Source organism: Phacochoerus africanus, chromosome 7 (genome assembly GCF_016906955.1).
Source record: "Phacochoerus africanus isolate WHEZ1 chromosome 7, ROS_Pafr_v1, whole genome shotgun sequence".
Lineage (NCBI taxonomy): Eukaryota > Metazoa > Chordata > Mammalia > Artiodactyla > Suidae > Phacochoerus > Phacochoerus africanus.
Window position 1 is genome coordinate 54792521 of NC_062550.1, and position 129805 is coordinate 54922325.

General features: G+C 36.3%; 1 protein-coding gene across 13 annotated transcripts; it reads left to right on the forward strand.

Moving 5' to 3' along the window:
- The first annotated feature begins 17867 nt into the window (after positions 1-17867).
- On the forward strand, positions 17868-110194 carry C2CD5 (C2 calcium dependent domain containing 5). 13 transcript variants are annotated; one of them, XM_047787401.1, is made up of 29 exons: positions 17875-18091; positions 18246-18364; positions 29940-30026; positions 35098-35269; positions 37058-37153; positions 39407-39562; positions 40748-40946; positions 47272-47423; positions 50673-50864; positions 52731-52816; positions 53399-53431; positions 58917-59025; positions 71379-71493; positions 74093-74188; positions 76084-76275; positions 82330-82516; positions 85286-85450; positions 87028-87168; positions 89575-89638; positions 90025-90086; positions 90306-90404; positions 91431-91520; positions 91983-92070; positions 93044-93130; positions 102248-102298; positions 103186-103287; positions 104610-104800; positions 108027-108173; positions 108870-110194. In XM_047787401.1, the coding sequence occupies exons 2-29, from the start codon at positions 18275-18277 to the stop codon at positions 108999-109001; spliced, it is 3381 nt and encodes a 1126-aa protein (XP_047643357.1). In that variant the 5' UTR covers positions 17875-18091; positions 18246-18274; the 3' UTR covers positions 109002-110194. The 13 variants fall into 13 exon arrangements, with proteins under 13 accessions (XP_047643368.1, XP_047643357.1, XP_047643361.1 ...); XM_047787405.1 differs by lacking the exon at positions 103186-103287; XM_047787403.1 differs by lacking the exon at positions 102248-102298.
- The last annotated feature ends 19611 nt before the right edge of the window (positions 110195-129805 follow it).

Genomic DNA, 129805 nt, shown 5'->3' on the forward strand with positions numbered 1-129805 from the left:
GGCATTAAATAAATAAATGGCATTAAATAAATAAATAAATAAATAAATAAACAAAAAACGCCCATAAAGTTGATGATGCTGTGCTTTTCTGAGTATGAGAAGGTGCAAGAATCTGGGGTCACTGAAATTTTTCCTTGCGTATGTATTTCAACTATCTAGGGACCTAGTATATCCAAAGCACTGAATTCTTCTTGTTTCTCTCCATCCTGAATTCCCCTCAGGGTGTAGTTGGTGGGTGAATTCAGTAGCTAATGGCTTGATCCTTGTGGAACTGGTGTGGCAGGGAACAATTTTTTTCTTTGTTTATGTTAAAATCATGTGTAGTAGCTAATAAGTTTAAAATGCAGCTAAATTTGTCTTCCTGGTCAGAAAAAAAAAAAAAATTAAAAAGGCTTTCTAATGGAGTTGGCTTTTTCCTAAATGCCCCAAGAATGCAGATGGAGGGAGTGGTTACCTTGACAACGATGAGAAATCTGCTTTCCTCAGGGAAACAAATGAAGCAACAAAGCAAGAGAAGGTGAAACTATTAAGAAATTTTGAGGTTTAACAGGGGCTTCCAAGTTTTTTACATGATAAGACACATGCTCAGACATGACATACGGACCAGATAAGAGTTTTTATTCATGACAATAATGAATTGAATGTGGCTGGGCTGAGCTTGCTGCTGTTGAATATGATTCCAAACATGAGTCAGGGCCACATGAGGCTTTATTCATTCCTATTTTCCTTTTATTATAAATCTTTGTTATATTCTAGTTTCATGATGTAATTTTGGTATGCAAATTCCCAAAGGGAGAGGTCATAACCAAATTGTGATGACTTTTTACAGAGTCACCTGTGTTTCTTTCCCATCCTCTACCTCATCAACTGTTCAGAAGACTAGTATGGTGTGGTTGGGCTCTCTGTTTAGGACATTGCAAAGCTGAAATTAAAGTGTCAGCTGTCCTGAGATTTTATCTGGAGATTCTGGGGAGAAACTCACTTTCAAGTTCATTGGTATAATTGGCAGAATTCAGTTCCTTGCAGGGGTTGTAGGACTGAAGTCCTGCTTACTTGCTAGCTGTCAGTAAGGAACTACTCTCAGCAACTAGAGGTTCTCTTAGCCCCTTTCCCTATGACCACCCTTGTCACTTGAGGACATGGAAGGCCAGTCAGAACACAGTTCTCAAATGTCCCCTTCTTCAACTAGCCAGAAGAAGTGCTCTACTTTTAAAGTCCCCACATCACTAGGTCAGGCCAACCCACATAATCTCCCTACCTAAGGTTACATCTTCCATGCCACAACATGATCACAAGAGGAAAATTCATCAGATTCATGGTCCCAGGAGTTATTAGGGCTCACACAACATGTGGTGGGAAATTTGGGAACCATTTTGGAATTCTGCCCACCACACAACCACCCATAAAAGTTTACCAGAATGGGGAGTTCCTGTCGTGGCACAGTGGTTAACGAATCCGGCTAGGAACCATGAGGTTGCGGGTTCGGTCCCTGGCCTTGCTCAGTGGGTTAAGGATCTGGCGTTGCCGTGAGCTGTGGTGTAGGTTGCAGACGTGGCTTGGATCCCATGTTGCTGTGGCTCTGGCGTAGGCCAGTGGCTACAGCTCCGATTCGACCCCTAGCCTGGGAACCTCCATATGCCGCGAGAGTGGCCCGAGAAATGGCAAAAAGACAAAAAAAAAAAAGTTTACCAGAATGGGGAAAGGGAGTATATTTTGAAAACAACCCAACAAATAAAGAACACTTAAGATTTTTCTTCATATTTTCCCCCACTTCCTCATGAAGAACCCTTCCTTTAATGGGATTAACCTTGGACAATTCACAATTACATAATTAATTTCATTCACTGCAATGACTATGACTAATCCAATTTTTCTAGCGTGACTCTGAACTTCAATTGGTTACGGCAATGAAGGTGGTAGGTAATTAGCATGTTCAGGTTATCCCTGCTTGCCAATTAGCTCACCTGATTTAACTAATCCATAATGTAACAACAAAACATTTTTTGGAGAGCTAACAATATCAGGTCACAATGGTATTATTGCACTAGCGTTTTGCAGGAAGGTACTGGGGGAAACTGGGATTTCTCTGTATATTACAACTGCATATGAATCTACAAATTTCTTTGTAAAACTAAAAGTTTAATTTAAAAACTCTCCATTTTTAGGGGCACATTAAATCCAGGTGCCATATGTCAGCTATCTGCAATGCAGGCCTTGATTTTGCTCCTTCCACAAGAAAAAGATATACATGAAAGGGGGCAGGATAGAATTAAAAGCTTGAGAAGCAGGAGTGGGGTTTGGAATATACTAAGTGAGCAATCTGAAATACACTCAATGGAGAATGAGCAGACAGACTCTTCCTCAGCTGACTTGGCACTTTTTAGATTTTACAGAGCGGGTAAATTATCTATTCGTGCTTCCAAATTTCTGCATTATTTAGATATTATGCCAAAAACCAGATGTTTTAAGCAAAAACATTGTGACTTTTGTAACTATGTAATAGAGAATAACTTTTAAAAAATTTAAAGGGAGTTCCCTTGTGGTGCAGATGTTTTAAGCAAAAACATTGTGACTTTTGTAACTATGTAATAGAGAATAACTTTTAAAAAATTTAAAGGGAGTTCCCTTGTGGTGCAGATGTTTTAAGCAAAAACATTGTGACTTTTGTAACTATGTAATAGAGAATAACTTTTAAAAAATTTAAAGGGAGTTCCCTTGTGGCGCAGTGTTTTCACTGCTGTTGCTTGGGTTGCTGCTGTGGCCTGGGGTTGATCCCTGGCCTGGGAATTTCCACATGCCTTGGGCATGGCCAAAAAAATATAAAAACCCCAAACAGCAAGGTACCTATTTTCTTCTAGACATTTTTTCTGTAATTTCAGATACCATATCACTATGTGACAAAGAGGGCCCTTCAATGTGTTCTCTGCAGATAGGCTACACCCTAGGTGAGAAGAGAAGAGAGCTGAAATGAGCCTTTGATTCAATTAATTATGGTTTCTATTATAAAAAGGATTTAAAGTAACTATTAAATTTTAGCTTGTTACATAATGAAACATCTATACAAGAAAGGTATCTAAGATTGACATCAATCTCAGATTTATTTATTCTATTTGACCCCAAGCAAAAATTTTCCAGGCAGGTTCCAGATGTCATTCACTAGCTCTTTTCTCCTCTCTTCTTTGTTATTAAATCCTCAGGCCTCATTACTCTGAGCCTATAATAACTGAGGTCATTGAACTGAAGAGTCCTTACTCTGTTAATCCCTGCTTATTTTTCACAAAATTACCAATCTTCAGGGAACAACGGAGAAAGTTAGGTATGACAAAGGACTTCTAGAACATTGGACATCAAAATGGGCCATGTGATAATCTCTCTTTTATCTGGAAAGAGGTGGATTTGATACACCTATCATTAGAAATTCAAGGCATCCTAAAGCTAGGATTATTTTATTCTCAATGTATAACTTTGAAAAACTAAAACATGATCTGAGGAACAGTATGAAGGATATTTTTGTCTTTGTATCTTTATGTCATGAGAATTTTTATATGAGTGTTTTGAGGAAGGGAAATTTCCCCTTCTACCTTTCTTGTGTTCTTGCAGCTGGACTAATAATAAAATTGATACACAACTGATTAACAGGAGAAAAAGAAACAAAGCTTAATGTATGTACATGTAGGGCCCAGAGAAATGGGACCTAAGAAGTGGCCAAAGCAGGCAGTTTTTATACTTTTTAGACAAAAAAAACCCCAAAATTTGTGAGGAATTGGCAAGACAAAGAAACAGGTTTGGGGTGCCCAAATAGTGAAGAATCTATGGGTAGTAAACTAAAGAAGTTGCCAGGTTTGTTTATACAGGCTTCTCGGCCCCAATTCCCTGTCTCTGGAGATAACCTCAGACACAAGGAGGAGGGCAGCTTTCACACGGAAGATATATTTCCTGTTTTCATGGAGACAGAAAGGAGGCTGAGTGTCCCTCTTGCATTGGCTATTTCTGAAGAAACTTCAATTCAAAATAATCAATATGCCGTTGAGATATGTTTTGGGGTGGCCTACTCTAAACCCCAACACATGTAACACTTCAATTAAAGGAAGCCCACCTTTCAAGGCCCTAAATATAAAAAATAAAATGTTGCAATCTGGTATCATTTTAGGCAACAAGGTCACTTTGAAAGTAAAAAGGTGACTAGGTCGAGATGATGGGTCTTGACTATACATGGACTTTTCAAACATTGGAAACAGTTAAGGAAAGAAATGTCAGCAACAGATAGGCTGCTGCCTAAGACCACCATACTAGAGCCAGCTATCCCACCACAGGACAGCAGGCCATGCAGAGGAGACCTGAGACCCCTAGCTGCCAGCCAGTGCCAAACTGCTAGTTTGTAAGGCCACATTCCAGCCTGGCCAACCTATACTCAACTACATGAGTGGGCCCAGCAAAAATGACAGAGGAGCCATCCAACCACACTCAGAACTGTCGTAAATAAATCCTTGCTGTTGTCACCAAATTTGGGGGTGGTCAAAACAGATTGGAGCAGCTGAGGAAGACTTCATGCAACTCAATATAGTTAAAAAGAAATAGACCCAAATGGAGTCACTTAAGTCCAAGACTGAATACCTAATGTTAATTGCTGTCTCAATTCCCTAGGAATGTGAACTTTCACCAGTCAACCTGGAATTACCTGGTCAGCACTAGGTGAGGTAATCTGTCCAACAGGTCCTTTCTTTCCTCTTAGGAGGGTAACCCTAGCTGAAACTGCATTTTTTGCTAATAACTTTCTATTCCCATCCCCTTTTTGCCATTAACAACTTTCTCTGTTTTAGTTGAGGGAGTATCTATATGCTGCCTGATTCATGAATTTTTTAATAAAGCCAATTTTACACTTAGATTGACTAAGTTGGCTTTTTGTTGCTTAATATGTACAAAACTAGAGCCATTTTTCTTGCCTTTCAGAATCCACTTTTTCTAGTAACAATGCTTCCACTTCTCTTCCATCGTGATTTGAAACAGAGGCATGTTTTGCCTTCATTTTCTGTATTTCCCTTCCTGATATACAGTGTTTAAATCTCATCAATTCTTCCTTAATAATTTCCTTCTCCACTCTCCTTGCTATTAACACTGTTACCACGTTTATGTTAATTTACTAACTAAAGCACAGCAGTGTTTGTTTTTGGTCTTCAGTTTAGGCTGAATCTTCATGGAACTGTCATAGTAAAATATTGCTCTGATTATGATTACTTTCCCAAAAAATCCTTAAATGTCTTCTTTTGCCTACACAATAGTGTCATTATGCCTTAGCCTTATCAATCAGATCACCCCCCTCCCAACTGATGTGTATTCCTGGGCATAACTCATCTTTCTTCCAAGTTATCCCTTTTCTCCAAAACCCTAAGTCCAGCCAAATAATCCTAATTATTATTTCTAGACTCTTCCATAAGCATTTATTTCTTCAATACTTTTGCTCTTCATTTTTTTTTCTCAAATGAATCCCCACTTTCTAGACCTTGCTCGTCCCTAAATTTCCAGCTCAAATCTACCTTCCTTCCATATGAGGCTTCTTCCCTGACCATTGCAAGATTCCTTTTTTCTTTCTTTTTTTTTTTTTAAATGCATGGCATGCAATGGCTTAACGTGGGTTCTCACTTCCTGGACCAGGGATTCAGCCTGGGCCACAGTAGTGAAAGTGCTGAATCTTAACCACTGGACCCGTAGGGAAGTCCTCCCAGATTTCTTTTTTAACTCCTTTAATATTTTGTCCAAACCATTCAGTTAACACCCACCATATAGTCATTTATTATAGTTTCCTTTTTTTTTTTGCTTTGTAAATTTTTATTGTTAAGATTAAAATTTTGGTTTCCTTGACTCAGTAATACTAAATTGCCTTTGGGTTTAGTGACTTCTTGCATCAGCTCCTGCAACTGTGCAATTTATTCATCACAAAAGTCATTAAGTTTTCTTCCAGTAGGGCAATTCCAAAACATGCTTTTTCAGTTGAATTTTGTCTGTTTTCATTAGCTGTTCCCATAGCACTACATTTCTCATGGTTAGTAAATGTTTTATCCACACACCTAAATTGCACACTTTTGAAGATCAAGGTCTTATGCCTTATACAAGGAAAGTGTTGTCAGTAAACAGGAACTGATGTTGAAGGAGACAGTAAGGCTGGGGTAGATGAGGAGAGAAAGGGTATTCTACAGGAAGAAGAGTAACAAGAGAAAAATGCAGTTTGTTCCAGAGATTGGACATATAATACCAAATAAAGGGCCAGTTTAATTCCTTAACAAGAATAACAAAAGTAGTGCTCGGCCATCCTTCTTCCCTTTGCTTACTTTACTCCAAGGAAAAATAGCGCTCATTTTTGCCTCAGGACTTTTACACTTGTTATGGAAAATATGATCACCAAAATAGAATTGTAAAATTACTTTGTTGTTTGCAAGAGCTGTGTTACAGGAAGGAAAGAGGGGGAGTGTTCACTAACCATAGGAAAATTACTACCATACCTTAGTTCCTTAACATATAAAATTACAGGATCTATATACCCCCTCCCACAGCCCCCAGTTTTGCCTTGTGGTTAGCAGGGGAGGAAATGCCTCCCAAGGCCCAGCGGGGTGGGGGAAGGGAGAGCCCTATAGTCAAAAGCTCCTGAGAGCTCTTTAAAAGGGCTGCTGTTTGCATATATTTGAAAGAGTCACACAGTCAGTTCAATAAAACACTCGGGAACAACCATTTACATGAGCCCTTAACTTTCTCTAACAACTGACACGTAGTACTATCTCCAGTCAACAAATTCATTTATTCAATAAGTATTTTCTGAGTGCGAACTATGAGAGAGACATCGTTCTAGGGAAAATACGCCTCACGATAATATACAAAAATATACACGCAGAAGTTTTATAAAAGAGTAGGCAAGAATATATGCTGTGAGAATACTAACCAAAAGAAAGCTGGTATAACAATAATAATATAAATGAAATATATTTTCATGCAAAAATATTACTACTGGGAGTTCTTGCTGTGGCACAGGGGGTTAAGAATCTGATGTTGCCAAAGCTGCGGTGTAGGCCATACCTTTAGCTCTGACTCCATTGCTGGCCCCAGAACTTCCATGTGCTGTGGGTTTGGCCAAACAAACAAAAATATACTACCGGTTCACTTTGTAATGTTGAAAGGAACATCAGGAAGATATCACAATTTTAACAGCCTCAATACATATACAGCAAAAAAAAAAAATTTTTATGAAACTGTAGAGAAAAATAAATAAATCCACAATCATAATAGATTTTTATGCAGAAGCTAATTTCTTTGCCATCCCTTTCTCCCTACATCTTTGGATTGAGTATTCTCCTCCTTTTTTCCAGATACTATCTTCCTAAAAAAAAAAGAGCTATTTTCAAGTTATTCTATTTAAAATAATTATTTATTATATATTTAATATTATTTATTATATATTTAATATATAATATACACATATATATATATTTGCCTGAAGTTACAGTATTCATTTACTTGTTTATTTACTTCTCCTCTACTAAAATGTATCCCATGAGGGCAGAGATATCATGTTTCTCATTCACCATGAAACCTCTGGTTCCCTGAACAGTTTCTACCACATACAAATGTTTGCTGAATAAATGAATAACAATAGTTAACTGTTGGATACTCCTGTGTTCTAGAAATTTTAAATGTGTTACCTTAATTCTCCCAGCTCTTACAGAAATCCTTAATTTTTACAGAGTAAATAATTTACTCAGTCTCACACAGTAAATGACAGAGTTAAGATTTGAATTTAGGGATGTTGCCTCCTTGCAAGTCTTTGGCAATCTATTGAACTTGAGAATCCACCATACAATTTTCTTCACAGGGATGTGATATTTTATTCATTCAGTAAAAATGTATTGAATTGACTATTGTGTGTAATGTACCAGACGTGAAAGGATGAGGCAGAAATGGACAGTGCTTGATTTTAAGGGGCTTATATATTATTAGGGCAGAAGACTTTAAGCAACTATTTGCATAATTAATTATTTAGTCAAAATTATTTTGGTAGCAGAAGGGGTAACAAAGTACTATGATGCTACACAACAGGAGATGCTGAACTAATCTGGGAATTAAGGGATGGTTTCTTTGAGGAAGTGACTTCTGGCTTGTAACTAATCCCTATTCATTTTTTAGATTTCAACTTAGGGTGTTTCTGTTGTGGCTCAGTGTGTTAAGAACCCAACTAGTATCCATGAGGATGCAGGTTCAATCCTTGGCCTTGTTCAGTGGGTTAAGGTTCTAGCATTGCCATTAGCTGTGGTGTAGGTCACAGACACAGCTTGGATCTGGTGCTGATGTGCCTGTGGCATAGGCCAACAGCTGCAATTCCAATCTGACTCCTAGCCTGGGAACTTCCATATGCCACAGTTTCTGCCCTAAAAGAAAAAAAAAAAAAAAGATTTCAACCTAAATGTCACCAACACCCCAGATCAGGATGAGTAAAATAACTCACAGTAGAAGAAACTTTAAAAGAAAACTTTTATTATGTGCATTTCTTGTAGAGGTGAAAACAATTTCTCTTCTTCCCTTCTAGGTTCTTGGCTGTTCTAAAAATTAAGTTGGGGCATTCCCTGGTGGCCTATTGGTTAAAGGACCTGGTGTTGTCACTACTGTGGCTCAGGCTGTGTGTATTCTGTCCCCTATACTCTGCTGTGGTGTAGGTTTCGTCCCTGGACCAAGAACTTCTTCTTCTTTTTTTTTTTTTTGTCTCTTTGCCATTTCTTGGGCCGCTCTTGCGGCATATGGGAGGTTCCCAGGCTAGGGGTCTAATCAGAGCTGTAGCCACCGGCCTACACCAGAGCCACAGCAACTCAGGATCTGAGCCGCGTCTGCAACCTACACCACAGCTCCCAACAACGCCGGATCATTAACCCACTGAGCAAGGGCAGGGATAGAACCCACAACCTCATGGTTCCTAGTCGGATTCGTTAACCACTGCGCCACGACGGGAACTCCCTGGCCCAAGAACTTCTGCATGCTATGGGCACAGCCAAAAAAAAAAAAAGAAAGAAAGAAAGAAAAAAAAATTGCCATAAGACAGAATAACTGGAGAAAAGCATATTCAAATCCATATGTATGGCAGCCTCACAGAGATCATGAGACTCAAAGGCAGTCAGGAAATTGGAGGGTTATATACCATCCTGATCTATAAAGAATAGGGTAGGAGTCTGGAGTTTTAAAGAGAAGGAAGACAATTCACAGAAATTTGAGATCAGATGTTCATTAATTAGATATTTGCCCAACTATGCAGGTAAATCTTTCAGATAGAAAATTCATCTCTGGTCATAGGTCTCTGTCTCTGAGGGTAGCCCCCTATCTAAATTCTTTTAGACAATAATAGGAGAGGGAAAAGTTTTTCTTGAATCTGCTGGGTCTTGATTGACTTTAGCTCAAAATAATCCACATATGCCAAAGGGGCACATTTTGTGGTGGTTTATTCTGTCCCCTTCACTCTGAAATACAGAATTAAAACAGCTATGATAGTGTTATTATGCCTAAGACACATAATTATCAAATACACAGTCAAAATAAAAAATTTCCTGATTGTTTCAACAGTGTTCTTACAGGTGATTTGTTAACCTAGGATCCAGTTAGGATTCTTACACTATGTTTGATAGAATTGTGTCTTAAATCCTTTAAAATATATAACATTCTGGAGTTCCTGCTATAGTGCAGTGGGTTAAGGATCTGATGCTGCTGCAACTCAAGCTTAGGTTGCAGCCATTGCTTGGATCTGAACCCTGGTCCAGGAACTTCCATTTGCTGTGGGTGCGGCCGAAAAAAGAGAAAAAAAAAATGTAATATTTTGCCACCTTTAAAAAATATTTATATATTGTTGGAGAAACTTGGTCATTTGTTTTATAAACTGCCCTTATTTTAAGTTTCCCTGATAGTGTTCCCATGAGGTTATTTAACATGTTCCTTTTTTTTTTTCTTTTTAAGGCTGCACCTACAGCATATGGAAGTTCGCTGGCTAGGGATTGAATCAGAGCTGCAGCTACCGTCCTACACCACAGCCACAGCAACGCAGGATCTGAGCCGTGTCTGCAGCCTACACTTACATCACAACTCATGGCAATGCCAGATCCTTAACCCACTCAGTGAGATCAGGGATCAAACCTGTATCCGCATGGATGCTAGTCGTGTTCTTAATCTGTTGAGTCACAATGGGAACTCCAACATGTTCTTTTGTCTCCTGTAATACTGATGGTTAGGTATAGGTATTTCATCAGATTCGGGGGATCATTTCTTTTGGCAGGGATACTTCACGGGGGTTATGCACATCCTACAATATAAAATCAGGAGACACAGACGCCTAATTGTCTCTCCTTCTGTCATGTTTGCAGGCATTGATCACCATTGCATAAATTCCGGATTTCATTTGAGATTGCAGGTTGGTGATATTTAAATTTTAATATTTCTTCATTTATGAACTGGAATACTTCTATATAGAGAAATTTTCCTTTATAAATTATTCCCTCAGGCTATCCTGAGGTGCAGTTCTTCTAGGAAAGGCAAGATAAATGCTTCATTTAGTCTCTTAATAGTTTGTTTTCAGAATAATGTGTTGGTTTCCTAGCATTCTCCAAAGGGAATGAAAGTTTTTTTTTTTTTTTCCCCTTTTGGGTGTACCTGTGGCAAGCAGAAGTTCCTGGGCAGGGGTTGAACCCACACCATAGCAGTGATCTGGGCTGATGCAGTGACCATGCCAGATCCTTAACCCACTGCACCACAAGGGAACTCCACAACGAGGACTTTATACCATTGTTGTAAATATTATTATAAATTAAAGGAGTTCCTGTCGTGGTGCAGTGGTTAACAAATCCGACTAGGAACCACGAGGTTGTGGGTTCGATCCCTGCCCCTGCTCAGTGGGTTAACGATCTGGTGTTGCCATGAGCTGCGGTGGAGGTTGCAGACACGGCTCGGATCCTGCGTTGCTGTGGCTCTGGTGTAGGCCGGTGGCTACAGCTCCGATTCGACCCCTAGCCTGGGAATCTCCATATGCCACGGGAGTGGCCCAAAGAAATAGCAAAAAGACAAAAAAAAAAAAAAAGAGTCTATCTCATTGAAATCTAAGGAATTGGTGAAACTTGTGGCATGGTTCCTTTGAATTTATCATCTATTTCTTGGCATTGTACTGACCGGCCACCCAGTGCCAGGAAGAAGAATGTGCAAATATTCTTCTGGAACATGGGGCTGACCCAAATGTCATGGACGTCAGTGGCAACACTGCCCTCCACTATGCCGCCCTTGATCAGAATTCCTCCATGGCAGCAAAGCTGCTTTCACACAATGCCAACATTGAGGCAAAAAACAAGGTATGGCTCACCTGGAGTTCCCTTGGTGGCGTAGTGGTTAACGAACTTGACTAGGAACCATGAGGTTGCGGGTTCGATCCCTGGCCTTGCTCAGTGGGTTAAGGATCTGGCGTTGCCATGAGCTGTGGTGTAGGCTGCAGACACGGCTCAGATCCCGTGTTGCTGTGGCTCTGGCGTAGGCTGGTGGCTACAGCTCTGATTCGACCCCTAGCCTGGGAACCTCCATATGCCATGGGAGCAGCCCAAGAAAATGCAAAAAAAAAAAAAAAAATTTAAAAACTTGCTTCTGACGGACGCCCTCTTTAAGTTCTGAACATTTTTACTTTCTTATAAAGAGTCTGACAAGAATAAAGGCGAGTCCTCTGATCTTTAGCAAAAAGTTCCCCTAAAATAGAGTGATGCAAATATCTTTTCTATTTAAAAAGATCACTTGGGCTGGTTCATAGTGGGTGGATTGGAGTAAAGCAAGAGTGGAAGTGGGGCTACTTTCTCATCCAGGTGATAAATAATGGAGAAAAGTAAATGGATTCGAGAGATCTTTAGGAATTATAAACCACAGGACTTTGTGATTAATTGGGTGTCAAGGGTAAGGAAGAGGAAGAGTCAAGATAATTGTTAGTTGTGGCTAGAGTTTTCATAAAGGCCTTAAGTAGATATAAATGGAAAACCTTTAGGCTTTGCAATATAGACACTGATAAAGGGAGCTTGTTCTGGTGCTGGCACAATAAGAAAGTCAAGGCCTATATACCTGCCCATTACACCCATGTGACAGAGCTCACTGAATGCATTGATGGTGCTGATACAAAGCAATGTGTTCCACTTCAATAGTCTAACAGTCTGGAGAAAGTCTTACTCAATGTGGTGAGGATGCCCACGGTCCATTAGGCATGCTTTTATATGATGCAAGGGGACCGATGGGAAGATGCTGCCTATTTGGCTCATTTTTAATCCTTTACTCAGCTGATTTGCTGCTTTACAAGTAAATCAATGCAAAAGTAACTGAACCAAGTTCAAGTTGTCATTTGTATCTTCCCTCAAACTTACACCAATGAGTTTCTGGCTTGAGCCCTTGACTAAGTAGCTGGTGATGTTACTGTTTGAGATGGGGAACATAGTGGAGGAGGACCTGGATTTTTATTTTGTTATTGTTGCTGTTGTTGTGGGAGAGGTAAAGAAAAATTCCGCTTTGGATATGTTGACTTTAAGGTCAATCTGATATTCTAAATGGAAATAAAAACTAGGCAGTTGCATATATGGGTCCAGACCCCAGAAGAAAGTTGTGGGTTAAACACAAACATGTGAGGAGTTCCCATTGTGGCACAGTGCTTAATGAGTGCTTAATGAGTTTGTGGGTTCGATCCCTGGCCTTGCTCAGTGCGTTAAGGATCCAGCATTGCCATGAGCTGTGGTGTAGGTCACAGACGCGGCTCAGATCCCATGCTGCTGTGGCTCTGGAGTAGGCCGGTGGCTACAGCTCCGATTAGACCCCTAGCCTGGGAACCTCCATATGCCTCAGGTGCACCCCTAGAAAAGGCAAAAATAAAAACAAAAAAAACCCCATAAACATGTGATAATCCTTAGCTAAAGAGATAAAAATGAAAATTATGAACATGAATGAGATCACTGAGGGAGAGAGTACAGTTAAGAGGACCAAGAATGGAACCTGCAGAAAAACACATTATTTTTTAAAGGCAGAGAGCAGGCTGAGAAGACATATATAGCAGAATAAGTAAGAGAAGCTTGCAAGAGTTTTTCAAGGAGAGTAAGATCAGTTGTCAAATGCTATTCAGAGTTATGTAAAACGCAAACTGTCCACTGGATTTAGGAATCAAAGTTTATAAATGGCCTTAGTGAAAGCCGTTTTGTGGTGGTAGCTAAAGCCAGGTAGAATAGTTTTAGGAGTGCCTTGGAGGTGAGGAGAATATAGACAACCTTTGAGAAGTTTAACTTTGAAGTGGGGGAGAGAGATGAAAAGATTTTAGGAAGCCAGGAAAGAAAAGAGAGTAAAGTAGTAATAGCATATGTGTTGAATGTTACTTAAATTTAATTCCACAAACATTTGTGATCATAAGAAGGGCACAGGGTAGGAAAGTGAGAATTGAGAGACTAGAGAGTAGGAGACAGTTCTTCAGCCCTCAAGTTCCTCATAGTCGAGTAGGGGAGAGATAGGTAAATAACGATGTATACGGACAGTGCAATAATACACGTGCTAGTTAAGTGGCAGCAAAGTTGCTGGAACAGATAGTATGTTTGTTACGAAGGGGAATAGGGAAGACATTTGAAGTCACATTTAAACTGAGTTATTTCTTAAAAGTTTTCTAGGATAACTATGAGAAAGGCATTCTGAGCAGGGAGAAAAAGCATAGTTTATTGGAAAACCAGATGTAGCCTTTAAAGAGCATGAGTTCTTGGAATGGCATTGTCTAGATATAAATCCTGCTTCCAACAGTACCAGCTCCTTGATTTGGGGTAATTATCCTACCTTTGCAAAGCCTTGATTTCCTCAGCTATAAAATGAAAGCTGCTAATTCCTATCTCAGGTTTTCAGGGAGGCTTAAAAGCTGTTATGCACGGAATTCAGTAGTTGGTACACAGCAAATACTCAATATACATTAACTCTTGTTATTACTGTAGGATCTAAAATACAAAGAGTGGAAAGACCTGAAGCTAAAGAAGGTAATCAGGAAACAGATCATGATAGATTTGTCAGGAAAGTCAGCATTATTCCCAGCACTAATTAAACTGGTACAATTATTAGAAAACAAACTAAAGTTAGGCTTAATTCTATTAAAAAAATCTTCAGGAAGCATCTTAATTATAATCTCCTGTTGATGAAGCCTAAGGCAACAGCTATGTACAAGAACCCAACAGGCTACTAATTAGAAGGCTGAACTGCTAACCTCTTAATTGTGCAATTTGCAATTTTTTTATTTTTATTTTTTTAACATTACAACTACTTGTAACTCTTATTTTCCATTAAGATTGCTGCTAAACTTCAGTTTTCTGATTTTTTTCTTTATATTTTTTGGTATTAAAAAAAAAGCTGGTAGTATGGAAGTACTTTCAGTAAAAAAGCTATTTCAATTCTACCACTAAAACAAAACACACCAGGATTAGTTGATCACATAGTGTAGCTGACCTTGCTGGTGGCCCAGGAGTAAAGAGGATTCAGGTTGTCCCTGCTGTGTCTTGAGTTTGATCCCTGGCCCAGGAGCTTCCATATGCTTCTCACGTGGTCAAAAAAAAAAAAAAAAAAAAAAAAGTAGAATTAGATTTCACAAAACACCTCAGGTACATCTAAGGAAATTTGCATTGGAATTGTGTTCTCTATTCTTTCGTCACAGGTTGGATAACCAAAGTTTCTGCAGCATGGGGAAGTTCTCAGACCAGGGCTTGAACTCCCACCACTTTAACCAGAGCCATAGCAGAGACAATGCAGGATTTTTAACCTGCTGTGCCACGAGAGAACTCTTTACATTTTTATTTTGAGGTAGTGTTTCTCTTCTCTCTTTGGAGTTCAACTTCTCAATTACGTGAACAATCTTCCTTCTGCAGAAGAAATTTTTTCCTTGAAAAGATGATTTTGGGTCACCACCGCCTAGAGTACTTAACCTGTTGAGTATTTTTTTTTTTTTTACTGTGGTAAAATTGTTATAGAATATATTAATTTCAGGTGCACAACATAAAAATTTGATATTTGAATACACTATAAAGTGAACAACACAAGTCTAGTTACCATCCAGCACTATACAATTGACTACTTACTTCCTTAATCATTTTGCTCACCTTCAATCCCCTTCTCCTCTTGTAACCACCATTTTCTCTTTATCTATGAATTTGGTTTTATCTGTTTTTTGTTTTTTTAGATTCCACATATAAGTGAAATCACATGGTATTTGTCCTTCTCTGACTTATTTCACTCAGCCTGATACCTTCAAGACCCATTCATGTTGTCACAAATGGCAAGGTTTCCTTTTTTTTTTTTAATGGCTAATTAATATTCCATTGTATACATTGTTTTCTTTATCCATTCACCTATCAATGATCACTTAGGTTGCTTTCATATCTTGGCTATTTTGTCAAAAATGCTGTAATGACAATGCATGCATCTTTTCAAATTAGTGTTTTTGTATTCTAAAGATAAATACCCACAAGTGGAATAGCTGGACCATGTGGTAGTTCTTTTTAATTTTCTGAGGAGTCTCTATAATGTTATTCATAGTGGCTGCACCAATTTTCACTTCCACTAACAATGTAGGAGATATCCCTTGTCTTCACATCCTCTTCAACTTAATATTTGTCTAATAGTAGTCATCCCAATCGGTGTAAAGTGATATCTCATTGCAGTTTTGATTTGTATTTCCATGATAATTAGTGATGCTAAACATCTTTTCATGTTCAGCATCATTATTGGCCATTTGTATGTCTTCTCAGGAAAAATGTTTATGTAGATCCTCTGCCCATTTTTAAATCAGAATGTTTGACTTTCTGCTAATGAGCTGTTTGAATTCTTTACACATTTTGGAATATTAACCCCTTATCAGATATGTGATTTTTATTCCCATTCAGTAGGTTGCCTTTTCCTTCTCTTGATGGATTCCTCTGCTATGCAGAAGCTTTTTTAGTTTGATGTAGTCCCACTTGTTTATTTTTGCTTTTGTTGCCTTTTCTTTTGGAGTTGGTCCCAAAATTCAATGCCAAGACCAATGTCAAAGAACTTACTGTTTATATTTTCTTGTAGGAGTTTTATGGTTTCAGGTCTTACATTCAAATGTTTAATGGATTTGCAGTTAATTTATGCCTGTGTAAGATGGTGATCTAGTTTCATTCTTTTACATGTAGCTGTCCATTTTACCACAGCTCCTTTGTTGTAACTTAATTGAACATATATTGGTCAGTCTATTTCTGGAGTCTCTATTCTGTTCATTGATGTATGTCTATTTCTATGACAATACCATCCTGTTTTGATATTGCAGCTTTGCAGTATAGTCTGAAATCAGGGAGCATGATACCTCCAGTTTTGTGCTTCTTTCTCAAGATTTCAATGGCTATTCATGGTCTTTCCTGGTTCCATACAAATTTTAGAATTATTTGTTATAGTCCTTTAAAAAATGCCATTGTAATTTTGATAGAAATTGCATTAAATCTCTAGATTGCTTTGACTAGTATGGACAAACAATACTAATTCTTTCAATCCATGAGTATGGTCTATTTTCCAATATATTTCATTATTTTTCAAAAAATTAATACTGAAAAACATTTTGACATTATTTCTTTCATCAAAGTCATATGGTTTTGTGTATCCAAGTCTTTACCTCTTTGGTTAAATTTATTCCTGGGTATTTTATTCTTTTTTATACAATTATAAATGGTTCCTTAATTTCTTGGATAGTTGGTTACTCATTTATAGAAAGCAAACGATTTCTATATATTGATTTTGTATCCTGCAACTATACTGAATTCATTTATCAGTTCTTAACAGTTTTTCGGTGGAGCCTTTCTAATGTCACCTGCAAATAATGACAGTTTAACTTCCTCCCTCCCAATTTGGATGCCTTTCTCAGTTGAGTACTAAAGGTAAAAATAGCATCCTGCTATCTCATTTGTGAATTTTCCTCTATTGATGAATCCAGTGGTATATTCTTTCTACTGGAACTGTTAATGCCAATTTTGGTACTTGTTAAGGCATGTATTGTTAATGCTGCTCTTGATACTTGGTATGGAGTGATTTGTGTTACCTCCTGTATGTCTCAATTTTCTTAATCTTTTTTTGAAGGTTTGAACCTACAGATTAGGCCTCATTTTAGCAACGTATCTGTAGCTGTCTGTATCTGTAACTGGGTCGACTCTTCAAGATGTTTAATTAAGCTCAACTGGTCCATTTCTTGTGTTTGAGCACAATTTCCTATGGTAGGAGGTTGTGAACTCCTGCCAGAAATCTTGGTATTTAGGTTTGTAGATGCTTAATAACCACACTGAGATGGTCTAAGAGTGGCTTTGGATTCCGAAGTGTTCAACACCCCACTAGCCCCCAAGACCTACCTTAACTATAACCCAGTACACCGTACACGTATATATATCTGAATAAGGAGTGCTACTTACTCCACTATCCAAAATGTTCCTGAAATTCCGCACTCCATTTCATATAAAACAAAAACTGTACCCTTCCCACGTAAAAACCAGGTAAGCTGATTTCAAGAACTAAATGGGTCGTAAAAGACTGGAATCGCTCCGCTAGTTGTCACCGTTGCTGCTCCTTCTGTCCCAGCCCTTCGGAAATGCAGCGTTGCAACTGGGAAGGTAGCCGCCCGCAGGGAAGCCACTGAGGGAACCTGTGATTCACCCCCGGAAGATTGAGCGGGCTTTCGTCCTGGGCGCTAACCTACAGCCGGGGCTCGGTGGATGATGCGGGGCTCGACGCGTTTCCCTGCCTCCCGGCCTCCCCGAGGTCCGTCCCGCCTCCGTGATCTGTAAGCGAATTTAGTCTCTCCCGGAGAGGTGCGCCGAGCGCCGAGCGATCGATGCCTCCACCCCGCCCGGGGAGCCGCCATTTTGGGGGGAGGAGAAACGCTTTTCTGGGCTGCGGCGGTTCAACGGGATGCCGAGTGGCTTTTGCTTCTCTTGCCAGCGGTGTGGCGCCGGGTCAGAAGCCTCCACCGGGGCCACTCCTCTAGCTGCCTCTCCGGAATGAGGCCTCAGCTCCCGCGCGAGACGGCCCCCTGTCTCCTTTCAGAGTAAGTGGCGGCCAGCGGCGCAGCGCGCCTCCGCGCGCCCTCCGCTGTCAGTGACCCCGCGCGCTCCCTTCGGCGCGCGCCGTTCCCCGCGCGCTCCCGCCCCTCCCCCGCCCGCCTGGGCGCTCGACGCAGACTCGCTTGTTTGTTTCTGCAGGAGCCCAAGCAGAGGCCGAAGCCGAGACGATGCCTGGGAAGCTGAAGGTGAAAATCGTGGCCGGGCGCCATTTGCCAGTGATGGACCGAGCTAGTGACCTGACTGATGCCTTCGTGGAGGTTGGTGCAAGGTCCTGACCCTCCAAACACAGGGCACGCCAAGCCCTGTTAAGGATCCTACCCTTCTCGCCCGCAGCCCCTCAGCCCATTCCCCTGCCTCCTGCCCTGCCGTGTGCCGTGCTTGGCTAGCTCTCCCTCAGGGGTTGACTGCAGCCCATGTGATGGGTGCACGGCTCGCAGGCGTCGTCAAGCTCTGCCGCGCGGGGAGGCAGTTACTGCTCTGCCTCCTGGGGTGACCCTGATGTCAGGACGCCTAACAGGCCACCTGCCAGTCAGGAGATCCCAAGGCGTGGCCACGCGGCCGCCGAAACACACCCACCCAGCCACCCACCCCCAACCTCTTTTCGGGGCCGGACAGCTGGCTTTTAATTTTAATGCTAAAGTGATGGAGATGATGTCCGAAAGTGTAGATACAGTCCGTTATGGGCACTTGGAGAGCTGCAGGGTGATCCACTGTTTAACATCGTATTTTCTGAATCATCGGTTTAAGTTCTACAACACGACTGTAACACTTTCCTGTTCTTGTATAGACTGGTAGGTCTGAAGAAATCTTTCAGGGTAATTTAATGCCTTGAGGTAGCAAGCCAATTAAATGCCATGGATTTAAATTGCAAAATTGCTTTTTAAATCTAATGATTAGTTTAAAACTCATGCAAATTAGCACAGGCCTAGGGCCCAGGAAAGTAATACACCAGAGTCTGAAAGAAGCCAAGTAGGATTGTAATAAAAATTGTCGTGATGAGCCAGAGTGTTAAAACAATCATCATTTTGGTTATTAATCCTTAGAGTTGATAGATATATGATAATATACAGCCTGATTTCATCTCAATATAAAATGTTGGCGTTCCTGGCGTGGCTCAGTGGTTACGAACCTGACTAGTATCCTTGAGGACACGAGTTTGATCCCTGGCCTCCCTCAGCGGGTTAAGGATCCAGTGTTTCTGTGAACTGTGATGTAGGTCGCAGTCGCAGCTTAGATCCGGAGCCGCTGTGGCTGTGGCATAGGCTGGGCAGCTGCAGCTCCGATAAGACCACAAGCCAGGGAATTTCTATATGCCCTGGGTGTGGCCCTACAAAGACAAAAAAAAAAAAAAGTTTATCTTCCCTAAAGATTCTCTAGCTTAAACATTGCTGCTGTTCTCAATCTTTTTTTTTTTTTGTCTTTTTGCCATTTCTTGGGCCGCTCCCGCGGCATATGGAGGTTCCTAGGCTAGGGGTCTAATTGGAGCTGTAGCTGCCAGCCTATGCCAGAGCCACAGCAACGCGGGATCCGAGCCGCATCTGTGACCTACACCACAGCTCAAGGCAACGCCCGATCGTTAACCCACTGAGCAAGGCCAGGGATCGAACCGCAGCCTCATGGTTCCTAGTTGGATTCGTTAACCACTGCACCACGATGGGAACTCTTTTTTTTTTTTTTTTTTTCCTTCTTCAGTTCTCAATCTTAACTTCATTTTTATTTGAGAAACAGTTACTCAGTGTGTTTTGGGACGGGTGATAGGTCATGGCGATACACAGATTGTCAAAACAAAGACTATGCTTTCAAGTATCTCAGAGACTGACCCACACAGTTGAGGTTGAAAAATAATAGCTAACATGTATTGAGTTTCACTATTGCCAGGAATATTCTAAGTATTTTTCAATTCTTAAAATAGTCCTGCTATTGTATTGTTATTTCCCATATTGCAGTTGAAGTATCTGAAAGATACATCAGATTTTTTTGTTTAGTATCATATGGACTCTTGTTTCCAAACAATGTATACATATAATCAATCAAAGAATATCTGAAAAGGACCATGAAACCTCTGAAGTGCTAATGGAGGCTTGCTGGTATATAGAAACCTAGCAAATTCAGGAACCAAGGGGACATGTTCTCAGGTAATACTTGCATTGTCAACCTGTATTGACCCTGTTTTTATAGTAAAAATAGTTTACAACTGAAAAAAAGAAGCCTAGGAACAGTAAACAGTTTGCCTAAGATGACTTAACCTTGTAAATCTCCATAACCTTGTGGTCTGTTTGAATCTTAACCACTGTGCTAATACTGCCTTTCCAGACAAGATGTTAAGTGTTTTTGTAGAATGTGGAATCTTAATTCTGTCACTGAAGTAAACATTTAAGGAGGCTTCCTAGGACAGTGACATTTCAGCTGGGTCTTGCAGGATACCCAGGATTTTACCAGGCAGAGGGAACATCAGAGGCACAGAAAGGGATACATGGCATGTTCAGGAAACTATCTTAGTTTGGTATGTGTCTGGATTCAAAGGAATTATGTGGGTAGTGGAGGTTGTGGGGGATAAGGCTGGAAGGGTAGGTTGGTGCCAAACCTCTTTTTCTGTATTAAAGGAATTTTCCTTTATTCTGAAAGCAGAGGGTAAGCCAGGGAAGCTTTTCAAGTAGAAATGAAATAAAATTGTGTTTGTGTTATGTTGTTTCTTTCTAGGATGACTTGAATGGTGATGTTATTGGTGGCTGGATAGATGAGAGATTAGGCAAAGACATTAGTTAAGAAGGTAGTAAAATTATCCAGGAGTCTGCACTTTTTTTTTTATAATGGCAATGGGAATGGATTAAAGGGGAAAGATTTGAGGGACATTTCTTTAACTAAAATTGTCAAGCCTTCTTAACAAATGGCTTTTGCCAGTAAGGGAGGGGTTGGATACAAGGGTGAGTCATTAATTCCTTCTTTCAACAAATTATTATTATTATTATTATTTTGCATTTTCTTGGGCCGCTCCCACGGCATATGGAAGTTCCCAGGCTAGGGGTCTAATCAGAGCTGTAGCCACCGGCCTACGCCAGAGCCACAGCAACTCAGGATCGGAGCCATGTCTTCGACCTACACTGCATCTCATGGCAACGCCAGATCGTTAACCCACTGAGCAAGGCCAGGGACCGAACCCTCAACCTCATGGTTCCTAGTCGGATTCGTTTACCACTGCGCCACGACGGGAACACCCCAACAAATAATTGTTAAGCATCTGCTATTTGCCAGGCCCCATGCTAGTTACCAGTTCAGCTGATGCATCTGTGATGGTGAATAAAATAGACTTGGTTCCTGTTTTTATGGAGTTTATATTTTGGTGGGAAAGCCAGACATTAAAAAGTAAAGGAATGATTAATTTTGTAATTGTAAATTGTGAATGAATGCCATGAAGGAAAAATGACAGAGAGGATCAGGAACTTCAGGGTGAAAATCAGGGTAGGCTTCTGAGGAACTGTCAGGCATAGACCTGCTGAATGAGAAGGAGCCGGGTGCTTAGGGCAAGAGAGAGAGTGAGAGTGTGTGTGTGAGTGAGAGAGAGAGAGAGCGCACATGGGCGCATGTATGTGTATGTGTGTGTGTGTGTGTGTGTGTGTGTGTGTGTGTGTAGGGGGAGGGGCTGAGCGAGAGGGGCTGGAGGAGGAGAGTCTTAGCAGAGGAAAGATCCTGAGGATTTGCTTTGTTTTAGGAGGTGAAGTGAAGGGGAAGTGAAGGAGAGAGTGCTGTTAGATGAAGTTGGAGAGTTATTCAGGGAACCAGTCATGCAGGACTGTAGAGGCCATGATTGAAGTTTGAATTTTATTCTCAATTCTGTGGGAAGCACTTGTTAGGATGAGCACTTTTGTTGCTGTCTGGAGAATGGACTGCAAGAGGAACAAAAGCTGAAGCTGGTGACTAGTTTGAGGATTTTGATAATAGTTCACAAAAGAGGTAGTGAGGGTCAAGGTGATGGTTTTGGTAATAGAAGTGGTTGGATTCTACTTTGAAGATAGACAGTAGAGAATTTGCTGGTGGATTGGTGTAGGGGACCGGGAAAGGGAGACTGAAAGATGACTCCTGGCTTTCAGAAATCATTGGGGTAGTTTTCTCTGACTCCATGGGGTTGAGACAGATTGATTGAGTGGGTAGAGAATCAGCTCTTATTTGGGCATGTTAAATTTGAGATGCCTTTGGGTCCTTTAATTGGAGTTGTCACAGAGAAAGTTGGATTTTCTGAGTATGTGGTTTAGAAGAGAGGTATGAATTAAAAATAAAGTCACACAGGTCCATGCTTCTCAACTCTGGAAGACCCAGTGTTGCCTTTAAATAACGGGTATTTGAAATCTACCCTTTTCTATTTTGGCATGATATCCATAACTAATGTAACCTATCTATGCTCACAATTAAAAAAAGCAATATGGGAGTTCCTGTCGTTGTGGTGCAGCGGAAGTGAATCCGACTAGGAACCATGAGGTTGCACGTTTATCCCTGGCCTCACTCGGGGTTAAGGATCCGATGTTGCCATGAGCTGTGGTATAGGTCACAGACGTGGCTCGGATCCTGCTGTTGCTGCTATTGCTCCTATTTGACCCCTAGCCTGGGAACCTCCATGTGCTGTGGGCGCAGTCCTAAAAAGCAAATAAATACATAAATAAAAGTAAAAAGCAATATAATGCTCTAATTATAATATAGGAAATAAAAGCATTTTTAATATCTATTTTAATATGGAAGTCCTTGTTTATGACCACAAGTACAAAACATGAAGTAATCGAGTTGAGTCCATGAATATTTATTGAGCCTTTGTATATGTCAGAACTATACTGAATATGGTATAGCATGCTGAGGATAGAGCAATGAATAAAAACAAAAATTTCTTTAGTCATGGAACCTAAGTTGTAGTGGGAGGCAGGGTTAATAAAGAAGATATTTTAGTAAAAGATGAAGTATGCTAGATGGTGAGAAGTGCCCCATGTGGAGAAAGTAAAGCAGGGGTGCAGGATATGGAATGCCTCACCTCCAGGTAGAATCACATGAACACCACTGCCCCTCTCAGAGTGAGACAGTTTTGTAGTTTTGGCATCTCATAGGCCTTCACTGCCACTGGTTATCAGTTTTTCCAAAGTAGTCGTCTCACGGAAAAGAGAGAGCTGTCCATTAATTTTCATAATGGTTGTGTTTCTTGACAATTATGTTTATTGAAACCCCATCACAATACTTATATCTGTAAAACTGAGTTAGATTCTAGGTAGGTTTTTAACCCAAGTGACTGGTGGGGACATTTGAAAATCATGACACGAGACAAGTCTTCATAGCTGGGGACTGTCTCTTGAATTGCAGGATACCTAGCATCTCTGGCCTTCCCCTCTAAATAGTATTACTACTACTCCCCCAAAACACCCCTAGAAATTTCTAAAGTTCCCTTAGAAGTTGGTTCTGTCCCTTTTGCAAACCTCTGACTTTGGAGGAGAGAAGAGGAATGGATCCTTGAATGAACCTGACATTAGGACGTTTGTTAGAGGTGGAGGACTAGAGGGAGGAAACCGAGATGGTCATTCAATGGGTGGGAGAAAATCAGGAAAGTAATGTCTAGGAAGGCAGGAGAGGACATTTCCAGAAAGAGGAAGGCTTCATCTGTCAGATGCACTGAGAGGTCAAGTAAGGGAGCAGAGAAATCATGGGGTTGGACCACATGGACCTGTTATGGATCTTGATTAGAGGACTGATTTAAAGAGGGTTAAAGTGCATGGGAATAAGGAAGTAGGAGCAGTGTGGACAGGCAAGCTGTTTTAGGAAGTAAGGCCATGAAGGGGAGGAGAGGTAGTGTTGTATTTGGGGGAGTACATAGCTTTTAGTGGTTTAAAAACAGAAGATAGTAGATCATATTGGTGTGCTAATAGGAATAATCCAACAGAAAAGGAAAGATTAATGCAGGAAAAAGGCGATAAAGAAGGATTACAGTATAATAAAGGGATAGATTGTGTGATATACACTGTAAGTACTACATAAGCTCTGTGGAGAGGGACATAATGAAGCCTGGGCTGGGAGGATGGTCATGTTTCCACTGGCAAAGAGAAAAAGGGGGCATCTGAAAGAGAAAAAGGGGGCATCTGAAAAGATGAATATGATGAACTTGATAAAAGCAAAAGGAGGGAAAAGAGCATATGTAATTGAAGGGAGAGTTGTCTTTTTGTCTTACTAGGGCTGCACCCGCAGCACACGGAGGTTCCCAGGCTAGGGGTCTAATTGGAGCTGTAGCTGCCAGCCTACACCACAGCCACATCAACGCCAAATCCGAGCCTTGTCTGTGACCTACACCACAGCTCACGGCAATGGTGGATCCTTAACCCACTGAGCGATGCCAAGGATCGAACCTGCAACCTTGTGGTTCCTAGTCGGATTCGTTTCTGCTGCACTAAAGAACTCTAAAGGCAGGATTCTTGTTGAACAGGAGCAGAAAATAAAAGTTGGCTGGGGGGAGGGGATACAGATTACCGAGTGGCCTGAAAACGAGGGGAAGAAGTCTGTACAGTAGAAGCTCTCTTGCTTGACCAGTTTCTATTAACTGACTCAGTACAGTCCCCAGTGCCCTGCATTTCTTCGGTAAACCATTCTTGAATACTCCATATGGTCAGCTTATCTCCCAGTGTGCCTGCTTCTCTCATCAGTTGACTGATAGGCTTTACCAAGAAGCAGTTGTGTTTATTCCGAAACTCGTCTATGCCAACTCTATTTTTTATCTATTATTGTTATTTGTTTAAACCTTATATAAATCAGTGAAATAAATGTGATAAAAATTTAGTAATGCTATATAAAGACTTAGGGATACAATTGTTAAAAAAATTACTCTTGAATTAGATGGAGATTGTAAATAATCTAGGATTTTAAATTCTGCTACCACATTTTAAAGACACTCAAACCAGCAAACACAGATGATACATTCTGTGTGGTTTATGCAGAAAAGATGATACAGAACTGTCAACAGTGGACCCTTGCTCAAAGAAGAGGCCTTAGTCTTAGATTAAAAGGTAGAGGAATGAATATTTAATTTCATGTTTGAATATCTGATTTTACCAAATTATTTCATTGACTAATCAGATATTGGTCCTGATTGCATCAGCTGAGGGAACTTCTACTATATATGATGTGAGCTTAGGAAGCCAGTGAAGACCAAGTAGTATTTAAGGATGATTATTGCAGGAATCTCCAGGATGCATGGGATGATATTCTATACAAGTATTAATCAAAATACATCTCAGAATTAATGTGCATGTTATAAAGTGTTCCGCTAAACTACATTATCATTTTATGTTTATCCAGGAGCCTCTGAGGAACAGGGAGAGGAAAAGAAATTAATATTTAATGAGCATTTTCTATCAGACATTTTGCTAGGTCTCTGCATTCCATTTATTGCTCATAGCAACCTGCCCCTTTTCAGAGGAGGAAGTAGCTTTAAATAACAGGTTAAATAACTTTCTCAAGGTAATTTAGCTAATGAGTGGGTAAAGAGAATGCTTTTACCTTACTAGGGAATCTCGTTAAAATCCCTGATGTTCTTTAAGTTGTAAGGCATTCATTTAATTGCTAAGTAATAAAATCTCCTTTGAATTAAATATGACCAAATGAACTGTGTTTCTTCTTTACTAGAAGGGGAATCACCAGTGTTGGCAGAATATACACTCTAGCCTTTTTCATCTTCTAAAATCTTGTCCTTTGTTTGTTTAGTGTAGTGTGGGGGCTATCAGAGTTTTACTGTATCTAGAACGGACAGAAGTTCCTTTGTAGTGCAGCAGGTTAAGGGTCCAGCATTGTCACTGCAGTGGCTTGGGTTGCTGGGTTGCTGCTGTGGCGTGAGCTTGATTCCTGACCTAGGGAACTCCCATATGCCATGGACATTACCAAAGAAGAAAGAAAGAAAGAAAAAGAATGGACACTATAGTGGGACAAAACTTGAAGAGGGGCTCCAAAGTCATAGCTTAAGAAATGATATGCTGGGTTTTTTTTGTCAACCAACAGTATCCTTAAGTACATTTGGTTTAGAATGGTTTTATGAATCCTAACAACATTTTACTTCATTTTTTTTGTCTTTTTTTTAGCTGTTTCTTGGGCCGCTGCCTCGGCATATGGAGGTTCCCAGGCTAGGGGTCTAATCGGAGCTATAGCTGCCAGCCTACACCAGAGCCACAGCAACGCAGGATCCGAGCCGCATCTGCGACCTATGTCATAGCTCACAGCAACGCCGGATCATTAACCCACTGAGCAAGGGCAGGGACCGAACCCGCAACCTCGTGGTTCCTAGTCGGATTCGTTAACCACTGTGCCACGACGGGAACTCCCAACATTTTACTTCAAATAAAGCAGCTTTTAGATACATTGAACAATAAGTATTTCTTTGATATTTTGAATATTGAAATGTGATGCAAACTAGATTAGTAAATGAGCAGATTTCCTCCCAGGTTTATTTTCCCTCATTGAATTTCATTTCTTTAATATCTATGATTTAGAAGTAAAAAAATTTATTACATACAAGTAATACAGTTGGCCTTTGTATCCCTGGGTTTTGCATCCTCAGATTCAACCAACTGCAGGTAGAAAGTATTTGGAAAAAGAAAAATTCCAGAAAGTTCCGAAAAGCAAAATTTGAATTTGTTGTGTGGCAGCTATTTACATAGTATTCACATTATAACTATTTACATAGCATTTACATTGTATTAGGTATTAAATTAGTCTAGAGATGGGTTAAAGAGTAAGAGAGGTCGCACATAGGTTATATGCAAATGCTATGCCATTTTATATTAGGGACTTGAACATCCACAGATTTGGGTATCTTGGAGTGGGAGTGGGTGGGAGGAGTCCTGGAACTAGTACCCATGGGAACTCAGGGACAACTTGAATAGCGTGCTCCCATTAGAAAAGATTAAAATACTCAGAAATAAAACTTGAAAGCCCCTGCTTAAACCACTATGCTCTGTTGCCTGCACCCTTATCAGTCCCTTCTTTAGAGATGATTGCTGTCTCTTCTTTGGCATGTGTTCACCTACTCCTTGTCCTCTACTTAAAAAAAAATAAAACTTGTACACATATTTTAAAAACAAATGTCATCATACTTTATATATTCTACAACTTGGTTTTTTTTTTTTTTTTTGGTTATCATGTCATTGACATCTTTCAATGACAGTACATATATCAGCTCTGGTCTTTTTTTTTTTTTTGGCCGCACCCACAGCATATGGAAGTTCCCAGGCCAGGGCTTGAATTCAAGTGGCAGCTGTGGCAATGCCATGTTCTATACCCTGTACCACAGTGGGAACTCCTCAACTGCATTCTTTAGTAGGGAGCATGTGATTTATTTAGCCACTTTCTTGTTGAATGACTAGATTTTGGTATATTTTGGGGGAAAGGGCCGTATCTGAAAGTGCTCCATTAGAATAAATTCCTGAAAATGAATCCAGAGTTCTGTCCTATAATTTGTATCAAAATTAAGTTTTTGCCACTTGAATTTTATTTTGATTTTTGATGTTTTTGAATTTTAAAATGATCCATTTAAAAATAGGTAACATAGGGAGTGGTTTTCTTAAGATTACCAGAGATGCTGTCTCCTGGGCTTAAGTCCTAATTTTGCCCCAAATAAAAGTTAACTCTCAAAAAAAAAGGTAATATGTGTGCATGGATCAAAATGGAAAAGGTACAAAATGAGTCAGCCTCTCATCAACTTTTCTGTTCTTTTTGGTGGCCACTGTTAACATTTCTTGTATATCCCTCTAGAAATAATCTGTGCATATATAGGCATACATTATATGCCTTGTAACATTTTGCTGTTTTTTTTTTTCTCTGCAAAGAATACGGTACACAATGCTCTGCGGCAGAGAGCTGTATCTTGGACACTGTTCCGAACTAGTGCGTGGGGACTTGCTTCATTCTTCTGCTTAGCAGTTCATTGTACGGCTTTATCTAGCTTCATTTAGCCAGCTCCCAGTTTATGGACATCCAGGTTACTCCCATCTTGCTACCTAATGCTGCTTGTATATGTCATTGCACACCTATGTATGAATTTAAGGTGTATAGGTATTGAAAATTTTGACAAATGTTGTCACTCTTCACTTCGTGAAGGTTTTTCTTTGTACTCACACCAACAGAACATGAGAGTGCCTCATTCACAGAGTGTTTTCAAACTTTTTGATCCTTGCCAACCTGAACAGTAAAAATGTTGATTTAGTTTGATTTTTCTTAATTTGAATGAGGTTATCATCTCTTGATATATTTTTTACAAGCTTTTATGTGAAAATATGTTTAAAAATTTTTAAAGTTTTTTTTATTATAGTTGATTTACAATATCTCTTAATATATATGAAAGACATTTTGTATTTCCATTTCTTTGAATTTCCTTTTTTTGGTTGGTTTATTGGTCTTTTGCTTATTGTAGGAACTTATTAAAAATTGAGGAAATTAACTCTTTGTGATGTATTTGGCAAATCATTCTTCTCACCTTATCTAGCTTTAACTTTATCATATTTCCTACCATTCAAGAACTTATTATTTTTATGTAATTTCTTAGAACTTTTCTACCCTCTGACCAAACTACTTAGGTACTAAATAAGTAGTTGGTATCGTCCTGATAATTTAAATTGCATGATAAAATAACTAGAAAAATATACAGAAGGTAATAACTATGGTTTTGAATGTATTTTTTTAGAACATTAGAACATTTTGTTTTCTTTCTTTCTTTCTTTCCTTTTTTTTTTTTTTGGACCATGCCTGCAGCATGTGTAAGTTCCCTGGCCAGGGATCAAACCGGCAGTGCAGTAGTAACCAGAGCCACAACAGTGACAATGCTGTATCCTTAACCTGCTGACCTACCAAGGAACTCCGAGAACATTTTCTGGACTGATTACACATTAATATCTACAAGTATTATAATACCAAAAGTGGGAAAGTATGTCAAGAAGAAAAGCAGATTTCATAGATTATCTGACCGAATCAGCATTTCCTAAGTATCTACAATGTGCAAAACTTATTGGGTATTGGAATAAAGGGGGTAGCCTGCAGCGAATTTTCAGGTTAGGAAAGATACTTGATGGTAATCGATAGAATTACGGAAGACTTGCAGAGATCAAATTTAGGAAAGATGACATAATCTAGGAAGTAAGTTGCTTAGCTCTTTTGCTCTTAAGCTTCCTGATCGCTTCTCAAGGCCAGTCTGAGGTTTCACAGTCTCCCTTCTTTGTTGGAAGCAAGTCCTGGGGACTAAGCTTGCTTTCTGCTTTCTCTATTTCCTTCTTATTTACTTTTGGATTTTGATTTAGTGCCTGCCAAGACTGGCTGTGAAATTGCATAATTTCCCCATCCAACCCCTTTTATTGTCTCTGAAGATAGGAACATAAAATCTTTAATGACCGTGGTTTATTGCTGATCACTGTGTATGCACAGATAAGGATTAAAAAAATAGCAAATATGAGGAAGTTAGAAAATACAAGGATATATTATTATAATCTTATAATAATGGCCTGTAGTTCTGGATTCCCTTGATGAGATGGTAAGTCAGCTGTCCTTTTTACCTTCTGATTTTGTTTTACTGGTCCTTCACCTGTAAGACTTTCCTCTTGTCTGAGCTCCTGTTTAGTGCAGGCCATATTGACTGTATCCTTCATAGTGACATAATGGTCTGTTTTACTTTCTCTATAGAGCTGGTCAAGTACAACAGTGGGCAATCCATCCATACCCATCCTCTTTCCTTTTTCCACTGGCGTGGTAAATCTTCTCATTGTTTAACATTAAGTTTTATTTTTATTTACCTTTTTGATATTTATATTTGAATTGTTTCTTATTTGTTTTTAGGTAAAATTTGGTAATACCACCTTTAAAACAGATGTGTATCTCAAGTCCCTCAACCCTCAGTGGAACTCAGAATGGTTTAAATTTGAGGTAAGTTTTTAAATGTCAGCATTTTTGAGCGTGTTTTTTCGAGGTGACCCTTTTCCCTTAGAAATGACTGGCGTACCTTTTATTTCAGGTATAGTGGATTTCCTGCCCCGTGCAAGTATTTTCTCAGGAATATGGAATTTTCAAAAAATTACAGTTACAGTTTCAAAAAATTAAAAAGTTACAGTTGAGAAAATATAGTTTCTGAGTAGGAGAACCCAGATAAAAAAGGTGGTATTATGTAGTGATTTTCTCTAGATTTGATATATACCAAAAATCATTTAAGAGCAATGTACAGATTAAAATTTTTTCTGAATTGTAATAAAAATACATGTCACTAATATTGCCATTTTAACCATTTTAAAATGTATAATACAGTAGCATTAATTGCATTCACATACATACAATGCTCGTCAACTGTTGTCACTATTTCCAAAAGTTTATCATCATCCTAAAGAGCTCCCCATGCCTCCTCTTCCCAGCCCTATAACCTCTAATCTATCTACTGTTGCTGAGTTTGCCTATATACATACATAATTCATATAAGCAGATTCATAAGTATTTGTCCTTTCATGTATAGCATCTTTCACTTAATGTAGTGTTTTCAAGATTCATCCATGTTGTGTAGCATGTATCAGAATTTCGTTTCTTTTTATGGCCAAATGGTTGAATATACTGTATTTTGTTTATATCCCCTTTATTTGTTCATGAACACTTGGGTTTGTTTCTGTCTTTTGGCTATTGTGAATGATGCTGCAATGAACATTGCTGTACAAGTATCTGTTTTGAGTCACTGTTTTCAGTCTTTTTGGGTGTATACCTAAAAGTGGAATGGCTAGGTCATATGGTAATTTCTTTCTTTTTTTTTTTTTTTTGTCTTTTTAGCTATTTCTTGGGCCGCTCCCGCGGCATATGGAGGTTCCCAGGCTAGGGGTTGAATCAGAGCTGCAGCCACCAGCCTACGCCAGAGCCACAGCAACGCGGGATCCGAGCCGCATCTGCAACCTATACCACAGTTCATGGCAACGCCGGATCCTTAACCCACTGAGCAAGGGCAGGGACCAAACCCACAACCTCATGGTTCCTAGTCGGATTCGTTAACTACTGCGCCACGACGGGAACGCCTCTTTCTTTTTTTTTTTTTTTTAAGGGCCACACCCATGGCATATGGAGGTTTCCAGGTTGGGGATCAAATTGGAGCTATAGCTGCCAGCCTTCACCATAGCCACAGCAACTCAGGATCTGAACCGTGTCTTGCAGCCTACACCACAGTTCAAGGCAGTGCCCAATTCTTAACCCACTGAGTGAGGCCAGGGATTGAACCCGCAACCTCATGGTTCATAGTTGGATTCGTTTCCGCTGCGCCACAATGGGAACTCCCCCATATGGTAATTTCTATGTTTAGCTTTTTAAGGAACTTCTAAACTTTTCCCCAGTGGCTGCACCATTTTACATTCCCACCAGCATGTGTGAGAGTTTCAGTTTTTCCACATCCTTGTTATTAACATTTGTTATTTATTTATTTTTTTGTCTTTTCTAGAGCTGCACAACCACATCATATGGAGGTTCCCAGGCTAGGGCTCTAATTGAAGCTGTAGCCACCGGCCTACGCCAGAGCCACAGCAATGAGGGATCCGAGCCGGGTCTGCAACCTACACCACAGCTCATGGCAACACCGGATCCTTAACCCACTGAGCTCCTTAACCCACTGAGCGAGGCCGGGGATTGAACCTGCAATCTCATGGTTCCTAGTTGGATTCGTTAACCACTGAGCCACGATGGGAACTCCCAGTTATTCTTTTTTTAAATATAAGTCATCTTAGTAACTCTGAAATGGTATTTACAGTATAATTACAAAGTGCATTTTTATTATAAATGAGGTGAGTTTCATTTCTTAGAACTAAGGACTATTTGCATTCTTTTACTTTGAATTATCTCCTTATATTTTAATTGTCCAAAGGTGTTTAGATTTTGGAGGTAGACTTCACCCGACTTGATGACTTGGTGGAGCTGGGGATTGAACCCGAGCCCTCATGGATATAGTTGGGTATGTTACTGCTGAGCCATAGCAGGAACTCCTCAAATCATTTTAAAGTTGGGTTTATCTTTCTGTTGTTGAATTATAGAATTTTAAAAAATATTCTGAATATAAAACCCTTATCAAATACATGATTTGCAAATATTTCTCATGTTTAGTAGGTTGTCTTTGCACTTTCTTGACAGTTGCCTTTGATGCACAAAAGTTTATTTCGATGAAATTCAATTTATCTACTTTTATTTTATTGCTTTCTGTGTCAAATCGGAGACTCCATTGCCAAATCCAAGGTCATGAAGATTTACCCCTATATTTTCTTCTTAGAGTTTTATAATTTTAGCTCCTGTATTTAGGTTGTTGATTCATTTTGAGTTCATGTTGTTAATGGTGTGAGGTAAGAGTCCACTTCACCCTTTTGCATGTGGATATCCAGCTATTTCAGTACCATTTGTAAAAGCCTGTTCTTTCCTTCTCAAGTGGTCTTGGCACCCTTGTCAAAAATCAGTTGAACATGGATGTGTGGATTAATATTTGGGCTCTCGATTCTCTTCCATTGGTCTATGTCTATCCTTTTGTCACAGCCATTGGTTTTTGATTACTGTAACTGTAGTAAATTTCGAAATCAGGAAATATGACTCCTTTATCTTTGTTTTTCTTTTGTGTTAATTTTTTTTCATGGAGCATTTTGATTGCCTTCTTTTTTCTTTTCTGTATACGTACAGATTTTTAAAAAGTTGTCTTCAAAATGACATCATGTGTGTCTGTGTGTGTTTTAATGGCTGCACCCACGACATGTGGAAGTTCCCAGGACAGGGGTTGAATCTGAACTGCAGCTGTGACCTATACCACAGCTGCAGCAATGGTGGATCCTTAACCTACTACACTGGGCTGGAGATCAAACCTGTGCCTCCATAGTGACCTGAGCTGCTGCAGTCGGATTCTTGACCCATGGTGCCACAGTAGGAACTCCAACATTATGTGTTTTGAAAGCCTCATGTTGCATGTGAATTAAATCTGTTATGCCATTTTAAACTGTATTATTAAGGCAAAAATGTGGAATACATGAGTTATAGAAAGTAATTAGATTAAATTGCTTACAGGATTCAGGTGTAATTTGAATTATGAAGTCTGTCGTCATTACCTCAGCAGAATGTTTAAATGCTTATATAGCTTCATTTTGATGGCTTTTTCTTTTTTCCATAATCTACATATGGTTAAAAACAATGGTCTTGGTCAATTACATTGTAATTAGAATAATGGGAGAATTTATGTATTACTAATTTTTATGATAGGACATTAACATTTAAGAAAATAGATAATTCATTTTTTGGTGACACAATACTGATAATTTTTAAATATATAGAGTACTCATGTAGCTTAGATAACTTTAAAAAATAATGTATTTATACTTTCTGAAATAAAGGATTTTTATGTTAATGAGCTTTAGTAAATAAAGTTACCAGCCATTTCCCTTAAAATTTACCTAGTTTACTGTTTTGGCTAGTACTTTTAATAATATTAGAATATTGTGTGAAAAATGTTCTTAAACTTTGTGTTTATAGCTAATGTTAATTATACACTTTGTTTTTAACCCTGTTTATTAATTATGAATTGTGTTCAGTTATGTATGCCCTGAACTCTCAAGTAAATGTCTTAAACAAAATAGATGTTTAGTTTTCTTTTATGGAAAAGAAATGTTGAGCCAGGCAGTTTAAGGGTATTTCAGTAGCTCCATGCAGTCATTTGGTATCTGTATCTTTCTGGTTTTCTTCTCCATTATCTGTAACCTATAGCTTCCATATTCAAGGTCACATCAGCCTGGAGTTCTCTTGTAGTACAGCAGGGTAAGGACCCTCTGTTGTCAATTTTGTCATTGCAGCGACATGGGTTGCTTCTGTGGTGCAGCTTCGATCCCTGGCCTGGGAACTTAGCCTTCAGGGATCAAACCCATGCTGAGCCACATGGAAAATCCATTTAGGGTTTTCTTTATATAAGATCATGTCATCTGCAAATAGTGAGTTTTATTTCTTCCTTTCTAATTTGTTTGTGTGGGTTTTTTTTTTCTTGCCTAATTGTGCAGTAAGTGGGTCTCTCTATTTTGTTCCCATTCTTAAAGGGATTGCTTTCAGTTTTTCCAGTTGAGTATTTGTTAGCTGTGAGTTACTTAAACAATAGCGTTTTGTTTCTTACACTTCTGCATGCTGGGAACTCTGAGATCAGGGTGCCATCATGGTTGGGTTCTGGTGAGGACCTTTTTCTGGTTTGCATCTGGCCATCTTCTTGCTTTGTTTTTACATGGCGAGGAGAGAGATGATCTCTCCTTGCGTCTTCTTGTAAGAGTACTAATCCCATTTATAAGGGTTCCACCCTCATGGCCTAATTACCTTCCACAAGCCCTAGCTCCAGATACCATCATACTGGGAACTAGGGTTTCAGCATGTGAATTTTGAGGGAACAAAAACATTCAGTCCATTGCATTCTCCATTGTAGTTCCTCTCTTTGACACAGTGTTTGACACGTAAGTGAATGAGTGAATAAAAGTGATAATGAGTGAATAAAAGAAGGAGAGAGGTTGAACTTATTTCATGAGCTTAAGGTTTTTTCTTACAAAGAATGTTAGTTTTGCTTACACTTTTATGTGCTCAAATTATCCTTAGAAATTATGATGTCACTGTACTTAAGAACATCCTTACTTTCTGTTTATAATATATAATTCTATTTTTAAATGTTTTTGCTGTATATCATAGAGTAGTAAAACTACTACATAGGATAATATGTAGAAAAAGGAATTAATTTTTTTTTTTTGTGTTAGTCATCCTAACTTTGTGCTTAGAGGTAAACTATACTTTTGTTTTTCCAGAAAATTGGCATCTTGTGTAGAAAAAGGAGTTATAACTTGTTTGTATTAATCTTTCTACTTTTGCTTAGCGATAAATCTATAAAAATTCCCCCCCAATAATCTTTTACATTAATGTATTCATTTATGGTAATGAAGATGTTTAAATTATAAGATTTTAATTTTAAGATATACTTTTTTAGGTGGATGATGAAGATTTACAAGATGAACCTCTCCAGATCACAGTTCTTGACCATGATACATATAGTGCAAATGATGCCATTGGTAAAGTGTATATTGATATTGACCCTTTACTCTACAGTGAGGCTGCAACAGTCATCTCAGGATGGTTTCCAATTTATGATACCATTCATGGTAAGTAGTCTGTTTTAAGAAAATAAGTTACAGTCTTTTAACCTATCATTAAAGATTTTGTGCTCTACTTGGTGGTTTTAAAGTATGTTATCTTAAAAGATGTCTTCTTTTTAATACACATGTGGTAATATGTATTGTTGTTAGAATTGTTTTTTCCTGAAGATAATTTGAAATAATGCCTGCTAAATTTGTACATTATAGTAAGTAAGCATCATTTAAAAATCGTCTACTAATGGTACTCTGTTTCTAATGTTTATGTCTACACCTATTGCATATGGAAGTTCCTGGATCAGGGGCTGAATTAGAGCTGTGGCTGCACTCTACACCACAGCCAGAGTAACACCGGATCTGAGCTGCATCTGCAAGCTACTCTGCAGCTTGCAGCAGCACTGGATCTTAACCCACTGTGTAAGTCTAGGGATCGAACCTGCATCCTCACACAGACAATATTGGGTCCTTAACCCTGTGAGCCACAGCAGGTACTCTGAAAACACATTTTTAAATGAATAATCTTTAAACTCTTCTGCTTTAAAAATTCTTGAGGGGAAAAATAAATTCTTCAAAGGCTTTCTGTCGCCTAAAGCAAAATTCTCAAAGTGTGGTCTGGGGATATCCGTGGTTCCCTGAGATACTTTCACAGGCCTTGTAAAGTGAGATGGGAACTGTTTTCAGCATCATACTTATATGGCATCTGCCATTTTTAGTCTAACTTTCTTAAAGTGTACAATGGAGTTTTCTAGAGGTTTTATGATGTGTGATGTAACCACACTTTGAATGCAAACAGAAATGAGAATCTAACTATTCTGTTAAGCTAGATGCCATAGGGATTTGCAAAAAATGTGACATAATGCCACTCTATCACTAAAACTATTTTTATTTTTCAAAATATAGTTATTTTTATAAAATGTTTATTTGACATAAATTGATTTATTATTATTACTTCAAATGAAGTAATAAATAAATATTTTATTAAATTCTCAATTTAAATTTGTACTGTGGTAAATATTGAAGGTTTTGATCCACGTAGACAAAAGACTCTTTAAGATCCTCAATGAGTTTTGAGATTGTAAAGGGATTCTGTGATCAAAAAGTTTGAGAATGCTTAATAATAGAAATGCTAGTCTAAAAATATGTCATCTCTGTTGAATGGCAGATGGACCCATAGGAACTGCAGATGCTTCTGTCTGTAGTCTGGCATTTTTCTGCCTATTTTACATTTTTCACCTGGCAATTCCACTGATAATAGTTTATTATAATAAAATAAAATATTTGATAAGATTTATGTATATTGTGACATTATTTATATTGTTATTATTTACTGATGTTTAAAATGGTAAAATAAATTGGAAAACAGGATTTATTTAAATTAGAGCATCTAGGGAGTTCCCGTTGTGGTGCAGCAGAAACGAATCTGACTAGTGTCCATAAGGATGTGGGTTTGATCTCTGGCCTTACTCAGTGGGTTGGGGATCCAGTGTTGCTGTGAGCTGTGGTGTAAGTCGCATATGCAGCTCAGGTCCCGTGTTACTATGGCTGTGGCATAGGCCAGCAGCTATAGCTCCAGTTCAACCCCTAGCTTGGGAACTTCCACATACTGTGGGTGTGGCCCTAAAAAGCAATAAATAAATAAGAGCATCTATAGAATGAAAATAATTAGGAAACAAAGATAGCATTACTATTATGATTGATACATTATTTTAAAATCATTAATTGGCATTTATTTGCTTGATTATTTAATTGTACTCTATTTTCTTGAGTAGAAACTTGATTTTCCTTTTGAAATTATAGGTATCCGTGGGGAAATCAATGTAGTTGTCAAAGTAGACCTCTTCAATGACTTGAATCGATTTAGGCAGTCATCATGTGGAGTCAAATTCTTTTGCAGTAAGTAAAAATATTTTCTTACTCATTTGACAGGTAATTTAATAAATATTCAACATATGAAATCAAATTAATATTTCAGAAGGCTAATGGAAAACCTATTATACTTTGGTCTTGGTGCCATAGAGAAAATTGTTAATTTTTCAGGAACAGTTACTGTACACTCTGGGGACTACTGCTCTGATTTTAACCTAAATGATACCTAATTTTTTACAAGTTCATAGAAAGTTTTTTTTTTTAATAAAAATCCAGTGGGGCACATGTGTGCCTGTGGTCATGACGACAGTGCCACTGTGGCCCAGGGCAGGCTGCCTCTGGATGTTCCCTACTCTTACCCTTACTGTGGTCCTTTCTCTAGTCTCTCTGCCAGCCTTTGCCCTGGCCCACAAGAGCAATATTAGAAGGAATCATATTAGTCATTGCAGGTTACAGTCACTTAACACCAGTAGAAAGAATAATAGGTGAAGATTTTTGGATCTTTAACAGAATTTTTAAAGAAGAACCCATATATTAATGTAACCACATTTACATAAACTTTGTTTAATGATACTGGGCCTGAAGGTAGAAAATTGATTTTTTTAGAGCACTACAGAAGAATATAACTCTGAAGTACCTAAGAATGACTGGAAACAAGATTGAAAATAAAGGTGGAATGTTTTTTCCTACATTGCAACAAACAAATTCATCCTTAGAGAAATTAGATAGGGGAATACAAAGTGTGATAATACCATTTGTTACAGTCCTAACCCAAAACTAAGCAATTAAAGGAATAAACATAAAGTGACCTATTCTGTTTGGTGGAGAGAAAGAATCCACAGTTCATCTAGGCTGTATGTTGAAAGAAAAATCACTGAATTGTTAAACTCTCTGTGTGTAAGGATAATGGATAATATAAAACATTATAATATACAAGTGATAACACTGTTTCTGAATAGCAGCCTATATCCCTTGATGTCAGCTGGTTTTCAGCAGTTAGCAACAGCACAGGGACTTGTACTTTCTTAACCAACGAAAGCAAATCCCAAACTCTATTATCTATATTTGGGAAGCAAATTTGATGAGGCTGCACATGTGGCATATTCAGACTTACTTCAGATGAGCTGTCCAAAACCAGGCAATAAAGACATGGAGCCATTTGTGGTGGATGGATGTGTGTATCTTGCTGAAGTCTCCAGTGGGCTTAAAAAGCATAATTATTTAAATCCCTTATGACACCTCAGGTTAAGTATCCTGCATTGTCACTGCAGCAGCTTGGGTCACTGCTGTGACATTGGTTCAATCCCTGGCTGGGACTTTCCTCATGCTGCAAGTGCAGCCAAAAAAAAAAAAAAAGCGTAATTATTAGATGCTAACTTATGGGGAAGGTTGCAAGCTACTCATCTCATGTAGGTTTTACTCTTGTGTTAGTAGGTCCACACCTCCGAAAAAGAGCTTAAAATAATTTTCACCTGTTTCTCTTATTACTTTTATAGAGGTTAATATTTTATTGCCTATTATATTTTTCTTTCATAAATTAGAACAAGTTACTTTTGTCAGATGTGTAAAAAATATGACTGTAATTAAACTATGTGTCAAAAAAAGAAAAATCCAGTGGCATTTTATGCTGATATAAGATGCTGAAAGATAGGAGCAGAGCGCTATGGTACTATGGTACTATCCAAAATTACCTAAGTGCTTAGAGGTATAGAGTGCTGCACATGCCATGAAATATGGGTCATGATTAAGTAGATCTGGGCAGTTCATAGCCAGCCTGGACCAATAGGGTTGAAAACTTCTAAGCAGTTGGGCCAGTTTCAAGGCATGAATAGAGTTTGGTATAGATGTCTTCATGTTCTCCCCTTTTCGAATCTGACCAGATATTATTAAAAAATGAGAGTATTTTGTGTTAATAATCTACTTTTTTACTTGCTTATATAATAATCAGCTAGCTGAGTTTAATTTTGACTGTCTTAAACTTTGTGCTGAATGATATTTAAGATAGTCTGAAGCTGTTTTTCTAAATTATAAAAATACAATTTTTATCTACTATGTTTACATAAGAAAGGTGAGAAGCCTCCTAAAAGATGATGGTTATTTCTAAGAATAAAATGGAACTTAGAAGACCGTTTGATTGGAAGTATTATTGTAATTACATTAAGGTTATCATAAAGATGTTTTTGTATATCCAAAAGGTGAGAACTTAGTTGTACATTTTTTAAAAAGTTATACTTAACCTTATGATAAATATAAGCATAATAGATAATTTCTTTTTAACAGCAACATCCATCCCAAAGTGCTATAGAGCTGTAATAATTCATGGATTTGTAGAAGAACTTGTGGTCAATGAAGACCCAGAATATCAATGGATTGATCGAATTCGCACACCAAGGGCATCAAATGAGGCCAGACAGAGACTCATTTCTTTAATGTCAGGTATCTAAATAATAATAATAACTTCATTACTGATTGACTTAATACTCCAAAATTCTTCACTTGCTTTTGACATGCTACCCAAACTTTTACAATGAAAACTATGACTTGTAAGTGACTGATTCCCTAACCCGGCCCCACCCTTCTGAACACACATACATTGCTGTCATGTAATGAAGAAATCTGAATCAGAAGCTTACAGTTCCTTCTTAATTTGGTAGTAAAAGGAACTCGTGCTCATGAAGTGGCAAGGTGGAAAGTGCCCTGAGCAAGGAGCTGGGAAACTGGGTTGTAGTTTTCCTTCTTTGAGCATTTATTTATAGACAGAATTTAGGTAATCTCTCTAAGGCTTTTGGTTTAAATGTTGCTTTTTTATAGTCCTACTCTTAACAACTTGTGTTTTCTTCTACTCCTCACTCTGTTGCCACTCTTTTATTTTTCTTTGAAGGACTTATTTCCATCTAAAACTTGTATTTATATGTATATATATACACACACCTTGTATATATATATATATATATACACACACACACATACTTTCACATAGATAATAAGTACAAATGTTACATTTATAATAAATTAACATTTAAATATAAAATATAAATATAGTTATATTAACTATATTTAATATTTACAAATGCATTATATTTAACATACTTAATATATTAATAAACTATATATTCTACATATTTGTATTTATGATATATAGCATATATCATAAACATATTGTATTATATATTAGCTGTATTAGAATATATGATGTGCTATCTAAAATTTTACATATATATTTTATATGTAATATTTATATTTGTCTACTTGCTTTTTATCTTTTTCTCCCATCATTATGTAAACTTCGCTAGATTTGGGGCTTTATCAGTCTTGTTCACCTCTGTAGCTCTAGCACTTAGAAGAAAGGAAGAATGGCAGGCACATAGTGTACAACCAAAAATTATTTGGTAAATGAATGCATAAATGAGGGAACTTTACTTGCCACTGTAAAATGTAGCTAACAATATCTGACCTCCCTGAAAGTAGGAGGCTGAACCAGATAGTCTTTTAGTTTCCCTTCAATTTCTACAACTCTATGATTTTTTTTTTTGGACTCTTTTCTATTACTACCATATCCAGCTTTATAGTATATAATGTGGAGATATGAAGCCAATTGAGTGTTCTTCCCTTTTTTGGTAGGTGAATTGCAGAGGAAAATTGGCTTGAAAGTGCTTGAAATGAGAGGAAATGCGGTTGTTGGGTACTTACAGTGTTTTGATCTGGAAGGCGAGTCTGGGTTAGTGGTACGAGCCATAGGAACAGCGTGTACCCTGGATAAATTAAGTAGCCCAGCAGCACTCCTTCCTGCATGTAATTCCCCATCCAAAGAAATGAAGGAGTAAGTATGAATTGATGAATTGTTCTTATGGAGCTTGTTATCTTTCACCTACATCTTTTCATTTGATTTGAAACATTTTAATAGAGTTCAATATACATTTTTTTCCTGTGGTCATTTTTCTTAACAGTGATGACTATCAGAATTTGAAGCTTAAAACTAGTTAGCTGTTCCTAATATTTTATTTATGCTGTCTTATGAAATTCAGATTAAGAAATGTAAAATTAAACTTGTTCCAGATCTGTACACACTGTATATCTAAATCATAAAGTGAATGTTTATGCATTATGTGGAATTTTATTTATTGCCTAGGGAATGCTTAAAAACCTATACCTGATAATCCAATTATGGTTTATTATTAGCACATAATATAGGAAGCAGGAAAGATTGACCTATGCAGGGGTCTCAAATTCCAGTGTCTGCAGAGGCCAAACAGTTTCTATTAATAAAATAATTTAGTATAATTAAGTGGGGAATCCTGGGGACTCTGTAGAGTAGATGTTGGCAAGACTTTTTCTGTAAAAGGCCAGATAGTAAATATTTCAGGCACTGGCCGTATGGCTTTTATCTTTGTTTATAAAAACGGAAAGAAAAAAAAAAAAAGCTGTTTGCTGACTCCCTGATCTAAAGGAATTCAGAGTCTTAACTTTTTTAAAAGAACTATATGTGACCCAACAAAACACTTGTGTTGGCTCAGTTTGGTTTATATGTCATCATTTGTGTCTAAGGCAGAGTCTTAATGTGGTAGTGGTACTGTCAACAAGGAATGCTTGAAATGAAAAATTTCTCTGTTAATGATTGATTGGGGTGAGGGGGTGATTCTACTGGGGACCAGAAATGCTGGTTCTACACAACAGGGAGCAGCTCTGTACAACAAAGAACTTGTTCCATCCTAAATGCCAATAGTACTTCATTTAGAACCACTGATCTAGAAATTCTTCTAGGTCAAGGGTCAAAAAACTCTGTAAATGACCAGAAGATACAGAGGAATAATTCAGTCTTGCTAACAGAAGGACTCGACTTTGCTATTGTTGCATGAAAGCAGCCATCAGTACTATGCAAATGAATGCATGTGTCTATGTTCTAATAAAACTTACTATTTTTAAAACAGATGGCAGGATGGATTTGGCCTCTAGTGTGTAGTTTGCTGACCTCTGTCTTTTGTCACCAGAGAGTCAAAATTCTATAGTAAGAAAACCCGAAATATTTCCCAGTTCAGCAGTAGTCAAGAGCAGTTGACTAGAAAGCAATCACAATATTTTTTTAAAACAATCTTTGTAAAAGTGAGATTTCTCTATCTCAACTTATTCTTGTTTAATTACGTCCTTTCTGTTGGCCTTAGTTATTTGGATTAAATTTTAGTCACAGGAGGAAGCACAGTACTACATATATTACCTAACTTTATTTGAAGATAAGAGGTGAAATAATTATTTTAAATGAGTGAATTGGCTTTATATTCCATTCAAAATATGTCTTAAAATATATGAATCGCTCGCTGCTGCAAGTGAAGTCAGACTGTAGATATAACTTTTTGAGGGATTCAGATTTTTTTTCTCTTTACATGGCTTTTTTTTTGGAACACCTGTGGCATGTGGAAGTTCCTAGGCCAGGGATTGAACCCTCACTGCAGCAGTAACCTGGGTCTCAACTTGCTGTGCCATAAGACAACTCCTCCATGGTGAAGACCTGGTTCCCTCTTTCTGCCACCCTCCAACCTTATCTGTACTATGTTAAGGGGTCTGGCCCTTGCACATCTGATGTCTGAAGTTTTCCTCTTGTCATTAAATTACTTAGTGGAAAGAAAGCTGTAGTACCTTTTGGTGTCTTAAAATGATATGTGGATATTGAAGAATACATTTTGCCTGCATTTAAGAAGAGTTCCATTAATGTAAATCTGAGACTGTCTGAGTTTTTTTTTTTTTTTTAGCTTTGTGTAGTCATTTGCCTTAAATTGTCAAATATTGACACCATGAAGAATTTAAGTTCCTTCATTAAGATTTTCTGATGGCATCTTACTCCCTAAGTCATGTTATTTTTTTTTTTTTTCTTTTGGCCGCACTTGTGACATGTGGAAGTTCCTGGCCCAGGGATCTAATCCGAGCCCCAGCTGTGACCTAGGCCACAGCTGCAGCAATGCCAGACCCTCAACCCACTGTGCTGGGCTGGAAATCAAACCTTCCACTCAGCAATGACCTGTGCCACCACAGACAGTGCTGGATCCTTAACCTGCTGTACCATGACAGGAACTCCAAAGAGATGCTATTAAAAACCAATCAACAAACAAACAAACAAAAACAATGAAGAAACCCCAAAACATCAGGCTGCTTCATTTCAACCAGCTGATTTGCAATTTTGATAATGAATCAATTTGAGCGCTAGTTTAAAATTATTTTATGATTCAGCTGATGATAATTAATGTGGTATTTAATTTTAACATTGTTGATTCTAGACAGGAATTTGATAAAAGTTGGTTGGATTATGTTCCTGTCTGAATGGATTTAATGTTAGAAATGCTACTAAGGTATTATTGTAAGGCAACCTTTCGTACAAGGAGACTGATAAAAATTAGGACTCCAGGAGTTCCCGTTGTGGCTCAGCAGGTTATGAACCCGACTAGTATCCATGAGGACACAGGTTTGATCCCTGGCTTCATGCTCAGTGGGTTAAGAATCCAGCACTGTCATGAGCTGTGGTGTAGGTCGCAGACATGGCTCAGATCCTGCATTGCTGTGGCTGTGGCGTAGGCTGGCAGCTGTAACTCCAATTCTACCCCTAGCCTGGGAACTTCCATGTGCCGCAGGTGCTGCCTTAAACAGTGAAAGGGGGAAAAAAAAAAATTAGGACCCCCCCCCACAAGAGTGCATTATAGTGGTGCTTCCTCCAATGTGCTTGGATTTTAATTTGATGTCATAATTTGAACCTTTAACAATGTTCGTTTTGTTTTACTTTTATTAATGGTGTATTCTCAGTTTGTGTTTTCCTTTTACGTATTTAGTGTAATACACAGTATTAATCTCTCTGTTGTTTCCTAGTTGAATTATCTATATGGTAGAAAGTGCTTTTAAATATGATTCATTGGAATTCCCTGGTGGCTCAGTGGGTCAACGATCTGGTCTTGTTGTGGCTTTGGTTACTGCTGTAGCACAGTTTCTCTGGCCCCAGGAAACTTCTCCATGCTGTAGATGGCAACCCCAAAAATATGATTTATCAATTCTTTACTTGGAAAAAAAAGTACTTTCTAGGAGAATTTAGCCAGTTTCTTCTCTGTATGGCATTGATTCTTAAACATTTTAATAACTCCATTAGCCACTTCAAGAGAGAAATAAAAAACAAAAACAAAACCTTACTCAGTTACTTGTAATCATATTGATCACCAATGAAATATTTGATTTTTGTGGTCAGTTAAACATGTTTAAAATTAACAACAAAAGCAGAAAGATTTGTAAAAACAGTGATATTTTCAGAAAGCAGTAGTAGTCTATAAACTTTATAAAGATGATTATTGCCAATTAATGATAATTCATGTTAGAATTGATTGTGATTGTTGGGAATGCTCACTGAACAATGGAAAAGGCGAAAAAAGCCAGGAAAAATTGGGCTCTTGAACTACTTTTAATTTGAATTCTAAAAAATAGGGGGATGATAGTTTTTCAGAATGTAGTCACTTAGGGGTTATTTTCCCCTCATTGTGCATAAGGGCAGGCATTGCATAGTGAAATAATTGCTAAAATGAAGTCCAGAATTCTTAATTATATAGTATGCCTTTTTTTCCTCCATCCACTATAACTATGCTCTTTTAGCTAAATTTCTTTGTGAAAATTTTAAATGTCACATATGAACATACAGGTCTAAATATCTTTACATATGCATAGATGTGGCCTATTGTAGGATATTAGTTGATATCTTACAAAATTTCAATTCAGAATGTAGTTTAAATAAATTCTGTTTCAGTTTAAATAATATATTGTTTGAAAACTAGACAGAGGAGTTCCCGTCGTGGCGCAGTGGTTAACGAATCTGACTAGGAACCGTGAGGTTGCGGGTTCGGTCCCTGCGCTTGCTCAGTGGGTTAACGATCCGGCGTTGCCCTGAGCTGTGGTGTAGGTTGCAGATGCGGCTCGGATCTTGCGTTGCTGTGGCTCTGGCGTAGGCTGGTGGCTACAGCTCTGATTAGACCCCTAGCCTGGGAACCTTCATATGCCGCGGAAGTGGCCCAAGAAATAGCAAAAAGAAAAAAAAAAGAGAAAGAAAACTAGACAGAAGTCATTTATATTGCTTAATCCATGCTTTTTAAAAAGCAGTGTCCCTTTTCTTTGTTTTGTTTCCAGTATAACCTCGTTTTAATTTTATACTTGATGTGCTGAAATATGGAATGTTTGGATCTACTTATATTCGTTCAATTCACTCATCTCTCTGTATGTTGTCATTTTTTTTATATATTCTTATGTTCCCCTGTCTTGATATTCTTTTTTTTTTTTTTTTTTCCCTGCTTTTTAGGGCTACACCCGTGGCACATAAAGGTTCCCAGGCTAGGGGTCTGATCGGAGCTATAGCTGAGGCCTACGCCATAGCCACAGCTATGCCAGATCTAAGCTGTGTCTGCGACCTACACCATAGCTCATGGTAACGCTGGCTCCTTAACCCACTGAGCGAGGCCCATGATTAAACCCGTAACCTCATGGTTCCCAGTCAGATTAGTTTCCACTGTGCCACGACGGGAACTCCTGTCTTGATATTCTAGACAGAAACAGTTCTGTTAGTTAAACTTCCTCTGTAGAAAAATATTATTAATTACATCAGCAGTTATTCAATATCTTAGTTTCAAAGGTAGTATAAGAACTTCATATTTGACTTCATTTTTATGGGTGTTTTCTCCCTGAAATACTGTTTAATTTTAGTAAGGTCTGCAGTGATCAAAATAATAACAAACATTTTAAAGCAACTAAAAATCCAAATCTTAGTCTTTTTCTTATTTCCACTGACAGTTCTGCTTGCTATTTTCCTTATTCACAGTTCTTATTTATTAATCTGACTCTTTATAACTATGTTCTAACAAAATAATTGTTCTTCTTTTTAATTTTAACTTGTTTTGTGCATGCTAGGGATTAAAAAATAATTCCTCTCCCCTAACTAAATCTCCTTTGAAATTATTTTAACATAACTTTGCTATCTGTTGTATGTATTGTTTTCTTTTCTTCCACTTGGACCACAAATTCCCTCAGGTCTCCGCTGGTTCATCCTCCAAGCCATGGATGCCGCTCGACTCACAACAGTCCAATTCACACTGCTACTGGCTCACGACTTACTCAGAACTTCTCTGTGTCTGTTCCCACTCTCATCTATACTGGTACGAGACTGCTCAGACTCCAGAGCTGGGGAAGCAGGCCACGGGCAGAGTGGCTGCAGAGGGCAGGCAGGCAGGTAGTGTAGGCAGGTACCACAAGTCTTTGCTTCCTCCTTTTCTTACTCCTAGTCGAGCAGCAGTGAAGAAATCCTGTATTTAACTGCCACAGAGGCTCTAACTACATGGAAGTGAAAGTGTTCTTCCAGCTTCCAAAGTCTCTTCCATAGATCCTTTAAGAACCCTATTTTGTGTTATATACACTGTGGGTTTTTGGAGAATACTCCATTGTGTATTTTTGCCATATTTCTGCATTTGGTTAGAAATAAAATTGTTGATTGGACTCTAAATGAAGTAGCTGCCAAAACTTCCAATTTGTTTTTATTTATGTATAAAACTTGTTACAGTGGGTTCTGTTTCATTCTGTGGAAGAGAGCTATTGGAAAACAGGTAAGCGACTATTCTGCATAAAACGCAATATTTCTGTGTAGCTATATTCATTTTCCATTCTGCTGTGTTTTTAGCTGTGGCACTCGATGCTATAGGATAAGGAAACATGTTTTTCTTTTCAAGATATCTGTGTGTGCAAATATAAAAACTATTGCAAATATTTACACACACCATTTGCAGTCATCATTTTTCTTTTGTAACTTAAAAAAGCATTGTTTGTTTGAAAGTATTTTTAGTCATGTGTTTATTCTTTTTGTTTATTTCTTCTTTAATATTTTTTACCCCCTTAGTCTGCCATTTCATGCTTTTTTGCTTTTTTACTTGGCTTATTAACTGTTTCAATGCAGATAATTTTTTATCTGGAGAATGATGAATGGTTAAAACAGCAATTGGATGTCTTTGCCCTTATACCCAGCTCCACACTTAAGAAATGACTGCTGGCCCTGCCCCAATCTTTTCCTGGTGTTTGGATCATGCTGCCTCCATCAAGTCCTCTGGCACATGATTACTTAATATTTTTCCACCTTCTTCTGGCAGGATTCCCTTCAATGAAGATCCCAATCCCAATACTCACTCATCAGGACCCTCAACCCCTCTGAAAAACCAAACTTATTCCTTTTCACCTTCCAAGTCCTACAGTCGACAGTCCTCTTCTTCTGACACAGATTTGAGTTTGACACCCAAAACTGGTAAGGCGTTTCCACTCACCTTTTCTTTTTTCTTTTTTTTCCAGATTTGTTTCTGTTCCTTATTGGCTTTCCATCCAAGCCTTTCTTCCTGTTTTTGGCCACTTATGTTAAAAGATAATGTGACTAATGATCATTTTCAGTTGCTACAATTAAAATCTGAAAATTTTGTACAGTTCAGAAGTTTATCTTGTTCAGAGATTGACATTTTGTTGGTTTAATCATAGAGTAGATATGAAGTCCAGGATTTATTTTTGCATATAGACATTTTTCATTTCATGCTCATGAAAGAGGAATAACATCTTAAAGCATTTGAATAGAAAGTAACACTAGTAGCTTGCAATTTAGTTCCTCATGCAGTATAAGCATTTTTTAATTCATTGTTTCTATTTCTGAATTTAATTCTAAGATTTTATTGTGAAAAAAAATCTTAAGAACAGCTGAAGTGGTTATATTGGAGTATATATAGCTATTTATTAACTTCTTGTTGGTTAAAATGTTTGTTTTTTGTTAGTCTTACTCTCTAGGTTAGAAAATAGCTTTTTTGCTTTACTTTTCTTGCATCTTTCTCAATGTATGAAATTTATAATTTTTCCCTCTTCTGTTTATATTTTGATAATCTGAGTTTTTGTGAATATGCTTTATGATCAAATTCATTAAAAAACTAAATTAGTTTCTTATTCCTTAAAATAGAATTAGCTTATTTTAATCATTAAACTTTTCTTCTTAAGAAAAGTAACAAATACATAAAACATCTAAAAGTTAAAAATTTTCGGTTTCTGTAGATAGCATTTTTGTCCGGGAGTTTCTTTGCCAGGTTAACGACAACATTTTGCCTAGTTCATGTTTGCATTATTTCAAATTTATTATCTTTAATAACCTTGTTTTTGTGTTGGAAAAGGAATTTATAAAATGACTGCAGATTTTATGAAGACAACAAAAAGAACTCTAATTCTAGAACCACTGCTACTTTCAAAGTTAAGCAAGGACATTAAAAAAATCCTGTAGATATAGTATCTATTTTTATAGATGTAGTCACAAAAATGTAAAGAAGGTAATCATTAGTACCTAATTTTTTGAAAAGAATAGCTTTATTTTTACATACATAATTATAAATAACATCTTAAGTTAATTTGATAAATTGATAGTAATGATTGCTTTGGAGTATGGCATCTTAACTGTATTGTCATAAAAACTGAGCCATTGATATTGAAGTAAAGTGATTTTTTTTTTCCTTTGCTTTATTTATTTATTTACTTTTTTTGTCTTTTTGCTATTTCTTTGGGCCGCTCCCGCGGCATATGGAGGTTCCCAGGCTAGGGGTCGAATCGGAGCTGTAGCCACTGGCCTACGCCAGAGCCACAGCAACGCGGGATCCGAGCCGCATCTGCAACCTACACCACAGCTCACGGCAACGCCGGATCCTTAACCCACTGAGCAAGGGCAAGGACCGAACCCGCAACCTCATGGTTCCTAGTTGGATTCGTTAACCACTGCGCCACCTTGGGAACTCCCGTAAAGTGATTTTTTTATTTTGTTTTACTTTTAAATAAAGAATGAGATTCTGGTCTTGAAATTTATGACAGTCAAAACAAGAAGGACTTTGGATAGTATTTGAAAAATATGTCCTCTTAAAAATATTTTTTAGGCACTGTCCACTAGTTGTTTATTTGTGTATTTCAGGCCACTTTTCAGTATTCTTATTTTTCTCTGCCATACCACAGATACAAATTTGAAAATATTTTCTTGGTCTTTCTTTTTTCCCTTATGCACCAAAGGGCCAAGCATAAAGAAGATTGCCAAGTAGTAAATTAACTGAACCAGACTTCTCTTCCTTCAGCTTTCTAGTAGGCAGTCAGTTATATTATCAATGAAAACTTACATGCAATTTTTTTCTAGCTCCAAATTTTTGTTAGTTTTTTAGTTTTTAGTTTTTAAAAATTCATTTATAATAGAGGTATTATTCTTGTGTATTTCTATATTTATAGGCTACCTCTAAATAAATTATTGTTTTGCCTGTAGTTATTCACTACCTCAGTTACATATTTATAGGATAATAAAATTTTTTAGTCCTCTGGCCTTATCATGGGTCCCTAAAAATCTTTGAATACTCCTGAGGAGACTTCCTGTTTCTCATGGAGATTTAAAGTTACAATATTATGAATGTTCTAAAATTTCTAAAAGTGTAATTAAGCATTTTTTTCATGATCCTCTCCTTTCTAATTTATTTACATATGCAAATCTGTATGTTAAATATAATAGATAAGTTGTTTATGATTGATATTGTTATATATAAATTGGAGAGCCAGAAATAGAATAAAGTTAACAAAACTTATGCTGAGAATTGTTTTTCTGTGTGAACCACCTTGAGATGAGTCTTGTTTTTTAAAAATTTCATATTAATTTATTTCTGTGGATTCTGATTTTTGACATTTTGCAAGGTTTCATTTTCATTTCTTTTTTCAAGTACTCAACTAGTAGGAGTGGAATTTTAGAATGCTAGTGTTAGGATATTGATTTGACACCTGATTCAAGCTAATTTTTACTTTTTTTGGTCAGGCTTTTTGCCATGTATGTTTTTTGTGGTCTATAGGGTATATTTTTGGCCTTAGGTACTCAAATCTTTGTAAATGCAAATAGTACTATGATCTGATTTGAGTATTTAAACTTTTAGAGGAAAAATAAGAGCATTATGAACGTACATCTTGAAGTTGGACAGGAAGAATATTTTATTTATTTAAATTTAACGGCAACTGTCTACTTAATGTGGTAGGAAGTATTTTATTATTTATAGGTATTCAGTTAAAATACTCATAAGTGATGTTTTAGTAACATTTGAAAAACTTTTTACCACTTTAAATAATTTTTTTATTTTAGACACATTTTTGGCTTTAAAAAATGTGTTACATTTTATCCTTATACATCCTTAAGCAAAAAATGGCAGATAATTTAAGTGTTTTTAAGAAGTTAGCTAAAAGTAATTAGAATGGCATACAATCCTTTGTTAGTGATTTAAAAAATTTTAATGAATGCAGAGCTTGTAAAGGTTTTATTAAGTTTTAGACTGACTTTTATTTATATTATGTTGAATAGATGATCTTGCTAAATGACTTCATATGCTTACTATAATTTGTGTATGCATTTTACAGTTCATTTTTACTGTTATGTTTTGCTTCATCATTGCTTTCCTTATTCTGCATTTTCTGGTCATCTTCTGAATCTGCATCTTTTCTCTGCTACTTTCCTCCACAGCACCTTACCCACAGGGGCCTAGGATTTACCTGTGTCCCAGCTCCCCCTCTCTCCCTTGTGGTTCCCTTCATCTTAAAAAGTCCTGTCTTCTCCTCTCGGAATCTAGCCTTCCCCCTCATCCTTCTAGCCTTGTCAGCCCAGTTCTGAGGAAAAGTGTTTCTTTCAGTGAAGAGCTGTTCCTGGCTGCTTCTGGTAGGATCACATTATGTCAGATTTTTAATCCCTTAATTTTAAATCATCTTTGAAAAAAATTATTTCATACTATAAAGAAGTATGGGTATTTTACATAGGATGTACTTACGATTTTTCTTACTGGCAGACGGAGTTAAATGATTAGAATTATCATGAGGATTACTTGATGGATAATTATGAATATTCTGCTACAGTTACTTTATTAAAAATTATATGTCTAAGGACATAGATCTGCATATTTCCAGTAATTACTAGGTTCTCATTACTAGAGTTTCTGATTTAGGTGCTCTACTTTCTTTCCCTTCACACCAACTCCATTCATGTGGGACCTATGCCATCACGTTGCTAAACCATATGGTTACATCAGTAAATTATTCTGTTTGAATCAGTTTAAGTCTCATTTTGGTGATATTCTTTCATTATCCATTTTTTTTCTGTCCATTGCATTAATTTTCAAGTTATTCTGCTGTATTTTTCTAATATTTCATTTCTCTCTACAAAATTACATTTTATTTTATGGCTTTCAGTATGCTTCATATAAAGATCTTAGTTTCATTTCTGTGTTTAGTATGGTATAGTCTCTAAAACTTATGTTTAGGCTACCACAGGAAAAATAAATTTCTTTTTTATTTTTAAAGAACAGAATGGGACTATACACATGCTAACCTTTGTTTCCTTATCCAAAAACAGCTAAAAATGTACAAGTAAATTAGTTCATTTTTTAAGTCACTGAAGTAAATCTGCCTGTTATGTATCTTTAGTTTTGAAAGGTGGTACTAAACTATTAACTCTAGTTTGTAGAGCACTGACTTCTCACCTGTTCCCTGCTTTCTGTAATTCTTTGACCATAGTTGGTCCATTAGTATTATCAAAAGAATAATATAAGGTAGGGAAAGAAATTTAAAATTAAGTCTTTAAAAAATATGTCTAAGAGTTTGGGAAATATAATTCCTTCATCCATAACTATGTACATTTGTGATGTGTCTATTATACGTCTGCAAGTTCTGTTTTTTTAAAAAAATTATGTTAATTTTTGCAAATGAGTGTTGAAAACTATAATATGAATATTAATACTGTTTTGTCATGAATGTTATGTTTAGGATTGGGAAATTATCATAAAATAGATGTGACTGTATTTCAGAATTGCCTAAAATTCATACTTTTTAGAGAATTTTGGAATATTTCAAATAAGCCCAATTATGCCTTTTCTCTCTATTTATTTTTTATTTTTACTTTTTTGCTTGTTTTAGGGCCTCACCTGCAGCACATGGAAGTTCCCAGGCTAGGGTTTGAATTGGAGCTGAAGCTGCAGGCATATGCCACAGCCACAGCAATGCAGGATCCGAACTGTTTTCTGTGAACTACACCACAGCTCATGGCAATACTGGATCCTTAACCCACTGAGTAAGGCCAGGAGTCGAACTTGCATCCTCATGGATACTAGTTGGGGCACAATGGGAACTCTTACATTTACTTTTAAATCAACATTTAATGTTTCTCTTATTATGTCTTTTAGTATTCTCAAATTATTTGCATAGTGTAAGTAATTGGTATTATTTATTACTAAAATAGTCAACTTTAAAAATGGAATAGTATACAAAAATTTATCATCTTAACATAATTTTAAAAATAATTTTTAGGACAAATTAAGTCCTAAACTAGCTATGAGCAGTAGGACTTTGACATTTTGCTTGTGAAGAAAACTTTGTGAATAAAATAAAATATGTCCTTAGGTATCATCATAATACCTTAAGTGGTTTGATTATTTTAACAGATTTTGACTTATATTTATGAATATGAATGCAATTAAACGTTCTGTTTCTCTAGTTGTTTTTTGGTTGTTATTTATGTACTGATGTTCTGTAGGAATGGGAAGTGGTAGTGCTGGAAAAGAAGGGGGGCCCTTTAAAGCTCTTTTAAGACAACAGACTCAGTCAGCATTGGAACAGAGGGTAAGAATCACTTAACATTCTTTATTCTTACACTGTTAATATGATTTTGTTATGCTCTTCATGTACTTAGAACTTATTTTCAAAAACCTGTTTTGGTCATATACCTACCTATATTATTGTAATTTTAATCCAAGATGTATTTGAGGTACCAGAGTAATTTGTTTGTGAATTATTACTTTTAATTCAGATAATTCTATAACTATTTTAGTTTTGTCCTCCAGTCTAATATTTGGAAATATCTGTTGAATAATGAAATTATTTCTATGTTTACATTAAAGTTATATAGAAGGAAATACTAGGTAATTTTCTAGAAAGATATTTTATTGGTGTTAATAATTCTTGAGCATATTAATATATTTATTTGCTGAGGTGATTTTTATCACTAACCAATCTCTTAGGGGTAAGATATGTACAGATTATATATTTCTACAGATTAATAGAAATTATGAATATGGTTGTTCAGTATGTGAATACATCTCATTATAAATTTAACGCTAAATATGCTGTGTGGAACAATGAATAGTTAAAGTGTTTGGATGATTTTCTCTTTTTTTATTTTTCTGTATAAACGTCATTGCTAAGGGAGGATCGCCTCATAGGTTCTGTAGAAGGCGGGTATGTTTCTAAACATGTGTGAGAGCCTATTTTATGTACTGGTAGCTTTTCTAGTTTTAATCTTGATCATTTGAGTTTTATTTTAGCTTTTAACAAATGTCGCCAGCTTTTTTTCTTTTCATAATGCAAAGTTTGTCCTTTTTTAAAAATTTAATAGCACTATGAGGCTTATGTTTTTTTTTTTTTTCCTACTTAACTAATACAGTGCATGATTTTATGTCATGTCAGTTATTTTAAGGCACAGTTCCATAGCTTTCATTATGTCTGATTTGGAATTTATAATCATTTACATTCCTTTAACATGCTCCATTTTACACTATCATTAAATAAAAAAAAGATGAAACGTAGCAAATGCCTATAAAAAGATGCAGTTTATAAAACAAAGATATTTCTCTCCTAGACGTTGGTTTTGAGAAGAGTGTTTTTCAGATCCTATTATGGCATAGGACGAGCAATTCTTTTAGACTTTTCTTGTGCTGAAAGTATCTGTGTATGCACTGTTTACTTTTTAGTCAAGGCTGGAGAGAACAGAGCTGAACTATGCAGTGTTGGAACTTTAGTGGTACCCAGTTCTTTGCCTTACACCCTATCAGGCAGCAGTTGCCTTTGAGCTACTCTCACATCTGGCAGGCATACCAACTACTGATATCAAATAGCCCATCTAAACATTCAAACTATATGTTGAAACTAGATATAGAAGAAAGACTAATAAAATGGGAAGAGGGTCAGGGTAAAGGTGTGTGTATCCACTTAGACTTTTTAGGCCAGGATGCTTTTGCTTTTATCACCTCCCCTCTCCCACTTTTACATTCTCTAGAGTCCCTTACATTGGAACTGTTTCCTGTAATGTAATTATCATTCTAGAATTCACATGAACAGAAAAACTTGAGTTGCTTTGGCATTTGATATAATGAGATTTTTGCCTGTATGTTGACACCGTGACTTTACTGTCTGTACTAAGAACTTGAAAATAAGCATCTAGCTTTAAAAAAATACCCAATCAATGAAAATTGTTTTGGACTTAGTTTGGATAAAATTTATGTTTTCAAATATACTGTTAAACATTCTTAAAAATTTTGACACATTAACATATTGGTCATACATTACTAGATAATCCTCATGGCATTAACAGAAAACATGTGGAGAAGTATAGTTTTTATTTACAATTTTGTAAAACCTTAGCTGGTGATATATTTACATTACCAAACCTTGCAGTGGCAATTACCTGAATTTGTGAGACTCCCTCTCTACCCTGTGTACATAATAAGCAGAAGAAGCATTACCATGTTTAGCTTTCCAGTTCACCTATGGCTGCCATTAGTTACGGGAGACATTTGTGCTGAAGAATAAAGAATTCTCCCTATATGTGTTCAGATATGCCTTAACTCTGCCAAATTGGTCTTATCATTTTATATATTCTTTTAAAAATATCCATTTCTACCCTCTTGCTGCCCTTAACAAATTATATGGCTTTTTTTTCTTGTGCAAAAGAGAAATTTTATTTGTCCGTCATCTTTTATTTTATGAGTTATTTGAGTAACAGTTCTGAAAAATAAGTTTTTTTTTTTTCCCCTCTCACAAAAGCGTTAAAAAATAAATTGACATGATCTTGGTAATAGGTATCAAATTATTGGGAGATGAGAAATAGAGATAAAAATTTTATTTGGGAGTTCCCGTCGTGGCACAGTGGTTAACGAATCCGACTAGGAACCATGAGGTTGCCGGTTCGGTCCCTGCCCCTGCCCAGTGGGTTAATGACCGGCGTTGCCGTGAGCTGTGGTGTAGGTTGCAGACGTGGCTCGGATCCCGAGTTGCTGTGGCTCTGGCGTAGGCCAGTGGCCACAGCTCCGATTCGACCCCTAGCCTGGGAACCTCCATGTGCCGCGGGAGCGGCCCAAAGAAATAGCAAAAAGACAAAAAAAAAATTTTTATTTGGATTTAGGTTCCACCTTTGAACCATTTGAGGTAAAGCAGATAGATTTATTTTTTCAATATGATTCTTATTTTACTTGTAAGAAAAATGAAGTTACTTGTTGGATTCTGGGATGTATATTTTTCTTCAATAAAGAAACATAAATGACTTAGTTTAAACCCAGTATTTCTCAAATATATATTACCATGGAATCTTCCATTTAAAACACCTATTAGGAATCCACTTAGGAAACTTAGGTATAAAACATACTCTTTTGATAAATTATGATCTTTTCAGAAGTAAGGATAAAATTATATAAGAAGTCATAGTAGGAATCTGGCATGTAGTTTTATATCTAAAAAATGTAGTCTGGTATCTTGGGATAATAAAAAGAATCTTTGATTTCAAGAAACAAATTGCTTAAATATCTTTAAGAAGAATCCTATTCAGATCTTAAAAAAAATATCCATTTTGTTCTCAAAATTTTCAACTGGCCTGTCTTTGAGCACAGGCTAGTAAATGATTTATGGTGCATGTACTTGGCTCATTTCAAAGCGTCAACATTTGAAGTCTTATATAGGTTCTACAGGGCAAGATACTGTAAATATAAGAGCTTTCCAGAGAAAATGCCTTCTGCAGACCCTAGCATTCCCACTGAAATTGGGACATTGAAAGCAGGATATCCTTGGGCTGATCTTAAGGAAGCTGTTCTTTTCAGTGGAAGAGAACTTATAAATTCATCACGTATAATAGACTAGAGATTAAAGTTAATTCTTTAACTCTGTGTTTTAACCAAAAATGTCAGGAAGCCATTTATCACTAGGTGATAAAAGTTTGCTGTTCAGAAAGCACATAGGCCCTCTTTATCTCAATTTTTCACCTGAAACATGAAGAGTTGATAGTACCTCCCTCTTGGGATGTGGAAAGATTGTAAAGCAGAGTTTTAAGATACTGACATGTTTTAAGTACTCCATAGTGGTCACTGGAGATGGTGGTGGAGATGATAGGTATTCAGCAATCAGCTGAGATACTGGCAGTAGCTCTTCTGAGAGAGCTGTCTGAAGATGGTAGTTTTGGTTTAATAATGCCATTGTTTTTTCTAGGTTAAGTTGTTTTGTGTTGAAGTATGCTGACTGGATGCCCTGGGGATTGTTAGGACAGTTAGAGTTGGCAGGGTGAGCCTCCACTTCTTTGGGCAGCCATTCCCCTGCTTTTTCTGCGATGACCAGCTCTTAAATAATGGTTCCTATCTTGAATGATGGTTCCTATCTTATCTCTTTATCCCGTCTTCCAGAATTTTCGGAGAAGAGTCAAAGGATCCTGAATAGAGAAATCATTTAGGTTCTTTTTTTCATACTTATCTAAAATCTTATATTTGTTTTACAGTTTGGAATTTAGCTAGTTATTTTTCAGTTTTAGGTGTAGGTACTGCTTTCCCTTTAGCTGCAAAAATGTTATTTTCAGTGTCTTTACCCAGAATATTTAAAAGATTAAGTATAAAGTGCTTTTTAATACTATGCCATGGTAGTTTGAGGAAAATTTGAAACTTCATACTTCTTAAAATTGAAAAAAAAAAATCTTAAAGACGTAACTTATTAGGTAAAATACTCAAGTTACTCAAGTTTCTAAAACATAAGCTGTACATTTCACATTTAAAACTTGTATTTAAGAAATTCAAATGTAAATAAGGAGGCATTTTGACTAACCATTTTATCAGTAAAATTCCCCTCCGATCCTCTCCCTTCTTTTCCTTTCCCTCTACCTATCGGCTGGGCCAAACTTGTCCACTTCCGTAGGCTGTTTTTTTTTTTTTTTTTTTGGTCCTCCCCCCCCCCTTTTTTTTACATAGCCTAGATTTTTCTTGCTCCTGTTAAAGATTACTTTTAAATTATAGTAAATTTACTTCTAAATATGTTTTCGTCTATGTATGTGTGTGCGCATATGTGCACGGACACACACACACACATATATTTTAATACTGTATCTCATGGCTTCCTGAGGCGTGCAAGATTGTTTGCCTTTGTGCTTGATGACTCCAGGTTGCTATGCTGTGTGAATTTTGCTTTGGTCAGTTCATATTCTCCATGCTTTAAGCAGCCAGTCAGTAATCTTGCTGTGTTTAATGTGCCTGCTTCTGGAAGTATTCTATATCTCTTTATCTCCTAGCTTTTATTTTGCTGCATTTAATCTGCTCTGGTCCAGAAGAAAAAAGATACCAATAGATTTTAAAGTGTGTTCCTAACATTGTGTATTTGTAATTACTATATGACATGGTACAAATATGGTCTATGGGGATCTCGTACAAATGAAGGAGTTAGTACTTGGAACTATAGCAGTTTGTTTTGCATATTTTCCAGTTCTCAGTTATGTTCTAATAGCTGAAGCTACTGGCTTCTGGTTAAATAAGTATGTTAATCTTGTTGCCACAAGAATCAGATATTAAATTTCCTTTACTTGCGTCTGATTTGTGTTAACATGAAAGGCCTGTGTATTTGGGCAGCCATGGGAATTTCCCTTTTTTCCTGGGTGCTGTTTCAGTGAATTTCCTTTCTCTGCTCTACCACTTCTCTCTTGCATGCTTCTCTTTGTCTCTAAATTGACAAGTTTGATGTCCCTGAGAGAGAAGGGGAGAATAAAGCCTGGAAGAACTTGTAGAATTTTATTGCCTCCCTTGTTGTTATTTACATACCTCTCCCCTTTCTTTAATATGCATTTATATACTTAGATTTTCCCCTGCTGCCCCTGTGTTATTTTTTTAAATTAGGCAACTATTAATTAGTTGATTAGTTAATTAATTCTTTTTTGGTCACACCTGCAGCCTATGGACATTCCCAGGCCAGGGATCAAATCCAAGCCTCAGCTGCAACTTACTCTGTAGCTGCAGCAATGCCAGATCTTTAACCCACTGTGCTGGGCTGGGGATTGAAACCATGTTCCCTCAGAGACAATGCCTGATCCTTACCTTCTGTACCACTGTGGAAACTGCTGCCCCCATATTGATAGAGTAATAATCTCATACAGCAGTTCTCTGGCCATTTGAACTTGACACTTGTTCTTCTCTTCACCTTTCTCTGTAGGTCTTAACCTGTCCTGTTTATCCTCTTACTCCTTCTTCAGGCCCACATTCTTTTAGATCCATTGCCCCAGGCCTTCAGTTTTTACCAGTAGCCTGAATGTGCATGTGTCTGTGAGAGAGAGGCTACCCACTAGAGAAGTTAGATGTGGGGTAGCATGCAGGCAGATTATCCCCATCTTATTGCAGAGTTGTGTAAGAGTAGGACATTGAGTGGAAGGAAGAGTTTGTTCAAATATCTTAATTGCAACTCTGAGAACATTTTTTTCTCATTGAGGACTGATAAGTAGAGTATTTGGATGTGGTATAATATGATGAGAAAACGGATTCAGGACTCTAACATCCAAGGAAACTTTTAAGTACAAAGCAGCTGTAATGTATAATTGGTAGCCTTTTATTAAGGGGTAGAATTAATTTTTTCTTGTGACAAGATTTTTAACAAGCATGGTTTTATATTTGACACGTAGTCAGCTGTATTTTTCCCCCATTCTTTCTGCTAGGAATTTCCATTCTTTACCTTGACGGCGTTTCCTCCTGGATTTCTTGTGCATGTTGGGGGTGTTGTTAGTGCACGCTCTGTGAAGCTTTTGGATCGTATCCACAATCCTGGTATGTTCTTTAAAAGTTTGTTTTTGATGATTCATTTACTTATATTGTGACTGTTAACACTGGGATTTTTACAATTTTTAAAGTCAAATCTAACCGAAAAGAGAAATGAAAAAGGAACTGTAAACTGGTATATGCTGCTTTGAAATATTTTCAATAATCTTAATTAAAAATAAAATAGAAGTATATATTTTAGTTTCTTTTTTTAATACAAAAAAACAAATATTAATTCATTTTTTACTAAGGTATATCACAAGTCACTTTTGAGTTAACTATTTTCTTTGACCCAGGCAGATAACAAATTTTGCAATTTGATCATTATGGCCATTTGCTTAAGATGTTAATTCTTTTCACTAGCAATAACTCTTTAGGGATCATTTGAGTAATTTACTTATTCGTAAAAGAAGTATTCTTTTCTTTTTGTCTTTTTCTTTTTTTTTTTTAAGAGCTGTATTGGTGGCATGTGGAAGTTCCCAGGCTAGGGGTCAAGTCGGAGCTGTAGCTGCTGGCCTATGCCACAGCCACAGTGACGCAAGATTGAGTCGTGTCTGTGACCTACACCACAGTTTACAGCAACACTGGATCCTTAATCCACTGAGCGAGGCCAGGGATCGAACCTGTGTCTTCATGGATATTAGTCAGATTCGTTTCCTCTGAGGCGGGATGGGAACTCCCAAGAAATATTCTTTTAAAATGTAATTTTAAACACTGTATAGAGTACCTAAGAATTTTTTACAAAACAACTGCTCTCTTTGGGTTCTTGGGCTCTTTTATGTAGCTATTTGTTCTATATGAGTGAACAGGAAAAAATAGTAACTCATTTCTTTAAAACACGGGGTCTTGATTATAAGAGAATAAAGACATCCAAGCCCCAGTAATTTCAGGCCCTTGGATTAGAAGTGCTTTAGTGATTTTTCTAAATCTAAAATAAGTGTGATAAGTGTGGTAGGAACTTCCCATAAGGGATGTGTTCTTGCATCTCTCATTGACTAGATGCCCAATAACTTGCTCAAATCACTTCGTATTTTGATGATATGCCTTAAACCTGAAGTTGTATTGGTATTCTTACTTGGAATATATACATATATATATTTGAAAAATTTAAATTGTCACTCCAATAATCCCTTCTTGAGGCTTGTACTGAAAGCTATAAAAAGAGAAAAATGCTTTGAAATTATTGTATGTAAAACACAGATAGTGATTTTGAGGGTACAGAACATTACCATTCTTTGCGATTTTTTTTGGCCACAGCCACAGCATGTGGAAGTTCCTGGGCCAGGGATTGAACCAGCGTCACAGCAGTGACCCAGATCACTACAGGGCCAACACTGGATCTTTAACCTGCTAAGCTGTGAGAGAACTCCTCTTTTAGATTTTTAAAAGATTTAATCTGTGCCCCATGGTTTGAGTTAAACAGAATGAAATTTTTCTAGACCCTGAACAAGACTTTAGAAAAACAATACTGGCTAAGATTATTTAATGCTAAATCTGAGGAAATACATCTTTTAAGCATCAGTCTTTTCTTTTTCTTCTCTGGTTTATTATTTTTTTCCTATTCCTTATTTTGTGGGTCAGTTTAGGGTCTTTTCTTCATAGCATTTGTATATTCTGTAGTAATTAAAGGCAAATTTAGACTGATGCCAGTTTAAAGTATTGGGACCTTGAAGACTATGCCATGTAACCTGAATTATTTGGAAAATGCAAGGAAATACTGAGTTAAGATACCTGACATTAACTGGTGACCCAAGGCTAGTTACCTGTGTTTCTGTGTACCCTTGACTCAAATATTTTGATAGATGGTACTCACTTATGGATATAATAGCTCCAAAAATGGTTTCAAGAATATGTTCAGTTGTTGGTGATGTCTTCTATTTACTGAAAACATTTTGAATTCATTGTTGCTTCCATGTACTCTGAGTAAGCTGTAGAGTCTGGGAGAACAAACAAAGGTTACTTAACTAAGTTCAAATAGAGAGTCATATTTAGAATTGCATCACTTTCCCCCCACCCAAAAAATTTGGGGTTTTTCATACCTGCTAATTTATTCTAGCTGTGTAAGAAATGTAGGAACCCAGGCCCAGGGAAGAAAACACTAATCCTTCCTTATTACAGAATATGTTTTGTGTATTACAACTGCTCATCCATTCTTTTCCTTTCCTTCCTTATCAGAATATTTTTTCAATTCATGTGTAGAAATTCTCATTTACTAGTGGACTATTTCCCTGAAGATTATGGGCATATATGTGTAAATACTTTCGATGGTGTATATAAGTTATACTTTAATTTTGTTTCATTTTCAGTTAAATATAAATCAATTATATATTCTAATGGTTCAAATATTACATTATTTTGATGTAATTATTACACTCTGAGTTTTTATGTATGTATTATGCATTAAAAAAGAACATTTGTTTGACATTTTATTAATCTCCAGGCCCCTTAATTATTTATGAAAAAAATATTAATTTGTTGAAGAAAGCTGAATGTTAAAACTCATCATCTACCATAATGATGTATTACTTTAATGATACTGAGTTACTTTGCTGAGGGAAACTTATGATGGATGAGATGCATGTGCTAATGTTGAAAGTGCTGTATTTGCACTCTCAAATGAATCTTGCAGCTATTTTTTGACTAGTGAATATAGGAAATTTTCATTTCACACTGAGTATAGAAGGAAAAGTCTTATTTTTAAACCACTACCACCTGCTAACTCTATGGGTTATTATTTTGGAGTTATTTCTTTTAGAATTTCATCCTTTTTAAATATTAAACAAACAAGGTTGTACAGTAAGGGAAAGAATGGGGTGGTCTTGAAAATCAAGGTAATTATCTTAAATAATTAGACTTCAGTTAATGTTAGATTATGATAGCATGTTCCTTCTTCTCTTTCTATTTCTACTTCTTATTAATTCTGCTGTCTCTGTCTTTCTAGTTCCTGTCGAGTGGTATTGTCAATTGTGTTCTTATTTGTAGTGTTTTTTGTTTTTTTTTTCCCTACTATTCTGCACCTAAAACTGATCTACTAATTTGCTGTTTTGAACTCAGCCTTTGTCGGAATTATGGGTAACACAAGATCTTACAAACTACTAGACTGGAATAGTTTCAATTCAGGTATTTTAATGGTCATTCAGTACTACATATGCTGACAAAAATTATGGCAGCTCAGTGAAGTTTTTAGAGATGTTCTAGATTAAATAGGCTTAATGTCAATTCAGTTATACAGATTCATTTTGGAATACATATGTTATAACTTGTAATTTTTATGGAATGCAATTATAAAAATGTGTTAACTAAAATGAATTAATCAAAAATATAGAATACCTAAATTATGAATGTTTTATATTAGGTGATTAACTTTCAGAATGATAATTTTAAATTATGTTTATTACATTTTGGGCAGTTTTTTCACAACAGCTAAATGACATAAGCATTAGCTTTATGAATAAGAAAATATTAATTGTTAAATATATTGTCTAAATATTAAATGACTAGTTTGATAATCTTAAAGCATATTTAAACTTCAATTTAGATTTGAATATGTTCAGTATTCTATAAATACTATAAAAGTATAACGGTTAGCACTTTTATTTATGATTCTAGAAGTGTTCCAAAATTTGGTAAGTAAGAGCAGATTTGGGGGGGATTAACAGCTTTCATAAGCTTTCCTCCTTCCCCTTCCACATGAGAATATATATTTTTCTTTTAAATAATTTTACATATGGATATAGTGTGTAGCTTTTAAAAAAACTAAGATAGTTTACAGCTGATGATGTGGTTCAGAGTCAAAGCCAATTTTTCTTTTTGATAAAAGCATATTCTCTTGATATAAATATCCATATTTTAATATGATTTCTATTTTAGAATTAAATAATAGAGCCATTTTGATTCAGTGTCAGAAATAGGTGTTTTTGCCTAAAGAACTTTTTCAGTTGTGTCAGAAAGTACATCTATTTACAGAAAAACAAAAACAGAAACTCCAAGTGGCTCAGCGTTTTAGATAATATCCCATAATCTTTTCAATATTGTAAACTTTTTTCGTTCTTAGGAGTCCAGGATGTAAGTTCTGATGTAAGTAATGCATGTTTGACTATGAAGTAACTCATGTTCATCATATAGATTTACCTAAAGTCAGTCTAGTAACAATCTGATCAGGTCCAACCTTTGCAAATTTAGACCGACATCAATTGGTAAATCTTTAGGGAGATTACCTCTATTTCCTATCCAGGGTTTTGCTAGCATGTTACCACATTGATTAGCATTTGTAATATTACTGCTTTATACTTGGTTTTTAGTAAGAAATTAAAAATACCTTGCTGGATTCACTTAAATAAAAAATAGAATATATTTTAAAAACATAGATTAGTGTAATGGGCAGAGAAAAAGGGACTTCGAGGGCATTGATCATTAATAATTTAAGGACCTAAAACCTTGTGAAGACAGAGATGTTTAGGATGAGAGATGTGTTAGAATAGTTTTGGAAAGGGGAAAAGACAAAAGTTAAATATTATAGATGTAGTAAAGTCTTTGTCCCAAGGAAGCAGAATTATAGAATTTGGTGAGGAGAAACATGGTTGAAGAAGCAGTATATCTTGCCATCATTTAAAATAAAGCCAAGTAGTAACTGATGAAAGAAGGGATGGATTTAAGTTACAGCGTCTTAAAAGAACATAAAAGATAATACTTTCAGTTTAATGTGCTCAGATAGTTGTATGCTTTGGATTGAGGTGTTAGAATCTTTCTGGTAATGGTTGGTACATATTCAGAAATCAGGCTTTTGATGTTAGTATAAGAAAAATAACTTGATAATTCAGAAAAAAATATATTTGGTAAATATGTTCAAATCATGTATGTTTTTCTCTCTAATAATAGGGAATATTTAGCCAGTCCTATCCTGTGTTACCATAGAAAATCAAGAATTGACCACATCAGTAAGAAAAGTAATTATTGATACAGTCTCTGTTTATGCTAGAGTTGTTCATCAGTACTCTTTTTTTTGGACTCCCTGACATCAGGCCTTGTATGATATATCATCAATTTATTTATTTATTTATTTATTTATTTATTTATTTTTAATTTTTTTGGTCTTTTTGCCATTTCTTGGACTGCTCCCGCGGCATGTGAAGGTTCCCAGGCTAGGGGTCTAATCAGAGCTGTAGCTGCCTGCCTACACCAGAGCCACAGCAACTCGGGATCTGAGCCGCATCTGCGGCCTACACCACAGCTCACAGCAATGCCGGATCCCCAACCCACTGAGCAAGGCCAGGGATCAAACCCGCAACCTCATGGTTTCTAGTTGGATTCATTAACCACTGCACCACGACAGGAACTCCTATATCGCCAATTTAATAATAGCCTTCCAAGAAAAAAGAGAAGGAAACACATGGTAGTCAACCATATTTACTAATTATTAGACATTCTTATTTCAGAAACATTACAGTGTAGAAAGATAAAGGAAAACGTTTTGTATCACACAGTAATGTTTCATGAAGTAAAGTATTCATGCAAACATGCATTAGAATTTAATTCTATTTTGTGCCATGCTGTTTGCTGGATAATAGGTGTGCAAAGGTGCCAGTCCTCCTGTTTTTAGAAAGCTCGTATTCTGGGAGGTTAGAAGAATATGTAAATGGCTTACTGTGGATATGGTGTGATATAAGATACAAGAATTAAAGGGGAAGGCAGGATTAATGCTCTGTGCAGGGAAGCTTGTAGAAGTGGTAGTTCTTGAGCTCAGTTTTAGATGATATATGGAAAATTCACACAGATTTATATTTCAGACAGTTATTTGGAGCCATGTTAACACAGTCTTTGAGTGTAGTTCTGAAACTTCAAGCATTTGCAAAGCAGTATCCTAGCCCTTACTGTCTGATGTTTACATACTTATTTTGTTTGCCATCGAATACAAAATGTCTCGGTTAGTTTAGCTTTTTCCCCCTGTCCTGCTTTTTTCCCCCCCTGTACTGCTTTGTTGTCTTAGTTTTATTTATTACAGTGCTAAAAAATATTTTTATGGAGCACTCAGAAGGGAACTCAATTTTTGAGAATTTATTTAAAAATTATTTAAATAAACTGTTTAAAAATAGGTTAAAGAAATTATGTATTCTTATCTTGTTTCTTGTTTTTCTGGTCTGTAACAGACTTTGAGAAAGACAGAATGAATCTTGCTGCTAGGAGGGAGGATGTACCATTTGCAGATCTTGTGTGTGACATGTCAGGAACAGGAGGTGCATAGGAATAAGGCAGGGTTGGCCATGATCACGTTTTATAGGATGGAGAGTGGATTTAAAGGCAAGGCTAGAGACAGACCATTTAGTGGACTGCAGTGGTCCTGGCCAGATAAGTGACCTAGGATTTGGTGGTGATAGAAGAGCTAAAGGTTTATAAAGCACTTACTATGTGTGGTACATACTCTTCTAAGTGCTTTATGATTGTAGGTCATTTAATCCTCAAAACAAAACCCCGATATAGGCTTCATTCCTACTTTGTGAATGAGCGATATGAAACAGCAGTTTTTCCCAAGGTAAAATAGAAAGTGACTGAGCCACAGTTTGAACCTTACTACTTTGGCTTCAAGGTTTACACTCTTAACCAGAAATTTATGGAATACCTCGCCACAGGACTTGGGAATTAGTAGAATGTGGTGGATGAAATAGGCTCATGGAAGTTTTCAGCTGAGAGAGAGAGAGAGATTATGATTATCCATGTGTCTACAAGTTTGACATCCCAGGCGGCAAGTGATTCTGATCTTTTGGAAGCTCAAGTCAGTTTGAAAGTTGAATTGTAGACAGTATTTTAATAGTAAATTTTAATAGTCCAGCTCATTGTTTCCCAAATGGCTAAGATTTTTTTTGTCCTTCTGAGTTTACCACTAAAAGTATTTCTGAATAGCCCACACATAGTTTTTTTTTTTAATTACTGATACATTTTTTAAATTGAAGCGTAGTTCATTTACAATTTTGCGTTAGTTTCAGTATCAGTGAATGTAAGAAAATTTGTTATTCTATGTGTAGATGCATATCAGCTTAGATATTTTTTTAGGGGGCAGTGACAAGAAGAAACATAAAGTAGTTATATACTGTGGTTTGAAAGTACTAGTTTGAAATAGCATATAAACTTAGATGATATTTTTAAGAGAGTTTTTTAAGTCCTGAATTAATAAAACAAGATGTTTGAAATTTTCTGTTTTTGAGAATATTCTAAAAAGTTTATTTTTAATGTTTTGAATAGATTGTAGGTTTTAAGACATTTTAGACTGAAGATTTTTTCAATCATTTATTATAATAAATGAACTTTTGCTGGTGATCATGCAAGCTTTAGTGGCATGAATTTAGAAGTGTGTTGCTCTTTTTTTGTTAGTTTTCAAAATTTATAGTTTAGAAATTTTACTTTATTTTGGGGGCAAAAATTAATAAAGAACCTAAGAAAAGTATACTTGTTACTTTGAAAATATTTAATTTTAACAAAGTGTGAGTCAGCTGATGTGTAATTAAATATTCATAGAATATACATATCAGTCTGATCATCCAAACTTTTTTGCAGTGGATGTTTGTGGAGTGCGGGTACCACGTCTTGAGCACATTACTGGGGATTGGGAACATGAGTGTTCACCCAGGCAATTATCCTGTTTACATATCCAGTCTAGGCTATTTCTTATACTCTCTTGCTCTGTGTGTGCGTATGTGTGTGTGTGTTAGTTAAATGGAGATAGGCTTTCTTAGAACTTGAATTCTACTGATCATCTCAGCAATTATTATTTTTCTGTATCTGAGAGACACTCATGAGCAGATGTGAAAACTAAGACTAAAGTGCTTAAGCAGCTTTTGGGTTTTCAGCATTTTAAGAAGGTTTTCAGGAAGTAGATATACAGAGTTCAAAGAAGGCTTAAGTACAGCATGTATAAGTGAGCTTTTCTTTATATATAATGTTACATGTAATATATAATTTTCTCTCTATACATAATGTAACTGGGTATTCATTATTATTCATTCTTTACTATCTGTAAAAAAAGTCAGATATGTAATCTTGTGAAATTTCACTCTTTTTATAGATGTATATGTATGTACTAATGTAACTGGATATTCCATTATGTTATTATAATGTAAATGTAATATATCAGTCTCTCTTTGTATAAAATAATGTAACTGGGCCCCAGTTACATTATATATATATAAAGAGTGAAATTTTACAGTTAAGGAGGAGATTACCTATTTTACTTTTACAAATAGTAAAGATTCCAGTTCGGTCCAGCATAGATTGTATTCCAGCAACTATCCTAACATTCCAAATTGCTATGTCTTGATGTTTGCTCTGAATTTGCACACTTCTTCTATAGTGAGACTTCTTTTTAATATGGTACTGAATTCCCACCCAGTTTGAGGTTATATACTCCCTTGAAACTGAACTCTCTCATTTCTGTTTCATTAAGGGAAATTTATCTTCTTCGAAAGTTGTTTGGGGTTGAAATAGTATTTTCAGGTATTTGAGAATGTAGCTTCTTATGCTGTTTATTAATAAGATAGACTATCATTGTGATGAAAATCCTACCTAACACTTTGATTTTCTCTCATTTATTTTAAGATTAGATTGAATAGCTGTCCATTTCCTTTTTTTCTTTAAAGCAGATTAAAAGATTCCCAAGGACAAGAGTTACTCTCTTCTAGAGCTATTTAAAAATAGAACTAAATTTAACACTTCAGGTAGGCAGTCTAAGTGTGTAATTCCCTAAAATCTCCAAGGGATTGAGTTTTATAAAGGCATGTTATGTTGAGTTGTTCTCTTCTTTATTTGTTGAACTATAAATTACTACTGTCATTTTAGGAATCTTTACCAGTGTCACCTATACTTCAAAAATAAGATAAAATGCTAAAAAGATGGCAAGATATCAAGCTATGGCCATGCCCTAGAAAAGTAACAGTAGTAAAATGAATTAAACATGATGCCAACTCAAGTTGAAGACATTACCCCTAAAAAAAGCATCAGTGAGGTATTGATCTAGAGCTCAGTTCATACCTATAATTAAAAGGATATATTAAAAGATTTGTGGTATTATCTATGAAGAGTTTTGACTGATAGAAGAAAAACATAAAATAGTATGAAATATAATTTGTATCATAAATTACTAATATTTCAAAATGATTTTTTATAATTCTAAATAATATTATAGATTATTGGGAGGAGCATGGTATTTAAAGTGAAGGTATTTTTTTCCTGACATCTCTGAAGTATTTGTTTGCAAGCCTCACATCTCAGCTGTATGTTCTTCAAGTGACCAAATTATATCCAGTTTCATGTACATGTGTAGGTGCCAGTAAATTTTTAAGCCAGACTCTTTGCTTTGCCTTTTACATAAGTATGGTAAATCCTTAGTTTTTACTTTCGTAGAGTGAATAAAACAATTCAGATTCACTAGTGTGTTTCCTATAAGAAATCTAATCAGCAGTTTTTAAGCTTTAAAAATTCCATAAGAGGGATTAAATACTATGATATTTCCGAATTTTCAGTGGAGATAAGTTAGACTGAATCATAATTACTATTTGAATATTCTCTGGCTTATTTCTGGCATAAGTATAATATAGGCTTTGAAGATAAATTTAATTTTTCTGTAATATTAAATTGATTTAATTTTATTTTAAACAACCCCTAAATTTAATAGCCAAAAAAAAAAAAAAAAATCATCCTTTGGCTTCTTGCTTACAGTTGTAGATAATTATTGTTAATCCAATTACTAGTTTGTGATTAAGTGCTCCCTACTGTATGCTTGCCTTGCTTTCACCTAGAATACTAGGGCCATTACTTTCTGTAACCATTTCAGTGAGCTGCCATAGTTTTCAGTCTGTACTGTCACCTGATCCAAGCATGCGCCAAAATATCCACTGTTTCTGGCTCCTGTCTGCTGAATCTGCTTTGCAAAACCCTTCGTTCTTTGAGCTTTTGCTTTAGTCAAAAACCAAATTTAAGAAATTCTTTGGAGTGTGGACATACGCCATTTGCTTCCTTAGCTCTCCTGTTATGTAACTCTTTAGCTTTTATTAACTTGTAAATACTTTATTAAATACAACAATGGCATCCCATGTGCAGTTGTGTGGCTCATGTGTCAAAATAAAGGCTGCTTGTGAACTTGTCAGAGAGTATGAATGCTCCACTTGCGCTGCATTCAGCTTTTTGTTTTGTTTTGTTTTAAATCAGCCACTTATTCTTTCATAGTGTTTGGTTTAATTATCTGATTATTTTATGTGTTATACCAAGGTAAGTTTGATGTAAATAAACTTTGTATTCTATGTGGTTATATGTATCTCATAGTAATTATTATTACATACTTTTCATTTAGGCATCCTGACCTTTCTAAATAAATAGATCTTGAACTTAAAATAAGTAGCTTCCTTCACTTTTCACTAATTAAAAAAACCCAGTATTGTGGATTACTACCTGTAAAATTCATTTTTAAAACAGAAAAGCCACTATGTATTACTTGTGGCAAGATGTAGGCAAACCTAATGTGAGAAAATCATTTTTATAAAAATGTAGTATACAATTATTTGGTTTAGCAAAATAATATTTTAAACTTCTGGAATGGTTTAAAAAGTAAATAGCAGGTTCTACTATTTGAGAAAAGTTAGACTTTTTATTTAACATATTTTTTCAGGAAAATAATTATTTTCTAAACTGAAATATATTTATTTGTGATATCTATTTTCAAAGAATCATAAATAATTTGATAGGTTGAATAACTACTTGAATAATAGCTTGTCTTATGATATAAAAATTCCCTATTAGGAAAGGATGATATTAAGTAGATGTCCAAATTGGTCTGGAAATATGTTTGTCTTCAAAAGAGAGAATGAATTTGAAAGTCTATTTGTGCTGTTAATGTCTACATTTCAGTGAGGAATATGAAGAAATTCTTTAACATAATAGCGTATGTGCAAAATAGGGCTGCCTAATTGTCTCACACATTTCTTAATTCATAATATTGATTGCTAACACATATTATAGTATTTTCTATTTCTTTCCTTCTTTATTTTATCTTGTACTTTGATCTTTTCCTCAGTTTCCTGGAGTTTGCATTTCTTTCTTTTCTTCTGAAAGAAAGTTTTAGGGTAGCTCTGTCTTCGATCCAAAACTTTAAAATCAAGAACTGGCTGGCGTCATTTGTAGTTCTGGCTTCTATCTCCTCATTTCTCCTTTTTGCTGATCTCCTCCCTGTGGAGGAAACAAAATTACATCATAGGAATGTGAGCTATAACAAGCCTTTTAACCTTTCTTTACTTTGCTGTCTTCAGTAATTCACTAGTGAGTATGATTCTACTTATTCTACTTATTTTTGAAAAACGTATTTGAAAACTGCCATGTACTGAAATTCAAAAAAAGAAGGCTTTTGGATTCATTTTCAGTCTCAATGGTGCCTTTTATGTGGAAAATTTACAGTAAAAGCTTAGTATCTTATTTAGAGTTGGTTAGGTTTTTTTCTATTTAAAATTGTTCCCAAATGGAATTGGCCACAAAAAGAAACAAATTAGGATATGCTGATTATAGACTGTTTCTGTTTTTAATATCTTTGCACATAAAAAGTTAATATATATGCAGCTGCTGTTTACCAGTAGTTTGCTGCTAAATGCAAGTGATTAGGAAGTGTGTGTGACAGATGCTCCATTTATAATGCTCCATTATAAACAATATTAGACTCCTCTATGGTAATAAAATGCAGTTCTGTGATTCTAAAACATTTTCTTAATGACAGACCTATAGATGGAGTTACAGTGTTCTGTCAGAAATTTGTCCTTATATACATTAACCAGATTCTTTGTATTAATCTTTTAAATGTATTTGCTTTCTTTATTTTGAATTGGCCAGTCACTTTGCTTTAGGGCCTGTATCTCTAGAAGGATGGCTATAGATGGCTTTCTCTTTTTTAACATTGACAATTATTTGCCTTGGAAAGAAGCCAGAATATAGTGCATTGTTAAAAATAGATACCAGAAGATGAAATCACAATTTAAATTAAATTTATGGATATGGCTCATAAGGTGTTCACTCAGTGAGGTGAGACATAAGATGTCCTCTTGGTTTAAGATTAGAATCTGGAAACTCCGGGTCTACATTTTAAGTTGTATCTAATTAAATGCATTCCTGTAGATGTCCCTTAAAGTAATAAAGCAAATAGAATTAGGTGGTTTATTTTCTATCAAGTTTAAAATGTTACACTCTAGAGAAGTAGCATTTAAAGATGTGAGGTTTTAAGAGCTGTTGTAGAACAGTACTTCTTTGCTTTCCAGAGTATGCTTATTTTAAACATTTCTTGTTCATACAGACAGTGTGGTATTGAATAGTGAACTGATTTAAAATTTATTTTTCAGATGAACCAGAAACTCGAGATGCGTGGTGGGCAGAAATCAGACAAGAAATAAAATCACATGCCAAAGCATTAGGCTGTCATGCTGTAGTGGGCTACAGTGAGTCAACTAGCATCTGGTAAATTATGATAACTTGATTTTCTAGATGCTGTAATTTATAGATTGTTGCCTGAAAGGAGAAAAGCTTATTCAAATATAGAAAAAAGAAGAATAGTGGAGTGATTCTGGAGCATGGGCTTTGGTAGAGAACATCAGACCAAGCTTCTTATGCCATTTTTGCTACTTGATGTGAAACTGGGAAAGTTACTCTACTCGTCTGAGCCTCAGTTGATACATTAAAGTGGAGATGATAGCTACTTATTGGTTAAGGTCATCAGAGGATGAAATGAAAATATAATACTGGCACATAACAACTACTAACTCTAGGCTACTTTACTGCAATTTGTGACTCCACTAACTCCTTCCCCTGTGTTTTTGGAACCCTTGCTCTATTGTAAATGAACTGCTGTGTGTCTTTAAAGTTCATTTGTAAACTCTTTCTGCCTTCTTTTACTAACTGTGCCTTAACTTTCTCCTGCTAACAAATCACCCTTCCTAACTCTACCCATACTCTTGGTTCTCAATTCCTTTTTCTCTTGTCTTTCATTTGGATAACTTCTCCTCCTTTACAGTCCATGCCATTGCACAGTTCAGAATTTTCTACCTCCAAAACTTTCTTCTGCCTTTCTTAATTACTGCTCTGCCTATTTCCTCCAGTGAAACACGGTTACCTCCCTCCCAACAGCCTGGCATTGTACTTTCTCATTCTCAAGTCCTCTCTCCCCACTGACTTTCAACCTTATTTTGGACCTCGTCATTGCTCAAAACTATTCCTCTTTAAAAATTTGAGACTATGAAATTTCATTCTTGGATGGATCATAGCCTAATATTTTCCCACCCATTCCATTTGCTCATTTATACCTGGTTTGTTTTGAGCCTTCTCTTAACCAAGAGTTTTCCCAGTTCCTTATTTGGGTTCTGACTTTACTTGCTGTCTGCTGTCCTTGAACCTTACTTTCTACTCCTTCAAAAGTTGACAGCAGATAGCATCTAGAAACTTTGACCTTCTTCTGTATTATTTTTTCCAGAATCTGTTGGATAATTCTTATTGCCTGGTATTACATGGATAACTCTCTTGTGGTTGTGGTGATCACTTTTGTTGGAGAAAAATTATTAGGCTATAGTAAATGAGGTTGTTACAGAGCCATACTAGTTAATCTTCTGAAGACGCTTTCTTTTCCTTTGAAGACCTTGTGTTATACTTTTGAACTGCTCTATTTCCATTATAGTTATTCTACTCTTATAAAACTACTGACTTTGTTATGCTTGTTTGGCCTTACTCCCCAGTAGATAGCTTACATCATTCATGGATTTAGTGTCGTATAGTTTCAGTCTTAGGGATATGGTTTGAAAAGACAAAGTTCTTGCTGTTTGATTCACACATTCTCTTGGAGAATTGTGGCAAGTATATACTATCTTTTATCATCAAGATATTGCAGGATGCTTTAGGATCCCAGAGGCTGGAGGTTAGAAGTAGAATTTGAAGAAAGTGTTAATGAAGTAACTGAAGCTTGAAGAGGAGTATGAATTATACCAATGAAAAGAAAAGGCACAGGGAGAGTGTTCAAGGCCAAAGGAATAGCATGTGGACTAGGCCAGAGATTCAGTGGCTAGAGATAAGTCACAGATACAGGTGTCTACAGAAATGAGTCTGATTAATTTACTTAGAAGTTTGAATTCATGTGATACAAACTTCTCCTTTCCTTCTAGACCTCAAAAAAATCTTTTTATTTAAGTCCTACTTTTACTAATTTTTTCCCATTTCTAACCTCTTCCACTTACTATTAATGGATTCAACTCTCTGAGGTGCATGCCTTGAAATGCACGCCTGCTCTTGTGGTGCCTTTATTCTGCATCTTCTGTGGCTCCATGTTATCTTTTGATGTTCTCAGGGTCCACTTAAACGTTGTAAGCCTGGCCTCTTACAGATCAAATGACCATTTCTTCTGTATCCTTTCTTCTGGTCCATTTACTCTTTGTTTCTGGCGTTTGGCCTTAGGCTGTTACATTTCTCATTACCTTAGTGTTATCTCATTAAATAATTGTGTTAATTGTTAATTTTTTGGCTTTCAAGTTAGGTGATATGTAGTAGTCTTTCAAAAATTCTTTTCAAAATCAATTTTTGTCATACATATAATGTAGCTTATGCTCTGTTTAGTGTATTTTGGATATTAATTTATTTCAGATACCTTTCTCTTATTAAATTTAAACTATAGCAATATAGGTATTAACATAGTTATGCTTTTAGAATAATTTCAATAAAATTTAATATGCATTTAAAGAGTATTTTAATATAGTTTAATGGATTATTGCTGGATTCAGCAATATAGTTTATTACTACTTTTATCTTGAAACATTCCTGTCTTTATCAGTTTTACCATATTTTAAAGGGATCAATTGTCATAAATACTATATTTTTTACAATTTTTAAGTAATAAAGAATTCTTACCTTCTCCGTTTTAACCACATTACTTCAATTTTCTTTCCTAGGTTTAGGCAATAATCCTGTGATATTAATACATAGTAGAGTCTAACTTAAATTGTCAACTTTGTAATCACTTTGATACTATTTTCCAAGCAAATGTTAACTTGTTTATGTTTTTTTTTTTCTTTTATAGTGAAGAGGTCTGTATTTTATCTGCTTCCGGCACGGCAGCTGTACTGAACCCTAGATTTCTGCAGGATGGCACCGTGGAGGGCTGTTTGGAACAGAGGTTGTCGTGATGGCCTGGCTTATTTTCCTTAAGGGCAGAAAAGAAAGAGGTTGACTTTCATTCTCTCAGAGCTGGGACGGTTCTTTTCTCTGAGAGCGGGTTACAGAGGCAGCGTAGCAGTCAGGACCAGACACTTAACTGATTTTTATCTAATCCATAGCAACAAAGAAGTATTGGGTTCTGCACTGTATGACACCTTAAAAAAATTAAAAAAAAATTTTTTTATTAAAGTATAGTTTGTTTACAGTGTTGTGCCAATTTATGCTGTACAGTAAAGTGACCCAGCTATACATGTATGTACATTCCCTTTCTTACATTATCCTGGATGTTCTATCCCAAGAGCCTGGATGTAGTTCCCTGTGCTAGACAGTACGACCTCATTGCTTACCCATTCTAAATGTAGTAGTTTGCATCTACTAACCCCAAACTTCCAGTCCGTCCCACTCCCTCCCCACCTCCTCCTCGGAAGCCACAAGTCTGTTCTCTGTGTCTGTGAGTCTGTTTCTCTTTTGTAAATAGGCTCATTTGTGCCATATTTTAGATTCTCATATAAGTGATATCATACGGTATTTGTCTTTCTCTTTCTGACTTCACTTGGTATGAGAGTCTCTAGTTCCATCCATTAACTGTTATGCAAATGGCATTATTTCATTCTTTTTTATGGCCGAATAGTATGTCATTGCATATATGTACCACTGTATGACATATTATTATTTCTAGTATCTTGGTTAGTGATATATAAGATTAACAATTAAAGAATTTCCAGTACACATTTTTTGTTTGCTACAAATAGAAATTCCTTTATTTGAGTTTTCCTTTTCTTTACCTCCAAAATAGAAAAAGGTCATGAAACAATTTTCTTAAAGAAAATTCTTAATTTACAAAATTGTCAAAATACTATGTTGTATGAAAATTATGTATAAAAGCTTTGTAGAAAATTAAATGTAACTTTAATATATGTGAAAGAGAAAGTAAAAGTGAAAGCATTAGGTAAACTGAAATGACTTTTTGGCTTATTGGACTACTGGTACCTTTAATCTTTTAGCTTCCATAAATGTAAGTATTTTTCATAAAAAGATGAAATGATCAAATATGTATACATATATATATTAATTTGGTACCAGAGTTTACCCAAATAATATAAATTTTAAATACCCCTTACCCCACAGTCTCATATTTGTTTTTCCACTCATTATTAATGTATTAGTATAAAGGAAGAAAGCAAAAAATTCTGTATGTGATCAAATTTAGTATAAATTTGTAAGTCTGTATATAGCAAAGAAAGATATATTAGTTCTGGTAAGCACACGGAAGACGTTGGTTAGTGTCTTCTTTTGTCAGTGTTGAAAATGGATTTTGATTGTTATATACTTCAGAGCATTAAAAGTTATGGTAAATAGGAAAGTGAATGTGGGACATTTTGAACTGTATTTTAAAGACTTGGAATGTTCTGTTGAGAAAACTGACTTTACCAGTGAGCTGTCCCAGCTCTGCCATAGTTCTCACATGTCACTAGATTTCATTCTTCAGATAGATAGAAGCCTTATTTAACAAACCACCTTTCTCATGCAACTTGAATGTTTCTGTTGTGGCTTGTATGGATATAGTGGAATTCTCTTTTAAATGGCAGTTCTATGTAACAGTTAGCATCTCTATTTGTAAAAGAGAAAAATGTCTTTACAAAGAATTAACGCAGAATGGCTTTCTACTTTTATAAGCCTTTTATTTCGTATATGGTTCTGATTCACTGGTCATTTCTTATCAGGCATAGTGATACCTACTGCAGTTGAAGTTGTGATATAGTTTGTTTATAAGTACTGTATATATAATGTATGTTTTTGAAAAAAGTGCATAGAATTTTCAGGAATGTCTTTTTTCTTAATATGTTCATATAGGCTAGAAGAAAACTTGCCTGCAGGCTGTGGCTTTTGCCATATACCATATGATGAACTGAATATGCCATTTCCAGCTCATCTCACATACTGCTATAACTGCAGAAAACAAAAAGTTCCTGATGTTCTTTTTACAACTATAGACCTCCCGGTGGATGCAATAGTTATTGGAAAAGGTTGTCTCATTCAAGCAAGGTATGTTTGTGAGGAGTATTTGGGGTCCTTGAAGGAGTATGGAGTCAAATAGACCTATTTTCAAATATCTGCTCTACTGTCTCCTATCTTTGTGATCCTGGGCAGGCTGGGCAATTCTGTCTGAACTTTGTGTTTTACTGTATGGAAAATTGGGAGGAAAAAGATCCTCTTTATGGAACTCAGATAAATTTATATGCAAAAGCAGCTTTAAGTATCAAAATTCTGTACAAATGTTTATTATCATGAGGATTGTTAGTTAAGCTGTTGCAGGCTAGGGATATGACTCAGTATGCTTTGATGACATTAAATATATAATAGATTTTGGAAATTGACTTTGTCTTCTTTTAAAGAATAGTGCTATATATAGTGTTTCTTTTACAACTTCACTTAGCTGTTAAAAGTTCCATTTAAAGTGTCCTTGGGTAGGAAACGCTAAACTGTGGTAGGCACAGGAAATGAGCTGCAACTGTCTAGGTCACTGACAACTGCCAGGTTACCAAATCCACTGAGTATTTCTGCCCTCATCTTACTTATCTTTTATTTACCTAGGCAATAATCACACAGTTGATAATTTACTCCTTCTCGAAACTCCTTGGACTTCATATTGGCACACCCCCTCCTTTTTCCTACCTTTATGTGTATAGTCCAGTTAACTTGCTGATTCCTCCTCATTTCTTGATCCTTAAGAGCCATGGGTTTGGACCCTTTTCTCAAAGTTTTCTCCCTTGTTGAACTTATCAACTCTTATGTTATCTATAAGTCTAGGACTCCCAGATTTAGAGCTCTACTCCAGAACTCATTTCTAAATTTCAGACCATATACTTCCCTGTCTTCTTCACAGCCCATTTTCATAGACATCTCATATTTGTTCCAAATTGAACTGCTGATTTTCTCCACTTCTTTCATATTAGCCTTCTTGATTTCTTTTTTTCTTTTTAGGGCCACACCTGCATCATGTAAAAGTTCTCTGGCTGGGAGTTGAATCAGAGCTGCAGCTGTAGGTCTGTGCCTCAGCCATGGGAACATTGGATCTGAGCCGCATCTGTGACCTACACTGCAGCTTTCAGCAACACCGGATCCTTTACCTACTGAATGAGGCTAGGGATTGAATCCAAATCCTCATGGACAGTATGTTGGGTTCTTAACCCGCTTAGCCAAAACAGGAACTCTGCTTCTCTATTTTAATAAATGATCCCTTGCTCTGTCTAGTTCTTCATTCCAAATAAGGTATTCTTAGGCATTGTCCTCTTTCCTAACCTCCACACATGACAATTACTACAAAGCCATGTTGCGTTCTCGTCTAAAATATGTTTCTAATCCATTTGCTTTCACTTTCATTTCCTCTTGCATTTTAGATCTCCCACTTAGGATTGTTTTCCTTTTGCCTGAGGTTTCTCCTTGAGTATTTTTTTGGTGGGTCTGCTGATGGTGAACTGTCTATTTTTGCTCGTCGGAAAATGTGTCTGTTTTATCTTCAAAAGGTATTTGGGGCTAGCAGTTATTTTCCTTCAGCACATTGAAGATATCCTTCCATTGCCTTCTGGTGTTCAGTGTGACTATTGAGAAATAACTCATTATACTTTTTTTTTTTTGAAGTGTGCCCTTTTTTTTCTTTTTTTTTTTCAGGCTATGTGTGAGCTAGTCTGTTTGTTTTTGGTTTTGGCAGTTTGCCTATGAAGTGTTAGGTATGGAGTTCTCTTTATCTTAATTGCTATACCTTGGACTTCTTGTATCTGTGGGTTGGTGTCTTTTACGTATTTTAGAAAAATTTTAGATTAGTTCTTTGTTTCATCTCTTTTCTTGATACTCCAGTTAAAAGTATGTTAGACTTTCTCACTGTTTCTTCTCTGTTACTTTCTTGTCTCTATTTTTTTTTGTTGTTGTTTTTTTGGGGCTGCGCCTGTGGCATATGGAGGTTCCTAGGCTAGGGTTTGAATTGGAGCTGTATCCACTGGCCTACACCACAGCCATAGCAATGTCAGATCTGAGCCATGTCTGCAAGCTACACTGCAGCTCATGGCAACGCCAGATCCTTAACCTGCTGAGCAAGGCCAGGGATCGAACCTGCGTCCTCATTCCTCATTGATGCTAGTCAGATTCGTTTCTGCTGAGCCACGATGGGAACTCCTCTTTTCTATATTTTTTAATCTTTTTGTTTCCTTAAGCTATATTTTATTTTATTTTTTTATTTTAATTTTTTTTTGTTGTTTTTTTAGGGCCACACCTGTGGTATATGGGAAGTTCCTAGGCTAGGGGTTGAATCAGAGTTACATCTGCTGGCCTAAGCCACAGCCACAGCAATGTGGAATCCGAGCCACATCTTTGACCTATACCACATTATGGCAATGCTGGATCCTTAACCCACTGAGCAAGCCAGGGATCGAACCTACATCTTCATGGATACTAGCCAGATTCATTTCCACTGTGCCACAAGGGGAACTCCCTCTTTATGCTGTATTTTAGATATTTTCTTATTTATCTTTTGACTCTTTAATTCTCTCTTCAGCTGTCTTTGATATACTATTATGGCTAATAATTGGGTTTTTAATTTTTGATAATCTATTTCTCTTTAAAAAATTTTTTTATGATTTTTATTTTTTCCATTATAGTTGGTTTATGGTGTTCTGTCAGTTTCGACTGTACAGCAAAGTGACCCAGTCATACATATATATATATTCTTTTTCTCACATTATCCTCCATCATATTCCATCACGAGCGACTAGATATAGTTCCCTGTGCTATGCAGCAGGATCTCATTGCTTATCTACTCCAAGTACAAGGGTTTGCATCTGTCAACCCCAGACTCTCAGTCCATCCCACTCCCTCCATCTCCCCCTTAGTAACCACAAGTTTGTTCTTCAAATCCATGAGTTTCTTTTCTGTGGAAAGGTTCATTTGTGCCTTATATTAAATTCCAGATGTAAGTGATATCCTATGGTATTTGGCTTTTTCTTTCTGACTTAACTTCACTTAGTATGAGAGTCTTTAATTCCATCCATGTTGTTGAAAATGGCATTATTTTGTTCTTTATGGCTGAGTAGTATTCCATTGTGTATGTATATACCACATCTTCTTCATCTGTTGATGGACAGTTAGGTTGTTTCCATGTCTTGGCTATTGTGACTAGTGTTGCAATGAACATATGGGTGTATGCATCTTTTTCAAGGAAAGTTTTGTCTGGAAATATGCCCAAGAGTGGGATTGCTGGGTCATATGGTAGTTCCATATTTAGTTTCTGTTGTACCTCCATACTGTTTTCCATAGTGGTTATACTAATTTACATTCCCACCAACAGTGAAGGGGGGTTCCCTTTTCTCCACACCCTCTCCAGCATTTGTTATTTGTTGACTTGTTAATGGTGGCCATCCTGACAAGTGTGAGGTGGTACCTTGTAGTAGTTTTGATTTTCACTTCTCTAATAATTAGTGATGTTGAGCATTTTTTCATGTATGTGTTGGCCATCTGTATATCTTCCTTGAGAAATGTCTCTTCAGGTCTTTTGCCCATTTTTCAATTGGGTTGTTGGTTTTTTGCCATTAAGTTGTTTGTATATTTTAGAGATTAAGTCCTTGTCAGTTGCATCATATGAAACTGTTTTCTCCCATTCCGTAGATTGTCTTTTTTTTTTTTTTTTAATGGTTTCCTTTGCCGTGCAAAAGCTTATCAGTTTGATGAGTTCCATTGGTTTATTTTTGCTTTTATTTCTGTTGCCTTGGAAGACTGTCCTGAGAAAACATTTGTGAGATTGATGTCAGAGAATGTTTTGCCTATGTTCTCTTCTAGGCGTTTGATGGTGTCTATGCCTTATATTTAAGTCTTTAAGCAATTTTGAGTTTGTTTTTGTGCATAGTGTGAGGGTGTATTCCAGTTTCATTCACTTACTTGCAGCTGTACAGTTTTCCCAGCACCACTTGCTGAAAAGACTCTTTTGCCCATTTTTATATTCTTGGCTCCTTTGTCGAAGGTTAATTGACCATAGGTGTCTGGGTTTATTTCTGGGTTCTCTATTCTGTTTCATTGGTCTATATGTCTGTTTTGGTACCAGTACCCCACTGTCTTGATGACTGTAGCTGTGTAATATTGCCTGAAGTCCAGGAGAGTTATGCCTGATAATCTATTTCTATTTCTAGATGTTTTATTTTGTTCTTTTTCAAATCTGATATCACATACCATAGTCTGCAATTGATTCGGTAACTGATAAGTTTAATATATAAAATATCTTTTTTCCCCTGCTATTTCTGATGGCTTATATTTCATTGTGTTTTATTTGCTTGGACTCATAGGAAATTACAAAAATTATACAGAGTCCTCTGTATCCTTCAGCTGTCTTTCCCCTTTGGTGACATATTATGCAGCTATAATAGAGTAATAGCTAGGAGGAAACTGACATTGTTCTCATACTATTAACCAAACTACAGACCTTATTCAGTTTTACATTTTTTTAAACTTACATTCATTTATGCATTTATGTATATATGTAGAGGTCTATACAATTTTATCCCATAAATAGCTTTGTGTAAACCACCACCACAGTCAAGACAGAACTGTTCCACCATCACAAAAGAACTTTTCCATGCTACTTCCTTATGTTTATTCTCTATACTTCCTCTTGCCCTGGTCCTGTGATGCTTTTAAGATGATTTTAAAAAATACATAATTTATCCAGTGTTTGTTTGTTTGCTTGTTTGTTTATTTCAGATAGGAGGGGATTAGTCTTTATTAGCAGTTCACAGAGTGTGGTCCCTAGAGCAAGAGCATCAGCATCCTTGAGGGACTGTATAGAAATGCAAATTCTTAGGCTCTGCACCAGACCTCTTGAATCAGAAACTCTTGGGATGGAGCCCAGTAATTTTGTTTTTAACATGCCCTCTAGGTGGTTCTGATATAAGCCAACATCTGAGAACTACTGGCCTAAAATAGCCTGGCTTGCCAGTTTGGGCATCTTTCCTTCATCTTTCTCGACCAAGCTCTCATTGACTCTAACCTAAATAGCTTCTTGTCTACCATCCCCACACCAATTCTCTTGTCTTTACTCCATTCTCTGTAGCAGTATAAATGGTGTCCTGAAATATACACTGGATCGTGTTACTACTTACACCCTATCTGATGGCTCCCATTGCTGGTAGAATAAAATCAAACTCCTTACCATTACCCATAAGGCCCTAACATTATCACACCCCTGCTTAACTGCACCCTCATTTTTGCTGCCCTCACCCTTGCCCACTTCACCTGAGCTACAGTAATCTCCTTTTAGTTCTTCATTAAACCGTCTGTGTTCCATCATTGTCTTTCTCCATTGCTCTCAATTCCATCATTGTCTTTAAAATCCCAGCTCAGATGTCATCTCTGCTGTGAGGCGTTATGTCTGCTTATTCTCACTTTCTTCACTTGGTTTATTTTCTGCACACATCTGATTCTTAAGCATTATCTGTAGTTGTCTTGTTTCTTTGTTTATTTTACCACTCTCTACCAAAGTAGAAGCATGAATGGAGACTTCATGTTTTATTCATTGATCAGTGTTCGCCACCTGGAACAGTGCCTGGTACGCAGCAGGTACTCAGGTTTTTTGTATTCTTTTAATGAGTTAATTGTTTCCTCTGCTCTTTAACCTTTATATGATCGCGTGGAGTTATGAAACCTAAGATTGCAAATTACATTCTTTAGTGATTTTGATTAGTATTTATTTCATTTCCAGAGATTTTTTTTTCTTTTTGTTTATTTTTAACTTATTTTTTGGCCATGCTCATGACATGCAGAAGTTCCCAGGCCAGGTATTGAATCTGAGCCACATCAGTGACCTGAGCCACAGCAGTGACAACACCAGATTCTTAACCTCTGAGTCACCAGGGAACACTTTTTGTTAATTGAAATATGACTTTTAGCAAAAGAATATACTGTGAAGAAAATGGTAGGAAAGATTATTGATAAAACTTAATAAGCCCATTTGAAACAAGTAAATGTTTAATCAAGCACATTTTTAGAAAGTTTTAAAAATTGGACGTTTCTTAAGATGGTGCTAAGAACATTGTCCATTGACTAAATTATTTTTAACAGGTTGTGTCGCTTAAAAAAGAAAGCACAAGCAGAAGCCAATGCCACAGCCATCAGTAATCTGTTGCCATTTATGGAGTATGAAGTGCATACTCAGCTAATGAATAAGCTGAAACTCAAAGGAATGAATGCTTTGTTTGGACTGAGAATTCAGATCACCGTGGGCGAAAATATGTTGATGGGCTTAGCTGTAAGTTTTGATGTTTTATTTTTGTTTTGTGATTCCTGTAGTTGTAGAGTCTGTGTTTTATGTCATTCAAAGAGTCTTTTAAAAAGACTTATCCAAAGAGCAGACATGAAGACATTAAGGGTTAGGGATATTATAAGAAGTGAAAAATCTAGTGGATAGGCTTTCAGATATTTTTATATTTATTTATAAACATTTGAAATTAAACTATTTATAAATTTATTCATGTTTATATTATTATTGTATTTTTATATTCTGATCATAACCTTTATAGTCAGATTTCTTGAGAACTACCATGTGTAGCTTATTTAGTAGGTTGGCCACCATGGTTCTGGACTTTATTATTGTATTGTTTACACATTGCTAAGACAGGGTTTCTCCTTCTTGGCACTGTTGATATTTGAGGCTGGATAACTCTGTTCATTGTAGGATGTTTAGCAGCATCCCTGACCTCTGTCTGCTAGATGTCCAGTAGCTTCCCCACAGTGCGGCAACCAAATGTTAGCAGATGCTTTTGGGGACAGAATCACTACTGAGAGGGGAGGACAGTTGTACTAAAATAATCTTTAGTTTTCATGGAGAAAATAAAGCAATACGTGTGAGACACATGTACTATGGCTGGCAGTAGAATGTGCAATGGAATGTGTATATTTCTTAAGTGCTAATAAATTGTGAGGTAGTGAAAAGCTCGCTCTCAGCTTCATGTTCACCTTGGCTTATTAGAAAATAAATTTTGACTCAAGGTGGCAGTGTAGAAAGTGAGAACTGCCTTTGCAAACAGCCTGAGACCCAGAGGCCTGTGGAATATTTATGGGAATCTCATATTATAGACACTTTGCGGGCCAGGATTTTTTTTGTCTCCAGCACTTTTCAAATTGGAATTCTTTGCTGTCTTTTTGAGACACGCATAGACATTTAATTTTAAGAAATTTTTGGAACTTGGATTCTTTTTCTCAGATGGCATTTGTAGGTAAAATGCTAAATTGTTTCCTGCTTCATCTGTTCCTTCTATGAGAGTAAATATGCAAATTTCTGTATGTAGGGGGAGTGGATGATGGTAAGATGATTAGGTAATCTCAGTTTCTTAACAAATTAGTAGTGATTAATAAAAGTAACCTGATTCATATTAAAATGTTTGGTATTTAGATTAACTTGGGATAAAAGGTTGATTATATTTCACCCGTCTAAAAACTCACATACTTAGTGAGGGCATAATATAAATGTGTAGTTGAGTTGAATACAAAACTAAGTTAACTGGTGGGTGTCTTGGGAGCTAAGAGCTTAGTTCGGATTCAGAAATTTAAAAGAATATTGTGACAATTTTATCAAACACTTCTAATGGTTAAGCCCTAGGAAACTAGTTTGTGACCCTGGTATAATTCTTCAGTGGTGCAGATACTGCCTTTTTTAATTCTTACTAATCTTTTCTTCTTGATCACCAGTGACGCTCATATATAACCGAGATTTTGATCTTTGTGCTCTTTTGACCTGTGCACTTAAATCTCAAGATCTCAGGAGTGGTTTCCATGAGAGCTAATCTCTGATGAGTGCCTCCTGAACCTCTGGCACTGTGCTGCTCCAGAAGGAATGTAGTATTTTCTTCCCTTTATAAGAGGAGACAGCGGATGCCCTAATAGGTTGAGACTTATCCAAGGTGATTGTGGTTACTTATACTGGAACTTGATTTCAAACCCAGGCCTGTCCAGTTCTAGAGTTTGTATTCTCAGCCATTCTGGGCTGCCACCTCATTAATGAATGCAGTTAAGAAAGTGTTAATAGATGGTGCACTAAGGCTTCTTAAGGCACAGAGTGCATTCCAAGCTTGTACATCAGAGACTGGGTCATGGGTGAGTGCAGTTGTGAAAGAGAATGAACAACCCGAGAGTGAGAGCCAGGGATCAGTTTAATCCACTGCTCAGATTTCATCATAGCACACCATACCCTTTCTAGGGTGGACTTTTTCAAAATTGGAAATTGTTTAATTTAAAAATAATAATTAAAAGACAAATAATCGAGAGCTAAAAGAAGTGACTTCTCTTTCCCCATTCTACTCCTTTGATGTTCACAGTTTGGTGTTTATACTTTTATACATTATTTTTTGCTTTGCTTATATAAGCATATTTAACATAAATGCATGTAAAGGGTAGGTGTGTTGTCTTGTTTGGTATTTCCCCTAATAGTTTTTCAGTACCAGTGGCATGCAGTACTATTACAGAGTCAGAATTTAATAGTCATTTAATTAAATACATAAATCTGCATTAAGTTTTATTTCTTGGTGCTTATGCACTCAAGATGGTATAGTGAAAAGTTCTAGTTTTTCAAGTCAGAGAAAGATTCAGGTCTCTTGAATAAGTTTCGTATCCTTTCTAAATTTCAGTTTCTTCATTTGCTTTGCAGAAGTTTCCCTTTTACTTTTGCCACTTTAAAGGTAACTTATCTACTCATTCATGAAACATTAACTTTTTAACATTTTTTTCCAAGCTGTTTTTTTTAATGCAGTTTATTTTTTACTATCATAAGGAAAAAATTTAAAATACCGTTGAGTATGCAGTGAAAAGTAACTTGTCCTTTCACTGCTGTCCCCAACCTAGTCAGAGTTCTCAGTGGAAGTAACCAACCCCTGTTACCAGTTCTCTTTTTCTGTGCCCTTCCACATATATCCTATGCAAACACTGATGCTAATTATCTTTATTCCTAAGGGCAAAGACCACATTCCTGAATATGAAAACTTTCGATATTTTTTTCTGATTATTTCTCCATTATTTTTATCAGTCAGCCACAGGTGTATATTTGGCAGCCTTACCAACGCCTGGTGGTATTCAGATTGCTGGGAAGACTCCTAATGATGGCTCATATGAGCAACATATATCTCATATGCAGAAGAAGATAAATGACACGATTGCCAAAAATAAAGAGTTATATGAAATCAATCCTCCAGTAAGTAAGATAAGTCTATATTGTGAATAACTTGTTAGATCATTAAGATATTTTTACGTTTCTTTTAAAGATTCTTTTCCCCCACTGTCTGGATTTGCTTTTCCTCAGTACTCATTCTTTCACCTCCCTTTACATCCATGCTCAAATGTCCTATTTTTCAGAGAGGCCAACTCTGACTATCCTATTTAAAAAATTGTAACTCTTCTGTCAGTTTTTGGTACTTCCTGTTCTCCTTTTGTTTTTTATTGTTTTCTATTTCCTTTACCTCTCTGTATCTCTATGTGTGAGGTATGTTTTTGGATTTTGTCCATTGCTTGATACGCCCAGTAGAATGACGCTCTGTCAGGGCTGTCTTCCTAAAGGTGAGGCCAGTCCCTCCTAGTAGTAGCCTTTTAATAACTACTTGTTGAATGACTAAATAAATGACTTAAAATGTTCCTTTTTAGTAAAAAGAAAGATTGCTTATGTATGGTAAAATGTTAATATGAGTTTTTTTTTTCCTTTCTCATTTTATAGTCACTGTCATAGGCACTCAGTATGATTTATCTAGGGCAGGTTAATGCTGAGGGCAAGTAAGAGAAACAGATGTGAAGGTGCTGTGGAGACAGCTGTGTTATGAAATTGTGAGGTGGTAGTCTTATGTAAGGTGTGCACCAGCAGTGAACATTTAAAAAATTTTTGAAAACTTTTTTTTAACAATTTCTTTTCTTTTCTTTCTTTTTTTTAAAAGATAGCTCTGTTACAACAGGCTGTGTCTTTAGCATTTGTGCTTACATATCCACATCCTCTTGATACTCCTTATGACCAACAGATATAGAACCTCTAGTTGGCTGTGATCTTTGGCTATAAAATAGGTAAAATCTAATGAGCCCATATAGGATTGCACCATACACTTACCTCAGAGCGATCATTATTGTGTCTATTAAAGTTTATTTAGCTTAATAAGTTGCATAGCAAATACATACATAATATATGTATTATATATACATACACATAGATATATATATCATATTCCACATTTGACTATATGGGTCTTTGAAAAATTATACCTGCATAAGATATAAAAGATTAAAATCTTATTTGTATGTGTAAATATTTAATTCTTTATGGCTTATTGGGACTTTGAAATGCTGAGTAAAAAATACTTTGTGAGGGTCGGAAGGACTGCCCATTCCCTACTGATTGTGGTATCCCCTTTGTCCACTAGATGTCAGTATTGCCTTGTTGTGTCTGTGATAGTTTCTGGATTCCTGTATTGAAGTTGCTATTCTTATCAATTAAAGGAAATATCCATGTACTTTCTAAAAGGTTAATTAGTCATAAATATTATAATTAAATATTGACTATGAATACATTTTACAGACTTTCCCCTCCTACCCATAGTTTTCTGTTAGTCTAAAAATTTAAAACCAGATGGAGGCATACAAATGTCAAATCATTACATTGAACACCTGAAATGAATATGTTACATGTCAATTATAGCTAATTAAATAAAAGAAGAAAAGGCTACAGTTTAAAAAAAAAATCCCCAAAGAGAAAAAGACAGTCGTGATATAAAGCATTTATATTTCCTTTAGGAGATATCCGAAGAGATTATAGGATCACCCATTCCAGAACCTAGACAACGCTCAAGACTTTTGAGATCTCAATCAGAAAGCTCTGATGAAGTTACAGAATTGGACCTTTCACATGGAAAAAAAGATGCATTTGTTTTGGAGGTATTATTGCATTGGACTAATTTTAATTTCTTAAGGGTTTTAGAAGATATTTATTTTTACAATCAGATCCTGATTTGTAGCATTACAACTGTTTTATATATATATAAAAAAATTAAATATGGCATTTATAATAAAATTGAAAGTATCAGAACTTGTTAGTGTATTTTTTGTTTAACACCAGATGACTGATACAGTAATAGATGGCTCTGGAAAAATTAATGTTTGGGTTGAAATAAAATTAAAATTTTAAACTTTGGAGTTCCCATCATGACTCGTTGGAAACAAATCTGACTAACATCCATGAGGACACAGATTTGATCCCTGGCCTCATTCAGTGGGTTAAGGATCTGCCGTTGCCATGAGCTGTGGTGTAGGTTGCAGACTCGACTTGGATCTCGAATTGCTGTGGCTGTGGTTTTGGCCAGTGGCTGCAACTCTGATTTGAGCCCCAGCCTGGGAACCTCCATATGCCGTGGGTGCAGCCCTAAAAAGATTAAAAAAAATAAATAAACTTTTGGAGCTATGTTTAGAAACTTGGATTAATTTAAATAAGAAAGTTCTGTTCTTTCACTTACTGTAATTATTACCTGTGTGATATAACATGTTACTATAACATTTTTACAAGTCATATGATAATATATAAAGCACTGCAAATTCTGAGTGTAGTGTTTTCTTAATGAATTAAGAAGATACAATTGAACTTTCATGATAAGAATATATTTGGAACTAACTTTCCTGGGGAATAACAATGTGGCATGAGAAGTTTATGGAGCCTCTGCCCTCACAGATCTGCTTCCAATGCCCTCCCCTGTAGAATGCTTAGCTTTGAAAGAGATTGATGATCTTCCGTTGATATTGAAGGAAAGGAAAAAAAATGTGAGGACACTTAGAAATATTTTCTGGGAAGGTGCCAGTTGAAAGAAAAAAATAAGATGCCTGGGTCTCAGTAAAGCAGAAAGCTAACAGTATAATTGTACTGGGATGGGATTGAAGGTGTGAAAAGTCTAGAACAGTTCCTGTGAATGTGATCAGGAAGTCAGCTGTGGGAGATATTCAAGGATTAACTGAGGTGTGATTGTTACATTGTGGAAACTCTATAAACTATATGGAATTGTGCCTCTTTCTTATATTTTCTACAGTGTTAGAATGGAAAAAAGTGGAGGTTGGTAAAAGGTTAGGAGTAAAAGGTTCCGAGGTACCTTTTAGAGTAGTGCTATTCCAAGTGTGCCGTGATAATGGCGTTAGCACCACTGGGAGCTTGTAAGAAATGCAGGCTCTGGTGCCCCTAGTTCAGACCTGGTAAATGAAATTTTCAGAGTGGAGCCAAGGAGTCTAACAAACCCTTCAGAGGATTCTAGCATTACTTAAACTTTGGACATTTTTGAATTTCTGATCCTGGGATCCTGGCTAATAGAGAAGAAAAATGCCTTGAGTGTGGGAAGAAGACGAAGGCAAGGTGCAGATTCCGCAGTAAAAGGGACAGAGAGACAAGGGATTATAGTTAGAGAATACTTGAGATCTGGGTGTGGAATATTTTGGGGAATATCACAGTTGAGATATGGCCACGACTGGGTAGCCAAAGTGAAGTGGAAGTGGTTCTTGAAATCTCAAGGGTATGAGTCAGGTCTTAGTCCCCTCAGTGTACAGGTGAGTGTCATTATTTGTCCAGTTGGGTATGTTCACTCTTTAAAATTCAAGACAATATTTTGATGTAAGGAAAATGGAATTTGGACTTACTCTTTTAAGATATTCCTTTAAATTTATCCCTATGTAATTTTATTTTATTTTATTTTGCTTTTTTTAGGGCTGCACGTGCAGCATATTGGACGTTCTCAGGCTAGGGGTCAAATTAGAGCTGCAGCTGCTGGCCTACACCACAGCCACAGCAACACAGGATCCAAGCTGTGTCTGCGACCTACACCACAGCTCATGGCAACGCTGTATCCTTAACCCACTGAGCAAGGCCAGGGATCAAACCTGCATCCCTATGGATACTACTCAGGTTCTTACCACTGAGCCACAACGGGAACTCTGTAATTTTATTTTAAAGCAGTTCCATATTAAAAGAATTTTTTATTGTACTTTTTAAATTTAAATAGAGATAATGATTGCTTATGTTATCTTTGTAAATATTATGAAATACATCCTCATAGAGGCTTGATAAAAGGCTCTTTTTAAACTCAATATACTTTATAATGTAAACTATTTCATTTAGAAGTATTGTGGAAAAATTCACAGGTATTAGAAGAATATTTTTTGAGTTTTATATTTTAACTTAGGGGAAAATGGCGCTACTTTTCCTTGACTCTATGTTCTCGATTAAATAAATAATAAAAACAATTTTAAAAATTTTAAATGATTCTGTATTTACTACTTATGTGATAGTTTTAATCTTTTTATTTTCAGATTGATGACACAGATGCTATGGAAGATGTACATTCTCTGCTCACTGATGTTCCACCTCCTTCAGGTGATGAGAGAAAAATTACCTTTGAGATGATTAGTTTTGTATATCAATATTTAGTTCATAATTATTATAGCACTAACTTTATTTTAAAGGTTTTATTAGTGTTGCATTCTATCATGTTCTATGCTGCTCCAAGATTGAAAGCACATAGTTTAAAATATTTTCATTAGAACTTAGGTGAACTGATTTTTAATCCTTGTATGTTTATACATTAACAAAAACCTGATAATTTCATTAAGATGATCTAAAGCTTTCCAGAGCTGTAGAATTTTAGAAAAAAAGAATGAATAGGTCTTACATTTAGAACTTTGTGTTAATAATTGAAAAATGTTATTCTTTAATACACACAAAGTATTATCATGTGTTTTAACTATAATGTGTTTTGACAGGCTTTTATAGTTGTAATACAGAAATTATGCCTGGTATAAACAATTGGACATCTGAAATACAGGTAAACCTTTTATTCTTAATTTTAAGCAAATACACCATATGTGATTTTGGCTAAGTTTCTTCTTTATACGTGTTTACTTTTTGGCCTCTTCGTTGCAATTAAAATATTATCTTTTAAAAAAAACCAGATTAGGTACTACTGTTTATTTTATTAACTAAAATAATACAGTATTTGTTAAAAATAGTGAAGTGACATGTCATTATCTCTCTCTATATTTAGATGTTCACATCAGTAAGAGTAATCCGATTAAGCAGCCTTAACCTGACTAATCAAGCCCTCAATAAGAACTTTAATGATCTCTGTGAAAATTTGCTTAAGGTAGGAACCTTCTGACTAACTATACATTAGTTAAACCTCCTATGCATCATGAAATTTAAGAAGTGTTTATATTTGTCTGGAAGACCTTACACAGTTGTAGGCTGAATTATTTTTTATTTACTTATCAGTCTTCACCTGCCATCAAGTAAAATGCTGAGGTTGTCGTCTCCATCTTAATATACTGTATTATATAAAGAATATATTTTAAGTTTTTCATAGCTTTAAACTTCATAGAAATCTGTATGTGTACATTTAAAAAATTCTTTTTCTTATTTTTATGACTTGAAATATGATTAAATCTTACTGTCTGCTTAAATTTAAAAACGTATCCTTTTTAGAAATTTAACAGACTCAGTTTTCTTTCTTTTTAATTTTTTATTTTTTTTCCACACCTGGGGCATGCAGAGGTTTCCAGGCCAGGGATCAAACCCAAGCCACAATAGTTATAGTGCCAAATCCTTAACCTCTAGGCCACCAGGGACTGCCTTAAAACTGTACTCTTAATGAAAGAATAGGTAAAACAGAAGTGTTTTAATCTTTTCAACTTCGTTCACCATAATACAATGTGCATTAAAAAAATGTTCTTATAAAATTTTTAAATGAGAAGTGATATTAATAATAATTTGCTTTTGGTCAGAAAGAGAAAGACAAATATCATATGATATCACTTATATTTAAGTCTAAAATATGGCACATACGAACCTATCTACAATTTGGAAACAAACTTACAGACATAGAGAACAGACATGTGGCTGCTGAGGGGGAGTGGAAGAGGGAGTAGAATGGACTGGGAGTTTAGAGTTAATAGGTACAAACTATTAATTTAGAATGGATGGGCAGTGAGGTCCCCCTGTATAGCACAGGGAACTATATCCAATCTCCTGGGATAGACTGAGGGAAAAGAATACAAAAAAGAATATTGTATATATGTGTAACTGAGTCACTTTACTCAATTTATAGTGAAAATTGGCACAACATTGTAAATCAGCTATACTTTAATAAAAAAAATAATTTTCTTTTGTGTAGAGCCTGTATTTTAAACTACGGTCTATGATTCCTTGCTGCCTTTGCCATGTAAATTTTACAGTATCTCTCCCTGAAGATGAATTAATTCAGGTAATTAAGATTCAGTCTATTATTAAAGAATATTTCCAACTTTGATCTATTTTAATATTATAAGTTTGCCATAGTTAAATAGGTGTAAGCTGTTTTACTTAAATATTTTAAAACATTTGAATATGAGTCAGACCATGTTGTTTCACTTTTGTGAACTATAGTTATCTGAAGGTGGAATCACCTGTGTGTTCCAGCATATTTACACTAGGATGTGTGCTTCTGTGTGATTTCTCCAGAACCCATCTATTAGAGAAGCTTTTTTAGCTCTTTCTGGAATATATAGGTTTGGGTAGACATGTTGGGTTTAATTGTAGTTTAAATATCTGAATTCATGTGCAATTCTGGTTGAGAAGTTTAACCAGGAAAGACAAAGTTAATATAGTTGTCCCATGTACTGAATAAGATTTGTAAGAAGCTTGAGTAATGATTATTTTGCTAATCATACTGTTTCTGTGATTCTAGGTTACAGTCACAGCAGTTGCAATAACTTTTGACAAAAATCAGGCTTTACAGACCACAAAAACACATGCCGAGAAGTCATTGCAAAGAGGTAAACCTATGATGGTTAGGAGCACAGTTTGTGTTTGTCTGTATTATAATTCAGTATTAAAATATAGAGGAAAGGTAGAATAAATGACTTGTTTTTTGACTAGGTACTGTTACTTTTTCTATTTATCAAGATAACTGTGGGTAAGCGTATGGCCTACTTGATATTTGTCACACAAAAATAGGTGGTTGGCTGGTATTTACAAAGAGAATGCTGTTATTTTTTCAGACTTAGATTATAAGGTATTAATTCTGCAGTAATTAAAGGCTCCTATTCCAGGATCCTTGAGGAGGCCTTCAAGGCATCTGAGACTCTGCTGATGTAGTAAGCACTGTGGGTTTTTCTCAGGAAAGGTCCCCTTGTGTTCAGCAAATTCTCAGAGTTGTCCTTTATCCAGTAAAATTTAGAAAGTACCGTTTTTAATATATTCCAAAGACACCCACAATATTATTAGAAACCATTTGTGTGTTCTGAAAAAAAAAGGAGAGGGAAATAGTATACTTTCTAAAGTTTAATGAATTATTGGTAAATAAAATATTCATGATTAATCTAAAATTTTTTAAGTTGAATATATTCTATATGGGCAACATTGCATTAATGTCAGATAAATGTATTAAATGATTATGTGTTCAGGTATTTATCAAAGAAGATAGATAATGACTGGTTTGAGGATCATAGAACTAGTGCAGTACAAAGAGTAGGCTAATAATAATTACTACCGAGTGCTTATTCTTTGCAAGGCACTGTGCTAAGAAATTTATACACATTATCCTTTCTAAATCTCACCGCAGTCCTACCAGGGAACATAGCAACCGTTCTCGGTGTCATGCATGTGCAGGGCCCCCATGAGAGAAACAAAGGAGAAAATAACCAGAATAAATTGGGTTGGAAAATATATGTTATCCCAGATTCTTAATTTTTAAAAGATTAATAATAGATCATTACTAAATAACTAGTGTTTTTCTTGCCTCTCAAGCCTCTACAGATAATGAAGAACTTCTGCAGTTTCCCTTGGAACTATGTTCAGATTCACTTCCTTCTCATCCTTTTCCACCAACAAAAGGTTGGTTAAGTAGGGGGAATGCAAGCACAAGTTTCTAGATCCTTTCACTTGCTTCTACATTGTAGGTAATTTTACTTAATTGTGAGATGGAGATTTATTCTTCATTCCCTCATTGTATGTTTCATGTTCATAATGGAGAGAATATTCCTTTTATTTTAATTTTTCAAGTCTCATCATAAATTATTAAGGTAATTTTTAATATGTTCGTTTTTATACCTCAAATGTATTAAAGTTTTATTTTCAGAAATTTGGATTTCCCTGAGTAACTATTCACATATGGTATATTTGATATTTCTATTATATATCTGGTAATTTTTTTTCTAGCAACACTAACCTTTGCAAAAATTTAATTTAGATTTTTATAGGCAACAAAAATATTTATTTTCTTTAGAAGATTGGTGGAGAGGTTTTGGGTGGAGGCTAGTCCAAATGAGAAGGGGATGAGCTTTCTGTATTTTGGGTGCCTTATTTATATTTGAGGAATATTGTTCTGTGCTTGTAAGATGCTGCCATTTTTTCATTTGCAAAATTAAAACTCAGTAGCAGTAAACCTACTAAGATCTGTATAATCTTTGGAGAGAAAAATGGGAGATAGTTTTTTTCCACTTCTCTTCTGATTTCAGTATAATTTTTATTATAAAAACTTCAGAATTACTGTACCTTATTTTGTAGCATCATATACACGATAAATGTAGTTTGTGTTTTTTCCTTAATATTCTGAGAAATGATGCATTTGTTATTTAAAACCAAATTGGCTTTTATAATTTTTTATGTTTTATAATACAAGTGACATTTTCTGTTTTCTGCTTGTCAGTTATTTTATCTGGTACTAGATTAGTTATAGTACAGAATAGTTTTATATTCACATTGCACCGTGTATGAATAGAGTCTTACTAAATCAGTGCAAGGCCTGACTGTAAATAAATAGATGTTTCATATTTTGAAGCTGAAAAGATAAGCTCCTTTTAGATTCTGAGCTTTCTAACATGGTAACTGTTCTTTTTCCTTCTTGTCTAAATTAAAATTCTAATTTAGAACTCCATAGAGAATTTTAACATACCTCAACTCCTTGAACGAATAGGGAGGAAAAATAAAGTCCAAAGATAATCTGAGTTCAGATTTATAAATTAAATATAGCTTCCAGAACAAAAAGCAGAACAGCCAGTCTTCCTTGAACTGATAGATAGGACATTTTTATAATACCTTCTTTCTACAGAAACATATTTAACACAGGGTTAATTTTTAGGTATCACTTCATTTGCATTATCCAGAAGTGGTGAGGAGGGGGAATCTAAAACCAAAACCTCAATCACCAGCAGCAAAAAGGTTTGATCAACTGCTAATCTATAAAAATATTTATTTATGGATTTGGGTCCTCTCTTAGCTCAATTTTACCATATTGTTAATAACTACTGAATTATCCAGAAGATTAGACTAAAACTCTGTGTAAGTGGGCCATATCTATATTGATAACTTACAGTTTGTACAGTAGCTTTCAAAATGTTTTCAAAGGTAATTAAAACTAGGGCTTATTGTAGTCATTAGTATATTTTGCACAAATGATATTCCATGAACTGAAAAACAAGGAGGAATTTGAGTAGAATTCTGAGTCATTTCTGAATGGTACCTGAAATATTGGCAATTCATTTTAAGGAGTGAGGAGAGGGGCCATAGGTGGAGTAATATATCAACATATCTGGCTTTTCTTCTCAGTTCTGTTACTGATAAAGTGTGAGAGCTTGGGCCAGTTAAGCTCTGATTAAGCCAGTTAAGCCTGAGTTCCACATTGAAAATGTGAAAGGATTAAGATTCTCTTCAGTCTTTAAAATTTTCTGATTTCTTGGGTTTCTGTAACTTACAGTTTTTCAATTATTAATGTGTCCATGTTATTAAAAACATAAATCAAAAGCTAAGTTATGGCTGAGGTCATACTGAGCTTCCATTAATTAACTTTCCAGATAGCTCCAAATCAATTAAACGAATGATTCCTAAACTGTGTTCCTTGAAACCTTAGGAGTTTCTTCAGAGCTGCCTTATGGCCTTCAGGAGGTCATGGTGTGTGGGGGGAGTGACAGGGCAGGTCTCTGGACACGTTGCCCCTAAACTCCGGGCAGCTTCATTCAGTACACTTGACCTATTGGTTTTCTGTATGTGATTTTGTTAGGAGAAAGGGTTTCAAAAAGTTTGAAAATCACTGTATCAAATCATGCCACCTTTATCATCATCATTTTCACCATCGTTGGCTTCCTAATGATCAATATCACATTGGATACTAATATTTTACTACTCTTACTACTAAGTGCTTAACTGCAAAACCTATGTGCCTTTCCTTGAATATCGTATTTTAAAATCATCAGTAAACACTAAAAAGTTTATGTGTACATTTTTTTTTCTAAGTTGTGTAAAGTGTGTTTTACGTTGCATGCTTATTTACTGTCTTTGCTTCTTCATGTCTTATTCAGGGCTATGCTATACATATTAGAAAAAAGTTATCCAAAATATTTTGGAAAATTTGAGGCTAGAGTGTGGGTTTGAAATGTCTGAAAAATGTAATGATAGAGTGTTATAGTATAAATGTGGTAATTGAACACTATAATATGAAAGAAGGCTTTGAATAGAGAATAGAAATATTTTGGGGAAGTTAAGCTTAGCAGTTTAGAGCAAATAGGTGGGAGAGAGAAAGATAAAGAGTATGAGGAATAAATGCTCAAAACCCCTCTACTTTCGAACTACTAGAGGCTTAAAAGTCAACTACTAATGCTGATAAGTAAATAAATATATAGTTTTACGGTTTTGTTAGGTCAGCTAGCTAAGCTGACTGAGTTTATCATTTTTTCTAATTCTGAAAACTTTGAATGTTTTATATGTTCTTATCACAAATGAGATGATTTATTAAAATTTTTAATTTCCTTTTATGTTGGCAGCATAGTGTCAAAAACTGTGTGCAGTGTGTTTATTAATGCCTTCATCTTTTCACTTGTGGATAAACCTTTCCTTATCTTTTTGTGTTACTGAAAATAAGTGAATATTATGTGAAGAAAAGGTGCTTAAATTACATGTATCCTAATTGACCGTGTAGAGTAAGCCTGGACCTGAATTGTCCATCCATGTTGAATTTTTTTCCTTCCATCTTTTGTTTTATTTGGTTTTGTTTCTCAAGGTAACAAAACAGTTGATGTGTGTCTCAAATTTAAGATTGGTTTGGTGTTACCTTGCTGGTTATCTTGATTTTTCTGATTTTAAATATAAAGTGCTGAGCCATTCCTGGCCTTGCTCAGTGGGTTGAGGATCTGGCGTTGCCATGAGCTGTGGTGCAGGTTGAAGATGTGGCTCGGATCCTACGTTGCTGTTCCTGTGGTGTAGGCCAGCAGCTGTAGCTCTGATTTAACCCCTCGCCTGGGAATTTCCATATGCCAAAGGTGCGGCCTTAAAAAAAAAAAAAAAAAAAGTGCTGAGCCTAAGTAATTTCTTAAGGGACATTATCATGTGCGGGTCATTAACATTCTTTGATGAACATATGAGGAAGGAACACAGATGACGTAGCATCACCATGAATTTTTTTTTATATGAGGGTTTCTTTTCATAAGAAAAGATGACTACAGAAAATTTTTATACCATTTTCATAGTTTTTTTCCCCTTATTGTTAGTATCTACATGTCAGCTTTCTGAATATCTGCCACTTCACTCTGAAATGGTTTTTAAGACACTTTAAAAATGATAAATATATAGAAAAAAAGAGATAGAGCAAATACAGTAAAAATGGGAAACTGAATGTATTTCTGGTGGAAATTAAAAAAATATTTCTCGTAAATCATAATTAATCTCAAAAATTGTATGCATGTAATTTTTCTTTTTCTTTCTCTTTTTTTTCTTTTTGTCTTTTGTCTTTTCAGTGCTGCACCTGTGGCATATGGAGCCCAGGCTAGGAGTCGAACTAGAGCTGTAGCTGCCGGCCTACACCACAGCCATAGCAATGCCAGATCTGAGCTGAATCTGCAACTTACCCCACAGTTCACCACGGCGCCGGATCCTTAACCCGCTGAGCAAGGCCAGGGATCAAACCCACGTCCTCATGGATGCCAGTCAGATTTGTTTCCACTGAGCCACAATGGGAACTCTCACATGTAATTTTTATGTAAGGTCAGCATATGACTTTAGATCTATGTCTGAAGACCTAAATCTGGGATATTAGATGCCATCTTATAGGACTTAGGAGCTTGTATTAGACAGATATGTGTGAATCATATACCACTATAAATAGATCTCAAATACTTTATAAATCTATAGAAGGGTCATAGTTTTCATTAAAATTATGAAAGTTTAAGGCTTTAAAAGGGTTTAGTTAAATCAGTTTTAGTTTTTATATACTGTTGGATTAAGCTGTATAGAAGAAAAGTTTTTTTTTTACCCCTCCCTTTGTTTCTGCTTTAGTTTTGCTTATGCTAAGGTGATATCCTCAGGTTCAGCGGCATAAGCTGTAGGCAGAGAGGAGTTCTCTTTTCACTGAGCAGTTGCTGACTAATGTGACAAATATAGATTAAATTTTGAATTTCAGTATGAAAGAAGACAAGTTTGCCTACAACCTTAATACATGTACTCCATGATTAGGTATCCACATTTGAAGATTTTGTTGTTGTTGTTGCTTTTTAAGGCTGCACCTATGGCATATTTAAGTTCCTAGGCTAGGGATTGAGTCAGAGCTGCAGCTGCCAGCCTACACCACAGCCACAACAATGCCAGATCTGAGGCACATCTGTGACTTACACCGCAGCTTATGACAACATCAGATCCTTAACCCACTGAGCAAGGCCAGGGATCGAACCCACATCCTCATGGATACTAGTCAGGCTTGTTTCTGCTGAGCCACAATGGGAATTCCTGAAGTTTTTCTCTTTATTTTTATTGTAGGCTATCAGAGTTACTTTTTGTTAAACCAGGTTTTATTTTAAAAGATAATTTTAATTTTTGATTTTTAAAAGATAAGTTTAATTTATATAAACTTAATGGCTTGCCTCACATTATTTTAAACTTGTAATTAGAACTATAAATCTATAAGAACTACAAAAGTTATCTTTTAATTTTTCCTGTCAGCTAATGGTTCTGAATTCTTACCATTATGTATAATTTTTTATACTAACTAAAAATATTTTTATATATTAACAGTTCATTGCATGTCTGCTTTTTTTCTCTCTCGCTCTCTCTTATTTTTTGGGGTAAAATTTTGTCACTATGACTGAATGGAGCAGCTGTAAAAAATGCTAAGGTTATACATGTTTTTGGTAGCTACAACAATCAGTGGTGGGGGGCTCTTAAAAGGAGAGAATTGCTGAGGGGAAGGAGAATGAGAGGAAACAGAAACCAAAGATTGGAAAATGTGAAAAGGTCATCCATGAGATGGGAAGGAAGGGAAGAGAAATTTGTTGGAGAAGTAGGGATAAGGAATCTCAGCTTTTTCAAGGCAGCCTGAGGGCAGTGAAATCCAGAGTCAGAGGAAGTCAGAGTGAAAAGCAAAGAAAGTTGAATTGGGTTATTGACAGAAACAGGGATTGTTTGGGAAAAAAGATGCAAAGGATGGGAGGGAGAGAAGATGGGGATTGAAGAAGAAAAACAAGTGAGTTGGGATATTGTACACCTATATAGTTGTAGTTGGAAGCTTTAGTGACCCAAATAGAGCAGCTAACTGTCTTTTGTCATCTACTGTACGTATTGCCTCTATTGTAGTTGAATTTTCTTCCCTAATGGAATATTCAGATCAAAGCAATTTATGTATTTCTCTATACTTTAATAATTTTAAACTATAATATGACAATTTCATTATCAACCCACCAATATTTGAAGACCATTATGGACCAGATTTGTACTGAATATTTATATATATATCACTTGTCTAACTCAGTCATTAAGCCAGATTTTAATCAGTGCACTATAGATTGATGGAAATGCTTAAAGGGACATAAAAATCAAATTTTGATCCAGTAATTTAAAACCTAGAATATTTAAATGGGAAAATAAAGCAAACAATTTAGTGACTCCAAATTGCATATATTTTAATCTGCCAGAAAATCTTTTCAGAATTTGCAAGTTTTTTTCAGTTTTAGTAATATTCTTAGGGTGACTGAATAAGATTATCTCAAATATTTTTTTAATTATTCAGAGCAAAGATAATCTGTAAATTTTAGTGATAGAAAGTGAACAAGTTATCAGAAGCATAGTTAGTGTTAAGCTTTATCAGAGCTAACCCACACCTTTGTCCTTGGTTATGACAGGTTATTTAGGAGGCTGGAGACACCTCAAACTTCAGAAGCATTGGAGCATGTACAGTTGAGGGAGAAAGAATTCTTGCCACATTTTCCTATTTTCATCAGTGTGCTCATTTCCACTAAACTGCTTTTAACCTAGGTTAATCCCCCTCCCCACTCCACTAAGGCTTGTTATAAATTGCTAGAGTATACTAAGAAAATAGTAAAACTGCATGTTCTATTTGCCTCACCAACTTTCTAGGATCATTTTTTTGGAGGTCTAGCGGGATTATCACTTGCTGGTACCTTTAAAAAAAGCAAAATTGTATTCAGTGGGATAAGGAAATGGTAAGAGGAATGGGCTGCTGTGTACCTAGATTTAGACTCTCATTGCAGCTGCAATGGGGACTTAATATGCAAAGTGTTTGTCTCAAACTCTTCCACTGAGATGTATAAATGGCCAGAACTGAGTGTCTGTTCCTCACCAAAGCCCAAAAGACTTTTAATAAGATTTCTACCCCTGAATATAAAATGTGTTGTCTTTTATTTAGTATTGGTTTAGAGATCACATATGGATTTTCCCTCTTTTTAGCCAGAATTATTAGTGAGCCACACAGCTTATATCTGCAGTACCTCTGCTTTTGAAAAGACTGTTATCTAGGAAGTCAAACTGTAATCAGGAGCAGAGTAACTGAGCGTCTGAGGTCATGACAGGCTGAGGTGCCAATGTCCAGCTCCCGCCAGGACCAGCTCGTCCTGGGCCTTTTCTCTGAGCTAGAAAATGAGCAGAATCCTGGCAAGCATGTTAGGAGATGAACCCACTCTCCTGGGAGGTCGCAAGTCTCCTCCCTCAGCCTTTCCCTCAAGGTCTCCAATTTTAAAACTTTGTTCTTTTCAGATTTTAATTCATATGCATTCATATCTGAGGGCATGGCATAATATCTTCCCTCACTTTTTTCTCCTCTTCACATTCTGTAAAATTTTGGGGAAAAAAATAATGTGTACTAAGTATACATGGTGAAAAATTCAAATCCTATGAAAAATCATGTAGTCCAAAATAAAGCTCCTTTCTTCCTTCATTTTTCCTTCCTGAGAGGCACCTATTCTTAACAGCTCTTGGCTGTCTTTGCAAAGATCTTTTATTTATTTATTTATTTATTTTTTAAAACACGTATTTTGCAGATTGTTGTATACCTTTGTTTTTTGCACTTGGCGTATTTAGAGATGGGAATAGATACTTTCTACATATTTAAGCTCTTTTGTGGTCATTTGCTATTGAATTATATACAGTTGCTATTAGGGAATTCCTTATTACCAGAATATCAAAGTATAGAGGATAATTTTAGTAATTTTCACTTTTCCTTTTAGCTTTTACCCCTGTCCCCACATTTTAAAAACTTTGACCGAATACCTAATCGCACCAAGTCTATATGGCCCAGGACCTGTGAGAGGCCTGGGACTCTCCTGGGATATGTGAGCCTGGGGTGGGCCATACTGGCTTAGCTTTTGCACTTGGTCTCTTTTGGTGCTGATCTGTCCCTAGAGATCTGGTAAGCCTCTGAATGTCAGTTCATTTCTGGTCTTCTTCCTGTGGGTTCTGTCTCCCCCTGGGCTTCCAGTGTCCCTTGGATCCTGAATCAAGAGGACCTTTCAGTCCAGAACTACAGTCTGAGGGCATGATGGCCAGAGCACGTTCAGCGTGATGCCCTCACAGTCATTTTGTGGACCTCACCTAGTGACCCCTTTGCGTGAAGAGCTCTGTATTGTAAGAGGAATGTCAGCCACTGTGCACTCAACAGTACTGGATTGTGGTCACTTACTTTATAAAAATGGGGGGTTGAGGGGGTGTGGGAGATGCTTCCATTACATCCAGTTAGCAGAAGCATTCTGTACAAATTTTTCAGAAGGGTGACTTTGATTAAGAATATTACCAAAAGGTCAACACATTAAGCTGAGACCAAAATATGTATTTACTTGGTTTATAATTTTTTTAAAAAAACTAGCTGACCCAAATTATTCTTAGTGTTATTTTTATAAGTTTCTTCTATCTTGGCAACACTATTTTCTCAGAAAATTCTTTGAAACAAAAATTCAAATATGCCAGTGTGGGTAGACCCTGAGCATTGGCAATAGATTATGAAGTTTTTTTTTTTAGTAGTTGTTTAAATTTGTACAATTCCTTATCTATAATAAAAATGTAAAATATCAGGGAGAATCTAGGATGTTACTTTTATAAGGTTACTGGAAAGCAAGTGATTCTAGGCTGGGATTCCTAGTTGTTTCTGTGGAGACCAGTCAGTCACCTTTTAGTTCCACAAGTTTTGATGGCTCCAGAGGCAGCTGCTGAAGGTGAAAGCTTTGAATGAAGGGGTTGGTGGTAGTGGTGGTAGGGTCGAGGGCGAGGTTGGGCTAGTGTCCATTTTGTGTTTATCTGTAAGACATAGGTCATTGCCTTCTCTGTAATTTTTAACCCTACTGTCTCTTCCACCCCCACCCCCACAGACATTTCCCTTCCGTGTTTCATTTCAGATTTTCTTCCCATACATTGTTCAGTTCTCTTTTTCATTCTGCCTCCATCCCACTAATATTTGTTACTATGTTGATATTTTTTCTTGTCCACAGAGTTTCTGAATCTTTCTTTGTGTTATAATAACAAGTAATCTTTTTTGGAATGATATTTATTAACCGAGCTAGTTTTCATATATCAATAGAAACTGCGTTTTAAACCTAAATACTTCTATTTGGTTTGCTTTTATAATGAAGCCATAAAGATTTCCTCCTATTCATCTGGCTTATAGAGAATATTAACCAAGAGCAAAGAAGAGATACTGGCTTGTACTTAGCATCCAAGCTAATGTTGTTCATATTGTCTTATTAGAACACCTGGAGAGTGCAAGTGCTAACTCAGGTATACCAGCTGCACAGAGAGGTGAGTTTGTCTAATTAAGCAAATAGTCACCAAAGGGATGAAATTCTAGTGTGGTGATGCGTAAGCACACAAACCTCAGAGGAGTGCACTAGAAGATGGAATAGACACCAAAATGTGGCTTTTTTCTAGTTAGAATGTAACTTACGAAGTAGTAATTAAACCAATATTTACTTTTTTAAAAAGTATCTTAGTAGTTTCCCAGTTTTCTCAAAATAAGATTTTAGCATCTAAACATTATTTTTTAGCTAAGCAGTAGTAAAAGTTACTCTTTTTAAAAGGAAAACTTTTAGACTCATATTTCCCCTTCACCTGATGTTATCAGAAGCTTTGTCTCCAAAATCAGATGCAAAAATAGAATGCTGAGAAAAATGACTGTTTAACTTTACTGTTATTACTGGTAGAAAGAAAATATTTTAATAAAAGATAAGTTAATTTGTGATTTTTTTTCATGTATTCTTCAGCATTTGATTCTCATTGTTTTTATTTTTGGTTTCAGGATTAAAAATAAAGAGGGAATTATTCACAAACTTTGGATTGTAATTGAAAGTTCTAAATATAAATAGTTAAAATAAAACATTGTAAAAAGAATGGGAAGTAAAATTAGTTAAAACACAGTGTATGGTCCTATCCCAGGTCTCTCGATTAGGTCCCTTTCCGTTCCCCTAAGACGCCACACAGCTGTGACATCACCAGAGACGCTCAGCCAGCTGAGAATTTGGTTTTGGACAAATCAGTGTCTAAAGCTTGACTCTTTACTCTCTCTTTTATCTGACTTAAAAAGGACCGTTTCCCCCCGAAGTTACAGTTAAATTACATCATCAGGAGTGTTATGACGAGTAAGAGACGTCATCCATATTTTTTCTTTTGTTTTCTGTCTGTGTTTTCAGCAACGTCAGTTGATTACAGTTCCTTTGCAGACAGATGCAGCAGCTGGATAGAGCTCATTAAACTGAAAGCTCAGACCATAAGGCGCGGATCAATTAAGACAAGTAGGCTGATGTTTCTACCACATTACGATCTGAGAAGCACATCCCTGATTTCCCAGTGGTGAAGGCTAGACCTTACTACTCAGTAATAACATTGCCAATCAATCATGTATTGGAGTGTGAAAGCTGCGGACTCTAATGGTCATTTAGCAAAAGCTATTGAAGAACATTTAGATTTGTTAATTTTAACTGTAGGGTTGTGTTTTTAATATTTGAGTTTTTATGAAGGTATTTTTAAAAGTATATAAATAGATATTATATCATCTAGTGGAAAGACATTATGAGCTCTCTGATTGAAAAGACACTTGTCCAGGACCCAATATACCAGGTAGTATATGGCATTGGTCCAGTGACTAACAGTGATATCCAGAGTGAGAAAAGAATGAGGTGCTTCCAGAGAGAAAGTGGTCCGCTCTTATCTCACTGCTGGAATCAGGAGCAGCACTTGTATGTTCTTTAACTCTACTCTGTGTGTTTTGGTAGATTTTGAGGTAAATGTATTTGAGTGAAAGAATTTATAGTACATTAAAGGGAAGGAACTGTGTTTTAGAGGAAGATCATAGGGCATGGAGCCAGCCGTATCTGGTTTTGAATCCTAGAAATGCTAGGATTCAATAGCTGTGTGACCTTGGGCAAGTTATTTAACCTGTGAGCCTGTTTCCTTGTGTGAAATGGGGATAATAACACCTATGTTGTTGGGTGGTTGTTGTAAGGATTATATATATATTAATATATAACAATACATTGTTGTCTGGTTTATAGTAGTTACTTGACAAGCGATAGCTGTTATTTTATAAACAATCAACTTTGAGACAGCCAAGGTCATTTGTTAAGTTTTTTAAATGATGAGTTTGATCAAGAAGGTTTGGAAAAGAAACCACTACAACTAGCTAACATAAGGTTTATCTGCACGTTGACAATGATGAAGTCGTCTGAAAAAAAAGATGGAAAAGACTGCACTGGGAAATGTAACAACTTTCACACTCTCCTTGTAATAATTTGTTCCTACAGCAGATAATTTTTAATGCTCTACCGCTTTTTCTTTTTCTTCACTTTTTAATGATCATTGTGTGTGTAGCTACACTGCATCAACATTTTCTTTTGCAGGAATGCCATTTTTCTTCCAAAAGATTTCATTCCAGCATTTACTATGTTTTTCTTTCTCTGTTTAATTGCATGCAGTGCATGATAATTTCTTTTCTTTCATGACATGGCTTAGCCTCACAGACAGCTGAATGTTGTCACCACTTATTTGGAAACCTTAGGGAATAATTGAGTTACCAGCATATGGATCTTGATGCCTTCTGTTTTTTGTCCAATTTTAGCTGTGACAGTCGAAAAAGCAAGTCCAATGGGTGAAGGAACTTTCCGGAATCGTTCAACCCCACCTTGTACAAATTCTACAGTTGGGGTTGTCAAAATGACACCTCTTTCTTTCATTCCTGGAGCAAAAATAACAAAATATCTTGGGATAATTAACATGTTTTTCATTCGGGAAACCACTTCTCTTCGTGAGGTAACTTTATAGTTCCTATTTCATTGTTTTTGTGAATTTTCTGTGGCCGAACATATTACTGCCAAAACCAAACACATTTCAAATTATTATTATTATTATTTTTTTTTGCCAAAAGTAAAACACACACATACTCACACTCTTCCAACCCTCTCTTTTTCAATAACCTGTCTGGATTGGTTCTAGATTATATTTACCAAATTTCAAATAACAGCTAATATTATTACAAGAGTTGGGTTGGGTTTAAACCTATTTATTATTATAAACTCTAGTTTCTTATCATAAGATAAATAAAACAAATAAATGTACATGTTTCACTAGAGACTTAAAACAACACTGAAAGAACAGCTTAGTATTCTCAGGTATTTTCCTGAGATATATGTAGACAACAGTTTTTAAGGTTTACATTTGGGAGTAGTAGGGGACTATGTCATGGAGAGATATCTGTGGCGATTGTTTTCGTCACATAGCTCCATCATTTTCTCCCTCTGAGAAAGAATGAGGATGATGTTCTGCCATCAGTGTATGAGAACTGTTTACTCAAGTTCTTATCTCACACTGGGTATCATTAAACTTCAACTTGCAGGAGTTCCCATGTGGCACAGTGGAAGTGAATCAGACTAGGAACCATGAGGTTGTGGGTTCCCTCCCTGGCCTCACTCAGTGGGTTAAGGATCCAAGACACCGTGAGCTGTGGTGTAGGTGAAAGATGTGGCTCGGATCCCGCATTGCTGTGGCTCTGGCATAGGCCAGCGGCTACAGCTCTTGATTCGACCCCTAGCCTGGGAACCTCCATATGCCATAGGTGCGGCCCTTAAAAAAAAAAAAAAAAAAAAAAAGGCGAAAAAAGCGACTTCAATTTGTTTTTTAAATAATAGCAATTACAGTATTTTACTTGATGTGGTCAGAGTTAAGAATCAGAGTCAGCTTACATCTTGCATTACATGGGAATTTAAACTCAAGAAAGATTATATTTCTGTCTGTCATATGTTTTGAAGCAGGCCTGCTGAGCAGATTAACATTGTGATAGGGAAACTTTTAAATTATTTAGTCATGAAGCCCAATAAACTCTCCAAAATTTAATTTAGCTGTAGTTTGTGTATTTTAAAAAGTGTGTTCATTATAAACATGACTTAACTATGTTTTCTCCCCATTGTTTCACCAGCAATGTTTCTATACTTTCTTGGAAAAAGCAGTTTACTTACTATTTTTTTAAATATTACACTCACCATCCTGCACATAGCACTGTGCCTGGTGCAAGGTAAACAAATGTATTTCTGTAAACAAGTGACTGATTTCCAACAGATTAATTTATTAGGTAGTTGTCTCCTTTAAGGTAAATTACTTTTTAAAGCATATTCTAATTGTATTGAGATGGAAAAGAAACTATCTTAAGGTATTCTTAAAAACCTTTTAATGTAGAATTAAAATAGGTGACATTTTTCAGTCCATTTAAGTTTGACCAAAAAGTGTGGGTGTGAGGAGCTGGCATAGATTGGTGATTAACCTTTTCCAGTTGCTCTTAGTAGCACATGGATATTGTACTATTGAATCCATAAACTCTTGTTTCCTAAGTGCCTTCTTAGCTGCTTAAGTAACCAAAATGTTGCTTCACAGGAGATGTCCCTTCAAAAGAGGTTTGTAGTGTTAACTGTGTGGTATAATATCCCAAATTTATTCATTGCTTGATAAGTTATTTTCTTAAATTATGTAAATTAAATTATGTAAATTTAAAATTACCCCTCTCTAGTCTCTGTTACTCTGCTATCAGGATTTCTTGATTTAAGATGTAGGAGGAAAACTGATAAAAGTAAAAGACCTAACTGTCCTGGACTGTGATTGAGTCAGAGGCAGGCTGAAACAACTCACTTAATTCTTCAATTACAAAGAGAGATACCTGTACAAAACTATATGCAGGATCCTGTGGCTTTTCAGAAAGATGTGACTGGACAAATGGTTTTTCTAACATTCTAAATTCCAGTTTCACATTGGAAATTTTTTCCTAGATTGTAAATAATCTCCGATAAAATTTGTGGAAAACTTAGGTTGAAAAGCATTTTGAGGGAGTTCCCGTTGTAGCGCAGCAGAAACAAACCTGGTTAGTATCCATAAAGGTACAGGTTCAATCCCTGGTCTTGCTCAGTGGGTTAAGGATCCATTGTTGCCGTGAGCTGTGGTGTAGGTCACAGATGAGGCTCAGATCTTGTATTGCAGTGGCTGTGACCCAGGTCGGCAGCTGCAGCTCCAATTTGATCCCTAGCCTGGGAACTTCCATATGCTGTAGGTGTGGCCCTAAAGAGAAAAAGAAAAAAAAAAGGGCATTTTAAGCTAGCCTTTGGTTTCTGCTTTATTTTTGAAAAGCATTCCCCAGACAATTGGATTTTATTCCCTAACAAATAGGTACAGACCACCTAGTTTGTATACCTGTTGAAATAGGTGTTAGTGTTTACAGTTGTGAGCACCAAAGATGCAGTCCCTGACCAGATGGAATTTATAGTCTCATGGAACAGCGACTTGGTGGCCAGGAAACCAATAATTCTGTGACTAACAGATATTTCCTAGTGACAGTAAGTAATATAAAGAAATACAACTAGGGCTGTCAGAAACTCTGACGGGGGAACCTAATTTAGGTCTGATAGGGAAGGTTTCTCTGAGGAAGTCACATGCAAACCAGGACCTAAAGAACTGAGGAAGAGTTATCCTGTGGAAGATTGAGTGCAGAGCCCTCATGTGCAATTTCCTTCAGGCAGGAGAAGGTCTCAGACCTGTGAGAAACTGAAAAAGATGAGTGTGACTGGAACACGGTTCATTTTCAGAGTGGGAGATGTGAACAGCATATCAGTATAGAAAGGGTATCACTATTTTTATTTTCCATCAATTTATTTGATGATGGGACTGATTTGGTAGAATTGTTGAAGGTGGAGGAACAGTTTGAACTCTTGCTCTGCCATCTGTCTTCCAGCTCTGTGATCAGGGCGAGTCACAGGCAGATTCTCTGAGCTTCAGTCTCATCATTTGTAAAATGAAGACAGTAATCCCTGTCATAGACATGTGCTCAGTACAGGTTCATTTTTTCATTCATGCAACAAATCCCCATTAGGAAGGAGATTAAAATGATCATCCATGACATTAGGATCACTTGAGATGTTTCAATATATATTCTTTGATGTTCTGTATACATTTGTTTACACATGTATGTACTTTGACCTTCCTGTGCGTTGTTGTCTAGGAAGGAGGGGTCAGTGGTTTTCTCCATGCGTTTATTGCTGAAGTGTTTGCAATGGTGAGAGCTCACGTAGCTGCATTGGGGGGAAATGCTGTCGTCTCCTACATAATGAAGCAGTGTGTCTTCATGGAGAATCCAAATAAAAACCAGGTGAGGTGGAGTTCAAAACCTTTGATGGGGGAACCTGCACATTTCCCCCACTGCCTTTTCATCTTCCACTGTCCCTCGAAAAAGAGAATTGCTCTTCAGAGCTCTTCGATTCTAGATGCTTGAAACATATTTTAATATGTTGAAAACCATGGTCATGACTAGGTCAGATGCTGTTTTCACACCCCAGGGAGGAGTGGTTATTCTTAAATACCTCTGGAAGTTTGCTCCTAAATTACTGTTTCCACCGTCTTTTTGGTGGGTCTCTGGGATGCAGTGACAGCTAACTGAGGACAGTTAAAGACACCCGAGGTTTGGACTGTGATGCCGTCCGGTTCTAACTGCTCTGCTGGTGAGGAGCACGTCATGATGGGGCCACGCACTTATTTCTAATAAGTAATACAGTTCTGCTAATGGGGACAAAGGAGTGTTGCTTAGGTTAAATTGGAGAATAGATTTCTTTTATCCATTTTCTTAACATAATAACTCACTTATTATTCTAAAGATCCCTTGAAAATTAAATAACTGTATTAATGAATTTTTGTTTGTTTCCTTTCCGGTGAATTGCCTTCCTATCCTTTGCTCATTTTTCTGTTGGGCTGTTCCCTTTTTCAGCTATACAGCACTGCCCCCACTGTAACTGAAGAGTTTGAGGCTGTTGTTGAGTTTGTAACTGAACTCGTCCTATTGTTCTTACAGGCACAGTGTCTTATAAATGTAAGTGGTGATGCAGTGGTTTTTGTTCGTGAATCTGAGTTAGAAGTGGTATCAACTCAGCAGCCTGCCACCAGCTGCCAGCCCTCCTGTACTGGAGGAGAGGTTACGACCTGAAGTCACTTAGAAGAAAAGTGCTCAGCTAAGTGACATTCGTCTGTCTCCATTGTTATGTCATTCATTATCTTATTGGACCTAAAAAAATGAACTTAATTTGAGAGAAATTAAAAAAGAATTGCTGCACTTTGAGTATATTTGACTTGTCTGGAATCACTCAGAGGCTTGAGAATTTTCAGATCTTGACGTTTTGTTTGCTAAGCCAACACAGACAGGCCCTGTGGAGCCTTGACCCCTTAGTGCAGATAAATTTTTAGAGAGCTGTAGCAAAGATGGAAGCTATTTTTAATTTTTGTTGATTTTAATAAAATCATAATTTAAAAAATGAAATGGTAAGATTATCAGGAAATTAGGAGAGCTATCCTAGTATAATTTAGAAAAAGTAAGCAAGAAATTCACAAATTGTTAATGAATTAATAATCTGATTCAAGGACTGTATGGGAAAAATGGAGGAAAGTTTTCAGAAAACGGCGTGGGTTTCTTACTGTGTTATTTTGATGGGTAATTTGGTAAAAACTGAATGGGAAAAGTGCTTCAGCTGTCTTTGAAAAAGAAGTTAAAATTCTGTAACATATATCCATAATATATCCTAAGTACTGGAAAAGAAAAAGTAATTTATCAGAGCCAGTGTGTTTCCATTGGAAGCTTAAATAACATCATTAAGGAAGGAGAAAAAAACTATATAACTTCATTTCCCACCAAGTTTCAGTTTGTGTTTGTCTAGAAGAGACTTGGCTGCAGCTGGGAGAAAAGGCCAGTGAATTTTGTTGAAGTAGTTAAAATATAATTAATTGATCTAATAGGAAGAGAAAATTATTTTCTAATAAAATCATACTGCACTCCTGCCAGACAAACAATTTTAGTAATATCTTAGGGATTTTTGAGGTGAATTAGACTGTATTTGGCATAGAATTTGGAAATGTAACTTGAATGTAAATATGCTGCAGAATGTTGAATGTATAGGTAGAAATACTTTTTTTGTCAATGCCAAATACCTATTACAAATGAACTTTAAAAAGTACATTCCTCCTTTGCACACTAAAATTACTTTATAAAACTCATGATTTTGCTCTTTCAGCATAACAGTTGGCCTAAAGATTAGAAGTCATTTTCTTGTTATCACAGGTGTCAATATTTTTCTGTATTTTGTTTATAATTTTATTTTTTAAATAAAAAATTTATAAAGATAAACTTGAATATTCCTAAATCTCTTTTTTGCTTCTTTGCTATAGTACTGTCGGTGGTCAGAAATCACTTTCCATCTGATTATCTCCATTCATTCCTTTAATCAACAATCAATTATCTGTTGTGCATCTACTGTATACAAGGCCCTGTTCTTAATTTGGGGGAAAATATATGTAATTGTGCCGCTGCCATTGTCTTTGGTAGGAAACCTATGCTGTTAAGTGTGTAGCTTGGGATGAAGGTAGCTTCCCAAAGGGAATGATATTTAAGTTCAGTCCTGAAAAATAGGCAAGTCACTGAAATCGACTTGTTCATAGTTTTATCCGTCCATCTATCCATCCATCCATCCGTCCAACAGCCATTTTGTGGTTCCTTCGTACGTTTCTGAGTCCTTTCTTAGAAGGAATTAATAATGTAACTGTCATTAATTGAGTACCTGTTTTGTGCCATACCCTGAGCATATACATTATTCTTCTTAAAATGTAAAACTAGTTGGGTGGCATTATCTCTATATTGGTATGAGCATTTGGTTACTCAGCAGAAGCACAGACTAATTTCTGGAAAAGCTGGAGTTTCTGTAACTACTCAGGTTTGCTGTGTGCTCATGTGGGTCATCTTTGAAGCACAGTCAGCCCAAGCCAAGACTGGCTTCTTCCAGGAAAGCTGATGTTACTTGATGCCCCAAGAGCTGCAGCTATTCCCTGTGTGTCAATTCCCTCAGAAACGTGATCATTTTAGACAGACATCGTGGGACTTACTCTTTTGGAAATATTGATGCCAGTTACGGAATTTACAGTATGCCTCATCTCTCTCATTCTATTTATTGCTGCTGTAAAGCTGAACTGCACAATTTTACCAATACTTTGTTAGATTTGCTAGACTTAACCATCCCACTTCTTCCACCTGCTGTGCCATAATCCATCACCATATGGCTTCCATCACCTGATCAGCCCCTGAATTTGAACATGGCCACAGATATAAGTATTGGATTGAAGGGTTGAAGTATTGGAAAAAAGTAGTTGAAAAGCTTTTCTTAGGCATGTAGATGTAATTTTTCATGAATGCCTAAATGGGATCATGTACATAATTTGTAAATAGAGTGGGTTTATTTTTTAACCTTTTCATCTGGCTTTCTCCCCCATCTCATCCTTCCCAATCTGTGTTAATAATCTAGTATGTATCCTTATATGTTAAAATATGCTAATGAGGTATAATTTATATTCAATGAAATTAATCTATTTTAAGGATACGATTTGAGTTTTGACAAATAAACCCAGTTGTGTAACCAAGGTAAAGAACATTTCATCGCTCCAAGAGAATTAACTCCCTGTGCCCTCTACAATCAGTTTACTTCCCCTTGCATGTAACTCTTCACATGGAATAGTTGTGCTTGGTAACTTTCACTTAGTATAATGCTTTCTAGATGTGTCCACATTTAGACAACATTTTGGGATATTATGAATAAAGCTATTTTAATTTGAGTTCATACTTTCTTTTAAAAGTTGGATTTCTGGAGTTCCCGTGGTGGCGCAGTGGTTAACGAATCCGACTAGGAACCATGAGGTTGCGGGTTCGGTCCCTGCCCTTGCTCAGTGGGTTAAGGATCCGGTGTTGCCGTGAGCTGTGCTGTAGGTTGCAGACGCGGCTTGGATCCCGCGTTGCTGTGGCTCTGGCGTAGGCCGGTGGCTGCAGCTCCGATTCGACCCCTAGCCTGGGAACCTCCATATGCCGTGGGAGCGGCCCAAGAAGTAGCAAAAAAATAAATAAATAAATAAAAATAAAAGTTGGATTTCTGTTCTATGAGGATTGCTTTTTCTTGTTGATTGCCATATTTGTGACAGAATTTCCCCTTGTTTTATTATCCATCCATGTAGTTGATGGCAGCTTTTATCATATCTGTAATTTTTTATGGACAATATGATTATCCTTCCTTAGATTCCCTGAGTTAAGATGACTCCCCCTCGACTTTCTGGCTGCATTGAAGATTCATCCAACTTGTCCTGAATTGCTCTTATCTTGGTGGTTCCCCATGAAACTTACTAAATGTTATCACCACTTGGTCAGTTTTAGTTTGAGTCAGACACCTGAGAGATTCAAAGCCTAGTCTCATGGAACAACGAGATGCATAAAAGTGTAGAAGCATGAAAATGTATGTTATGTAAAAGCAACCATTTATTGACACTTTTTGCAGTTTTTTCTTTTTCGCTCAAAGAATACTTTGAAAATCTGACCTAAGCTCTAGACTTTTTCTCTAAAACAATAATCATGCTTGTGAGATTTTACACAGTGCTTCAGGAGGTTTATTGAAACCCCTTCATTGACCTCAAGTTAAATCTAGTATAGGCTGAGTGGAGGGGGATGAGGAACCAAGCTGAAAGAAACATTAGGAATGATTGGGTAAATCCTATCCTAAAAAAGTTAAGCTTTTTTCCAGTAGAAAAGTCAAGACACTTTTAAGATTGGACTTTTAAATATATGTATATGTATGTACACACATATATTTGGATAAATATGTGTGTGTGTATAATAAATGTGTATTAGGCAGAATATTCATCCATTCCCTGCAGAGATGTGCACAGCCTAATCTCCAGGGCTTGTGAATATATTGCCTTACATGGCAAAGGGGACTTTGCAGGATAGAATCAAAGCCAAAGACTTTGAGATGGGGAAATTATCCAAGATTATCTGCATGGGTCCTAGAATCTAATTTATTAAATCCTTAAAAGTGGGAAAAGGGGGTATAAGAAAGGTCAGAGAGATTCTGTCAGAGTTGGACTCACTCTGCCCCTGCTGGCTTTGGAGAAAGAAGATGGAAGCTACAAGCCAAGGCAAGTGGGAATGGTGACTGGATGCTGGGAATGGCCAGCAAGGAAACGGGGTTCTCCATTATACAGCCGTATGGAACTGAATTTTGCCAACACCTCTAATGGCTGAGGCAACAGATTCTTCCCTTGAGCCTCCAGAAAAGAACAGAGACCTGCCAACAACTTTGTTTTAGCCTTGTGAGACCCACATCAGACTTAATGTATGACCTACGGAACTGTCAGATAAACTTGTTTGGTATCATTTGCTATGATGTTAGATAAACTAGTTTGGTATCATTTGCTATGGCAGCAATAGAAAACAAATACAAATTCTCATAAATTTAAACTATAGAGCTATAATTCAAGTATCAAGTTACCATATAGTTGTGCTATTTATGGTAACTTTTAATATGAAATGCCTCACAAACTCAAGGTACAAGTACAGTTTTATATCTTTTGTTTTCCCAATTTTTAATAACTCACCTGAGTAATTAGCATAAATCTGTGATGTCCCAGCTTTGAAGTCGTCTTCAATTCTAGGGGCTCATGCATTCCCCAAAACTTCAGTTCTGTTTTCGCGTCCAAGCTGTTACCCCGTAGGAACCTCTTTGGTTTGCATTTGCTTCTCATTGCCACATGGTGTCGCCGTTGGAATAGTTTTCCACAAAGCAGAGCCAAAGATGCTGGTCTGCAATTATGATGCCAAACTGGCCATGACTCCCACATAGATTTCCAGGATTTCTGGAGTAGGGCATCTTTTTTTAAAGTTTCCAGTCCATTTGGTTGAAGATTGCTCAGCCTTTAGTTGTGAATTTTGTTGTTTTTAGGAGAGAAGTTGAGCTCCAGTCCTTCTATTCCGCCATCTTAATCCCATCTGAGATTTCCAGGATTCTTTATCCTGTGATTTTCTCCATTCCTACACCATCTGAGGAAGCCTTCCAGGTTTCAGTTCCTAGTGCTAAACATCATTGTCAGTTGAGTTGTGAGAGTTTCTTATAAATTCTAGATATTGGGGCTTTAAAAATATATATATATAATATACTTTGTATATTTTATATTATATACATATTATATGTAGTAAACTTTTTGTCTCATTCTTTGGCTTATTTTGCATTCTTTATTGTCTTTGGAGGAACAGAAGTCTTTAATTTTGATGAAATCGAATTCATTGTTTTTGTCATTTGTGTTTTCTGTTCTAAGAAGTTTTGCCTGACCAATCTCACAAAACTTTTCTAGAAATTTCACAGTTTTTGGCTTTACATTTAGGTACATGATGATTTCAAGTTGCATTTTGTATGTGGTGTGAGGTAGGGGGTCAAAGATTTATTTATTCATTCATTCATTTATTCATTTGCTTGCATATCGATATCCAGTTGCTCCAGCAAGGACAATGTTGATTAGCTTTTCTACACTGGGTTGATTTGGCATCTTTATTGAAAATTGATTTTTAGTATATACAAATATAATTAATTTTTCACATTGATCTTGCATCCTGCAACCCTGTATTGATTCTAGTAGCTTTTTTCTGTGATTCTTTAGAATTTTTATGTCAACATTCATTTTTATGATTGTTCATGAGGACAGTTTTATTTTTTCCTTTCCAATCTAAATAGCTTTTGTTTATTTTTTTGTTCCTTGCTAAATTGACCTTATTGATATTTACCTTATTAAATTATTAAGTATAATGTGGAGTGATAAGAGTGGATATTTTAGCCTTGTTCCAGACCTCTGGGGGAAGGCATTCACAAGTAAGTATGATGTTACCTTTGGGTTTTTCCAAGATGCTCTTTGAATTTTATAAAGTACTTATTCTCCATCTATCATGATCACATGAATTTCTTTAGTTTGCTGATTTGATGAATTAACTTATTGATTATCAAATGTTAAGCCAAATCTCCAAATGCTAAAATAAATGTTCCCTCCTCTTCTATTTTCCAGAAGAGTTTGTCTGTAACTGATGCTATTTTTCCCATAAATGTGCAGTAGAACTTGGCAGTAAAACTGTCTAAGCCTTGAGTTTTTAGTCAGAAAGAGAAAGACAAATACCATATGATATCACTGATATCTGGAATCTAATATACAGCACAAATGAACCTTTCCACAGAAAAGAAAATCATGGATTTGGAGAATAGAGTTGTGGTTAGGGGGAGGGGGAGGGAGTGGGATGGATTAGGAGCATGGGGTTAATGGTTGCAAACTATTGCTTTTGGAATGGATTAGCAATGAGATCCTGCTGTTAAGCACTGAGAACTATGTCTGGTCACTTATGATGGAGCATGATAATGTGAGAAAAAAGAGTGTTTACATGTATATGTAACTGGGTCACTGTGCTGTGCAGTAAGAAAAAAAAAACTGTATTGGGGAAATAACAACAACAACAAACCATCTAAGCCTTGAGTTTTGTTTGTTGGAATGTCTTTATAATTTTACCAGTAGATATGGGGCTGTTCAGGTTATCTTTTTCTTCTTGTATAAGTGTTGGTAGTTTGTGTCTAATTGGTCTATTTTTCTCAATTGTCAAATGTATTGCTATAGAGTTATTAATACTACTTCCTCATTATATTTTTAATATCTGTGGGAACTGTAATGATGTGCCCTCTTTAGTTTCTGGTATTGGTAGCTTCCTACTGTTTCCTTGATAAGTTTGGTTTTACTGATTTTTCTCTACTGTCTTCTCCTCTGTTTTCAATGTTAGAGTCTGTTCTTATCTTTATATTTACTTCCTTATACTTGCTTCCGGTTTAGTTTGCACTTACTTTTCTACTTTCTTAAGGTAAAAGCTTAGATCATTGACCTGAGATCTTTTTTCTTTTCTAATATAACATTGAATGTGACACATTTCTCTCAACACACTACTTTGACTTCCCAAATTTTAATATGTTGTTTTTGTTTTTATTTTCATTAAATCATTAATTAATTTCATTAATTCAGTAATCATTTTCATTAAATCATTTACAATTTTCCTTTTAACCTCCTATTGGATCTCTTGGGTTATTTAAAAATATATTGCTTAATTTCCAAATATTCAGGTATTTTCCAGTTATATTTTTTGTCATAATAAGATCTAGTCTCTTAGCAACTTTGAAGTTTATAATACAATAGTGTTTACTATAATCACTATGCTGTGTATTAGAGCTCCAATACATACTTATTTACTATTTGCAAGCTTGTATCCTTAAACAACATCTCCCCAATTCCTACCCCACCCCCATCCCAGACCCTGTCAGCTACCATTCTGTTCTGTTCATAAGAGTTTGGCACTTTTTATTTTTAAATTTTTAGTAGTTATTTATTGATTGATTGATATAATTGACATGTAACATTGTATTGTTGTACAACATGTTGATTTGATACATTTATATGTTGCAATATGATTAGCACCACACTGTTAACGAACACTTCTGTTTCATTATACCTTTTTTGTGGTAAGAATAATTGAGATCTAGTCTCTTAGCAGGTGTTATTTGCAATAGTTTTGTTGTCTGTAACCACTATATTATACAAGTTTGATTCCACATACTTTAAAGTATTTGTATTGTCTTCCTCAGTCAGACTTATCTCACTTAGCATAATGCCCTAAAGTTTGATTTTTCTGATTTCATTTTATCTCCAATATTGACATATGACTTATGCCTCTTCTTCAAAAAGTTTTGGTGGCTACTCTAGATTTTTAAGTATACACTTTTAATTTATTACAGTCCACTGTCAAATAATAGTACAGTATTGCTTACTTAGATGAACTAGCATAGTCACTTTGCTGTTAGAGAATATTTTCTGAATGATGGCAATTAATTTTACTTTTTTTTTTACTGCTATAGAATCCTGGTATGAACATTTATTTATTATTTGGATGGATTGTGTTTTATGGTGTGTGCCCTTAAAAATTATCGCTAAAAAAAGAAAAGATAGAATTTGGTTGGAGAGTATGTTAATTATATCGCCTAACATCTATCTTAAAAATTTTTTTTTCCTTTTTTCTTCCTTTAGGCTTTATCAGCTTCCTGGGGTTTATTGTCATTCTTGGTTTCTCATATATGTACCTAAATGTATAAATTCCCTGGCAGTTGCTCTTGCATCATCCTACAAGTTTAGTGTTTTTATTTATTTTAAATCTGAATATTTATAATTACCATTGTGATGTCTTTGTTAGTCTATAAATTATTTAGAAGTGTACTTCTAGTTTCCAAATGCATGTTTTTTTTTTTCACTCTGTTGTTTTCTAATTAAGTTGCACGCTGACAAAATATTGTGATCTCAATAAGTTCTTTGGAAATTGTTGAAAATTCCCTGGTTGTTTTTCTGTTCAATTTGTGTAACTGTCTCATATGCTCTTGAGAAGAAAATTTGTTTATTTGTTGTATGCGAGTTGGATATCTGTATTATCATTTATCATTATGGATCTGTAAAACCAAGCTTGCTAATTACATTATTAAATCTTCTAAATTCTTATCAGTATTCTTCCCCTTGACCTATCAATTTCTGAGAGAGATGAATGTGGTGTATTGATTACTAAATAATGGCCTCTGGGTAACGATGCATTGCTAAATGACCCTGCAGCTCTTACCACTAATGGCCTCTGGATGCAGCTCTTACCATCAAGAGGTGGAATCTGTTTCCCCAAGTCTTGAGTTGGGCTGGCCTGCTGCTTTTCAATGGCCAATAGAATATAGCAGAAGCAATGATTTGCCTACACCAAGCCTAGATCACAGATGTGTTAATGTGCTTATGCATTCCTTCTGGAACTTCTACTATTCCATGCAAACAGACACTGGCTAGTCTGCTAAAGGATAAGAAACTTTGGGAGGCAAAGATAAATCATTCTGTGCCCATCCTGCACTTAAGTTAACTAACCGAAGTATAGATTCATGAATAAAAATAAATTATCATTAAGCCAGAAACTTTTGGAGTAATGTTTATGAAGGAATAGCTAACTGATAATGTAGCATTAAAATTTTCTGTTATAATTACGCAGGTGTCAATTTGTCTTTATTAGTTTTGGAACTTTTATTTTTTATATTTTGAGGCTACAGCTTTAGGTGCATGATGTTTTATGATTTTCATATTATTTTTGTTGTATATATCTTTTACCAGTATAAATGTTATTAATGTGAAATGTTTCCCACTAATACATTTATTTATTTATTTATTTATTGCTCTTTTAGAGCTGTACTTGCGGCATATGGAGTTTCCCAGGCTAGGGGTCAAATCGGAGCTGTAGCCGCTGGCCTGTACAACTGCCATAGCAACTTGGGATCCGAGCCACATCTGCGACCTGTACTACAGCTCAGGGCAATGCAGGATCTTTAACTCACTGAGTGAGGCCAGGGATCAACATCGCATCCTCATGGATCATAGTCGGGTTTGTTAACCACTGAGCCATGAAGGGAACTCCTAATGCATTTTTTTAAAAACATCACATATTTTGAACAATATGAACCACAACATACCAAATTTCTTTGGGTTAATTTTGCCTGATGCACTTTTTCCCCAACCCACTGTATTTAAATTCTCTGTGACTTTTTGTTCTGATTTCATCTCTATGTGTAGTCCACCATTCCTTTGCTTGCTCTGGTTTTCTCTTTCTCTGTTTTCTGTTGAATTGATCAAGTCCTCTCACTTTTTTTTTTTTTTTTGCCTTTTACCAGTTAGAAAATTGAGATTTCAAAAGAGAATGTTTAATACCTGCTTTTCTCCATGAACATTTGGAAGCAATTGAGAGATAGATAGGAGGAAGGCAGATGGAGATCAAAGGTTTACAAAAATGTGACTTTAATTATTATCTCTGAATTGAGGCCAATTTACCTGAGCCCTATCAGTGTTGAGTAACCACAGGACAGGACTCCTTCCTTGTAGAGCTGCAGAGCAGAGCAGGACAGCAAGCATGGTCTCCTGCTAAGCTGATCCCAAGACAGGAGAGAGATTAGAAGGGACTGAACTAAGTGTTCACTGGTTGGAAGAACTCATTCAGAGGACACGGCCTCTGGTTGACCCCAGACCTGGACCCTGGCAATTGGCAGCTCCTCACCCCCCCCACCCCTGGAATCTATGTTCTGCCCACCATTCCCACAGGACGAGCCATTTTCAGGGACACAGGCTTGAGAGGGTGAGGTATGGTTCAGACCATCTGGAGAGTATCTGTGACTGAACCCAGTTAAAGCCTTTCTACAAACTTCAGATTTTGCCTGGTGGGAGCAGAGATCTACTTGTCTCATGGTCCCAAGACTAGCCTCCTGAGTAAGTTCTCTTGCTGATTACCCCTGCCACCTGCCTCTTTCTTTGGTCTCTCTTTGTCCTCTGTGGACAGAGGTCTGAGAACCAACAAATAGCCCCCCCAAACCATCATTTAGAGAAGTAATTTTGTTCCTACTGGAGAAGAGTGAGGAGTGGCCTGAATGTGGGGGAGTATTATTTTAATAAAAGTCACCCTGTAGAAACAGGAACAAAATGGAAGAATGGAGGAAGAATTCTTCTCCAGGAAGAATGGAGGTATGGTATTCCCCCTCAAAATAAGTCACATAGTCCACATCTATTCTTTTAGGGACTACTCTTCCAATCCTTTTTTTCTTTCTTTCTTTTTAGGGCTGAACTCAGGGCATATGGAGGGTCCCAGGTGGAATCTGAGATACAGCTGCCTGCCTACACCACAGCCACAGCAACACAGGATCCAAACCATGTCTGGGACCTACACCTCAGCTCACGGCAACACTGGATCCTTAACCCACTGAGCAGAGGCCAGGGATGGAACCAGCAACCTCATGGATACTAGTAGGACGGGTTTCCGCTGCGCCACAACAAGAACTCCTTTTTTTTTTTTTTTTTTTTTCCTTTTTTGGCTGCCCAGGGGCACATGGAGTTCCCAGACCTGGGATCAGATATGAGCCACAGCTATGGCCTATGCCAAAGCTGTGGCAATGCCAGGCCAAATTCTTAACCTGCTCTGTGGGATGGGAATAAAACCTGCATTCTTGTGCTCCCAAGACACCTCCTATCTCCTTGCTGCAGTGGGAACTCCTACCCTCACATTCTTCATATAGCCGTGTCCTACAGCTGCTTTAACAATTTGGTGGTTTAAAACAACACACATTTATTCTTTTGCAATTCTGGAGGGCAGAAGTCGGAGAGCAGTATCCTGGCGCTGAGGGCGGTGTTGACTTCAGGGCTGTGCTCCTTCCAGGCGGTCTAGGGGATGAGTCTGTTTCTTTTTATTTTCAGCCTGGAACTGCATTCCTCAAATTCCTTGGCATGTGGTCTCTCCCTTCATCTTCAAAGCCAGAAGTTTAGCATCTAGCTTCAGTCATCACATTGTCTTCTGTCTGTGCTGTCATCAAATGTCTTATGTGGACACTTGTGCTTTCATTTAGGACCCACCCGGATAACCAGGATAGGCTCCTCATCTCGGCTCCTTGATCCCATCAGCGAAGTCCCTTTGCCATATAAAATAATATTCACAAGTTTGGTTCTCCCTGGGAGGCATTATTCAGCCTATCATATATGTGTTCTTAGTATGTTATTTCTCTAAGTTTAAATTTGGAGTGTCTCTATCTTTTGTTCAAATAAGCAAGTATTTCGTGTTGTTGCCTATGATTCAACTTTAAAACATACAAATCATGGTTGTTTTTATATCATATATACTTAGATTACCTATGTACTTTTCTTTCTTTCTTTTCTTTTTACGGTTCCACCTGCAGCACATGGAAGTTCCTGGGAGCTTCAGCTGCCCGCCTACACCATAGCCCCAGCAACACCAGATCTGAGCTGCATCTGCGACCTGTGCTGCCGCAATGCTGGATCCTTAACCCACTGATCGGGGCCAGGGATTGAACGTTCATCCTCACAGATACTATGTCAGGTTCTTAACCCAAGAGCCACAACAGGAACTCTCAAATGTACTTTTTTGATATCTACTTACCACTACTTTTCGTGGACCATTCCTTTCTTATGGGTTCATTTTCCTTCTTGCTTCACAAGTGTATTTATTAGAATTCATTTCACTCAGGTTCTGTATGTATTTAAAAATTTGTATCTGAAATTGTTTTTATTCTACTTTCAGCTTTCCATGTAGTTTATTTATTTATGTAGATTTTTATTTTTTACCTTGGAGTTGATTTACAGTATAATGTCAATTTCTGCTGTACAGAAAGGTGACCCAGTCATACATCCATATATACACATTCTTTTTTTTTTTCACATTATCTTCCATCATGTTCCATCACAAGTGACTAGATATAGTCCTTGTGCTATACAGCAGGATCTCATTGCCTGTCCACTCCAAATACAATAGTTTGCATCTGTTAACCCCAAACTCCCAGTGCATCCCACACTCTTCCTCTCCCTCTTGGCAACCACAAGTCTCTTCTCCAAGTCCATGAATTTCTTTTCTGTAGAAAGTTTCATTTGTGCCGTGTATTAGATTCTAGATATAAGAGATATCATATGGTATTTGTCTTTGTCTTTCTGGCTCATTTCACTCAGTATGAGATTCTCTAGTTCCGTCCATGTTGGTGCAAATGGCATTATTTTGTTCTTTTTTATGGCTGAGTAGTATTCTATTGTGTATATAGACCACATCTTAATCTATTCACCTCTTGATGGACATTTAGGTTGTTTCCACATCTTGGCTATTGTGAATAGTGCTGCAATGAACATAGGGTTGTATGTATCTTTTTCAATGAAAGTTTTGTCAATATATATACCTCAGAGTGGTATTGCTGCGTCATATGGTAGTTTTATATTTAGTTTTCTGATGTACCTCCATACTGTTTTCCACAGTGGATGTACTAATTACATTCCCACTAGCAGTGAAGGAGGGTTCCCTTCTCTCCAGCATTTGTTATTTGTTGACTTGTTAATGATGGCCATTCTGACAGGTATGAGGTGTACCTCATGGTAATTTTGATTTGCATTTCTATAATGTTCAATTAGTGATACTGAGCATTTTTTGTGTGCCTGTTGGCCATCTAGATCTTCTTTGGAGAAATGTTTATTCAGGTTTTTTTCCCATTTTTCAGTTGGGTTGTTAGGTTTTTTTGCTGTTGAGTTGTATAAATTATATATTTTACAGATTAAGCCCTTGTCAGTTGCATTATTTAAAACTGTTTTCTCCTATTCCATGGATGGTCTTTTTGTTTGTTTGTTTTTTCCTTTGTTTGCAAAAGCTTGTCAGTTTGATTAGGTCCTATTGGTTTACTTTTGCTCTTATTTCTGCTGCCTTGGGAGACTGACCTAATAATACATCTGTATGGCTGATGTCAGAGAATGTTTTGCCTATGTTCTCTTCTAGGAGTTTGATGGTGTCCTCTCTAATCTTTAAGCCATTTTGAGTTTATTTTTGTGCATGGTGTGAGGGTGCATTCCAGTTTCATTGATTTACATGCAACTGTCCAGTTTTACCAGCACCACTTGCTAAAGAGACTTGAGTTTTGCCCATTTTATATTCTTGCCTCCTTTGTCAAAGATTAAGTGACCATAGGTGCCTGGGTTTATTTCTGGGTTCTCTATTCTGTTCCATTGTCTGTATGTCTGTTTTGGTACCAGTACCACACTGTCTTGTTTACTGTAGCTTTGTAATATTGTCTGAGGTCTGGGAGAGTTATGCCTCCTGCTTGGTTTTTGTTCCTCAGAAATTTTTTGGCAAATCTGGGTATTTTTTGGTTCCATATAAATTTTTGGACTGTTAGTTCTAATTCTGTGAAAAATGCCATGGGTAATTTGATAGAGATTGCATTGAATCTGTAGATTGCTTTGGGTAGTATGGCCATTTTTACAATATTAATTCTTCCAACCCAGGAGCATGGAATATCTTTCCATTTCTTTGAATCCTCTTTAATGTCCTTGGGTCATGTTTTATAGTTGTCAGTATATAAGTCTTTCACCTTCTTGGTCAGGTTTATTCCTAGGTATTTAATTTTGGGGGGGTGCAATTTTAAAAGGTATTGTATTTTATGGGATATAATATATGGCACAAATGAACCTTTCCACAGAAAAGAAAATCATGAACATGGAGAACAGACTTGTGGTTGCCAAGGGGAAGGGAGAGGGAATGGGATGGACTGGGAATTTGGGGTTAATAGATGCAAACTCTTGCCTTTGGAATGGATAAGCAATGAGATCCTGCTGTATAGCACTGGGAACTATATCTAGTCACTTGTGATGGAGCATGATAATGTGAGAAAAAGGAATGTATATGTGTATGTGAGACTGGGTCACCTTGATGTACAGTAGAAAGTTGACAGAACACTGTAAAGCAGCTATAATGGAAAAAAATAAAAATCATTAAATTAAAAAAAAAGAAGTGTATGGCTAAAATTTGAAAGCAAGCCACATTCCAGTGTAATATTTCCTAGCATAATTTATGGAGGAAGCATGGGTGATGTGAAAGGTGAGTCAATTAGTAAAACACTTTTGGCCTTAATTTGCTTTTTTTGTAAATTGGGGATACTTGTAATGGAACTACAGATTTTTATAGGGTAAATCAACTGACATGATTATGCCTGATAGTCAATAAAATATTAATTTAATGTAAATATATGTATCATACATACAAAGCAATAGCTTTGGATCCTACTCATATGTCTTCAATGTTCAAATTTGATAAAAGATGCTTAATCTTGTTTCAAAAAAGTATTGTATTTTTATATTCTTTTTTTTTTTGTCTTTTTGCTTTTTCTAGGGCCGCTCCAGCGGCATATGGAGGTTCCCAGGCTGGGGTCTAATCGGAGCTATAGCTGCCGGCCTACACCACAGCCACAGCAACGTGGGATCCGAGCCGCATCTGTGACCTACACCACAGCTCACGGCAATGCTGGATCCTCAACCCACAGAGCAAGGCCATGGATCAAACCCGCAACCTCATGGTTCCTAGTTGGATTCGTTAACCACTAAGCCACGACGGGAACTCCCATCCTTTTCTAATACTTCATTGTTAGTATATAGAAATGCAACTGGTTTCTTCCCATGTAGTTTAGTTGACTCTGTAATTCTAGGTTCACAATATTTTTTCCTCATAAGAGTGCCATAGTTCTTAGCAGGGTACCAGACACTTAGGAAAGAATGAATGAACGAACTGTACAGATATTAGGAGAACAGAATAGTGAAAATCATCCTGGTCTAGCGGTCATAAGAACAGGCCTTAAATACCAGATCTTCTACTTAGTACAGTTTGGCTTTGGCAAAGCCATTTAACATAACAATCTTGCTTGAAAATGTGTGTGGTGATCTGTGGGCTAAATCACAATATTCTTATGAGCTTCAAAATAAAAAAGAAAATAATAAATTTGGAAATTCTTTGTTAACTGTAAAAGTATGCAGTTTCTGAGCAATTAATGATTGTAAAATAGCTAATATCAGTCGAGAAACATTTCCAAAATGCCGACTTAAATCTGCATTCACTTACTGAGCTTGATAATGATTCAGAAGTTTTGATAAGGCTGGTTTATTTTTCATTGCCAAACAAGAGAATCATTTTATTATATCTCACAGATATAACTATTATCTATGAGATTTAATTACATCAATTAGTAAAAAGTATATCAGCATAGCAAAAAATATTGTATATTTGAAGAGTCCCCTCCAGTATATCAATACAGTGCTTCTGCTGGGAAGATTTTTGAAGTCATTTTCATATAAAAGGTTAATTGGAAAACAAGGTATTCCCAGCAGTAATTTTTTTCATTTTTTTAAAGTTTCATTGAAGTCGAGTTGATTTACAATGTCGTGATCATTTCTGTTGTACAACAAAGTGATTCAGTTATACATGTACACACATCCATTCTCTTTCAGATTCTGTTCCTTCATAGATTATCACAGAATGTTGGGTAGAGTTCCTTGTGCTATACATCAAAGTCCCTGTTGGCCGTTCATTCTGTATACCTCAGTGTGCACATGCCAGTCCTAACCCCCCAGTCCACCCCTACCCCCACCACTTGTCCCTTTGATAACCGTAAGTTTGTTTTCAAAGTCTGTGAGCCTGAAACATAACAACAAAAACCACCTTTAAAATGGCCAAAGGACTTGAATAGACACTTTTCTAAAAGGTAAATAGCCAATAGCCAATAAACAATTAAAAATAGGATACAAATGAACTTATTTGCAGTAATGTTTCATTTATTTAGTTTATTTCTTATTTTCTTTTTAGGGCCATACCTGTGGCACATGGACATTCCAGGACTATGGGTTTCTCCACAGCCACAGCAACGCCAGAGCTGAGCCAAATCCGTGACCACAGCTCAAAGAAACGCTGGATTCTTAACCCACTGAGCGAGGCCAGGGATCAATCTATCAATTGATAGTCAGATTCTTAATCTGCTGAGCCACAATGGGAACTCCAGTAATGTTTTCTTGACAGGAAGTTATTTATTTGAGATTGTTTAAGGAAACTGATTAGATCTGTAGAGAGGATGACAGATAAAGCTGAGAATGCATGGTGACCTAGAGTCTGTAATGGTTAGAAATTCTTTCCTCCCTTTGCAGTGTAGCCAGTCACATCTAGCATTTTATCCTCATGGATGAAATTCTCAAAGAAACTACTATACCTCAGGTTGAGGGGACAAAGTGGATTCTTTTTGGCCCCAGGCTGAAGGTAACTATTCCACACCCTATAAGACTCAAACAGATATATGTTTTAATAGCAGTCATCTGGTTGAATTATTCTTGTCTGCATTAGATGGGATTTGCTAGGCTTATTTGGAGAAACAGATCTGTTTACAAACCTTCCTATCTCTCTCTGAAATCAAGGAAATTGAGGAAAAAATCACTTCTAATTTTTCATTACACACTCAGTTATATTTGATGGGGCTTTGTCAGAATTTAAATTGATCCATCTCCTAATCTTGCACTTTGCAATAAACTACTCAACCATTACTGGCTCCCAGTAGAGATATCAGATATCCTTATTGGACCGTAAGATTTTCCTCCACACGTTGGCACAAACACCTCATTTACCAAAGTGGTTATAAGGGTAGAAGTAAAAGCTGAAGCATCAGTTTGTAATGGGTGGAAGAAGGTGGGGAGCAGCTGGGTTCAGCAGACTGATTGCTATTTGTACCCTTGGGCATTTTCCAGAAAGGCCTTTCATATTTATTCTTATCACATTTCAGAGGCATGAACATAAGGGCTTTCCACTTAATGTCTCTGGTTGGGAAACTCGAGCCTAATTGTCTTCGATGGTTAATGGGATGGACATGGGTACCACTTTATCTCTCAGAGTTGAGGTACTGAACTATTTTGTGTGTGTGTGTGTGTGGCTTTTTGCAGTTTTTGGAGCCGCTCCCATGGCATATGGAGGTTCCCAGGCTAGGGGTCCAATTGGAGCAGTAGCCGCTGGCCTATGCCAGAGCCACAGCAACACTGGATCCAAGCCGTGTCGGCAACCTACACCACAACTCACGGCAATGCCAGATCCTTAACCCACTGAGCAAAGTCAGGGATCGAACCCGCAACCTCATGATTCCTAGTCGGATTTGTTAACCACTGAGCCACGACGGGAGGTCCTGAACTATTAATAATCTATTTGAAGTTGCTTTTATTTTGCTTCAGCAGATCTCGGCATATTCAGAAGAGTTCTAGCACCACTAGTACAGTGATTGGTACATAATAAGGGCATAGTAAATATTTATTACAGGTAAAATGAATGAAATCTTTTGTATCTTCTATTTTTTAGGGTTCAATATAAATGTTTAAGTGTAAAACTGTTTAAGATAAAAACCAGTTAATTCTCCTAGAGTTTATGTATCTCTGATAGGTTTTACCATTTTAGTGTCATAGTGAGTTTTAATCTATCCTAGGAGTTATCTTGTGTATCTTTTTAAACAGTTTATTATTTTTTTGATCCCAACGTTTCAGGATCTTTATTTTATCATGTTTTTGGTAGGTTTGTTTTGTGAATCTCAATTTTCAGAATTGCTCATATTTTACAACTAAGGTCACTGGCCAAGAGCTTCTTCCATCATTCTTTTATAAACATCCTGGCTTTAATACCAGGTATCTAAACAGCAGTCAATCAAGAAAAGAATAAAAAGCCGATGAGGTCAATTATTCTTCTGCCCAAATTCCAAATTTATGTTCTTAAATTCTGATACTGATTTTGTCTGATTATTTAAAGTTTTGGAAAAAGTTTTGAGTAGAAACTTGATGTTAAGAATTTGTTTCTCTCCCTCCCTCCTTCCCCCTTTCTTTTTCCCTTTCTTTATCTTTCTCTCTCGATCTCCCCCCATTCTTCCTCCCTTCTTCTCTTCTTTCTTCCTCCATTTCACAGGAATTTTCAAGACTCACCCTCCCAGAGTCATTTATGGCATTAAGAATTCAATGTGTTTTAATGCATAAAACACCACCATCTAAGACATTTTCATTTAAAATGACCAGATGAAGGAGTAGTTTGCTTTAAAATCCACATTCTCTTGGAAATAAGAAGTGTGCCTCCAGGAATTTCCTTGTGGTTCATTGGCTTAAGGACCTGGCATTGTCCCTGCAGGGGCTCAGGTGGCTGCTGTGGCATGAGTTCAATCCCAGGCCTGGCAACTTCCACATGCCATGGGTGCAGCTGAAAAAAAAAAAAGAAAAAAATGGAAAAAAAAATAAGTGTGCCTCCAGAGTGGAAAAACCTATGAAGAGGTTTTGGCACAGTAATTGTGCCATGAACCTACAGAAGTATGTTGGCAAAGGCGCTGGTGTGCATGACACTTTCCAGTCTTGACTCTTCCTCCAACCCAGGATCGTCACTTCTTCAGCTTAAAGTCACCTCCACAAGGTGAGAAACTTGATCATTTTAAGGAAACCCATCTCTTTCCTGCCCATCACTAATGCTAGTTCTCTAGGAAACACTTTTCACTCACTACTTGATATCTTCCTTGTTTGTTTCTTTTGGTTATCCTCCTGGAATTTAAGCTTCAGAGACTTTATGTCATTTTCCTTTGCTGAATATCCAGCATCTAGAAGAGAACCATCTCTCATCAAATCTAACATGACATCAAGTATAAGATACAGCATCATTTTATGTATGAAAAAAAAAATGCCGCTGTTGAAGCTATGAGACAATGCCTTCTTGTCACTTTTGGCTTTTAATTTTAATACACTGAAAAACTCTTTTAGAAAGAAAAAAACTCTATTTAGAAAGGCCTTAAATTTGTACATCTTATGGTACACTTGAAAAATGAGAACCTGAGCAAAAATAAATAGGTTAAGCTGTTCCTGAAACAACTTCTCACTCAAGACTCCAAATTTCCAGTATCAATTTTCAATAAAGAAGTTACCAATACACACAATTTTCCACCAAATATCATTCTTTGTATCACCAAGAGCATTGGTAAAGTGGCATTTCTTGAAAGATTGCGCCGTTATTATCTTTGTGCCATTTTCTTCCCAGATGGTGACATTCACTCTGCAACTCTTAAGACTCACCAAGATTTCAGAGATGTCAGAATGTGAAAAATTATACAGCCACAAATTCCAGTAATAGGGTCATAGATAATCAATACACAAACGACTTTTGAATACTTGAAGAAATGACTGTTGTCAACTCTCTGTCCTTGGGCAAGCCAGTTTATTCTTTGAGTCTTATTTTTTCTCATTTTGAAAATTAAGGTGTTTTAGATTAGAAGCACTCAAATGTATTATTATTTTTTTGCTAAAAAACTAAGTGCTTTTTAAGAGGCTAGAGTGTATAAATATAAGACAATATCGTTTTGGTGTTCTATTAAAAAAACACTCCTTCTGGAGTTTCTGTCATGGTTCAGCAGTTAACAAATCTGACTAGCATCCATGAGGATGCAGGTTCGATCCCTGGCCTTGCTCAGTGGGTTAAGGATCTGGCGTTGCCATGAGCTGTGGTGTAGGTAGCTGTGGCTGTGGTGTAGGCCAGCAGCTACATCTCCAATTAGACCCCTAGCCTGGGACTCTCCATATGCCGTGGGTGTGGCCCTAAAAAAAAAATACTCTGTCCAACCTGGTCTTCAAGGGTTCAACCTTTCAAGTCAAATGGTGAGAATCCCCCCCAGCCGTTCTTTCATATAATTGATGGGAGGTGCAAGAGCTCAGCTCAGGAAGTATGAGTTTCATGGAATGTGGTGATTCTTGGCACACTTAGCTGGCCCCTTTCTCTATCTGCATGGTTGTAGCTGGTGAATATACAGCACACAGGAACATGGCCATCAGAGAGAGAAAAACTGATCAATCCAAGGATGTACAGACAGAAAGAAATATATGCTTGGCCTCTATATGGCTCAGTTCCAGGATGTAAGGAATGGTTGACATCTGGACTCTTTACTAAGGTTAGAAAGTATTTGGAAGGGCCAGGCAGAGACAAGAACTCAGGTGGTAGCCATGGTAAGAGAACTATCTGGCCTGATTGCAGCTGACCCAATGGGAAGAAGTTAAAAAAAAAAATCTTGGTTGTCAAGTTTTATCTTGCTTCTGTCTGTACACACCTCTTGGGATCCTATATCTCCAGATGTGGCTGCAGGGCCACTTTGTGAATACGGAATTGCTCCTTTATAAGCCTGAAGTCAAAATCTACAGATGTGGGGAGCAACTCCATGAGCCACCAGATAACCTGTGTATGTATGCACACCACCCAGCTAAAAATGTCTACAGGGGCTGTCCAACATGGCCACCTATACCAATTAATCTCTATGGCCTTGAACTTGCTCTACCCCTAGCTATGTTTCGGAGGGACTCTCTTAGACACAGTGACCTCCTGCAGATCAGTGAAAGGATGGAAACTAGAATAAGGGGAACTGGGCTGGTTTCTCCTTTGTTTCTTCTATTACTGAAAATATATGATTATTGTAATTAATTGTTTCCCCCCTCTTTCTCTAGGGTATG

What these genes read in the sequence shown, in the direction of transcription:
- C2CD5 (XM_047787401.1), top strand. Translation starts at nt 18,275, where the DNA reads ATGCCTGGGAAGCTGAAGGTGAAAATCGTGGCCGGGCGCCATTTGCCA. An exon ending in TGACTGATGCCTTCGTGGAG is followed by an intron (nt 18,365 to 29,939) that starts GTTGGTGCAAGG and finishes ATTTGTTTTTAG; the next exon opens with GTAAAATTTGGTAATACCAC. An exon ending in TCTGTGAAAATTTGCTTAAG is followed by an intron (nt 90,405 to 91,430) that starts GTAGGAACCTTC and finishes TCTTTTGTGTAG; the next exon opens with AGCCTGTATTTTAAACTACG.